This window comes from Rhincodon typus, chromosome 6, assembly GCF_021869965.1.
Source record: "Rhincodon typus isolate 14 chromosome 6, sRhiTyp1.1, whole genome shotgun sequence".
NCBI classification, from domain to species: domain Eukaryota; kingdom Metazoa; phylum Chordata; class Chondrichthyes; order Orectolobiformes; family Rhincodontidae; genus Rhincodon; species Rhincodon typus.
In genome coordinates, this window is record NC_063337.1 from 76,201,344 (window position 1) to 76,345,522 (window position 144,179).

The following is a 144,179-nucleotide window of genomic DNA, read 5'->3' on the forward strand; positions in this document are numbered from 1 at the left end:
ATAACCTTCATGGTACATCTCCAATCCATGTATAGGAAGCTTCTGCACCTCAATGCTACACCTCAAGTTACACCGGCTACAGTCATTATACTGCTATTTCAAGGACATTGTTCACTCAGGGACACACACCCAGCTCCTGAATTAAACTAGGCTGCATCTCTGGGCTCTTTTACTCGCTGGTAGAGAGGTCCCAAGTGTATTACACAGATGGCATTTGGTTTTCCTGGTGTTGCAAGTGGCACGGGTGAGAGCTGGTGAGGGAAGATGTTGCAGGCAATACTCAGAGTAGTAGACCACCAGCCTTGGTTACAATTGGGTACAGTAGTAGAGATAGAATGAGGTAAGGGAGAAAAGATAGCAGACTTACAGTGGTGGACTGGAGGACATTCATCATCTTCCTACAGGACAAGACCACACTAACCCAGAAGCAACTTTGGACCAGACTGCAGTTTTCTGGTGTCATAGCCTCCAAAGTTGATCCTGGGGAAGAGGAAGTCCCACCTTTGTACCACCCCATCTAGGCCTCTGCCCACACTTGGGCTGCTGATTTCTCCCATGGGCCAGACTCAGGATGAAAGTCAGAAACCATGTAGGGCAGTTCCTGACAGACAACGTGCGTATCCAGGTATACAGTGGTCTTCTAAAGGTGTTCGCAGTTGCAAGGGATGCTGGTTAATCCCGCGATATCCTGGCAGTGGTGAGTTATTCTGGGAATGACACATGATAAATCAGGAATAGAATCAGAATGGAGGGATGCTATAGATGCTGGTTAAGTAGTTAATGATGCAAGTTTGGAAAGATATATCAAGACAATACACTAGATCTCAAAGCAAAAATCCAAAAGAAAGTGACTCATCTCAGACTTGGCCAAAAAACATAACTTTCAGGTCAAAATCTTTAAGCAGGCCAGACCTGCAATGATGGTAAAGACTGATCTCATTTTTATCTTTGTATATAACTTCTATCCCTACTTACTTTAAATATTTGCATCAGCATCTTAGCCAATACCATTATTAGTTTTTACTTAGACATATTTGGCAAAAAAACTATGTAATAAACTAAACTTTTATCTTATTTAAGATTTCAGATATAAAGCTGCGTTGCTGATTAAAATCGAATCACTCAAAAACTAAAGGAAAACTATAGATTTGTTAGTTCATGACCACTCTGAAGACCTTCCTGGTGTGCTGGTTACAATAGTCATTTCAAATTTCTCCAGTTGCTACTTTAATCAAAAGGCCTTATGACATCTTCATTTAAATGGAAAACAAAGCAATTTATATCAACTCAGTGAGCTTTGATACAACTTTCCCTTTGAGTAGTTTGAACACTTTAACTAGATTTTGTTTATAATAATATGGAAGGAGTGCAATTTAACTTCCTCTGCCGATGGAGCAGGGAAGACTAAAAGTTAATTCCAAGCTGTATACTTAGCAGTTGCATCCAGCTATTTCATAAAAGCTGTTTTCTTTGCTGTTTGTGGGGTCCTCTTGTCTCAACCAGTTCCCTCTTCTAAATATACAAGTTCAGGTTGTATCACTTAGGGAGAACTCCATGTTTTATTGTTCACTAAACAATGCAGCTGCCATGAATGCCTTGCTCAGGAAAATCTAGTGAATGCACAACAATGACCCCATAAGGTAATGATGAGCAATTATTTAGGAATGTGATTGGGCCACATCTGCGACAGGCATTAACCAGATACATATTGTCAGCCAGAAGTATGTCCCACTATCGTACTGAACCAGGCTTCTTCAGAGGGATGCAATTTTTCCACCAACTCATGGGAATCTGTTGGCCAAGGCAGCCTAAGCTGGAGATGAAGCACCCATAAAATGCTAACATTCCTGAATATCCCCAAGATGTCTAGGTGATGGTAAAGCAAAAAGTGCTGTACAAAAACCTGAGCATCACAACCAACTTCAGCAAACACCATTTCCCATGTCCGTAGCAGGCTAAGTGGATCCAGCATTGCACTGTTTCATCACATCAGAGACCACAACTCCACAGTGGAAGAAAATCATCCCTGATGCCAAGGGACTGTTTAAGAAGAAGATTAGTAAGCATGTTATAGTTTAGGATAGGCAATCCAAAATTAGCATGATCAAAATACACAATGGTGACAAATACAGTCTAATTCATTCAGCCATAGCACCACAAAGCCGTTATGACACAGAAAGAGATCATTCCAACCATTGAGTACATGCTTACTCAAAAGAGAGCAATCCAGTCAGTCCATTTCCCTGTTTCAATCCTATAGTCCTGGCAGGCTATCGCCTTCAAATGCCATACAATGTCCTTTGGAAATCAACGATTGTTTCTGTTTCAACCACTCGAGTAGATAACAAGTTTCAAGTTATTACTGCTAGCTGTAGTAAAGGTTATGTCCTCGCATTCCCCGTTTGTCCTGTTCTGACAAAAAAATTCATAGACCTGAAATGTTTAGTCTGCTTCTGTCTCTACAGAAACTGCCAGATCTGCTGAATATCTCCATCATTCATATAGAATGGTGTGAAGGTATAGCATAGAAGTACAGTACTGAAGAACAGCCATGTCAGATTCTTTGACTCTATTTCTCTTCACAGTGGCTGCCAGACCTGTTGAGGTTTCTTCAGCACTGTTTCTGTGTGTTTCAAATTTCCAGCAGCATTTGACTTTTATAAGCCTGAGGGGGGTCTATCTAATAAGGTGATACAAATGCATGGAAAGTCATCAATCATTAGCAAGATTCTGAACTCACCGTTTAACCACTAAGGGGAAAATTGAATTGTTTTTCCCTCAATGTGGAGAATCTGATTTTTTCATTTTCATCATAATTTCCTTTTGTGCTCGTCATTGCCCAGCTCACTCTCGTGAGCCCTTAATGTGTTTTACATCACAACAGTTGAAGCTCACTCACTCATAGATCCTAGGTAAAAAAGCTTTCAAACATAGATCTATTGATTATAAAGTTTGCTGACTTGCTAGCATTTTTCTAAATGTAGTAGACAGTGATTGAGAAAATGTAGTACACATTTTTTTTGTTAGATCAGAGAGGTGATGTATAATAGGCGTTCTCCTCATTGTAACAGCATTCAGTCATGGTTTTGAAAACATATTTCAGGGAATAATACAGGAATAAGTCATGATATTGTGATAGATTGACAGTTTTTTTTTTGCTAGCCAAGGATATTCAGGGTAATAGAACTAAGATGAAAAGATAGAGTTATGGCATAGTTCAGCCAGGATCTATTTGAATGATGTGATAGACTTGGAGAAATGAATACTGCTCCTACGATGGACAAATTGAAACATTAAATTGTTCACTGATAGAATAAACCATTCCAAAAACAGAAATAAGCAAATTCAACAGTTTTGATAAAATGAGTGGGGGAATTCTCACGCACTTATTTTATCTAATTATCAATTTCAAACATAGATCCACATCAATACATTTAATCAGAAGCTATATACTGCAGAAATTTGAAATAAGAACAGAAAATGCTGGAAATAACCAGTAGTTCAAGCAGTGAATTGAGAAAAACTATTAATATTTTATTTTAATGATCTCCCATGCTGTAAGAAACAACAATACTTGATGGGTGGGGAGTTGCTTTTCTGGACTCTATAAAAGCAGGGAACATAGTGTGTGAACTGATTTATTTAGATGCAGTGCATTTCCTGATGAATGGTTAAGATGCAGAGATTGAGTCAACAGTCAACATCTTCACAGCATATCAAGCATTAGCCTGGCCTGTGGTGAGTTCCGAATTGTTACACATTTCCATACTTCTCAGGGTGGAACAGACCCTAATAAAGTCCGACCTTAAAGATAAGGTCAGTGGAGCACAATATTACAGCAATCAGTTCACAATTGTTTAAAGATAACCTGCACTAGTCAACGTGTTATGTTTGTGTCTAAAGTCAGTGGATTTTACTGTTGAATTCATTGGCAAGAGATAGGGCAGAAAAGCGGGAGTTAATCAGAATTAATGAAAAGGATCTTTGCTAGTTGGACTCATACCTGTCACAAAGAAAGATGGATGTCAACCAGGTCAGCTCCAGGACAACACTGCAGGAGTTCCTCAAGGTGGTGTCCAAGGTCGAACCATTTCCAACTGCTTCAACAATGACTTTCTTTCCCTCAAAAGGTCAGAGGTGGCAATGTTTGCCGACAATTTTATAATGCTCAGCACCATTCATTACTCCATAGATATTGATATAATCCAAGTCCACGTGCAGCAAGAACTAAACGACATCTAGCCTTCGGCTGATAATTGGCAAGTAAACTTCAAGCCACACAATTCCCTGGCAATGGCCATCTCAATCAAGAGAGAATCTAAGCACTTGTCCTTCATGTTCAATTAAATCATCATCGCTAAATCCCTCACTATCAAAATCCTGGGGATTAGCATTGACCAGCAACTGAACTGGACTGGTCACATAAATGCAGTGACTACGAGAGCAGGTCAGAGGTTGGGAATCCTGCAGGGAGTAACTCACTTCATGTATCACCAAAATCTGCCTATCATTTACAAGGCACTAGTCAGGAGTGTGACGGTATACTCCCCACTTGCCTGGATAGGTGCAGGTTCAATATTCAAGGAGCTCAACAACATTCAGGGAAAATCAGCCCACATAACTGGCCTGCCATCCATAATCTTCAACATTCACTTCTTCCACCAAAAAACACAGTAAAAGCAGTGTGTGTCATAGAAAAAAAATGCATTGTAGCAACTCACGAAGGCTCCTTCAACACAACCTTCAAAACTTAAGACCTCTACCAATGAGACAGGCAAGGGCAATAGATATATGGGAACAACAGCACATGCACATTTCCTTCCAAGGCACACACCATCCTGACATTGAATTATGTTACCATTTCCTCACTGTTGGTGGATTCAGATCCTACACTCTCTCCATATAGCACTGTAGATGTCCCTAAACCTGAAGGCCTGCAGTAATTCAAGCAAACAGCTCCCAACTACCTACTCAAATGTGAGTAGGATAGACAATACTTGCTGGCCCAGTCAGCATCGCCCACGTCTAATAAATGGATAAGAAAAGGGAGAATGAACTTTATGGAGGCTCAGGATCAGTACAAATGGTTGATGGTGGTGAAGACTGGATGTAGACTACAGTTTTGGGAATAATAAAGTGGAAGAGAGATCTAAGAGCGATCTAAGAAGGTGGTGTTTGGGACATGGAGGAGTGAAGTGGTGGAGGAGGAATTGCCTGACATCACTGGATGTTGGGGTATTGGAGTGATGTGGTGTTGTGTTGCTGGTGACAGTCAGGTAAGGTAAGGTCAAAAGGGCCTCATGGGCTGTATCAATACTGGATAAGTGTAGGTCCATCTCAAGGTAATATTTTCTAGAGTTCTTGTATGACTTTAAATTCACTTACAACATTTCACTTATCCAAAGCAGACTTTTCACTCAATGTGCTTTACATTGCATGGAAGAGAGGCTAGCCAGGTCTTCAATTTCAGCCATGTCCCACAGGTGCGTGAGTGCAGAACTGGACATGTTAACATCCAATAAAACATTGGACAACTGTTGTTTCTTTCACAATAATTATATTTCCATAGTTCCCCTGTAGCCATTAATGCATGGCAAACAGGAAGCGTAGTCATACTTTTAGTTTTCTAAATGAGTGAGTCTTAACACATAAATGCTACTTTTGTCCTCCCAAGACTTGAGAGCAATGTAGTTAGGTGAGAAAGTTGTGACTGTGCTGTAGAACTCTTCTGTTAAACTGGGACTCTCTTCGATAAGGCAACTGTATGTGCTACATTGTTAATTGATGGCAGATTTCTCAAATGAAAATCTTCTGCCACTTTTTCCACATTTCTAACTGCACTTAGAATGCTTGAATCATGTTTCCTGTTCTTATCAGGTGTGGTTCATTTCCCAATGCTATATCTCTCTTGTTGGGCTTTTACTATCTGGCAAAGAAAAAGAATGGTACACATGCAACACGAAGACAGAAATTGCTGGAAAAGCTCAGTAGGCCTGGCAGCATCTATTGATAGAAATCAGAGTTAACGTCTGGAGTCTGTGGATGGATCACTCGACCCAAAACATTGACTCTGATTTCCAGTGTCTGTGCGTGTGTCTGTCTGTGCGTAGTTCTTGCCAGGCTTCTTGTGTTTCTGGTTTTATACCTGCCTAATGAATGCTGGTATGATGTTACCAATTAAAAATAAGAAGATTTATAGCTTGAAATCAATTAATATGTGGCAAGATTGCCACAAACAAAATGACAGTATTTCACAGAATCTGTTGTTTTAATTGCTGCATCAATGAAACTGATATGTTTTAAAAGTTTTTTTTTTCAAAATTCACTTGCACTGGGACAAGCAGTTCACCAGGCATCTGTATATTACTGAAGTCAAATATATTTATCAGCCAGTTTAAAAATCTATTTGAAGGAAAATTAAAATCCTCCAGTAGCCCTGCATAACCCATAATAAAGTTAAACATTTACAACATTTACAAATTTGGATTGAAATGTAATTTAAATGATTAAGTAGAGTATGCAATATTTATATGAATCTAAGAAGCAAATTGGCTCATTTTCCAAAAAAAAAACAAACTTCAGGCTGCTCTTCAAGTCACTTGTGCTGATTAAATTGTGTTATTTTGTCAAGGTAGTGAGTGTTAAAATAATCAAATTGGGAAACTACATTATGTCTACTCTGATGAAATAATATCCCAATCAATCAAAAGGTTCTAATAGGTATTTTTGGTAAACATACAGCAATGTAGCATTACATTGCTGCAGCTTGGCTGGAAAGTTACTGCCATGAGATGGCGCTATAAACACACGTGTAAAATTGAACAGTGTGTAAACCTTATAGGCATTAAAAGCATAATATTAACACTGCCCTTGAGATGAACTCACACTAAAAATGCTCTAATGTCTTTGCCTAAAAGAATGGGATTGACTACATATACCGAACCTAAACAATAAAATTAATGGACGAATATCTATGGATTGTGAAAAAATAACATATTGACTTTCCTATTAATGATTGCAAACAATATTTAAATTACGCAGCATTTGACAATAAAAGAATATGGTATTTTCAATGCATTCATTCAGTTTCAGTTCAATGTTATCAGAGCGTTAGAAAGCTTTTTATGAGCCAGACAGGGAAACCTTAGGTATTCAATATCTTAACAAGTCTCAATGGGTTTTTTTTTCCAGACTGTTATATTGCACTAGGTATCAGTCTTCAGAATGGTAACTTAGCTATTCAGATCAGCAGCAAGATATTGGGAAAGGAGAAAGGATAGAATTAGAACCCTAAAAGGGAAGTAATGTGAAGATTGGGGTGGGGTGAAGGGGGAAGGAAATATGCAGAGTTTACCTTAGAAAGGAAATAATTTGCATTTATAATCGCATAATTTTAAAACATTCTCATTCTTTCCTTCAAGAAGACCTTGTAATTAGCTCCTTAGTTGTGATTGGTATGATGTTTTAATTGGAATGATGGAAAGAAATCAAAATATTTGTTGCAATTGACCATCAGTTGGTTCAAATGATGGAATCTGACATTGAAATATCTGCTTTCTTTGCCTCCGTATATCAATGCAGTACTTGTAACTCAGATAGAGTGTCAACAACTGGAGCATGTCCTAATATGTTATTTTTATACATGCTTTTCCTTATTGGTTTTGGTTTGTAATTTTAAGATATGACTGCACTACTGAATTGAACTGCTTTTGTCAATTCTACCTTGTGCAATGGAAGAGACATGTAAGCTGTATTTATGTTGTATCTGTCAAATCCTCAGAACATCCTAATTTGCAGCCAATTACAATCTTTTCATGTATAGACGTTGTTTTAATGGGCAAACATGAGAGCCAATTAACACGCACTCTTACAAAACGTAATGACATAACTGATCAAAAAGTCTGTTTGAATTATGTTAGCTGAGAGATAGATATTGACATCCAGAAGTATCCGAGGATCATTTACATTACCTATATTAACAGAAGGAACCGCACTTTAATGCCTTGTCAGAAAGTTCCTTTCAAAGAGATAGCATTATCAGTGCCATATGGAAAGTTCCACGTTGATTACATGTTGAGATATTTGGAGCAGATCTTGAAATGCCACTTAGCTGCTGAAAAGTAAAGACTGGGAGGGTCTCAGATTCAGTCCCCTCAATGTACTAAGGATAAATTCACAAAAACTACAACTTTCACAGTGCCTGTTGATTTGAGAAATAAGGAAACAAAAACACGGGGCACCTTCTGTTGTAGCCATCAATGATCTCTAATGAAAATGTACATGTATAGCCATAACATGAAGACATAATTGAGTTTTGGTATTATTGTATCCTTACTACTGCTCAGTGTCATGGCTATCACATGAATGTTGACCAACCAGCAAAGATATAGAAGATACCTGCTATCAATGTAAATGATCTCAACAGGGACCCAAACTCTTCCAAAAGGAGAGAAAGGGAGAAAAATTTCTGGAGACAAAATATCTATGTGAGTCTGCAACAAAATATGTTCAAAATCTTTTTGAAATCTCTTCAGGTGATGATTTGTTTTACTGGTTATTTTCTATATAACAGTTGTTTAATCATAAAGCAACTCTACAATGTATTCTATATTTCAAAAGAAAGAATGAAAAAGAAACACAAGGCAGAATTTTCCCATTGCAGCTAAAGTGTTTTGTTGAGTGTGATCCATCATTGCTTGGAGTGACGTTTCTTATGCAATTGCTAACTTTTCTTTTCATTAGTTATGCAGCCAAACTCCTGGGCATGTTCCTCAGGGAATCACATGGCTAGAGAGACAGAAATGTTCGAGTCACTGATTCTCACATCACTGGCGTCATATTAAAAGTCTAGCTGCATAGATGGTGCACTCTAGAAATGATACTTCACTTTATGCTGGAGAATGTCTACATTCAAGGCATGGCCTAGAGGAAATGAAGGGTCACTCCCATTTTGCAGACAGGGACTTGAAGGTGCTGGTGGATGGGGTGGTGGCGTGGTGGGAAAAGCCTTTTCTAGCTGACCACCACAGGAGGCAATGCTACCAGACCAAGTGGGTCTGGACCCAAGTTGTAGTCTGGGTCAGTGCTGCATCTTAGGTACTGCAGGACATTCAGCAGTACAGGAAGAAGATCAATGATGTTCAATAAAGATAAGCGTTATCATGTTTCTTGGCTACTTCATTCTCTCAGGGCCACCACATATTCTAGCTCTGCCAGTGCATACGCTTCTCATCAAAGTTCATGAATTGCAACTCTCAATATTGCATACATCATGTCCACTCAATGGCTCTCCCTCATCTCATTCACCGAAACCCTTTCTGTGGCCTGCGCTTCCTATTCACTCACTGGAGGCACCGTGCAGCTCTCCTGCTTGTGCATTGTCACTAACTGCTCTTCCAACCTTTTCCATCATACTTAAAACCTCCATTAGTTTCATTGTAGGAAAACATGGCCCGGTCATCGGACTGATGGCTCAATGGCACCCCAAATGATTTATGTGCAATCTCCAGTCCACTTGCTCTTCGCCTGCAGTATCAACCGTCGGCCAGTCCCGAGATTGTAAACACGTGGATACCTGGATAATGTTCGGACCAAGTGCCTAACTGACCATAGCCACCCCTCTAGACTGGAATGGGATTAAACCCTCGATTGACTCTGACAGTGCCCATTGACTAACCATTGTCCCTCTTCAATCCTGTAGGCTTAGTCCCCACCCCTTTGACTTCCACACATGGCCATTTTCTTTGTCACACAAGCTGCTGGCACATGTTGTAGTGTGATACAGAAAGTATCATGATCCACAGAGACTGGCTGCTGGTGAATCATTACTGGAGTCAGTGAGTGTCTGCTAATAAAGCAACACGAAGTATACAAAGGCTTGCAGCCTCCAGGTAAGTGCAAAATTAATGAGCACTATAAAAATTATTGAGTGCTAAAGAAAGCAAGCTAAAAGCAATAAAGTGCATCCTGTATGATTGCATGAGATGTGCATGTGTATGCCCTAATGTGCAAAGCAACCTAGCAGCAGCTTGCAAGTCTTAAGTATCCCTCAGCTCCAACTTAAAAGTGTTGAGGAGCTGAAATGGTTTTGAGTTGGTCCAAGTACAGGCTTGTTGATGCATAGAAGCTGATGCAAGAGATGATACAGCATGGGACAGAGGAGAGTTATTAATAGTCAGTACCACCATGGCTTCAATGAGGACAGTGCATTATTACATCTGACATACTGACTCGGAATGGCTGGGGCTCGGGGGGAAAGTGGGGAGCAGACAGTCAGATAAATTACTTTGGTAGAAATGTTAGGAAGATCAAATCCAGTGGGGTTCATTAGAATTAGAATTAAAATTTGCTTTATTGTCACATGTACTCAAGTATAGAAGTAAAGGAGTACAGTGAAAAGTTTACAATGTCGCTCCACATGGCACCAGCTTAGGTACAAAGTACCTAGGTACAAATCTTAGACAGAAAATAGAGAAATAAAGCAAAAAAGTTACATTGCCTCACAGTTATTCATAGAATAAGTAAGAAAAATAAGAAATAAAGTTAAAAAGATAAGCATTACAGTCTCTCTGTAAAGGGCCTGTAGTAGATCAGCGCAGGGGGCTTCTACATGTGGTCTGGCACTGGGCTCGTAAACTGCTGACAGCTCACACTGATCCCCATCCAACAACGATCCCTATTCCAGGTACACTGGCCATCCTTACTTGGCCCGAGCCTCCAGCCCACTGGCCATCCCTGCTCCGCTTGGGTCCACAGTCTGCTCTGCATTGCTGCTCCAAGGTAAGATTTTTTCAAAAATACTAAAAGAAATTTAAGATAAAAGAGAGAGGAAGAACGAGAAAAGAATAAAAGAAAAATTGGATGGAATAAACGAGCCTGGGCTGAGGATATGGCCTACTCCACCACTGTCATCTTGATTGAATCAGGTGTGGAGGGATGTGGAAGGTGGAGGGGTAACATGAAGAGTATGTGCGCATTTATAGCTTCACCAAGAGGCTGAGCCTGTGACTCACTGCATGAAGTGTGATCAATGTTTCTTTCCATTGTAACGTAAATAACAAGTGTCCAATGGAGCTGAAAATGGCTGCCATCACATGTGGAGTGAACAGAGTAAGTGCTTCATTCTATGAAGGAGGACATGCCACTTCAGCAGACAGTAGCATTGATTTGACACCCACATTAAGCAGGTAAAAAAAACACTTGTGAGCATTATGTGCTCTGTGTGAACTTTAAACAATAACCTGATGTTTGGACTTCAAATCCTGGCCCCAAGCTGTCTTGACCATACTGTACAGCACCAGAAACCAATCCAGTAGTGGCTGCGCTGCACAAGATTTGTATTGTGGCCTAAGATTCACCTGATTTCACAAAATTACAAGCACTTTACAAGATTCCATAGTCATCACAGTTGCTGCTCACTTCACATATTGAATGATAAATTATTATGTAGCACTGAGGGTAGATTCCATACTATCCATCTTATTGTTGCAGCTAGACAGATATTTGCTCATACACTTGATGGTGAAAAGTGAACATATATTTGCAAACATGAAAGGTATCTAAAATAACGTGTCACCCATTTCATCTTTCTTCTGGCAGAAGGTCTTCTTCCTTCCTTTCCCACTACATCTTTGTCCAGTCTTGGGATTCGCAGCTGGGATTCGGAACCTGCCCTACAGCACAAGTTTTGGGCTTTGGAGGTTTGGTCAGCCAGCCTTGGGATACGATTGTGCCTAGAGGACCCTGACATGCTGAATGTATCTTACCCAGAGACTGCCCTTGGCTTAAACTCCCAAAGGACTGAAAAAAACAGGCAAGGTGGAGGTGGAGGTGACCATCTCTGGAGATTAAGAGGAGATGTCTTGGGGGCCTGTGTGTGGTTCCTTCTCTGGCTGAGTGTCTCCTGGCATAGCCCTGTCACCTTGAAGGAAGGGACACCTGGAGTGAGGTCAAGATCTCCTGTCCCCCTGTGTCCATGTTGTTGGTGCTGAGCACTGGTGGTTAGAGTGATAGAGTGCAAGTCCATGTGTACATCCAGCAGACACTGCGCTGACCTGGCTCTCTACAGCAGTCACCAATTTCTGCATCAAGACAGCCAGACACACGTAAGTAAGAGACAGAATGCTGCAAGCAGCAACCTTCTGCAATGCTTGAATCAGTTAGCCCAGTGTCTCTGACAAACCCCCCTGTTGTTCCTGTAACTGCTTACGCATTTCAATGAGGGTCTGAATTACTGACACCAGAGTCCTCTTCTGATCTCCAGGAGTCCTCCATGTGCCAGCAGGTTGGAGTGTTTCTTCTTGAACCAACTGCAGAGACATGGTGGAGACACGCTCTAACATGAAGTGGTGGTTGCAGGGACAGCTACAACATTTAAAAGTCATTTGGAGAAATACATGAATGAAAAATGTTTAGAAGGATATGGGCCAAGTGCATGCAGGTTGGCCTAGTTTCGTTTGAGATCATGTTTAGTATGGACCGGTTGGACCAAAGAGTCTATTTCAGTTTTGTATGACTCTATGTCTCTATGACTCTATATGCTTCCAACTCTAATTGAGATAAAATACCCACTGAGATATCAGTATTGCTCTGAGGAATCTGTGGCTCTTTCTCCGAGGTGGAGGCAATGATGTGTTACTTGCCAAGACTGTGCAAATGCCATTATACCTGCAGGAGACAAAAAAAGAAAATACGCAAACAAAGAATAGAAGTTCAGGCATGTTAAGAGGCTACTCACAGTAGTAGCACAACAAGGGCGAATGATTCTTACATGGTTGGTTTTGGCATCGCCATGCAACTGATGATGATCCTCATTGGATAGAGTGAGAATCCTCCCATCATAGGAGGTGAGGAGGAGAATATTGGACACTCAACTTTTGGTCCTGCCCGCTAAATCCTACTGTGGGCCGTTTGCTCCTCGAATGACACAAAGGGAGGGATTGAGTGAGATGGCACAGCTGTTTGGGTTGGTGCAGATGGGGTAAAAGTTGCCATATTTAAAACACAGTTATGCATCAAGTCAAGCATTGCCACTTTAGAACATTTGCCTCAGACATTTTGGAATAAGAGAAATTACATTCCAACTTTGTGGACAAGGACCTGGAGGTCCAGGTGGTGGTACAGTGAATGGCTGTCCTCTTCTCCTGGACTGAAAAAAGAAGCCACAGCAACAGACACTACCAGCCTGGTCTGTGGTTGCCAACTATGTCAATGCTATTCCAACGTTCTGGAGGGAAGCTGTGCAATGTCGCAAGATATCACCTTCTCTCTGCTACATCACACTCCTCTATCTCTGCCGCTGCACACACGTGTCCCACTTCCACTACCTGCAATATATTCCTTCAATTACTCCTACTCACACCAAGCCCCCATCCCCCATACTCCTAACACTACATGGCCAGCTGTGGCAAGTACCTTCAACTACTATTAGTGAGAGATTGCAATGAGTAGGGAACCAGGAATGTGGTACATAGTTAATAAGATGAGTTCAGGAAGATAGCATGAGAAAACTCCAATCTTCTCTGTAACTTGTTACAGTTGACATGGAGCCGATTTCAAGTAAAGTTCATTTCATTGTAGTTTTCTGATTCCAAAGTCATTAAAATGCAGTCAGTCTGTATAGAAAACTCACCAGAGATGATCACCAGGGATCACCGTAAATGGATTATCTCCTGACACCAATCTAAAACAACCAAATACCTCCATATAGAAAGAATATTGGACCTAATCACTTTGGATAATGGGCCCTGGCTCAGAAAGCAAATTTTGCAGGCATAATCTAATCAAGGTGAAACCATAAACTTGGAATCCGTTTGCTATGACCATATTTGGGCATTTTGTCCATCCGGAAGAGAATATGTGATCAGCCCCTTTGTTTTAAAAAAAAAATTCTTTCACTAGGCTACAGAACAGAAAGAGAAGTGATACTAAAGAAGCAAGATCACTGAGTGTGAGGTTCCCTATTTTTTCCACTCTCTCTCTCCCACCACTTCATCTGCAAGTTAAATATAGATACAGTTAATAATGTTTACCATTAACTTTTATTGAACTTTAAAGGCTGCTTAAAATATCCTTCTACTGTGTAATTTAATTGTGAATGTAAACCTCTGAGTACTAGCACATGAAAGTTGGAATTAATTTGGTTATTTTATCAAGACAGCTGCTAAGTACAATAAATACTAACTCTTTTCTTTTTAAAAAACTTATTAGAATATGTGTCTTCCTTAGTCTTTTACAGTCACTGCAAATAAAACTTTAATACTTACTGAATTGACACACAATATTTTTTAAGAAAAGTAACTGTTTCAGTTAAAGAAAGTGTGGGTAAAGAGGGGAACCAATATATCCATTCTTATCCTGTCATAATAATAGGAAGAACAATTGATGTCTTTTAGTCCTCTGGCACTATTCCCTTCCCACTCATGCATATACATTCACACATGCACAAATATTCATGTACTCACAGATCCCTCTTACCAGTTAAATGTAGAGGCAAAGTAATGGTCCAATATTATTGTGATTACCTGAGTATTTATCATACATATCATTTAGTTGTCCTACCCAATTCCAATTCTTCATGTATCTGTAGGTAATTCACCATTTCATTGTATACTCTTTCATTATTTAATTTTGAAATTCGTCTTGCCTTCATAATTATCTATCCTAATATTTTCCTCTTTCCTTTTTGTCATCATTTCCTTTTCTGCCTATGCATACAGTATGCATTTTTCTTCAGTTTCAATTTTGTCCTTCCTTCTTCCGGCATCAATTTTATGATGTTATTGGCTAACTTATTCTTGCTTTTTAGAAAGATATAATTTCTTGAGCTCTCTTGATCACTGTTCTACTGATACCCATTACAGTTCTATTTCTTTATACATCAGCAAATGGCTATTTTTCATTCTTCCATTCCTATCATTCAAAATCATTTTTCCTATCTAATAACATTGGTGTTTGTTTTAAATGCTTTTATTTTGTGATAACTAGTAATAAGATGTTGCTCCATGTTTCCTACTATTGTCTGGTCTATCACTGAGCAGTGCTACTTCTCTTGTTGGGTTTTTAGAATCGATATGAAAACAAAGAGCGGTGCACATATTGTAAAAGCTCCATTCACTCTCCTGCTCTTGCTGCTCCTTCTTGTCGGCTTATATCTGCGTTGTGTTTGTCTGTGTGTGTGTCCGTGTTTATGTGTGTGTCTGTGTGCATTTGTGTCTGTGTCTGTTTGTGATCATGTGGGAATTCGAGGGAGAATTTTTCTCTCTTTACCTATTTCATCTTTTGCTTATATTTGCATTCCTCCATTTCCTCCTCACTATTAGATATTCTTAGAGGACTCTTTTTAATGTTATCAATTTATTTTGACTTTTATTCCAAATAATATTAATTCCATTTCTCACCTTCTGAAACACAGAGTCATACTTTCATTCTGGCAAGTCCCTCATTGTGCAAAACAGTGAGATAAAGGCAAACCACACACAATTGATTTAAATGTACAGCCACTTTGACAGCTCCTCTGAAATGGTAAGTACATTAGGCAAGTGTGAGGTTAGGGTGTCAAGAGGTGGTAGGTGGGTATGGGGAAGGGCTTTAGGCAGGCAGGGTGCCAGGTTGGTCATATTCTAGATACGTAAGATGCCAGGTGTGTTGAGTGTCAGGTAAGTAGGATGTCGGGTGGGTAGAGTGCCAGGGTGTGGGGATGCCACGTGAATGACAAAGGGTGTAGGGTAGTCAGAATGCACAAGATGTATCAGGTCCAGTGAAGGTATGGGAGGGTCCTTGGAAACTGAGGTCTGGGAGGAGAAGTCAGAACTGATGATGGATGCATGGGGATTAGGTCTAGCAGTGGGGTGGAGGATTCATGTCTGAGCTTGGCCTGATTTTCACTCTCATCATCAATGTTTCCACTAAGCTGGACAGTTACCTAGTCAGTCGGTATTCCCAGAGTTACTGTATGTCAGGGGCAATCTTGGTTTTATGATACAGTGTGTTCAAGCCACTCCAAACAACTTTAAATGGCATGCACACTTAAACCAATCCACTGCACACAAAGGAAATAGAGGGTGCATTGTTCACCGCTCACTTCCTTTATCTTTATACTCACGTTATATTTACAACATCATACCCTAGTTAATTGCAAAAGATAATGCAGTGACTGTATGGATCCTCAGTATTCACGAACATTTCAGGAGTAACCAATGCTCCATTTAGACTGTCCATATTGAGTTAACTCAATGGGAAAAATAATAAAATCACTAATATCATGACTAATGCATCATGGGTATTGCCTTAACAGTTATTGCATTTATCCATTTAAAGTACCCATGAGTGTTTAGCAGTGAGTGCGTGATGCACGTTACTATTTTTTGATAAACTATTTGCCAGTTACAGCAATCTTTTCGGTGATTTTAATTGCTCATTGTGGCAGAATGTTTCAGCATTAAAAACCTCACAAACTGTGCAGGGAGATACCTTAATAATTAGTGGTATCTCTCAATCACCCTTGATAATTTATAACTGCATGCAGGCACCTGGGGCCAATGTTCCTCTAATCTCTTTTTTTTGCTGTGCTCAGCCTTTTAAGAGATTGCCCCTTGAAAATATTTTTCATGGTCTCATATAGGCTGTAATTTAAAGGACTAAATTCGAGCCTGGCCCACACTGGTCATTTGCAACTTCTCTTATACTGAAAAAAATGTTATGAGAAAGTTTGTTAATTCCATAGAGTTGACCTTTTACTCTTCACCATTACTATCTTTCAGAATACATGGCCCAGAAAGAAAACTGTTTAATAAAAATAGAATTAATAGTTGTCAACCAGCATGAGAGGCTAATTGAAAACAACAAGGACCTGTTAAGAATATAGAACACAGAATAGCACAGCACAGAATCAGGCCATTCAGCCTACCATGTCTGTGCCAGCCATGATGATGTTCTAAACTAATCTCATTTGCCTGCACTTGGTCCATATCCCCCTGTTCACTGCCTGTTGATGTGTCTGCCCCAATGTCTCGTAAACATTACTATTGTATCTGCTTCTACCACGTCCTCTGGCAATGCATTCCAGGCACCTACTACCTTCTGCATAAAACATTTACCTCGCATGTCTCCTTTAAATTCCCCTCTCACCTTTAACCTATGCCCCTTAATATTTGATGCTTCCATCTTGGGAAAGAAACACCACCTATCCACCCTATCCATGCCTCTCGTAATTTTATATAGTTTTATCAGGGCCCCCTCAGCCTCCAACACTCTGGCCAAAACAATCCAAGTTTGTCCAACGTCTCCTTACAGCTAATGTATTCCAATCTAGACAACATCTGGTAAACCTCTTTATTGCCCTCTCTAAAGCCTCTACATCTATCCTATAGTGTGGCAACCAGAACTGCAAGTAATACTCCATATGTGGCCTAAATCATGTGTAATATAGCTGCAGCATAATTTACCAACTTTTATACCAAATGCTCTGATTGATGAAGGCAAGTATGCCATATACCTTCTTTACTACCTTATCCATTGTGTTGCCACTTTTAGGGAGCAATGGACTTGCATCGCAGGATTCCTCCGTATATCAATGCTCTGAAGGATTCTGCTTTTTACTGAATTCTTTCATCTTGCATTTGACTTCCCAAAATGCATCACCTCACATTTGTCTAGATTAACTCCATCTGTTATTTCTCTGCCCACCTTTCCAACTGATCTATATCCTGCTAGGTCCTTTGATAACCTTCCTCACTCTCCACAATTCCACCAATTTCATGTCATTTGCAAACTTACTAATCAAACCATATTTTCATCCAAATCACAGAGGCCCCATCACTGATTCTTGCAGAACACCACTAGTCACAGACTTCCAGTCAGAAAAAAAACAACCCTCCTTAACTGCATAAGCCAATTTTGTATCCAACTTACTACCTCACCATGGATTCCATGTGACTTAATTTTTTGCACCAACCCACCATGAGGGACCTTGTCAAATGCTTCAGTAAAGTCCATGCAGGCAACATCCACTGCCCTACCCTCATTGATCTTCACGACTTCCTCAAAAAACTCAGTCAAATTTGTGAGACAACACCTCCCTCCAAAAAGCCATGCTGACTGTCCCTAACTCTTGCATTCTAAATCTAAGTAAATCCTGTCCTTAAGAATCTTCTCCACTGATGTAAGGCTCAGCAACCTAAAATTTCCTGGATTATCCATTCATAAACAATGGAACAAGATTGGCTATGCTCCAGTTTTCTGGGATGTCACCTGTGACTAAAGAGGATAGAAACATCTCTGTCAAGGCTTCAGCAATCACCTGTTGTTGGGCAATTGGCTTTCCTCAGTTCAAAACAGACAACATTGGTTGCATGACCAGTCAAAAGATGTCATCACTGGTCAACAAGATATTTTCCAGTTGACCTGTCCAGAGATTTTATTTTAAACTTCTAGAGCAGGTGGAACTCAAACCCAGGTCTCCTGGCTCAGAGGTAGGGATACGACCATTGTGCTACGACAACCCTATCACTAATCAGTTATTTTTAAAAAAACTGTTCAGTCATGTTATGGCACATATTTGGAGTAGGTGAGACTTGAATCCAGGCCTTCAGGTAGATGCACTACCTCTGTACCACTGACCCCCTTGATTAGTGTCCAGACATAATTAATCAAACTGTTCAGAGATGTTACTACACACCCAGGTCTCCTGGCTCAGAAGAAGGTACACTACCACTGCATGACAAGAGCCCCTACAATGCATTTAGTCCGAATTTATCAGATGTGTATTAGAGCTTTTTTTAAAATCAACATATTATGCTGCATCTCCAGGGCAGGTGGGACTTGAACACAGACCTTCCAACCCAAAGGTAGGGACAAAAGAGCCCTGTCACCAAGCAGCTATTTTTTTGTTTAATTCACCTATTTTTCTGATCAACCTGCTCAGAGGTGTCATTATACACCTCTGGAGCAGGTGAGACTTGTACCTGGGCCTCTCTGTCCAGAATACTGTGCCACAAAAGCCTTGTTCTAAAAAGCTACTTCTGGCTGAATATAAATCTCAGCAGCTGTCCCAGTTAGGCACAACTTTCAAAAGGTAAATACTATCACCAACATGTTAAGGCCTTATGCATTTATAATTCTGCCATTGTGAAAAAATAGGGCAGGATCTGAAAGAAACATTCTCTGTAACTGAAAGTTTTAAACTTTTATCGGGAAAACACAATTAAATTAAACCTTATGCATATTATATGAATAAACACTTTGCAAAATTTACATATTTGCCAGAGATAGTAGGAACTGCAGATGCTGGACAATCTGAGATGACAAGGTGTAGACCTGAAGGGTCTAGGCCCGAAACATCAGCCTTCCTGTTCCTATGATGCTGCTTGGCCTGCTGTGTTCATCCAGCTCTACACCTTGTTATTACATATTTGCCCAACTGTTTTATTTGCTTTTAATCTGTACAAGGATCTAAATCCAGTCAGTAAAGCTCCTAGTGAAAAAAAAAATCCTCTTAACTCTAAGCCAATCATATGAAAAATTGTAAAATATCAATCTCATGTTATTTGATACATATTTATTAGAATTTATTGGAATTCATATCTGTCAAACAAATAAAAGCAATTTTAGTAGTGTCAGAGTTCCTTCATCCTGTATAACTTAATCATTTAACTTTATTACCTCAAAACATTCCAGGTACATTTTAAAGGAGTTGGTTAGAATAGCACTATTTAATCTTAATAGGAATCTATTTCACATATCAACCCACCGTAAAACAACACCTGCTCTCTAATCGTACTTAAGATTTCAGAATCTTGTGCTTTGTCCTGATTTCAGAGGCTGAGTCAAAATAAACAGTTTACTATTGTATTATCTCGGTCTGTCATTATTATAAGGACAAGGGTCACCTTGACTGGCAATGATTTTTACGCTCTCGGTACTCAGCAAATCCTCATGGAATGAACATGTTGCATCTTGGATCATATAATTATCTTCCATCTATTTCACTCGATTCCAGGACGTTAATGTTGTTTCAAACAGACCAAAAGATGTGCATAGTGTACTGAATGGAGTCTCATTGATATTTTGTCCAAGGCTCATATTTGGTTGTAAGTTAGTGTCCATTCGCCTAACTGAGGTGAATATCACACAAGTTATTCTTCATGAGTAATCAATAATCCCGTCTTGCTTTTTTACCACTTTCACTGGTTACCAATCCTTTTAAAACTTATATTGCATATTCCTCTGTGATTCTTCATAACATTATGTTGAGGCATTCTGTGAAACTTAACTCCCTTCAGACAAGACGGCGCATTGGAAAAGTATGGAAAGCCTGCACAGAGCGTGAAATTTTTTTGTATCTGAGAAGGTGCCATTCAAATGAGCCCATTAACGGTCATGAATCATACATTTTATGCAAGATGAAAGTCATGAACAGGAATTATCTATTATAGAACAGCTATTTCAGTTACAGCACTGAGTCTACTATGATCCTGGAATCTCCTATGTTTGGTTAACAAATAATCATATTCCAACATATTGCTTCAAATCGGTAAACAGCATCTATGAATGAATTCAAACAAAGATGTATTTTTAAAAAAGCTTTCCTAACAGATAGACACAGATTAAATACAGTTCCAACAGCAAAAATGCAACTTTGCTTTTAGATAACTATTGACTTTGCCACCATGTTATATAAGTAAATGATGTATTTGCAAAGAACTGAGGTTCATAGCCATAAAACTTAAATAATTCTAAAATATGAAACTTTACCAGCTAATTTGAATGTATTCATTCACACTGCGGCAAAGAAACAGAGTATGTTAGAGAACATTAATTTTTAACTTTGATGATCTTGCCTTGTCATTGTAGTAATAATGGCTTCTGTTTAATTTGTCTGCAGAACATGTCATTAAAATAAAATTAAATGTTTTATGAACATAACTGCTTACTCCAAAAACCATACCGTTATGAAATTAAAGGAAAAGTAATTGTCACTATCAAAGAGCATGTAACTAATATTTCTGATCGCATAGTATTAGAACTCTTTGAGAAAATTCTCGGGAATAACACATTGAAAAGAAAATAAACTTTTTTTTTCAAATTAGTAGTTTAAGGGACTGGCCACACTTGCCTGAAAAAAATGTGAAGACTGAGAAACAATTTTAAATCTTTACACCACCATAAACTCTCTCCTGTAAATTGTTGAAAAACTATAAGGATAAAAATATATTGAAAAAGGAACATGAGAGCAAGTTAGAAGATCCAGTTCCTCACTGAATAAAACATTTACGTTAAGCTCCCAGCATGGATTTTTATCACTTTTGAAAGGCAAGGCAAAGATACTGTCGAACAGCGTGTGGCCAAAATGGGAACTAAACAAAGGGCTGTGGAATGTGGAAAGACAATTTATGAGCAAGTGAAATTAAAAAAAAATGGATGAGAGATCATCTGTTGTACTGATGATGCTTAAATATAAAAGTTACGGATGGTTTCTCATCTAAAACAAATGACATCAAGACTGTCTGATACCCTGTGAAATGTTTTGTTTTTTTTTTCACTTTTTATACAAAGTTCTGCCTGCTGAGAGATAAAAGAAATGTTAATTGCGTAAATGAAGTTCCTGCCTGGGTGGATAATCAGGGGCTTTGAGTGTGTTATTTTTCGATGTTCACTCTCTCATTTGCTACAGGGAAGATCATTGCGAGATCCCACCGTGACCCACCACCTCACAGTCACCCAGGGACTCTTTGCAGAATTGCTGTGTGATTTTCACTTATCAAGTAGCCGCGCGGATATGAACTGCGTCCTGTGATAAATTCAAGAAAAGCAAAGAACAGCATCAACTCCTATACGTGGCCTTGTTCAATTTCCTGAAAAACTTTGAGCCTGTCAATGTTGAAGTACCCTCCTCAGATTTGTCTGCCTTCAGAAATTTCTCACCTTTCTCCGCCTTCTCCTTGATTACATGTAAGTCCTGATCCTCACTAATAGACCTTATCTCTGTAAAAACAGATCGCAGAAGACCGCATCATCACATCAACTCTCTTCTTAATTTTCGTCCCTGAAATATTGCTTCTGACCTTCAGCAAAGTTCCCACAGGTGCATTGATAATCAACAGAACAGACTGGTAAGCGTTTGACCAACGCTATCTTCAATCCAAAACCAACCACAGTTGTACAGCTTCAGTATGTAGATGACGCTGCTGGACCAGATTTCCTGGAGTGTGGCAATCTGTGCGATTTTCTGTGGCCTCTTTGTTATTAAAAAATGGAGCTCCATATCTCTGAGAGGTGTTTCCACTCAGAACCGAATGTGCTTCCATTCTGACAGTACCATATCTCCTTTTCACAGCAGTCAGTTGCTGTAATTTGAAATTTAAAGATCCTGACAGGCACTATGACAGCTTCTATCAAACTACAAGTTTATAAATTAAGTGTGATGGTAAGGTTCAGGGAGGGTAGGTTGCCAGGAAGGTAAAGTGCCACCTGGAGTTGGGGTGATGTGCCAACTGATTAGTGTATTGGGTGGGTAGGATGAAATGGGAAGGAGGATAGGGTGTCATTTTCTGCATTTTGGGAGCGTCCTTTCAATGAGGACTGATATCAGTAATAGACTTTATCATCACCTCAGATATACCAGCTCAGCCATGCCCATCTTAAGAAAAGAGTATTCTTGAACCAGGATTTCAAACACATGAATAAGGTCATTTTCTATCGGGCAACTATAATGTGCTGACTTCTGTGTGTTCCAGGGATATCACTCACCTGAACAAAGGCACTGGAGAAGTATCACCAGTGGAGTATTTGCAAGGTCCTCCAAATCCAGTGGCCAGTAGGTAGTCCTGTAACAGCGTCCTCTCCCAGGGCAACCTGCCCACCATTGAGGTGCTAATCACACAAAACTATTTCCACTTGGTTTGACATGTCAGTCATATGCCTAGCACTGGACTCATGAAGCAACTGAATTGCTTGCAACTCTGTTATAGCGGAGTGTTCCCAAGAGATCAGAGGAAACATGTCAACGTTATTCTCAAAGCGTCCCTAAAAATATTGCTAATGAATTAAAATATAGCAGCGCAAGAGTCTGTTTAGCTGAGAAATATTTGTGGATTCAGAAATATTCTGGCTCATATTTCCATATCCATCACAAAAATCCAATCTACTAATTCCATTCTCTGATTTTCCAAGCCAAGATACTTTCTTATTTCTATCCTAGTGTCATCTTTTATTACCATGACATCCCCACTTCTTTTCCATTTTGTCTAGCTTCTTTAGAATATGTAGCTTACAACTTTGACCATCATGCAACGTCATCTCTCTTCCAACAGCATGTTCCAAATCCACAACCTTTAGCAGGTAGAAGGGCAAGTGAAGCAGACGGATGACAGCATCAACACCTGTAAATTCTCCTTTACACCACACACTACTCTGATTTTGAGTATTGCTGTTCCTTTACCATTGCTGGCTCAAAATTCTGCAACTCCCTTCCTAAAAGAACTGTAGGTGTCCAATGCCTCCACACCTGCAGCCTCCCAAAAAATAACCTTCTTGGACTGGAGTGATTCAATTAGGCATCTCGTCACCAAATTTTTAATGGCAAGTAAAGATGGGCAACAAGTTCTGAACTAGCCAGGGGCATCCACATTAAAAAGCTGCTCTTCCACAGCTATTAGAACAAAGCCATTGGTCTGTATTAGTGCTATTAATTGTCAGTCATGATACAACTGCTTTTTATTGTTCATTCACTAGCCTTTCAGGCTAACAGACAGCCCGTTATTGTTGTAGAACAAGAGGTCATTGTCTAAAGATTAGGTCCAGACAAATCAAGACAGATTTTAGGAAGCACTTCTACACACAAAGCGTGGTAGAGGTTTGGAATTCTCTTCCACAAACAGCAGTTGATGCTAGATCAGTTGCTACTTTTAAATCTGCAATAGATTTTCTTTTGTTAATCAAACGTAAGAAGGAAAATGGGGCAAAGGCAAGTATACAGAGTTAGACCAGATCAGCCACAATCTCATTGAACGGTAGAACAGATTTGAGGGGTTGAATTGTGTACTCTTGTTCCTACGCTTTTATGCTGTGCAACTATTGAACAGCAAGGTAATGCTGTTGATATGGCAAAATCGCTTAAAACAACTGGTAACGTTATTTTACTTGCAAAGCATGGGTTAATCACTAACCACAACCCACACACTCATTTTTGGGGAAAGTCAGTGTTAGCCAATTTAACTCTAGTATATGAAATTGAATGCTGGTGTATCAGATATTATGATCCTGAACTGTTTCACAAACGTATTTGTAATGGCATTCATACCACATTAACTTTCGATTGATTTTTGATTTCCTTTTTGGTGACATCACCATTCTCATGCAAATTAAAAGACCCACACAGCTTCATGATTGTTTAATTGGCAGTTTTCAGCATACTGGATAACTTTGTAAAGAAAACAGGTGTGTTCATTTCACTGAAGAGTTTGAGAGAACTACAGTTCTGATTGGTTCCTCAATGCAGCTGTAACCTGGTCCGCAAATATTGTGAACTGAGCATATAAGTGTAATCATTTCAAAAGGTCTAAGATAAGTTAGTGACACAAAAATCAATGCCTAACATCATTTTCACTGCTTTTGACAAGGCTGCACTAATAACAGATGCTTATTCTAAACACACCTGTGATTTCTGACATACATCAGTGATTATTGGACTGTGGAGAAGAAAGTGCCTGAAGCATTACTTTTCTCATAGAGGCAGATGATATGTATGGCACCAATATAGTCTGAATGGATGTTGCTAACCGCTTCTTTTTGCTTCAACAGCTACTTCGTCATCACGTGCTATGACAGGCAGCAGAGTGGAACTGCTGCTTCATCAGCCGAACAAAGAATGTGCTGATGACAAAATTTTAATCAGCCCAGTTTACTGTTTGTATTAATCCAGCCTTAGATTTGCTTAACAGTCAAATAAAATTACAGGCACAAAATTTACAAAGCACCGGCCCCAGACATTGGGCTCAGACAGTTCTCAGTTGAACTGGGAAATGAAATGGATTTTGCGTGTTCATTTTCCACACAGAGAAAAATGAACACATAACAGAAAAAAAAAACATAACTGTGTGCAACTTCACTGTGTGATACTGTACCAGCACAGTTAACAGCAACAGCTCTTGCTTTAAGGATGAATTTAGTAATAAAAGTTAATAGATTGTTCAAAAAACCTTTGGCTCAGTTTTGGGATGAATGCATTTTGTTGAAACAAGAAGAGTTATAAAATATGAAATTCTAATATGTTAGATTCTGCAATAAACAAAATCAAAGTTTTATAAGTTAAAATGTATGGATGTGCAGGCAATAAAGTATGTTTCTCGATTTATGAAACATAGTATTAGAATCATAAGCATCACTCCTTGCAGCGCATTGCAATTCTAACCACTTGCTGTACCAAATTTCTCCCCATCTGTTCAAACCCCTATCATTCTCAACACCTCTATCAGATCCTCTTATTTGATCTTCTTTTGGAATAAAATATTATTGATCAAAAGAAATGGATCATTCTAAACAAGCATTTCTGTTAATATGATAAAGACCTCAATTTTATGGACATAAAGAATGGCAGTGAATTTCACTCATGACCTAATGTATGTGGGTGAAATAACTGCACAGAGGTCAGTATTATATCACCAAGTCACCCTTTATTTACTTGTGCACATTACACAAGTGCAGTCCCAGAAGTGAGGAGATTCTAAATCCCCTGTTTGTATTGGTTGGCTAGGGCTTCCTGATTGGGAAGGGCTTCCAGGCTAACAACTCCAGTGAAGGACCTCATGGTCAACGAGATTTACCTGGTCCCAATCACTACACTACCCCCATCCTGCAAATCTGGGGCTTAGGCCTGATCTTTCTCTTGTAGTTTTTCCCTCAATGTTTTTGCCCCAGGTCCAGTTCCTCCGATTCGGACTCTGACACGGGTGGTGTGTACTGAACCGTACCCCATCTCTTGCATCCGGAGGATCTCGGGAGAGTTTCCTCCTCTTCTTCTGGTGGTAACGGTATCGAGGCTGTATCCATCTCAGACCCTGAGGTTTTCTCAACACTAGATAGAGGAGGAGAACCTATGGTTTCTTACAGGCCTACTGGCTGTTATGAGGGGCTAGGTATGTATTCCTCCTGCCCCATTTGTGAGATAACAGCTTTCAGGTGATCCACATGTTTGTTCAGGACCACCTCACCTATCTGACCTTTGTACGTCATAAGACCTGACTTCGCATCAACCTCACCTTGTACCATACAGACCGATTCCTATGGTTCCGGCCCCATACTTTGTCCCCTGAATTAAATTTTCTCTCTGGCTTAGAGGAAGCATGAGGCTGGCATTGGCATTCCTGCTGCTGTTTCACCCTCCCCCCCAGGTCTGGAAATATTAGATTGAACCGGATGCAGAGTTTTCTCCCCATCAACAACTTTGCTGGAGCTATCCCTGTTGTTGCGGGAGGGGTGGTCCTATATTCGAACAGTTTAGTATTGAGTGATGCTGTAGGCTGCTTCTTTAAGCCTGCCTTCAATCTTTGGACTGCTGTTTCCACTAGACCATTAAATGATGGATGGTATGGAGCTGTCCTTATGTGCCAAATGCCATTCAACTTCAGGAAGTACTCAAATTCCCTGTTAGTAAATGGCATCCCATTTTCTGTGACTAATAATTCCAGGAGTCTGTGCATCATGAGTGATGCTCGCAGCTTCTCTATCATCATCCCTGAGTTTGCTGAACGAAGTTTACACACGTCCAACCACTTTGAATGGGCATCCACAATGATGAGGAACTTTGAGCCCATGAAAGGACTGGCATAGTTGACATGACTGAGTCCAGGGTTTACCCAGCCATTCTCATGAATGTGGGGGTGTCACTGATGGCAATTTTTGTTCTTGTTGGCACTCTGAACACTGCCCCACCAATGAGCTGTGTCGGCATCCAACCCTGCCAGACATAGCTTCTTGCCAGCATCTTCATCTTGGAAACCCTTGGATGGCCCTGGTGGAATTCAGCCAGTATCTAGCCGCGACTTTTACCCAGGACAATCACTCTTGCGCACCATAATAATATGTTGTCCTCTAAGGTGATCTGGTCTCGCCGGATCCAGAAAGGTTTCAATCCTGGTTACAATAGTCGTTCTGTTTCCTCCATTACCACCAGCTGTTTTCATTTTGCTAGGACAGGTCCTTTTTGTGTCCACAGTTGAATATTGTCAGCATTGACTGGAAGGGTGTTCAGGACCATAACGGAGTCTTCCAGGGAGGTACCACCAGTGGAGTACCTGCCAGTGTGTGGTGGCTGAAGGCAGCTGCATTAGCCGCGTGGTTTCCTGGTTGGTCTTCTAACTTGTACTTTTACGCACTGAGAATAAGGGCCCAATGCTGAATCCTACCGGAAGCTATGGGCAGCCTTGTATTCCTTCAGTAGCCTTAGCAGGGTTTTATGATTTGTTACTGTGACAAGTTCCCATCTGCAAAGGTACTGGTGGAACTTACTCACACTAAATATGACTGCAAAACTTTCCTTCTCTATCTAGGCATATTTGCATTTGGCATCAGCCAAAGTCCGGGAAGCATACGCTATTGGGTGTTCCTCTCCATTGGGCCACCGGTGAGCCAACACTACCCCAATACCGTACAGGGAGGCATCACATGTCACAACAATCAGTCGCTTCAAATCGTAGCTGGCCAACACCTTAGCTGACGATAGCTGCTTTTTCACTTCACTAAACGCAATATCTTGGCTACACAGCCATTTCCAAGGCTAATCTTTTTTCAATAGCAGTGAACAGGTGCTAAGATGGAGGCCAGGTTACATATGAATTCTCTGTAATAATTCACTAACCCAAGCTCCGGTACAGATGTTAGAGCCGGGGCTCCTTTGATCGCCCTCACCTTATCTCCCAGTGGGTGTAACCTGGTCTTGTTAACTCTGAAACTCAAGTAGTCAATTGGAGTGAGTGGAACATACATTTTTTCCCATCTAAGGCATCTGCCCGCCTAGAAGAATTGTTTAAGCACTATGTCCAAGTTCTCCAAATGCTCATTATTGGTCTTCCTGGTTAGTAGCATGTCATCCAGATAAATAGTAACCTGCAGTCGCCCTTGTAAAAGGATGCAGGCTGATGATAGCCCAAATGGCAATCTTGTATACTGGTTTTAACCCTTATGGGTGATTATTGTGTTGTAACTCTGGGTCACCTCTGAGCCTAGTGTTGGCTCATCCAGTCACAATTGCCGGTATGCATGGCCCCTGCCCAGATTCATAAAGGACAGCAACCCTCCAACAGCAACCCCTGCCCCCCCCCCCCCCCCCCAACCAAGTTCGCGTACAAGTGCTTTATGGAAGGATTGGGTATTTATCCAGCTGTGAGATGTGGTTTACCGCTTGCTTAAAATCCCTGCAAAGGCGAACTGAGCCATCAGACTTCACAATTGGTACGACCGGTAATGCCCATTCTGAGAAACTGCACTGGTTTGACGATTCCTTCACTCTCCACCCTCCTGGTTTCCACCTTCACTTTTGTCTGCTAGGCAAATTGTACCTGGTGGGCCTTGCAAAATTGCGGAATTGCTTCCTTGTCTACAAGTAAAGTGGCTTCAGTCCCTTTGATAGCCCCAAGCCTGTCCTGGAAAGACCCTGGGTATTTCACTTGGACTTCATTGAGGCAGGCATTTTCTAATTAAGAAATGTTGAGCCAATTTAGATGAATCTTTCTCAACCAATTCCACCCCAATAGGCTTGGGCCTGAGCCTTTTACTACCATCAGTGGTAACTGCACCAACTACTTTTCATATGAGACTGGAACTGAAGTTGTACCCTTAAAGAGCAATGGTTCCCCAGTGTATGGTCTCAGTCTGGCCAAAGTCTTGTGCGAACCTAAGTATTGGAGTCCTGAGTAAATCTTGTTAAAGACAGATTCTGCAACCACAGATACAGCTGCAATGGTATCAACCATTTAACTCAACATTAATTTTAATTGGTTCTGATTTGGATGTCGTTAAGCAATTTACATGCTCCAATCCTCATGCGGGGGACATTCTAAAGTGGGCACTCTCTGGATGGTAGACGACAAGTTTCTTTACTCAGGTCAGGCCTTCTAGGATTCTTTTGCTGTCTCAAGTCTGCATACTGGCAGCAACGACAATGGCTTGCTGGCCCAGGCCCTGAAGAACTTTTCAGCCATTTGGCCGAGGCTCGGTTTTGTTGTGTGGATCTGCTGTGGACTGGCCTTGGGTCCCCCTGCTCTGGATATGCCCAACGTGAGGCTCTGCAATTGCCTACAGTCAAGTGGTGATCCCCAAGCTCAGTCAGACAGGTGAGTGTGTCCATTCCCATTGGATTGCCCTGTAGCTCCCATGCTCCACTTGCCATATTTTCTAATGACAAGGCCAGTTGCAGCGCCTGTCTGAAGTCTAGTTAGGCTTCATCTGTAAGTGCTTCTGCATGTTAATGTCACATACCAAACACTCTCTCAGCATCTCAGTCAGGGTTAACCTAAAATTACATGCCTCTGCCAATTGCCTTAACCTCATCAAAAATCCTGATATGGATTTCCCCATTTCTCCAACAGCTGAATAAAACCAATAGTGTCTCAGATTTAGAGGAGGTTTGGGATTGTAATATTCCTTTACCAATTCCTTCAACTCTTGGCAGGTTTTAGTGTCTGGTGCCTCTGGGGAAGTTAAGTCCCTTATAATTGAAAATGCTGCAGGTCTGCAAGCAGTCAGAAGGATTACTCAGTGCTTTTCATCTGCCCCAATGCTATTTTCCTGGAAAAAAATATCACATTCTTTCCATATACTGGGCCCAGTCTTCGACAGCAGGATCGAGCGAGTCAAGCTTCCCAAGTAAAGGCATGATACCAGAAATGCTTACCCTAACTCCAAGATGACTGTCGCAAGCGAATGTTCTTCAGGCATGTACTGTTTCTTCTCATCACCACTGAAATAACTGCACAGAGGCTGGCATCCTGTCACCAAGTCACCCTTTATGTACACGTGCACAGTACACCAGCTGTGGCCAGCCAAATCGGAGTCAGTCCCTTGAACTGAGAAGATTCTAAATCCTCTGTATGTACTGGTGAGCCAGGACTTTCCTGATCGGCCCAGTTTAACAACCCCAGTCAAGGACATCGTAACTGATGAGATCCACCTGGTTCCAATCACTACAATGGGAAAATTCTAGTGCTCTGCCTATGCATTTTTGCCACTGAACTGTGGTTAATTCAAGGAATTATCAAACCTTTGGCCTAGTTTGAAGGCGAGCAGGGGTTGAGCAAAAGCAAGCTCAGTGGTTAGCACTACGGCCTCACAGTGCCTGGGATGTGCATTTGATTCCAGCCTTGGGTGACTGTTGATCTGGAGTTTGTGTGTTCTCCCTGCATTTACCTCTGGGTTCTCTGGTTTTCTTCCATAGTCCAAAGATGTGCAGATTAGGTGGATTGGCCATTCTACTATTGCCCCAGAGTGTCCAGGGATGTGCAGGCTAGGTGTATTAGCGGTGGTGAATGTGGGGTTATGGGGAGAGAATGGGGCTGGTGGGATGCCCTTTGGAGGATTGGTGCAAAGTCAATGGGCCAAATGGTCTCTATCTGCACTGTAGGGATTCCTTGATTTCTCCTGGCATGGTATGCTGGAGTTGGTTTAGAGCATACTGCAGTCTGCTCTAAACCAACTCCAGCATTACCATTCATCTTGTTACTGCTTGTGGAATCCAATGTATGTAAAATTTGGACAAGTCTACAAAACTCTACACTATGCAAAAAACTGATTATCTGTGAAGCACTTTGAGATGCTTGTGAGAGCTGATGCATAGAAATCAGATATGGCAATACTGTACCCATTTATCATTTTGATTGGAGGTCTGATTTCAGTGTTCATTTCTGTGCAAAAGAGTATATTTATCCCTTCAAGGCTACTTAGTTCAATTGCTTCATTCCAAGGCAGGGAAAACTGTATAAATGTGCAGAACGCAAAGATAGATAGAGATAGGAGAATAACAAGTGTCTCGTCTTGATGCTTCAGCCGTTATGAGTATGGGGCTGGTTTAATTAAGAGTTGTGTCTTTTTGCTACCCATCATTTTTCTCCATTTGTAATAGCAAAGTCATGATGAGGTGGTAAAATACTAGAGGAAGTTTAAAGTAATGCTGCATTATTAATTGGATAGAAGGTTAACATGTTAAGAATCTGAAACAAGAACACAACTCTATCTTTGGTTTTACTGGAACAGAAAGCTTAGTGACCAACCTGCTTTCACAAAGCGGGATTTCCATTTTAACACACAGCAGCTAGGTTTCCTGGACTTTGAGAATTCCAGCACTTCAAAGGGAAGTAAGAAGATCTCGATCCAACAACATTGCGTTTTGGCCTAAACAAGCAAGAATATTTGTTTTATTCCCAAAATGGTAATTTGCAAATATCTCTATACCACTACTGCCGCATTGATCAAACAACCTACCATGACTGATTCATCCAAAACACAACACATTGAATGAAGCCACATTCCTTCAGTATTGCACTGGAATTCCAGCACTACTCTTTACACACAACTTATGAAGTGAAACTTATAACAGGAATTCAGAGAAAGAAGTGCAAGTAACTGACACCAACCATTCAATTCAAAGCAGGAATGTGTGAAGGGCTAGTATTGAGAGAGGAGGAAGATGTAGTAGCTATAATGGAGATATGGCTCATGGGAGCTTAAAATCGCCAGCTATAATATTTTCTGGTAAGATCACTATGGAAAAAGAAGGCAGTTGGGCCACACTGTCCAGTGTAAGATACTATCACAGCTTCTTGAGATACAATATGCAAAGTACTGTGCTAGGAAAGGCCAAGCACAATTTACAGTGCACATTGCAGGCTACCAAAAAAGAGAGATAAAGATAAAGAGGGAAATTTTCAGATAATTCAGAGCTAAATGAGAAGAACACCACAACAATGATATTATTTTTGTATAAGATGAAATGCATGATGCATGCAGTCAAAATCAGGAAAAATTTATTTTAAAAATACACGCACCGCCACTTTATAAACAAATAAAGCCCTCAATTTCCATCAGATTGTCCTTTGGTAGGAACTCATGAAACATTAAATAAATAGCCTGATAAGTTGTTTTTAGACACTTTAGACTCTTGGTAAGTCATTAATCTGTTAAAGATGGACACTTGCAAAAATTACAAACTTCAGCTAGCCACTGGCTGCCAGGAATCTCCATGTTGCTCAGCATCTCAGAGCATGATCCATATGTACTCCACATCACTATTTCATATGACACTTGCCAGTCCTCATAACTATCATGGAATTTGTCTGATCCACTTGCAGGCTGCTTAGGAAGAACGGTCATGCATTATAGAGTACACCAGCAAATAGCGTTGGAAGTCAAGCTATGACCATTTTCAACAAGAGGGAATCTAACTACTTTCTCTTGACATTCAATGGTGTTACCATCACTGAATCCCACACCATAAACATCCTAAAGTTTAGCATTGACTTGAAACAGAACTGAACTCACCAAATAGGTACAGTGGTTACAACAGCAGGTCATAGGCTAGAAATCTTGAAGGAAAAAACTCATTTCCTGACTCTCCTAAGTCTGTCCACTACCTACAAAGCACAAGTCAGGAGTGTGATGGAATTATCTTCACTTGCCTGGATGAGTACAGCTCCAAGATCATTCAAGAAGCTTGACACCATACAGGACAAAGCAGTCTGCTTGATCGACACCACACTTGCAAATATTCACTTCCTCTACCGCTAACATGACATGGCAGCTTGTATACCATCTGCAAGATGCAGCACCAGGCACCCAGCTCATAGATTTGAACAGGCTGAATCCCAGGCTACTCACTTGCTGTTTTAGTGCTCACTCACTTAAATCTACCTATCTGCTCTCACCATCCACAGTCTACCCATGGTAACTCACATAATCAACAACCAGGCAACTTGCTATGCTGTTCAACAATCCTCTGTCAAGGGGATGGACATCTTGTTTAATGACTATGTGGCGCATCAATCTCACATCTCCTGCATGTACCAACAGCTAACGTGATGCTACACTGTATGTGCATCAAACAAACAGCTTATGCCTCAAAGTCTTATAGGGGTAGCACTCACTGAAGTCCACTGGAGACAGTCATCATTCAGGGGTTCACAGCACACTAAGTCAAGGGAAAGCTCCGATACCAGCCCAGGGAATTGGCATCCAGTAAGGGTATTCATAGTCAGGAGTTCCTGGCTCTGCAGGTTGGGGAATGGTTCAGAGCCAGTCCTTCATAGTGGACTGTCAGCAGGGGGGTGGGGGCAGCGTGGGTGCACAGAACACATGAGTTCAGGGTGATGTACGCCATCAATCAGGGGCATGGACTCCTTTTGTCTGTTTGTGTCAGGTTAGGTTACTCTAGATTGTGGGCCATAGTCAGTCTGTCATCTCTTTCGATCAACAGAATTTAAAGGGAAAAGGGTGTGAGATGTGGGAACAATGGAGGTGCTGCTGCAGATAGGCAAATGGATCTGCAGGCTGAGGACAAAGGAGGATGATGATTGTGAAGGACAGCAAAAGTATATATAAGGGAGGGATATAATAAAGCAAGAATGAGAATGGGGTAATGCCGGAGGAGGAGTTCATTCATGGGCAGAAGCACCATGGTTTCAAAGGGAAGACAATGCCTGACTGTAGCTGGCATTAAATTATGATGTAGTGGTAATAATATAGCTAGCTCAAAGGGATTGAAAATGTAATATTCTTAGCTTTAAGGTATTTAAGAAAGATAAGGATGGAGGAAAAAAGGAGGCGAGAGTATTGATCACAAGAGCTAAAGAGGGATAAAGTAGCTGATGGGCCAGAAACAAAGTCAATTTTGATTAGAAACAAGGAATAACAGAGAAACAAATAAGGAAAAAGAAGTCAAGATTTGAAATATTAACTATGTTTCTCTCCACAGGTGCTGTCTAACCTGTTGAATATTTCCAACAGTTTCATTTTTAATTATTACAGAATTCCATAATGTGCAGTGTTTTATTTTATATTAGTGTTGGATCTTCTTCTGGAGAGTGTAATGGGGTACATAGAATATGTTTCATTTGGGAGCAGTCATAATAATATCATCCAAATCAGTATTGCATTAGAAAGGGACAATGCATAATCAAATGTAAAAATAACTAGAGGAAGGTTTAATTCAGTGAGTTGAGAATAGATCAAATGGCCTGTTTCCACACTGTAGGGATTCTATGGAAAAGACTATAATGAACCAGATGGACTTTTAGGGGTGACACGGTCGCTCAGTGGTGCTACCTCATAGTGTCAGGGACCTGGATTCGATTACACCCTCGGGTGACAGTCTGTATGGAGCTTGTATGTTCTCCCCGTGTCTGCGTGGGTTTCCACCAGTGGTCCAGTTTCCTCCCACAATCCAAAGATGTGCAAGTTAGGTGGATTGGCCATGCTGAATTACCCATAGTGTTCATCGATGCGTAGGTTAAGTGTGTTAGCCATGAGAAATGCAGGGATACGGTAGGGGAATAGATCTGGGTGGGATGCTCTTCGGAGGGTTGGTGTAGATTTGTTGGGCTGAATGGCCTGTTTCCATAATGTAGGGATTCTTAGTCTAATCTATACCAAGCAAAAAAAAACTATATTATACTTGGACAATGGAAGGTCTTCAAGAGCATACACAGGAGTAGACACATTTCTACTAGGTGAAAGTAAATGTATCCAATGTTGGAGATCCCTGGATGACTAATGTTCTCAGAACTAAAATGAGACTGAAAAGTGATGCTAATGGTGATTTTAAGTTTATAATTGCAGAAGAGACATAATTTTATATAGATGATTTAATGAAAGTCTAAAAAGTTAATAAATGGGGCAAAGAGAGCGTATGAGAAAAGTTTCACAGCTAACAAAAAAAGGTACCCAAAAGTTGATTATGGTGCCATCAATAATAAAAAGGCAGTCAAATAAAAGATGAGTGACAAAAATGTCAATCTTCTGTTTGAAATTGAAGGTAATAATTGAGGAATTAAATAATAATAACTTTGAATCAGTCTTCATGAGAGAAAGGAGATGCCAATCTGGAAGTAAGGAAGTCAGTAGTCATGATATTGGGAGAGATTTAATTTAGAAAGAAGCTGTGCTTGTGAAATTGACAGTCCTCAAATTACACAAGCCACTCCATTCAAATGGGATGCTTCCAAGATCACTGACAGAATTAAGGATGAAAAGAGATTGCAAATATTCTGGCCGCAATTGTCCAATTCACTGTGGAGGCAGAAGTTTATACTGAAGGACTGAAGAAGCAAAAATGTCATGCGTCTCTTCAAAAAATAGTGAAAGGGGAAATATATGGAAACAACAGAAAAATCACTCTAACATCAAGTTTAAAAGATAACAATCTGGGATGAAATCAGTCAGAATGGGCTAAGAAAAAATAAAGTCTCTACACATATTTATTAAATGCAAATCATGTTTGACTAACCTGATCACGTTCTTCAATGAGGGGAATTAAAGAGTTTATGAGGCTCAGTTGGTTGATATTGAGCATATAGGTATTTAAAAGACATTTGGCAAAGAGCCACATTTTGGATTTGTATGGATTAAAGGCCTAGTGACCACATGGATACAAAATCAATTAAGGGACAGAAAACAGAAGATTGTGGTGAAGAGTTACTTTTTGAGACCAAAGGGAATTATTCAATGGTGTTCCCTGGAGTAGGGCCCTGGGTGGTATTGTAGAACAGAGAGACCAGGGGTTCATGTACATAATTCTTTGAAATTTGCATCACAGGTAGGCAGAATAGCCAAGAAGGCATTTAGCACACTTGACTTCATTGCTCAGACTTTAAATATAGGAGTTGATGCATCATATTGAGGTTGTACAGGACATTGGTGAGGCCTCTTCTGGAGTCCAGTGTACAGTTCTGGCCAGTCTGCTATGGGAAGGATACTATTAAATTGGAGCGGTTTCAGAAAAGATTTACCAGGATCCTGTCAGGAATGGAGGGTTTGAGTTATATAAATAAGCTGGATAGGCTGGGACTTTTTTGTTGGAGCATAGGAGGTTGAGGGTTGACCTTAAAGAGGTTTATAAGATCATGAGGGGCATAGATAAGATGAATAGTGCATGCTTTTCCCTGGGATAGAAGAGTTCAAAACTAGGAGGAATATTTTTAAGGTGGGAGGAGAAAGTTGTAAAAAGGACATGAGGACTGACTTTTTTACACAGAGAGTAGTTTGTGTGTGGAATGAGCTTCCAGAGGAAGTGCTAGTTGCAGAGACAGTTACAACATTTAAAAGATGTTTGGATAAGTACATGAATAGGAAAGGTTTGGAGGGATTTGGGCCAAATGCTTGGGAATAATTTAGTTTGGGAATATGATCAGTGTGGATTAATTAGACCAAAGGATCTGTTTCCATGCTGTATGATTATGACTCTCTGACTCCATAAGTTTATAAAATCGTGAGGGGTATTGATAGAATGAATAGCTACTGTCTTTCCCCCAGGGTAGGGGAGTCCAAAACTAGATGGCTTAGGTTTAAGGTGAGAGGGGAAAGATTTACAAGGATCCTGAAGGCCAACCTTTTCAGACGGTGGTACATGTATGGAATAACCTGCTAGAGCTGTTGGTGGAGACGTGTATGATTACAAGACTTAAAATACATCAAGAAAATTCAGAAGGGTTTAGACGGATATCAGCCAAATGTTGGCAAATGGTACTAGATCAGTTTCGGTTATCTGGTCAGCACGCACAATTGGGACCGAAGGGTCTATTTATAACTCTATGACTCTAATTACTTTGCGCAACCTCATATATTAATAAGATGCTCTTAGGTAGACAGAATATTTGGAAGTGTACCAAATGATAGTCCTAGACCTCAAAAGAGTATAGACAAAATGTTAGACACATGTCAGATTAATTTGGATGGAAAGGGGTATGAAGTGATTCATAAAAAGAACGAGAAAAAGCATTATCATCTAAATGGCACAATTTTAAACAGGTTCATGAACACAGAGACCTGGGACTGTGATTAAAAATCCTTCGAGAGAGCAGGGCAATGAGAGGACCTTTTCTTTAAATTTGGACCACTTGGATTTTATTCGTAGACAATTATAACATAAATGTGAGGTAAAACATTGTAAATATTCACAATGCCTCAGCGGGAGTATGGTTTTCAAGTTTTGCCACAATGTTTCGGCTTCAGCTGTGTCGGCATTACAGAATAACATTAGTATTCCACAGATATATACATGGATCGCACGAGCTCTCCCAGGCATGGCCTGCTGAGATGGTAGCCCTGATGATGCAAACCTTTCAACCAAAGTAGTCTAAAGATGCGTCTTGAGGATTTCAAGTGATGTGGACGAGACTATTTTCTTTTGCAGTTTGATTCATTGTATGTTTCTTCTTGGGAATTAAAATTGTTGATACACTGCCTTGGTCTTTGTAGATTGTGTGGATAATTGTGCTGTGTTCTATTATTACTGGAGGGCACCAGGCTCCTGTTTATATCAATTCCCATCAGTCCACTCTACATATTATGGAACAGGATAAGGCTATTTTCTCCTTCTTTTGCCCCAGTGATTCCGATTTGAAATCTTTGAGCAAAGGTGTGACACTGGTGTGTTTCCCATACTAATTCATTCAGAACCATGCAATTTATCTTTGAATTGAGTCAATCTTACTTATGTCTCTAACTATCTAAGCCAGACACAATTTGCATTCTTCACAATTGAACAAATAAGCTTTTGTAACCATAACTTGGATAATTTTCTTTATTCTTTCTGGAGACACCTCTTTGCTGGCAAATCCTCCATTTGTTGCCCATCCCTTATTACTCATGAACTGAGTGGCTTGCAAGGCAGTTTTTTTTGGGGCACTTAAGAGTCAATCACGTGTTGTGAATCTGGAATCACATGAATGCCAGGCTAGGTTGGTATATTTCCTTCCCTAAAGGATATTATTGAACCATTTAAGTTTTTACAAATCAATTATGTCTTCTTGGTCACCATTATTAAGACTAGTTTTTAATTCTAATTATTTAAGTTTATTTTATATTCCATCAGTCGTCATGAGGTATTGGCCTTCCCATTATGCCAGTGTCTGCCTCTGACATGCATATGTATTATTGCAGTACCAAGATTCCTCCTCGGACACCTAAGAGTTCTTTTTACTTTGGATGCTATTTGCTGAATGTGGGATCCATGTTGAATGTCATTTTCAAGATGAACATCCAGGTATGATTCTGCATCCACTTTTTGGAGAATTTGAAAACTTAAAACCACCTGCTGATGTATCCTTTTTGTTAGTAATATACATGACTTAACATTTCTTTTTTGTATTTAATACCATCTCATATTGGTCCTGCCATTTTTCTAATCCCGGAAGATCATATTGTAATGAACTGATGTGGTCTTTAGTTTTCCCTGATGCATAAACCACACAATCATTTGCAACTAGCTGTACAATTATTGTTTTAACTGGTTGGAAAGGTTATTTATTTATGTCAAAAATAGTAAAGGTCCAAACACAATTCCCTAGGACACTCCAGAGGATGCATCTTTCTGTGAGAGGCTGGATCCCAAACACAGACCGCTCTTTATCTTCCATTGGTAGGGAAGTACTGAATCTATTTTAATAATGTCTCCCTGATTCCATTGCAGTCAGTTGTGAAAAAGATTCTCCTGAGGAAATTTTTCAAAGGTCATTGAGAAAACCAGCACTGACATGTGTATAATCTCATTGCTTTCAAGACTCAAAATTAGTTCATTGACAGTCTACAAAAGCTGTGTTTCTGTCCATCTTTTCAAACGAACACCATGTTGACCATCTACCATGATAGTATCATCTTCAAAGTGTTTCCTGACATTAGAATGAAAAGAAATGTTCAAGCAATTTGTAGATGATGCTGGTGAGAGCTGTAGTTTTCTGGCTGAGTTTAGTTACTCTTTCTCAACATTCCACAAATGTTTACTTGAGCCCATTGATCTGTTAATAGCAGGAGTTGACCTAGTTTTGAATGTGATTGGTCAAATATTGTTTGACTAACAATGGTTCATTAGCTGCTAACTTTAAAATCTAGGGAAGAGTTCTTGTGACTTACTGATGGTGTGCCTACATCTGAGCCAGGAAACTTGGGTTCATGTCCCACCTGTTCACCTGACAAAGGTGCTGCACTCTGAAAGCTTGTGATTCCAAATAAACCTGTTGGACTTTAATCTGGTGTTGTGTGACTTCTGACTTTGTCCATCCCAATCCAACACTGGCACCTCTACGTCAGATGTGTGTAATGACATGCCTGGACAGATTGATTATAAAATCCAAGGAAACGATCTTATGGTGTAATGGTAGTGTCCCTGCCTCTAAGCTGGAAGATTAGCATTAAAGTCCCATACATTCCACACATGCATTCTAACACATCGGAAGAGGTTGATACTAAAAAAATTCTAGAGAAGTGTGCTGTGTTTGGAGCTATATTTGGATATATTTCTTGGAATCATTTTGATACTGGAGTGATGTTTTAGCATGGCTGCTAAGTGGTTATTGCCAGTGCACTTTAAGAAGAATGTGAAGGGTTAGGATATTATGCATCCGCATCAGGTCTGTTTTTAGTGGGGGAAGGGCAGAGGCAGGAAAGATAAGGCATGGTGACGAGCTCAAAGCTTTCTCACCAATGGCCAGAAATCGTCCCATAACATGAGGCTTAGTAGGTACGAATATCAGCAGGCTGATATGGAAATAAATAATTACAGAGGCAATTGAGTTTGTTGGAAGCTCACTTGATCCTAATAATGCATTGCCCATACCAAGACATAATTAACATGGGCAGGTGGATGGGAATAGAATTCCCATTTTTTTCACTACAGGTTTCTAAAGTGTCGTTTAGGAATGGAGGGGGTTACTGTCTTCAGGGGCAGCAATTGGCCATTGGGTGTATCCCATACCACCTTTCCTTCCCACCCAGCTCCTTGTACATCCTCCTGAAGTTTCCTAAACTCCATGAACCAGTTCCCCGGACTTACCACTGCACCCCACTTCACCCGCACTCCCCTAACCCTGCGGCCCTGCCTTCAGTACCGATATCACTATCTTTAAACCTGTAGCCATGCCTGCTGGAGGTGCTAGCCATTAAGATTGTTGAGCATCTTCCCTGTGCATGACCTCCAGAAAATTTACAATAAGGCAGTTTAGCCCACCAATGTTGCCTCTTGACATTCAAGTCGGCTTCCAGTTGCTGAGTCGATTCCCGTCCGGCTTTCTTCAGGGTGACTTGCTGTCTGCACCAATGCATCCTGTGATACTTAACACCAAAAACTTTGAAGATCGTGCACAGGAGACTTAGTAGCATAGTGCCAGGGAAGAAGAATGGGAAGATGAGGTCTGTTTTCCTTTGAGAAGGGAATTTCAAAGGAACAGTCAGGGCAGTTGTAGAGTAAATACAGATAAACAAATCGAGTGCCAAAAGTGATGGTATCCAGAATACACATACTTAAGGTGATTTAAAAATAAATCAGCAACACCCGAAGTAAGCATGGTTTCTTTCTATACAGTAAGTTAGAGCGATCGGGAATATACTGCCTGAAAGGATGTTGAAAGCAGATTTAATAAACGCATTCAAAAGAGAATTGGATAAATACTTGAAGCAAAAATTCATAAGGCTGCAGGGAAAAAGCAGAAGAGTTTAATAAATTGAATATCTTTTTTACCAGAGAGCTGGTACAGGCAGTTTTGGCTGAATGATTTCCCTCAGTGCTTTATCTTACAATGATTTGCAGTCCTGTATTTACAATTGTGCACTTCAAGTTTACTGAGGCCCTGCGTGAAACTCTGACTGCAAATTTACATTCTGTGGAAAGAACAATGATGGGGCATCATTTGCTGATGAATATTGCAAAAGACAAGGCAGAGCACAGTAGTGATGTTTTATTACATTATGCTTCAGTTTTGTCTTTCTTTGAGTAATGCCAATCAAATACAGACTCAGCCCATCAACCGCATATAGGCGCTTTAGGGTTCTGACCTACAGTGCCATCACAAAACAAGTTCACCGTAAAACACAGACCAAATCTCATTTTGGCATTCCCCTCATTTTTCCTCATACATGATTTCCATATTCAATATTTCAATAATTAACTCAAGTAATAATGTTACTTTTCCATTTTGCTCTCGGGTCCAATGTGATTGCAATACAACAGCATTATTGAAGAACTGCATGCAAAATGCAAACTCTTTCTATTTTAATGCTTTTTAATAAATTAGCCTCCCACTATAATGATATTTAGTAACTGTAGTATCGGTAGCCTTTTCATGAACAGAAAAAAATATAAACTTTTATAACTTATATTAGTCCCTTTTATGAACTACTTTTGCATGATCCTGTATATTATGATTATGGAAAGGATCTACTGCACAACAAACAAAGATCAAAGAACAGTACATCATGAAACAGGCCCTTCAGCTCACCAAGATTGCACTGACACATGATGCCCTTCTAAACTAAAAACCATTTGCCTCTATGCAGTCCATATCCCTGTATTCCCTGCTTATTCATGTTTCTGTCAAGGTGGCTCTTAAGTGTTGCTATTGTATCTGTCTCCACCACCTCCTCTGGCAATGCATTACAGGCACTTACTATCTTTTGTGCGAAAAAACGTGCCTCTCATATCCCCTTTAAACTTAACCTGTTTTATCATAATTCTGTCCCTCTCAGTAATTGACATTACTACCCTGGGAGAAAGTATCTGACTATCCATTCTATCCATGCCTCTCATAATTTTGTAAACTTCTATGAGGTCACTCCTCATCCTTCAACACGCAAGTGTAAACAAACCAAGTTTGTCCAATCTCTCCTCATAGTTAATATTCTCCAAACTAGGCCAAATCCTGGTTAACCATTTCTGTACCCTTTCCAAAGCCTCTATATCATTCTAGTAGTGTGGTGACCTGATCTTGTGGTGAATACAATATTCCAAATGTGGCCATTCCAGCTATAGTTCTATATAGCAGCAACATGACTTGTGAAATTTTAATTGATGATGGCAAGCATGCTATATGCCTTCTTGCCCGCCTTATCCACTTGTGTTGCCATTTTCAAGGTACTGTGGACTTGTACACCTAGATCCCTCTGCATTTTGATGCTATTAAGAGTTCTGCTGTGTAGTGTATATTTCCTTCCTGCTTTAAACCTCCCAAAAGGCATTACCTTGCATTTGTTTGCATTGAACTCCATCTGCCATTTCTTTACCCAAGTCTCCAGCCTAACTGTATCTTGTTGTATTCTCTGGAAATCCTCATCATTATCCGCAGCTCCCCCAATCTTTGTGTCATCACAAACCTCTAATCAGGCAATCGACATTCTCTTTCAAATTATTTACATATATCACAAGCAACAGTAGCCCCAGCACTGATCCTTGTGGAACACCATTGACCACAGATCTCCAGTCAGAAAAATTTCCTTGCACTAATACTCTCTGTCTTATATGACTAAGCCAGTTCTGTATCCATCTCATCAACTCACTGCGAATACCACATAACTTCACATTTTCTATCAGCTTGCTATGAGGGACCTTGTCAAAGGCCTTGCTAAAGTCCATACAGTCAACATTTTCCAAATGTGAGTAAATCCTGTCCCTAGGAATATTCTCCATAATTTCCCTACTGCTGCCGTATGGCTCACCAGCCTGTAGTTTCCCAGAATATCCCTGTTGCCCTTCTTAAACAAAGGAACAATGTTGGTTATTCTCCTGCCATCTGGGTCCTCTCCTGTGACTAAAGGGGACACAAAGATTTCGTACAAGGCTCCAACAATTTCCTCACCTGCCTACCTCAGTGTTTTGATATACATCCTATCAGGTCCTGGGGAATTGCTCAGCTTAATGCTTTTTAAAACACCCAATACCTCCTTTTTTATATCAACGTGCCCCAGAATATCAATACACCCCTCCCCAAACTCACCATCCACCATGTCCTTCTCCTCTCAGTAATCATGAAGGATCTCATCCGCTTCCTCTGGCTTCACGCATAAATTCTCTCCTTTGTTCTTGAGTGGACCTACCCTTTCCTGAGCTACCCTCTTGCTCCTTATATCTAAATGCCTTGGGATTTTCCTTACTCATGTTTGCCAAAAACGTTTCATGGCCCTTTTCAGCTATCCTAATTCCTTGTTCGAGTTCTTTTCTGCTGTCTTTGTATTTTTCAAGGGCTCTGTTTGTCTTTAGTTTCCCAAACCTTACGAATGCATCCTTCTTTTTTTGACTAAGCTCTCAATTTCTCTTGTCATCCAAGGTTCCTGAATCTTGCCATTCTTATCCTTCATTGTCACAAGAACATGCTGGTTCTGGACTCTAATCAATTGGTCTTTTAAAAGATTTGCACATTCTAGATGTGGATTCACCCTCAAACAATTGCCCCCAGTCTACATTCTTCCGTTCCGGCATAATATTATGGTGGTTTGCTTTACCCCATTTTAGTACTTTCACCTGAGGACGACAGTTAAACTTATCCATAAGTGATTTAGAACTTACAGAATTATAGTCACTGTTCCCGAAATGTTCCCACACTGAAACTTCGATCATCTGGCAGGGTTCATTCCCCAATACCAGCTCTACTTTAGCCCCTTCCCTAAATGGACTATTTACATATTGTTTTAAAAAAACATCCTGGACATGCCTAACAAATTCCCCTCCATCCAAGTCCCTTCTTTTTAGTCTTACTAGCCTTAGTCTCAGATTCTTCCTCAGTCATTTTAATTGCTGACCCACTGCTCAGGTTCCTGCTCCCGCAGCCACACTAATTTAAACCCTGCCAAGTGGCATGAGCTAACCTCCCTGCCAGGATGTTGGTCGTCTTCCAGGTCAGGTGCAACTTGTCCTTCTTGTCCACATCCCAACTGCCCTGGAAAACATCCCCATGATCACATACCTGAAGCCCTCCCTCCAACATCAGCTCTTTAGTCACGTTTTTAGCGGTGCTATATCCCTATTGCTAGCCTCACTGGCACATTGCACAGGAAGCAATCCTGTGGTTGTCCTAGATGTCCTGTTTATCAATTTCTTACCTAACTCCCTGAACACCCTTCACAGGACCTCATCTCTCTTTCTGTCTATATTTTTGGCACCAATATGGACCACAATCTCTGGCTGCTCACCCTCCTTCTTCAGAATATCCTCTGCCCACACAGAGGTTTTCTTGAGCCTGGCACCAGGGAAGGAACACACAATCCTAGAGTTTCACTTGTGGCCACAAGAACACCTATCTGTGCCCTGGACTATAGAGTCCCCTATCACTGCTGCTTGCCTGCACTTCGACTCTCCCTGCTGTACAACAGTGCCAATTGTGGTGCCACTATCTGGCTGCTGCTTTCCCCGAGAGGCCATTCCCAACCCCCCAATGAAGCAGTATGTCTAGGCCCGAAACGTCAGCCTTCCTGCTCCTATGATGCTGCTTGGCCTGCTGTGTTCATCCAGCTCTACACCTTGTTATCTCAGATTCTCCAGCATCTGCAGTTCCTACTATCTCTTCCTTGTCTATGAAGCCCTTACTGCATGACTAGCTCATTGAACATACAATCCATGACATTCTCAATCTCACGAATGCTCCATAGAGAGTCCATCCGCAGCTGCATGCAGCAAATCAGGAGCTGCAGCTGAACACACTTCCTGCAAACGTAATTACGTAGAGTGGAATTATTCCTGATTTCCCACATAATGCAGGAGGAGTATTCCACCGGGCTGAGTTCTCCTGCCACCTTATCAATGTCAGACAACTGATAACACAACCTAATCCACCAGTCACCTGTCTCACGTCCCTCACTCTGCTCTCTATTCCTAGCAGATTACAACTACAAAAAGTAAGTACTTTATCTCTCTTCAGACACTAATCACTCACTCTGTAAACCTGGTTCCTGAGCACCCAAGCCTTTTTCACTGTTTCAGTCATGACATCACCTCCAGAGCGCCAGCCCTAGATTCAGCTCCAATTTCACTTTGACTGACCCCATTCCTCAAGTATTTATCCTATTGCTGTTGTACACTCAGGTTCACTCTCCCTCATTCTGTTGCTGTTGCTGTCACTGCTCAGACTGAATTTGATATTTGTCAATTCACAGCCCAAATCAGACACTTAATTCAAAATTTGAAAAAAAATCTAAGGCATCATGGCAACATTCATATTCATGTTGTTACTTATGTTTCTTTGCATCATGTTTGACTGGTTGCAGACTGCCCTAACTATTAGTAAATTGTTCCTGTATCTTAAGGGACACAGCATTGCTCTTGCTAACTGTACAATGCAAGCTCTAATCATCAATTCAAGCTGTCAAACTCTCACATTTGCTGTTGGGTTAACAAGTCACAGGTTTAGTTGACTGTATTATCCAAATTTGTTCTTACAAACGTATTACAGAATGCATCTAATTTTGGTAATGTTTGACTTGATATGTCAATCAGATTTTTTTAAAAGAATGTACGAGTGGACGACAAAACAGCAAGCTTGAAAATACAGTTTAGTTTGGAAGCAAAAAGGCTAGGCTGCTTAAAGTCAAAGCAATATGCAATTAAGTCTTACATGCATATTCCATTTTATCATACATTCGTGATGCATCTTCTTTGACATTGTTCAACCACCGATTCATGCAAATTCTTGAGCAATGAAAAATGCTTTAACTGTTCCACATTATTCATTAAACACGGTGCCATGAGTCAGTAATGGCAAACATACCATAGTTGAAATATTTGAGAACTCGTCCTGTTTTGTCATTCATATTAGCTCAATGGAATATTTCAGGTAAGCACAGATTCTAAACCCGGCCAAATAATTTATTATGGGAGAATAATGCAGATGCTGCATAAACTCCATCAATCAAACATTGACTGCATTTACAACAAACTGATTTACAACAAAGATCCATAGGACAAATTAAACAATAAGACGATATGAAATAGGAACGGGAGCATGCCATTCGGCCCCTCGAACCTATTCTGCCATTCAATAGGATCATGCCTTATCTAACACTCCTGCCCTTTCCCCATAACCTTTGATTAGCCAACTGATCAAAAATCTGTCTCAACCTTAGTATCCACAAGGATACCAGCTCCACAGCTCTCTGCAGCAAAGAGTTCCAAAGATTCACAACTCTCTTCATCTCACTCTTAAACTGGTACTCCTTTATTCTGAGACTATGCCTTTTAGTCCCCTAGCAGTAGTCAAGATGAGGAGCAGAAAGTAAATCAGAAGAAAGAAAAGATATGTAAGAAAGACACTGTTACAATAATTATGGGAGATTTCAATACGCAAGTGGACTGGGAAAATCAGGTTGGTAGCAGATCCCAAGAAAAGGAATTCATAGAATGTCTATGAGACGGTTGTTTGAGCAGCTTGTTGTAGAGCCTACAAGGAAACAGTCAGTTCTGTATGTGGGGATGTGTGATGAGACAGACTTGATGAGGGAGCCTAAGGTGATGGAACCTTTCGAGGACAATGACCAGAATATATTAGAATTCACCCTGTAGTTTGAGAGGGAGAAGCTGAAATCAGATTTAACAGTGTTACAATTGAATAAAAGTAATTACAAAGACATTAGGGAGGAGTTGGCCAGAGTTGATTGGAAGGGCAACCTAGGTGGCAAGACAGTGAAACAGCAATGGCAGGAGTTTCTGGTGGAAATTCAGGAGACACAGCAGAAATTCATCCCAAGGAAGAAGAAACATACTTAGGGGAGGATGAGGCAACCATGGCTGACAAGGGAAGTTGGAGGCAGCACATAAACAAAAAAGAAAGCATTGAATATGGCGAAGATTAGTGGGAAGGCAGAGGATTAGGAAGCCTTCAAAGACCAGCGGAGGACAGCTAAAAAAAAAGAATGGGGGAGAAGATGAAAATCTAATAATAAAGGAAAGGATTACAAGATTTTTTTAAAGATATACGAAAGGTGAGAGAGAGGCAAGAGTTTTTTTTATTCATTCACAGGATGAGGGCATCACTGGCCAGGCAGCATTTATTGCCCATCCCTAATTGCCCAGGAGGCAGTTAAGAGTCAACCACATTGCTGTGGGACTGGAGTCACATGTAGGCCAGACCAGGTAAGGATGGCAGTTTCCTTCCCTTAAGGACATTAGAGAACCAGATGAGATTTTGCCGTCAATCAGCAATGAATTTATGGCCATCATTAGACCCTTAATTCCAGATGGCTTACATGGCTGGATTCAAACCCAGGTCCCCGGACTATTATCTGGGTCTCTGGATTAACAGTCCAGTGATAAAACCACTAGGCCATCGCCTCCCCTGTGGTATAGGACCACAGGAAAATACTGTTGGAGAAGTAGTAACTGGAGTGATAGAAGGAGTAACAAAAAAATGGTAGAGGAGCTGAATCGATGCTTTGCATCAATTTTCAAAGTGGAAGATACCAGCAGCACACCAGAACTTCAAGAAAGTCAAGACGAAGAGGTGGGTATCGTGGCCATCACCAAGCAGTAGATGCTGAAAGTTCTGAAGGTGGATAAATATCCCAAACCAGATAGACTACACCCCAGGGCTCTGAAGGAGTTAGCAGAGGAGATTGTGGAGGCGTTGATGTTGATCTTTCAGGAATCACAGGAGTCAGGGAGGGTCCCAGAGGACTGGAAATGGTGAATGTAACAGAGAGGGAGGCAGAAGGCAAGCAATTAAAGACCAGTTAGCCTGATCTCAGTTTATTGGTAAGATTTTCGAATTCATTATTAAAGATGACATTGCAGAGGATTTGGAAATGCATGGTAAATAGGGCTGAGTGATTATGGCTTCATTAAAAGGAGGTCATGATGGACAAATCTGCTAGAATTCTTTGAGGAAGCTGCAAGCAAGTTACTCAAAGGAGATCGATTTGAATTTCAAGACGACCTTGGACAAGGTGCTACACAGGAGGCTGCTAAATAATATAAAAACCCATGGTGATAGGGGCAAGGTACTACCATGGGTAGAAGATTGGCTGACTGGCAGAAGGCAGAGATTAGTGATAAAGGGGTCTTTTTCAGGATGGATATTGGTAATGATCAGCCATGATCATATTAAATGGCAGAACATACTTGAGGGGCCGAATGGCCCACTGCTGCTCCTATGTTCTAAGTTTGTATGTTTCTATGAAGATATTGAGGAGGAATGCAGCCACCTTGACAGCTCCTCTTGGTGGGGTCTAGCATCCCAGAAGCTGAAGAGGTCTGTGTCCATTTGTGATGAGAGCCGCAGGCTTTGGCAGCCTTGCTCTTTAGAAATGTTGAGGATGCTGACCCTTGGCTTGTAATTCCTGTGCTGAGAAAAATCCTTTTTCAAGGTACAGCCTGTCTAGATCCTTTCTGTCCTGTGGAGCTCCATGTAGCTCTAAGGGGTAGACAATGGCAACTGCTGATGTTGCAGCCCATGTCACTTTGACCTTTCAGATAGAGTATGCTGCACTTCCACCTCAGAGGTCCAGTCAATTTCAGAATAAATTATATTTTATGTTTCAGGGAATCTCACTTGAAATAAGTTGCACAAAATTGCTTTCTCCAATGAATTCTGTGCCATTAGACTGAAAGAGCTGCTCCGATCTGTGCAATGCCTTTCATTGTGGCCTGTTACTGTCTGTTAATTTCACCTTTACACTGAACATACTTTTGATTTAAATTCTTTGATGAAAGAACTGCTGTGAAACGGCCATCTCCAATGTAGTCAAATGCAGGCCCAGCATGTGATCCAGGTTCTATTGGAAACAAGAGATTCACACTTAAAAGTTAGGCTTCTCATTGACAGAGACAGTTTAAAAGGCAATTTCCCATCAGCACAATAGGACTTAAAATCATCAGGGAAGCTGGTGACGAGAAGGATTACAAGGAGGTCCCCACCCATCTCCCCTTTCCAGAGCTTTCCCATCATTATTGCTCTCAAATGCTCCTCTCGTGACCTGGAAAAAAAAACGAGCCAAAATTTAATTTAAACAATTTACTTGCTGTGCTGAAAATAAATTATTGTCTGCATGATAACTGCCATAAAATTTATGTATGATTATTTCTACCATGTGTTGAGATGTTATCTAAAAGATGTTATATGATTCATGTTTGGTCAACATATTCTTTTTGATTCAGTACAGTTGTTCCTGTCAGCAGATCCCACTTTGCTTACCATCATGACATAGTGAAGCCATTATCCAGTAATGTGATAGCATTGAAATCTCTACACCTGTGTCTCCAATCTACTAGCAGACAGACTGATAACACTTAAGTGGGATGATACAAAATCTATATTAATAAACTAGTTTATTTTCCAATTGTACAGCTTATTCTACAACCGTGTAAAAGCATAATTGATAGTAAATCTTGCTTTACTTCATCTGCTCGCTGCTTACATTCTAGAAAATGACAAGACATTGCTCCTGTTAATGAGTTATCAAGTCACTTTACAGAAAGCTTTTTCTCTTTTGCCTTCATTGAGAGCATCTTAAAATAAGGATCTGCCTGGTCTCTGGGATAAAATTTAGCATCCAGAAAAACAAAAGGTTAGAGCTTCAAATTTTATAAATAAGGGTTTTGAAACTTACAATTCTGACTATGGATCACCAGGTCTCTCAGACTTTAGAAAAACCAACAGCTCTACAAGTGTAAAGACAGTTTGAGGGTTTGAGAAGGGGGGGAAATTTTCCTGTACTTCATGTGATCCAAAAGAAGAAAGAATGCTCATGCCCCCAACTTTAATAACTCACCCCTAACTTACTTATTAAGAATTAGTCAACATGCTTACTAAAGCAAAAACAGAAATTGCTGGAGAAACCTAGCCAGTCTAGCAGCATCTGTGGAGAGAAAGCAGAGTTAATGTTTTAAGTCCAGTAACCTTTCTCAAGTGCATACTTACTAACCTGGCTAACTCTAGGTCTTAGAGATTTCCTCTAGCTTCCCACAAAAGAGTAGAACATTTAAGTGCCTGGTCCGGGTGGATCATTTGAAAGAATTTCTAACATTGTCCATTATTTCAGATTTGAAATGGGATTGAAGAGACAACACTTCAAAGATTGGATTGTCTAGATTGAATCCACATCCTCCAGTACTTGCCTGCCATGATGATTTAAATACTTTGTCAGTTAGATTGATTAAATTGGATGGTTTTAATATAAATTAGAATAGACCTATTCCATGGGCAAATTGCCAGAAATCTAGAAATGCAACAAAGAAATTACATTACGCAACATTTCCATTTTAACAATTGGTTTCACTTTTAATGATGACAAATAATCCAAACTAAGTAAACAAGATTGCTGCACCTTTTATTAAAATACTTTAGAAGTGTAGTGATGGAAACCATAACCCTTTACTGCATAGTAAGCTACATGCCATATTCTGACACAAGTTTTCCTTGTGAGTTGTTAATGACAGGTTTGCTTGTCAAAAGCTTCAATGTTTGTTCATGGATAGGAAAGGAAAATAAACTACCTTCAAGACAACATGCTAATTTTAGTCTTCTCCTTTTTATTGACATACTTACTGCTTTAAGACCATAAGACCATAAATTGGAGGAAGAAGAGTTGGCTATTCAGCCCATTTAGTCTGCTCAATGAGATCATGGCTAATCTAACAAGCGTCAAAATACACTTTTCCTGTTTTTTTTTTTCTCTACAACTTTTGATTCTTTTTGTAATAAGTCTGTCAATCTCAACCTGGTATATAACAATCCAGTCTTGACAACCATCTACAATAAAAACATTCCACAGATTCACTGCCCTCAAAGTGAAGAGATTTCTCTTTGTTTCTGTCTAAAATGTGCAACTCCTTATTCTGAGATTATGCCCTCTGTTCCTTAACTTACCCACGAGGGGAAGCAACCTTTCAGTTTCTAACCTGTACAGTACCTGATTGAATACTTTTTGAAAATTCAAATATATTACATCCAATGCTATGCCTTTATCTGTCCTGCTTGGTGGCTCCTCAAAGAATTTTTCAGGCATGATTTCCCCTTCTTGAAGCCACTGTAACTCTGCTTGATCATGTTGTATATTTTCAAATGTTCTGCTATTATATTATTTCTAATAGACTCTAACATTTTCTGAATGACAAATGTTAAGCCAATTGGTCTATAGATATTGGTAACGAAGTATCGAGCTGGAGGAACACAGCAGGCCAGGCAGCTTCAGAGGAACAGGAAAGCTGACGTTTTGGGTCGGTACCCTATAGATGTTGGTGTTTTCTTTATGTCCTTTGCTTTTTTAAATAAGGGTGTTGCACTGGCAATCCTCTGGGGCTTGCTCAGAATTTAAGGATTCTTGGAAGATTACTATCACTGCATGCATTATCTTTGTGGCTAGTTTTTTTTAATCTTAGAATACATCCTAACATGCATTGACTGACCCAAAATGTCACCTCTTCTTTACACTGATAAAACCTTTAGTTCTCTCAGGGCCATGACTTGAAAGGAATTCTGGGGTTTACATATACATATGACTCAATTAAAACCTTCTAGCTGATTAAAGATTTAACAGCATCTTAGGTTTGTTTAATACATTCCCATCAATGATGTGAACCTTTGATCTTTTACTTATAAATTCTGTGTCTGATACTACCTCTCTGACTAACACCTGAAGAAGGACTGAGGGTCCGAAAGCTTGTGTTTTCAAATAAACCTGTTGGAATATAACCTGGTGTTGTGTGATTCCTTAATAAAAACACTATGTGAGTATTTCTCAGATTCCCAAAATATTTACTCTTTATCTAGTTCTATCCATCTGAGAAAGGATATTACCCGAAATGATTCATGTCTTTGAGCTGGATTGTTGGAATCTCTTTTATCTCCGATGTAGGGCTGGTTCTCTTCCATGAAGGTGAATGTCTCTGTCTCTGTCTCTATCTCTGTCTCTGTCTCTATCTCTGTCTCTGTCTCTGTCTCTGTCTCTGTCTCCAAGTGGCCGGAGCATCCCTGCTGGGCCAGATCGAGTCTTCACGAAGGGACTGGCTGCCAGGTCTGTCTTTTTATCCCAACCTGCCCTTAACCTTCCTGAGATAACAAGGTGTAGAGCTGGATGAACACAGCAGGCCAAGCAGCATCACAGGAGCAGGAAGGCCCTTCTCCCTCCGGATGAAACACTTTTAATCTCCCTGAATGTTTTGTGGTCTTTGGCCAATAGGGTGAAGAGCTGGATTCCAAGCATCCAATGGGATTGTGCCAACACCCTTCACTGTTACCATGTCGGGGAGGTATAAAGTTCATGTCCCGGCTGGAATTCAAAGTGCAGAAAATCTGATCAATACTTCCCCAATACACAACCCTCAGGCTGATTGTAACTGGTTCCCTCTGAACTTTTGTGACCTCTTTAAACTTAGTTTACACTGTTCTCTGTAGCCGATATTTGCTGGCTGCTTTTTAATTCAGTTTAGCCAATTTTCTGTCAGGCCCGATTTCTCTGGTCGACACGGTCGCTTGACTTCAAATGTAACCCAGCAAGGGGAACATTTGGATAAACAGAGGCCACATTCCCGCAGATGACATCAGGGATATCCAAAGACAGAACTTTCTGGCTGAGTGAGAAGTGACATGAACATGATCTAGAGATTAAAATTAAACAGAAAATACTTACAACAAATATATGTTCATACCACAATAGAGAACCAAGTGGAATAAAGAAAGTACAGAGGATTTTATTTAAAAAAAATAAAATTCAGGGCAAAAGAGTTAGTGTGATACTAGGTTTGAGGCTAACATTAAAGAGAACTTGATGGTCCTTTTTAAAATGGTAGAAAGTAAAATGGTGGGCAAAGCTAGGCTGAGGCCAAATAGAAACAATGTTACTGACAGAATTATGGGCATAATTGTGTAAACGCTGGGCCCCAATCTTCTAAAGATATAAGAGTGGTGCCTGATGACTGGAGAGTTGCAAATGTTATAGATTCATTATGACACATGTCCTGGAATGATAGAATAAAGAGATGGAAGAGGGTTAGTTGGAAGTTCTTCAGGCCAGGTATCAGTCAAAGTGCTTCTACAGAAAGAAGCCTACATTGTTCCTGTCATCATTCAAAACTAAAAAAAATTGGAAACAATTGCAGAAATGATTTAACATTTTTGATTCACCAGCTTTCTTTACTTGAAACCAAAGTGTTAACTAGAATGTTGCAGAAAAGTTTATTTTCCATTTCTGTAAACTCCTTCCTTTAAACTGTGAATAAATTTTATGTCTGCTAGCTTAGCTACTACGTCCCTGTGTCTAAAACTCTTAAGAAGTGCTTCAACAGTATCATAGGGTTGAGCAATGGATTGATAAGATGATCTAACATGAGCTTCAGAGACCTGAGGCAACTCTAGTCTCCAGTTACCAGCTGCATTCATTGCTTCCATCATTATTGTTGGCTGTAGATGCAAAGAGTACTAGGTGTCTGATCTTCGTCAAGTGAAAGCATTAGGTAAGTTCTTAAGGAAAAGATCACTGTTACTCTTCAGAGAGACAGCAAGGTCTGCATCCACCCTTTATAGACCATTACTGATGGCCAGAGGGACTAAAATGCTATTAGTTAGTGTTATCACAAGCTGAACTTTCCCAATAATGGCTTGGACACAATGTGCAAGTGTTCCATTCAAAGTGTCTATTAAAGCATTGGCAATTACTGCTTCAGAAGTCACCAAAACCTTTAAAATCTCTCCCTGGCAATTTGCTATAGCATTTGTACAGGCTATTATATTCTGATGTTCTATAGATCATGTTAACTTTTTTAGAATGCACTACGGATGAGGATAGTGAACACTTCCTCTTATATAAGGCAATTGGCCTGAAATGGTTAATTCAGAAGCTTCAAAATAACTCCACCCACTGATATATAAATGACTGGTTCTGTTGTCAGTTGTTAGTGTGATACAAATTTGTGATAAATTATTATAATTTGGTTTCTTGTGTTCCAAAATTGACAGGCCTATGTACATTGTGTGTACTGAAAGGGGAGAGATGGTTTTAGTTTCATTTTAGATTTATTTTGTGAATGGTACTTGGGTAGTATAAAGTTTTGTTTGCATGCATTTGAATTTGATCTTTAAAACTGTTGAGGTGGACAGTGCGTTAAAAAAGAAGAACAGAATAAAGAAAACTGCTATTGCTGAGGAACAAGATGATCAATGATCTAGGAAAATAGAAAAAAAGAAGAGTTTCGAGAGTGAGTAGTGTATGCAAATTCAGTCAGAGTAAAAATGTGCTGTAGTGCAGCAGTCTTTATATCAGTCAGGGGAGAAGAAAAGAAATCCTGAGTTTAGAGTCAGTAAAAGAAAAGTTTCAGAAACAGAAGGCTGTGAAAGAGAATTTTAATGAAGTCATATTTAGAAATAAAAGAAATGTTAGCAACTTGTTTAAGGATCTCAGGGAGAGACATTAACTAATATTTTTTCATCCTATGAAGAGAGCTTGGGCAGACTGGCATTGTTTCCATAAGAGTGCAGAAGAATGAGGGGTGACTGAATTGAAATGCATTGGTCCCGGACTTGATAAGATGGATTTGAAAATTATGTTTTCTCTTGCAGGCAGACCCAGAACAAGTAGATACTGCTTATAAGTTAGGGGTAATCCTTTTAGGACTGAGATGAGAGGGTTTTCTTAATCTCTTAGACGGCTGTGTGACTTTGCCTCAGAAAGCAGTAGAAGCAGCATCATTAAATATTTCTAAGGCAGTGATAAATAGATTCTTGTTAGGCAGGGAAATCAAAGGTTACCAGTGATAGATGGGAATGTGAAATTCGAAACACAAACAGGTCAGCCATCATCTTATTGAATGGCAGAGAAGTAAGAGAGGATGAATGGTTGACTTCCCATGTTAGTTGATAGGTGTGTGAGAAAATGACTGAAAAAGACTGAATACAGAAATCTTCCAGAAAGTAACCAATTATGACTAAGCAAACTAATCAAGAAAATTACAAGTGGAGACTAAGTGAGCCTTCCCTGAAGTTTGAGTATATGTAGGTTGTTGTGGAGAGTAGAAGGTGTTGGAATTTTGTTTCTGAAAATTGTAATAATACTATCTCAAACAGTTCTTTTTTCCTGTTGTAATAAACATTTATGTCCTTTTGTCAAAGTACATTGATGGCTTTTATGAATATGTCCAATAATTGATGACCACAATCAACAAATAGCATTCATAAAATTTATGGTCTATCAAGCCAGGTCTCAGCTGGGATCAGATTGGTACATTATTACCATCAGCTGGGATCATAATATTAGTCAGTACTGATTCTACAAGTAACCCAGAGTCAGTTAATATCCCATTGGAGATAATAATGTCTTACCTAGCATTATTGTAGCAAAACAGGTTTAACCAATATAGCCTGATATCTTATTATTTTGTAATAAGCTATTTGTTGATACTCAAGTATGTGCGTCTTCTACTGAAGACTCATTGGTGGGCAATCCTTCAAAAATTGATTCTAGTAAGATCCTTAGATTAGTATTGAAAGGCAGGTTGATGCAGCAAATCCACCCAAAGAAGATCCTACCAGAACCAGGTGCGAGCTGCCAACATTTTTTACAACACTATCCACTTAATGATCATCCAAACTATATGTGTACAACCCATCTCCAACACCTGCAATTGCTGCTCTTGACAGAGGACTAAGTCCCAAAGGGTCCTCAGTTGAGCGTAATCCATTTCTGCCTCCTCTTCCTCTCCAATGTCCTCCTTCAATGACTCATGGAATGGGAAATCAGCTGTTGTCTGCTTAGTTTCTTGCACGTTGATGCTTCTAGTATTTTGGGAGGAAAGGGTTGTATTAGAAAAGTTTTGATGTACACCTGCTGACGTCGGAAATTTCTCAGTGGCCATAGAAGTCTCTTCTCTAATGTAGCTACTGTGATGTGAAAGATGGAAGTGAATGTTCACCTGCATGGACAATGTTTTCCCTTGAAGAAATACTGTATTTTGTAAATGTGAAGGAATTGCATTATTTTAACAAGTTGTAACCAGCTGAAGTTTTGAATATTGAAGCTTGCTCAGTAAACACTAATTTTCATTTGTCAGCTCACTTCCAACATTGCCATTTCCTTCAGACTGTCTTGTACATTATGGAGATAGGCCAACAAGAGGCGAGGCCACATTGGATTTGGTACTGGGTAATGAACCAGGCCAGGTGTTAGATTTGGATTTAGGTGAGCACTTTGGTGATAGTGACCACAATTCGGTTACGTTTACTTTAGCGATGGAAAGGGATCGGTATATAAAGCAGGGCAAGAGTTATAGCTGGGGGAAAGGCAATTATGAGGCGATGAGGCAAGATTTAGGATGCATAGGATGGAGAAGGAAACTGCAGGGGCTGGGCACAATTGAAATGTGGAGCTTGTTCAAGGAACAGCTACTGCGTGTCCTTGAGAAGTATGTACCTGTCAGGCAGGGAGGAAGTGGTCGAGCGAGGGAACCGTGGTTTACTAAAGAAGTTGAATCTCTTGTCAAGAGGAAGAAGGAGGCTTATGTAGAGATGAGGCGTGAAGGCTCAGTGAGGGCGCTTGAGAGTTACAAGTTAGCCAGGAAGGACCTAAAGAGAGAGCTAAGAAGAGCCAGGAGGGGACATGAGAAGTCTTTAGCAGGTAGGATCAAGGAAAACCTGAAAGCTTTTTATAGGTATGTCAGGAATAAAAGAATGACTAGAGTAAGATTGGGGCCGGTCAAGGACAGTAGTGGGAAGTTGTGCGTGGAGTCCGAAGAGATAGGAGAGGTGCTAAATGAATATTTTTCATCAGTATTCACACAGGAAAAAGACAATGTAGTCGAGGAGAATACTGAGATACAGTCTATTAGACTAGACGGGATTGAGGTTCATAAAGAGGAGGTGTTAGCAATTCTGGAAGGTGTGAAAATAGATAAGTCCCCTGGGCCGGATGGGATTTATCCTAGGATTCTCTGGGAAGCTAGAGAGGAGATTGCAGAGCCTTTGGCTTTGATCTTTATGTCGTCATTGTCTTCAGGAATAGTGCCAGAAGACTGGAGACGAGCAAATGTTGTCCCCTTGTTCAAGAAGGGGAGTAGAGACAGCCCTGGTAATTATAGACCAGTGAGCCTTACTTCGGTTGTGGGTAAAGTGTTGGAAAGGATTATAAGAGATAGGATTTATAATCATCTAGAAAGGAATAATTTGATTAGGGATAGTCAACACGGTTTTGTGAAGGGTAGGTCGTGCCTCACAAACCTTATTGAGTTCTTTGAGAAGGTGACCAAACAGGTGGATGAGGGTAAAGCAGTTGATGTGGTGTATTTGGATTTCAGTAAAGCGTTTGATAAGGTTCCCCATGGTAGGCTATTGCAGAAAATACGGAGGCATGGGATTGAGAGTGATTTAGCGGTTTGGATCAGAAATTGGCTAGCTGTAAGAAGACAGAGGGTGGTGGTTGATGGGAAATGTTCATCCTGGAGTTCAGTTACTAGTGGTGTACCTCAAGGATCTGTTTTGGGGCCACTGCTGTTTGTCATTTTTATAAATGACCTGGATGAGGGCGTAGAAGGATGGGTTAGTAAATTTGCGGATGACACCAAAGTCGGTGGAGTTGTGGATAGTGCGGAAGGATGTTGCAGGTTACAGAGGGACATAGATAAGCTGCAGAGCTGGGCTGAGAGGTGGCAAATGGAGTTTAATGCGGAAAAGTGTGAGGTGATTCACTTTGGAAGGAGTAACAGGAGTACAGAGTACTGGGCTAATGGTAAGATTCTTGGTAGTGTGGATGAGCAGAAAGATCTCGGTGTCCATGTGCATAGATCACTGAAAGTTGCCACCCAGGTTGATAGCGTTGTTAAGAAGGCGTACAGTATGTTAGGTTTTATTGGTAGAGGGATTGAGTTTCGGAGCCATGAGGTCATGTTGCAGCTGTACAAAACTCTGGTGCGGCCGCACTTGGAGTATTGTGTACAGTTCTGGTCACTGCATTATAGGAAGGATGTGGAAGCATTGGAAAGGGTGCAGAGGATATTTACCAGGATGTTGCCTGGTATGGAGGGAAGGTCTTATGAGGAAAGGCTGAGGGTTTTGAGGCTGTTTTCGTTAGAGAGAAGAAGGTTAAGAGGTGACTTGATAGAGACATACAAGATGATCAGAGGATGAGATAGGGTGGACAGTGGGAGCCTTTTTCCTCGGATGGTGATGGCTAGCATGAGGGGACATAGCTTTAAATTGAGGGGTGATAGATATAGGACAGATGTCAGAGGTAGGTTCTTTACTCAGAGAGTAGTAAGGGCGTGGAATGCCCTGCCTGCAAAAATAGTAGACTCGCCCACTTTAAGGGCATTTAAATGGTCATTGGATAAACATATGGATGATAATGGAATAGTTTAGGTTAGATGGGCTTCAGATTGGTTTCACAGGTCGGCGCAACATCGAGGGCCGAAGGGCCTGTCCTGCGCTGTAATGTTCTATGTTCTATGTTCTACATGCACCTAGTATATGTTACTAACCTTCTTTGTATTAATTCTCGGTTTTCAGTGATGGTGGTCATCAAACAGTTACTTTCTGTGCCATTAGTTTTATGGTTCTCGACAAACACAGCAGGTCAGATAGCATCCGAGGAGCAGGTAAGTCAATGTTTTGGGCCAAAACCCTTTGTCAGGTCTCAGGGTGAGAGGCAAAGTCCAGAAATAAATAGCGAGAGGGGGTGGGACTCGGGGTAGGATAGGAGAGATAGTGATAGATGGATGTAGGTAGGGGGTTATTGTGATTGGTCCTTGGGAAGAGTGGAGTGGATAGGTGAGTAGGAAGATGGATAGGTTAGGTCAGGTCAGGAAGAGGAGTGCTGGACATGGGATAAGGCTGAGGGTGAAGGGATTTTGAAGCTGGAGGTGAAGGCAATATTCAGGCCATTGGGCTGTAAGCTTCCAAGGTGAAATACCAGGTTTGGACAGATTGCCTTCAATAAACAGTAATTTCTATAACAAACAACATGTGGAAAGAGGAAGATGCTATTGTCAGTGTGGAAAACGAATGGATTTGGGCATTAGTGTCTTAATTTATGTTGGCCATTGTTTTGTAATCCTATGATGTCTGTCAACATTGTATAGATCTTGGGAAGGTGGCAAGCTGACATTGCCATTTTCCTGCAGTCAGCTTGCGCTGCTCTATCATCAGGCGTTCCTACATGATCCTTGACTTTACCAGCAATACTCCATAATGCAAAACAAAAATTGAAGCCTTCCAGCCCAAGATGGTTGCTTTTTCTACCATCTTCCTGATAACTGATGCCATCTAACAGCTGGCTGTAGCCTTTGAAAGACTGCATTCAAACTGTATATCCCTTCTGACTAGTGGCAGTAGGCCAATGAAGATTTGTGTTTGATTCACAATCTTCCCTCCATATCTCATGAGTGTTCTGCGACGAAATTATGGTGGACTAATCTTGATTTCATGCTGTCAGACATTTGGAGCACTCCACTGCAAAATCAGGATGGATAGAGAATCCTAGTTCTCATGCTGAGAAGGCACTTGCCACACATAAAGACCAAATTTAAACCCTTAATCAAATAAATCTATTGGCAAGCAATTGGACACCAATTCTTTTTAAATAGAACTCAATTTCCAAATGTTGCTACTGCTACTTAAAGTTAACATCACAATGTAAAACTACTCCTGATATTTGTGCAGAAGCTAAGTACAAGCCAGTTAAGGCCAGGTCAGATCACTTGTCTTGATCTGCCTGAAAGTCTATGGGTGAATGAATGCAAACTGTAACATGTACAATTATGTATAACCCTTCAGGGCATTGATAAGCTCAAACAGGAAGACTAAAATGCTAGCAAAATATTGCATATTATGAGAGATGTATTGTACGATTCAATAATCTGATTAGAATTGCCGTACTGCCGATAACATTTTAAGAGTTATTGCAATATGAAATGCATTAGCACATAATGTTATTGAATTTGAATGAATCATACTTTTAAGAGGAAATTAAATAAATACTATAAGAAGAAAAATCAAAAGATGTGTGTGTAATAACTTAGGAAGCCTGACTGGAAAGGAAGATCATTTATTGTTGAACAATGAAATAGAACCATTACTCGTGGTATACATTGACTAGTCGCAACCCGGGACAAAGAGTTCTACAGATACATCCCTGGGTATGTTTCATTTAGTTTCTTTTTCTTTTTCTCTATCCAGAAGAGTTATCACACAACTGAATGGCTCATTTTGTCTCCATAAACAAATGACTGTACTATGTTTACTTCCTATTAACCGCCACCGTAAATCACCTATATTTCTAATTGAATATGTTATATGCAAAGTCTGTTAAAAATCATCAAAGATGAGGGAGGGGCTAACCAAAATGGGAGTTGCTCAGGTCTGCTTCATTATCTTTAGCAGATATTTTGAATCAATCTGTTCAAAGACGTTATCACACACCCTGCTGGAGTGGGTGGGATTTGAATGTTGTCCTTCAGGAGCTAGAAGTAGGGACACAGCCAATGCACGACAAGAGCTTTATTTTGGTTTTAATCAACCTGGTCAAAGATTTTATTATACATCTCTGGAGACAAGAACCTGTGCCTTGCGGGTCACAAGTGGAAACACTCCCACTGAGTCTAGTTCTTTTACTCTTAAAACAGGAGAAAATTGACCAACAAGAAGACCGAAAGAGCCAAGGCGTTTACAAGGATAGGATCCTAACCATGATGGACTGAAGTGGCTGACTGACTGTGGTCATAGCCTTGGTCTGATACTGGATTAAACCCTTGACTGACTGTATGAGAATCCCCTGACTGATGGTACCCCCCACCGGACTTGAATGATGACCACTCCACTTTGACTTTGAAGCATATCCAATTGGTTGATGCTCATTCAGTGTGTTTGCCACATGGGCCTCTGCTGTTGGTGTGACAATGAGATAGGATGATGTCATGTAGCAAACTGTTCACCACCCTGACTATTGACTGCTGATGGCCATGGTAAGTCACTTGGCTTTGTGTCTGTACTCATCAGCGAGGCAAGACATAAGTACTTTGAGTCTTTAAGTACCAGGTGAGGGGCAAAGTACAAAAAGGCAAGGCCAGATAGGCTTGCTGTGAGTATCTGAGCAGGCACAAAGAAAGAGTATGCTGAGAAAGCAAGTCAGTAGCCCTAGATTCTTCTTAACTCAGTCTCTGTGCACAAAGTGACCTAGCAGTGGTATTACAATAGAAGGTGCCAGTGTACTCCAAAGTCAACATTAAACTGTAGAAGCACACTGTAAGTGGATTGGAGATATGCTATGGGAATGCGATGTGTCTGATACATGTTGGATCTCAATGTCCATTGACATGAGGTGCATGTGACCACAGCCCATGGAGTGTGCCCTAGGATGCAGGTGTCAGGTGTCCAAGAAGGAAGTCAAAAAGAGCAAGCCGCAAACTGGAGTCATCAGGTGCCCGCTCAGAATTTCATGATGCAAATTCTTGGCACTTAGTTTCTATTCTTTTTCTTATCTGAGCAATAGATTTCACTTTACAAAAAACCTCCAGCGTGGAGACTTTTACTTTAAAAAGTTGCACATTTTTCCAATCATTGCAGCTTATTTCCTCTACAATAGTATTGCTAGTGAGTTACTGAATGATTGAAGAGAGAACAGAAAGCTTTCTACTGCAGTTTTCTGAAGGAACAGTGATTGATAAGAGAAGATTAGTGCAGTGCCACCTGCAGAGTAGACATGAATCGAGATGGTGAAGAAAATGTCATGGACTGCAGATGGGAAAATAGGAAAATATAAATTAATGAGACAAGATTAAGTAGTAATGAGGGTGATAATGAGCAATAATCCCCATTAATAGGTCTCCTGCTGCTCACTAACAAGACTCTCATATCAATACCTGGAACTTGGTTGGAAAATGTGACTTGTTGGTCCCAGTGTTGAGAATGGCTTAGCTTGTCATTTAATATGGTTCTTCAAATGTTTTTCCATACTTTCCCACATTGGTGAGAGGCTAGGAGCCTTCTATCCATCATTTTTGAGAACTATTTTCATTTTGACGCCTTCATTCATTCTGATGAGGTGAGTTGCCTTGCAGCATTTAAACAGCACCAGACAACTAAATAATACTATCCAAGAAGGGTTCAGAAAAGATTTCAAAGGATATTGCCAGGGTTGGAGGGTTTGAGCTATAAGGGAGGCTGAATAGGCTGGGGTTATTTTCCCTGGAGCGTTGGAGGCTGAGGGGTGACCTTGTAGAAGATTATAAAATCAGGATGGGTAGAGATAGAGTGAATAGCCAAGGTCTTTTCCCCAGGGTAGAGGACTCCAAAACTAGAGGGCCTAGGTGAGAAGGGGAAAAATTTAAAGGGACCCTAAGGGGCAATATTTTCACGCAGGGGGCGGTCCATGTATAGAATGAGCTGCCAGAGGAAGTGGTGGAGACTGGTACAATTACAACTCTAAAAGGCATCTGGATGGGTATACGAATAAGAAGGGTTTAAAGGGGTATGGGCTAAATGCTAGCAAATGGGGCTAGCTTAATTTAGGATATCTTGTCAGCATGGACGAGTTGCACTGAAGGGCCTGTTTCCATGCTGTGCAGCTCTATGACTCTATGATTCTAAGTTGATTCCCTAAAAAGCTGGCAATTTAGAGATGACCCTACATACAGTCCTACGAGAATAGTGTCATAAACCATCATTTCCATTAGGCAAATAACCTGAAGTGTGCAAATGTTGCTTTAGGGTCATAAATGGATTAAAACGTTTTTAATGGAAAATGTGATTGAATGTGCAAGATCTCTGTTCTGGGGTAACATTTGCATCCAGATTTTTTTTATATTTTATTTTGTTCATTTGGTAAAAATCTTGAATCCCACATTTCTGCCTCAGAGCTGAACACAAATACCTTTGAAACAGCAAACTACTCATGAGGTGTGAATTGAGTAAAAATGTATGATTGAATTCAATTGATATGAGTAGAGATTAACAACCCAAGTTAAAAGAGAATATTGAATTGTGAAATGAAGCGCTCAAACCATAATTTCTTAAATCTGGAAGATAAGAGTAATTTTGTTTTTTGTTTTGTTTTGTTTTGTTTAACCCAACGAAGCTCTTGGTATTAAATATTAATGCAGTTGACTTAGATAAAATGCTAATTCTTTTCAGTGCTTTCATTTATAGATGATGGTAACGTTGTCCCTGGAAATACTGTAATATGCGACTGATTAATTGAAAATAGAATCAGATAGAATCAAGATACGGCAAACCGATATAATAGTATATTTGACCAGGCAGCGACCAATGTCTCTGTCCCAAACACACAGCTGAGAAAGGAGCCGATATTTTTGAAGAAGACCAAACCTCATTTTTGACAAGCTGTTAATGAATATTTCAAACCAACACTGAGAGGTATGGCATTGACTTTCTATTGTGGTCCATCCTGCCTGTTCAATCTTGTGCCAGGGATCTTGTGCCACAATTTGAAGTGAAGTGGAATTTCCTAAAGTCCTGAGCAATAGTCTTCTCTCAAATAACACCACTGAAATTGGTTAGATAGTCACTCAGTTGCTTGATATTTGTGCAACCTTGCTGTTCATAATCTGATTAACATAACTTTCTCTTTATTAATCATCATTAGCAAATCTGCAGTCACCGTTAAATGTTATTAATGTTATGCAACATTTAATGTTATTAGTCTACTACTTAGTCTGTAAAGGGAGCACTCAAATGTTACCATTGTTTATGTCTCACAACAAGTGGATAATTGTTTTCTACTGAGGCCACAGGAGTGGAGGTTGGCTGCACTAGGTTCCTGGCTTGGATCACTCTCACCACAGCAGCTCAGAGTCTACCATTCAACACATGGAAGTTTGTCAAAAGAAACTCGTTGGTGACTTCTCATGTCTCCCATTCCATAATCCAAAAGATATGAATTATTCAGGAGGGTTGCCCCATATCAGGCACCGAGATGGATGGCAGGCAGTAGTTGGATTGATCAGGTCATCATGGAATGGGTAAGTAAGTTGCATCATAAACATTTCAGTCAAACCGCGAGTTATTGTCTGCCAGTGGATCTGTGTGTGGATGCTATTGTGAGGCCAGGAAGTTGGGGAAAAGTGCACAGCAGACAGTTCAAGTTATAAGATATGTGCGTGATAACCAACACCAGACAGGTGCATAGTATGTCTGCTATGGAATACGATAGGGCAAGTGTTAAAATTTGTTGGTGTGGCATCTGCAGCCAAGCAAATTTGATTTGATTTAATTTGATTTGATTTATTGTAATCACAGGTACATGAGCACAGTGAAAAGCTTTCTTTAGTGAGCAGTATGGCCAGATCATAGCAAAGATCCAGCAAGTTCGGTTAGTAAACTGTTTTGGGATTTGATTTTTGCTTGTTTTTTCAGATGTTCCTAAAAGCTACATAGAATGACTGCGAGTATGTTGGTTGGGTCATGATTTAATCGCTGACCACCCCATGGAAATATGCAATTCCATTTTGGCACTGACATTGCAGAGGTAGAATGTGCTGGACATTGCTTTCAAAAAAATCAATGTGAGCTTCCATTTGTTGCAGTAATTTACGAACACTGTAATGTCTTTACAAAGGATCCAGGGTTGAGAAGTTTTTTGCCACAATAAATGTCGTCAGCATTGATGAGCATGTGTTAAGTGGTTGTTGGCATGTCATTCATACAAAAGTTGAACAAAACTGGTGTTGTGGTTCATTGGTGCAAACCCGGGTTGGAAGCATTCTGAACCACCTCAGGAGCTGATCAGTGTGCTGCACTGGATTATAGGCATATTCCAGGAGCACTATGCCAATATTCAAATTATCTTGGAAGTTTTTTCAATGTGGTGGCGAATGCCAGAACTTGTTCACATGTGCTGCACCTCTTAGGAAACCAGCTTGGTTGATATTAAAGATGATCTCTGCTTTCAGATATACATGGATATCTATGCAGACTGCTACAGTATGAACAAATAATAACACCACTATGGTTCAATAGATTGTGCTTAGTTTTTTGGATACATCATCACATTCCAAGTGTCTCAGATTTGACCTTATTGACTGCCTCAAGGCAAATGATTCTAACTTTTGAGATGGAACGACTGTTATGACTGAGGCTGGAGAAGAGAACCATTAATATTCCCACTCCTGCATGGGTCACAACATAATTTTTTTTTAAATTCTCCGAGTCACCAAGATGAGCAACAAAATAACTTATCTAAATCAGATTTTAGACAATAAGATCTATCACCCATGTTTCATAATAAACATCATTATTGGTGTATTATCAAATTAAAACTTATTAAATAAAGATGCAATAATTGTTTAACATACATATTCAACAATATAGAAAGTAAAAATGTTTATCCCACAAACTTTCCCAAAACACACATAGATCAGGAAAACAGAAAATAAAAACATAATTCTCCACAGTAATTGGTTTTATGAAAAAAAAAAGATTTTGGCTAATGGGTTATTCTTGAAGTGCCAAGTGGATGATCCATCACAACGTCTTCCTGAGGTTCCCAACATCACAGATGCTTGTCTTCAACCAATTTGATTTACTCCATGTGAAATCAAGAAATGACTGAAAGCAAGGGACACTACAAAGGCTCTGAGCCCCAACAAGAGTCAGGCAATAATACTGAAGATATGTATCCAGTCTAAAAAGCAACCCGTCACAACCACCCTCTGTCTCCTACCTTCGAGCCAATTTTGTATCCAAATGGCAATTCTCCCTGTATTCCATGTGATCTAATCTTGCTAACCAGTCTGAGCTTTGTCGAAAGCATTACTGAAGTCCATACAGACAACGTCCACTGCTCTGCCTTCAACGATCTTCTTCATCACTTCTTCAAAAAACTCAATCACATTGTAAGACCTGATTTCCTATGCACAAAGCCACATTGACCATCCCTAAGCAGTCCTTGCCTTTCCAAATACATGTAAATCCTGTCCCACAATCCCTTCCAACAACTTACCCACCACTGATGTCAGGCTAACCGGTCTATCGTTCCTTGGCTTTTCCTCACCACCTTTCTTAAATAATAGCACCACATTAATCAATCTCCAGTCTTCCAGTACCTTACTTGTGGCTATCAATGATACAAGTATCTCAGCAAGGGATCCAGCAATCATTTTCCTAGCTTCCCACACAAGTTCTAGGGTACATCTGATCAGGCCCCAGGGATTAATCCACCTTTGTCCAGTAAGATGGCAGTGGAGTAGGGCTTCTGAGCCCGTGGATCACCCTCTCCATCTACTGACTAATAAGGATTTCCTTCAGCTCCTCCTTCATGATTGACCCTGTGTCCCCTAGAATGTCCGGAAAGTTATTTGCATCCTCCTTAGCGAAGACAGATCCAAAGTATTTGTTCGAATAGCCTGCCATTTCTTTGTTGCCCATTAAGAATTCACTTGACTCTAATTGTAAGGGACCTACATTTGTCTTCACTAGTCTTTTTCTTTTCACATATCTGTAAGAGCTTTTGCAGTCAGATTTTATATTTTCCGCAAACTTAGTCTCATATTCTTCTTTCCCCTTCCAAATTAATCCTTTCTCCTCCTCTGCTGTATTTTAAATGTCTGCCAGTTCTCAGTTTTGCTGCTTTTTCTGGCCAATTTATGTGTCTTCCCTTTGGCTTTAACACTATCCTTGATTTCCCTTGTTAGCAATGGTCTGTTTCTATGCTGTACATCTCTATGACTCTATGTACTTCAGAACTTGTTGCACCCCTAGCTAAGCTGTTCCAGTACAACTGTAATGCTGGCATCAAATCAACAGGATAGAATCTTACCCAGTTATGTACCATGCCTAAAGAGCAGGGCAAATCCGACCTAGCCAAATATTGGCCCATCAATCAAATCTCAATCATCAGTAAAGTGGTGGAAGAGTTCCTCAATAATGTGATTATGTAGCACTCACTTCACAATAACCAACTCACTGACCCTCAGTGTGGGTTCCATCGGGATCATTCAAGTCCTGATCTCCTTACAGCATTGGTTCAAACATGGACAGAAGAGCTGAATTGCGGAGGTGAGATGAGAGTGAGTGACCTTGACAATCAAAACTTCATTTGATCTTTAAGGAACCCTATCTAAACTGGAGTCAATGGGAATCAGGGGAGAACTCATAACTGTTCGAAGTCATACCTGGCAACTAGGACAATGGATGTGGTTGTTGGAGGTCTGTCATCTCAGCTCCAAGCCACCTCTGCAGGTGTTCTTCAGGCTAGTGTCCTGGGCCGAACTATCTTCAGCTGCTTCATCAATGACCTTTTCTCCATCATAAGATCAGAAACTTGTGATTGTACAATTTGTAGCGCCAAACACAATTCCTCACATTCTAAAAGAATTCATGTTCAACTACAGCAAACTCTGCATAGTATCCAGGTCTGACCTGAACTGGTGGCAGCTGGCATTTCGGCTAAGATTCTCAACAAGAGAGAATCTAACTATCTCTGCTGGACATTCAACGGCAATACCATCACTGAAACTCATAACTAACATCCTGAGATGAACTATTAACCAGAAAAAGAACTGGACTTGCCATATAAATACAGTGGCTACAAGAGAAGATCAAAAGCTAGAAGTTCTGAGATAATTCCGGATTTTGAGACCCAACTGAGAAAAACCTCCTGCCCATTCTACAATATCCCTTGTGTGCCTTGTGAGTCCTCATCAAGGGTGTAAACCTGAAATATCAACTTTCCTGCTCCTCTGATGCTGCTGTGTTCGTCCAGCTCCACATTGTATTGCCCCTAACTTGCACCCTATCTCCATACCTCCCTCACACCCTCCCCCTCCACCTCCATATTATTTACCTTTGGCTGGGGCACTCCTTGATCCTGGCAAACCAGAGCATATGCTTTCTGCAGCAGCAATGACCACCCTAGTAGAGGCGCTGAACACACGAGCCGTCAGACTTTTGTTGGCTAGCACCTCTCGGTATATAAGGTTTCCGTCCCCTGTATATAATTCCAGGGGAAGGTCCACTGATAGCATCAATAGTGTCTAATTGCCTTGTGATTCAGTGGGTCTGCCTGGAAGAAGGCAGCCATATTCCTCACTGGCTCTCTAGTTAGCAGGCACAACACTGTGACACCCCAATAAGATTCCACCCTCTATTCCAGGTGTTGTCTCATCAAAGCCATGAATAAGTATCTCAATACTGCTTTGTTCTTCTATCCTACTTCCCTTGCAATAAAGCCTAACAAGCTATTTGTTTTCTCAACCACTTGCTGTGTGTACTGTTAACCTTTTGTGTTTCTTGTACAAGTATATGCAAGTCACTATGAATGTTGGCATTTACAAGTTGCATGCCTTTATTATTAAATTAAAAACTCTGGTTTGCTTTTCATACAACCAAACTAAGTACTCTCATACTTCCCCACATTATACTTCATTTGTCACCTTGTTGTGCACACCCTTACCTTGTCTATAAAATGTTGCAATTTTTCTTTGTTCTGCCCATAACTAGCTTTTCATCATCAGCATTCTTAAATGCTTTACTTTCAGCCTCTTTCCCTAATCAGTAATTTTGATTATAAATAACTGGTCCTCCAGCACTGATCACTATGTTACTCCACTAGTCACAGCCTGCCAACTTGAAAATGCCCAATTTATTCCACTTCGTGTCATCCTGCTTTTTCCGGCTGCGTTGTCGTGGAGCTTCTTGAGTGGTGTTGGAGCTGCACTCATCCAGGCAAGTGGAGAATATTCCATCATACTCCTGACTTGTGCCTTGTAGATGGTGGACAGGCTTTGGGGAGACAGGCGGTGAGTTTCTCGCTGCAGTATTCCTAGCTTCTGACCTGCTGTTGTAGTCACTGTGTTTATGTGATGAGTCCAACTGAGTTTCTGTTCAATGATAACACCCAGGATGTTGATAGTGGGGGATTCAGTGATGGTAACACTGGTGGTTAGATTGTCTCTTATTGGAGCTGGTCATAGCCTGGCATTTGTGTGGCACGAATGTTACTTGTCACTTGTCAGCCCAAGCCAGGAATATTGTCCAGATCTTGTTGAATTTGAACATGAACTGCTTCAGTACCTGAGGAGTTGCAAATGGTGCTGAACATTGTGCAATTATCAGCGAACATCCCCACTGCTGACCTAATGATGGAGAGAAGGTCTTTGATGAAGCAGCTGAAGATGGTTGGGCCGCGGACACTACCCTGAGGAACTCCTGCAGAGATGTCCTGGAGCTGAGTTGACTGACCTCCAACAACTACGACCACCTTCCTATGTGTCAGGTATGACTCCAACCACCAGAGAGTTTGCCCCCTGATACCCATTGATTCCAGTTTTTCGAGGGCTCCTTGATGTCACACTCAGTTGAATGCAGCCTTGATATCAAGGGCTATCACTGTTACCTCACCTCTGGAATTCAGCTGTTTTGTCCATGTTTGAACCAAGGCTGTAATGAGATCAGGAGCTGACTGGCCCTGGTGGAACCCAAACTGGGTGTCACTGAACAGGTTATTTCTGAGCAGGTGCTGCTTGATAGCGCTGTTGATGACACCTTCAATCACTTTACTGATGATCGAGAGTAGACTGATGGTGCAGTAGTTCGCTGAGTTGGATTTGTCCTGCTTTTTGTGTACAGGACATACGTGGGCAATTTTCCACATTGCCAATTAGAAAGCAGCTTTGTAACTGTACTGGAACAGTTTGGTTAGGGGAGCAGCAAGTTCTGGAGCACAAGTCTTCAGTACTATTGCCGGAATGTGGTCAGGGCCTGTAACCTTTCCAGTATCCACTGTCTCGAACCATTTTTTGATATCATGTGGAGTGAATTGAATTGGTTGAAGACTGATATCTGTAATGCTGGGGACCACTGGAGGAGGCCAAGGTGGATCATCCACTCGGCATTTCTGGTTGAAGATTGCTGCAAAGGAGTCAGCCTTATCTTTTGCACTGATGTGCTGGACTCTTCCATCATTGACGATGGGAATATTTATGGAGCCTCCTCCTTCAGTGAGTTGTTTAATTGTCCATCACCATTCACGACCAGATGTGGCAGGACCACAGAGCTCAGATCTGATCTGTTGGTTGTGAGATCACTTAGCTCTGTCTATCACTTCAAAGACTGCAGGTGCTGGAGAATCTGAGATAACAAGATGTAGAGCTGGATGAACACAGCAGGCCAAGCAGCATCAGAAGAGCAGGAAGGCTGATGTTTCGGGCCTAGACCCTTCTTCAGAAATGGGGGAGGGGAAGGGGGTTCTGAAATAAATAGGGAGAGAGGGGGAGGCAGATAGAAGGTGGATAGAGGAGAAGATAGGTGGAGAGGAGACAGACAAGTCAAAGAGGTGGGGATGGAGCCAGTAAAGGCTCACCTCTTTGACCTGTAAAGGCCTTTACTGGCTCCATCCCCACCTCTTTGACTTGTTTGGCGTGCCAGTAGCCCTGTTTGGTGGCTTCACCAGGTTGATACCCCATCTTCAGGTGTGCCTGGTGCTGCTCCTGGCGTGCCCTCTTGCACTCTCCAGTGAACCAGAGTTGATCCACTGGCTTGATGGTAATGGTTGAGTGGGGGATACGCTGGGCCATGAGGTTACAGATTGTGCTGGAGTACAGTTCTGCTGCTATTGATGGCACGCAGCTCCTCCTGGATGCCCAGTCTTAAACTGCTAAATCTGTGTGAAGTCTGTCCCATTCAGCATGGTGATAGTGCCACACAACACGATGGAGGTTATTCTCAATATGAAGACGGGATTTCCTCACCACAAGGACTCTGCAGTGGTCACTCTTACTGATAGTGACATGGACAAATACATCTGTAGCTGGCAGATGAATAAGGATGAGGTCGAGTATGTTTTTCCTTCTTGGTGGTTCCCTCACCACCTGCCGCAGACCCAGTCTAGCAGTTATGTCCTTTAGGACCTGACCAGCCCGATCTGTAGTACTGCTGCCGAGCCACTCTTGGTAGTGGACATTGAAATTCCCCACCCAGAGTACATCTTGTACCTTTGCCATCCTCAGTGCGTCCTCCAAGTGTTGTCCAACATGGAGGAGTACTGATTCATCAGCTGGTAATCAGCAGAAGGTTTCCTTGCTCACGTTTAACCTGAAGCTGAGAGACTTCACAGGGTCCAGAGTCAATGTTGAGGACCCCCAGGGCAACTCCCTCTCAACTGTGTACCATTGTGTAGCCACCTCTGCCAGGTCTGTCCTGTCAGTAGGACAGGACATATCCAGGGATGGTGATAAAGCTGTCTGGGACATTGTCTGTAAAGTATGATTCCATGAGTACGACTATGTCAGGCCGTTGCTTGATTAGTCCCAATTTTGGCAGTAGCCCCCAGATGTTAGTGAGGAAGACCCTGCAGGTTCGACAGGGCTGTTTCTGCCATTGTCTTTTCTGGTGCCTAGGTCGATGCCAGGTGATCTGCCCAGGTTCATTTCTTTGAGACTTTGTAGTGACTGGTACAACTGAGTAGCTTGCTACACCATTTCAGAGGGCAACTGAGAGTCAACCACATTGCTGCTGGTCTGGAGTCACATGTAGGCCAGACCAGGTGAGGGTGGCAGATTTCCTCCCCTGAAGGACATTAGTGAGCCCGATGGGCTTTCCCAACAATTGACAATGATTTCATGGTCATCATTAGACTTTTAATTCTAGATTTTTTTAAAAAATCAAAATTCCACCATCTACTGTGGCAGGATTCAAATCTGGGTACCCAGAACATTACCTGAACTTCTGGATTTCCTCGACTTCTGATAACACCACTAGGCCATCGCCTAACCTAAATCTATTCCAATACGTTATTTTAACCATAGACCAATGACGTCCCATACCACATAAAGGCAGATGATTGCTCTGTGAGGAATATATGTCACAGATAGAATCTCAACCTGCTCCTGAGCAATCCAGAAAATAGTTTTATAGATTGTTGTAACTTAAGAGGATGTTAAAATGTCGACTATCAAGCTGACAGATCACCATTTCATCCTTTGGATCTGGAAAACATTGTCAAGAATCAAATGGGTAGAAATTGTCATTTTATGCCAATAAAGATGGGCAAAATTCTACCAATTGGTAGACTTGAGCTATCCATGGAGATTATGCATTGGATGGAACGAATCTTGTCCTGCATGTATTCACAGAAGTTCATCACATTTTTGAAGTGAAGGAGTTTTTCAAAGATTTATCCTGATATATTAATTATGTTATATTCATTGGCCTGGATGTCAGCTTCAAGTTTATAATGTTCAGTGAGCTCTTTGTATTTCACCTGAACATAAATATGATTTATTTTGTAAACAGCTAAATTGATGAGAAGATGAATGTTCTCCAGGTTAGAAATATTGAGTACATTTACCTTGCAAACTTGGCAGGAATGCAAGTTGAGATCTAGCAATGATTCATGTTGTTGACTTTTCCTTTCATGTGTATGAAGTGATGTACTGCATCTGCATTGTAACTCATGCCTAGAGGCACAGCTCTCTTCCTTCATAAATCACATGCCCTGTGAATGTGCCTGTTTTATGCAATGTCAAGGACTATATGATGCCAATTATCCTGCCTTAAGTTAAAACTCAGTCATTCCATGACATTCAGGTAATCACCCTCCTTTGAAAACGGAAAGACTGATCATTTTGTAGATCACCTCTATTCAGAGCACCAGCTTGAACCTATGCTTCAGGCCTTATAATTTTAATTCCTCCCCACATGACCAGTACCATGATTCTGACCTCTCTGTCCTTAGATTCTAACTTAATCCTAATGAAATTGAATGAGAGTTTGAGGAATAATATCATATCCTTGAAACAAGTACTTTACACATTCATTCCAACATTAAATTTAAGAATTTCAGATTATAATCACTGCTGCAATTGTTGACAAGAAAACAATTTGTTGCTAATAACTCTGCTTTTGCTAGTTGTCCCTCCTCAGAATGCACTTTTTGTTGACTTACTTGATGCATGGTTATTTTATTTTGTCTTGCACTATCAACCATTTTGTCAATGATCGTTCCCTGCTTCTACCCCTTTGCTGACATTTCTTTGTTGCACTTTCCTTCCCAATTCCATTTCTTGCTTTGGCAATTGTTTAAAACTATTATTTCTAAATTTTTCCGCATTTCTTATGATAAGTTATTTATAGAAAACACTAGATGGAATTTCCATTTCTTTTGTCCGAAACTCAGTGGCTGATGTGGACGTAAGAATCACTTCAGCTTTTTCTCATCTGATTAAGTGGTTGTTAGCTCATTACACACACACACACACACACGCACACATGCACACGCGCGTGCACACACACACATGCACAGAGCCATAAACAGTGTCAAGAATGGTGGCACATGTTTTGGTGCGGGGAGTTCAAAACTCCCACCATTGCCTGATGGGTAGAAGACCTTGGCACCATATTAACAGGGAATTTGACTCATGTCCTGTAATGCAGGTGCATTACTCATGCTCTTGGAATGGATGCCAGCAACTAAACATTTTGTCCCTTCACCTTCCCTGGTCCGCCTACATCACTTTCTCAGATAGAATTCCACTTTTGTCCAGCCACCTTCCCATTATGTACTGGTCTCCCAATCTTATTCACTCACCATGCCCTAACCAATCCAGACAACCACTACCCAATCTCAGTCACAACATAAAATGCATCACAACACAGTGCCATCATGTACAGTTTGGTCTCCTCACCACAGGAAAGATATTTATTTTCATAGCAGGAGTACAACAAAAGTTTGCCAGACTTACTGTCTCCTCAATTTTGGAGGAAGCAGGCTCATCCTCTTTGGATGGCATTTGTCAATGAATTATGCCTCATGGTCCTAGACTCACCAAACAGCGGGATCGCATTGCCTGCTTCTACCTGTCAATCTCTTTAAGTAATCTGTATATTTCAATGCATCACTTCTCATTTTTTAAAACTCAATAGGACACAGACCTAGTTTGCCTAATTGTTCTTCACGGGGCAGTTTCGCCATTCTTGAACAAGTCTGGTGAACATTTGTTGTACCCCTTCAAAGGAAATAATGTCTTTCCTGAGGTAATGAGACCAAAACCGTATATAATGACAATGTGGTTGACCCTAGAACAATTGGACTGCAACGGTTCAAGGGGGCAGTTCATTACCAGCTTCTCAAGGGCAACTGGGGATGGGCAATAAATGGTGGCTCAGCAAGTAATGCTTACATCCTATGAGTGAATAAAAAATGATTTTCTTTCTTTTCCTCAGGCATTAGAATCGACAACTCCGGATAGAATTTGAGGCTGTCTAAATAGTTTTGATGATAGTCTAGCCTTGGTGCTCCAGCATTTTGCCAAAGATTTTTAATAAAGAATCGAGTGAAAACTGTTCTCCAATTCTTATCCCTTTCATTCTCAAATAACCCCCATGCTAACACATGTCAAACTATGCCCCCTCCAACAAGCCGCTCATGACTCCATACCATTTTTACCAATCCATGCACCTGTACCCTTCCGCATGACTTTTTTATAACCACATGTCAATTTAATGTAAATTCATGCTGAACTGTGACTTCCACTTACCACCCTTTACCATTAAACTGACTAAAAGTAACTGACCTAGTATCCTCAGGACCCTTAATGAGATGAAGTATAGTTCTTAAATATCTACTAATAAATATACAATTCCAAAAAAAGTCACATTAACGGATTTAAAAGTAATCTATTCCCTACATGTATCTTCCTTTAATAATTTATAAAGACAATGACATACTCCCATTTTTGAGAGTATATAACCAATTGAAGCTGTCATTTGAATTGTGCAAGACAGATACCCCACTATGATAATGAATGGATATGAAGTCAGCCATGCAGCACTAACCGTGTAATGAAAAGCTACAGGATTGTATCAATAGAAAAAAAATGAAACAAGTACTGATTCTTTCTTAACGTCCCAGACTGGATTTCTTTCAAACATCTGAAGGACAGGAGATCTAAATGTGACTATAGAATTTGACAGTTCTCTTGAAAGGTCCCTTAACAGCTCTTTTGATTGTTATCTTGACAGTTCTAAAAAACTTTACAATTCTTATGAATTTGTGTGATCTTTACATACAATCTTGTAACTTTTAAAAATGTGAAAGTACTCATGACTTCTTCTGAAGGTGTCCTGGAATTACACCCGAACTAGTATCTTGCCTGTCCAAAAAAGTACCCATTTCACCAAAGATCTCTGGAAAGTTTGTACCATCTCTTACTAGGCCTTAGCAACACAAGTCATGTTTTGGACACACTGAAAGAAAAAGTCAGATCTGACTGAGGTAGCTGCATTTTAGCCTGTCCAATTACTCCCGTGGACCATGTATGTACAAATTAAAACTCACCTCAATACTCCCACATTGCCCTAACTCTCCTCAAAGTCAGGGGCGGGTTCAGGGTTGAGACTTCTGGATTTATACATCTGGTGCCTTTTTCACTATAATAGAGAGCCCATCTCTCACGCACAAAATCAAATCTCTCTCTCTCTTCAAAGATGCTGCCTAACCTGCTGAATATTTTATAAATCTTTATTATAATATTAATGACGAATAGTGAAGGAGTGAAATAAATGCCATTTATACATGTTAAACAGCAATTGAGCTCTTCTAGCATTTTAAAGGCATGACTTATATTGTGCTGTGTTTAGCAGCTTGACTTTCATTCCCATTAATGAATTTGTATTAAGTAAATAGGTCAGCAGCAAATTAGATCACTCCTTATCTTCATTTATATATGTTCAATTTGATGGTATAAGTAATATCAACTTTTACTAAAGAGCATAAGATATCCCACAAAACACACGATCTGTATACTTTCCAAAGACTTTTCCGTCCTTATTGAAACAACGAGAGAGAAACTTTGGGAAAACATAGGACTGAAAAGTGTGCATAGAATGCCCTTTTATGCAGATTCCATAAAAATGACATCCATTAATTTTTTGACCAAAGATTTTAAAGAAAAGTCACAAGACCCATGAAATCCTGTGAAATTCTTTCAAGTGCATGGTGCATTTTTTTAAGTGCTCAATATTACGTGCAATGATTTTCCCAATTAGATGATTCTGCCAAAATGAAGTGGCCTGACTTGTTAGTTTGCTACAGTGAATCAAAAAATCAAAGTTGCAAGACAGCGATTTCAAAGCTGCTGACCTTGAGAAAAGGCTTTGAGTGAAACATCTGAAAATAGTTGACTTTCTGAAGACAATCATGACACGGATTTAGTGGAATTCAGACCTACCTGCCTGAGGCTCAGCTTTGTACATTTTTTCAACGCATGCCCTCATTCCTCTTGAACTGTCAGACTAACAAACAATTGATTTAGTAGCTGCTGCATTATTTTGCAAGGGATTGTTCTACCCTTGGTTTTACACACAATATCAAGAGATTCTTGAATCCAGTAGAAAAATACCTTACCAGGATGAAGAATAGATGTTTCTGTGTTTTACAATATGTCATTTGATTGAGGGGGCTTACTCTCAGTGCTACAAACATCTGATCACATATTGACCTCAAAATTATACTGAAGGGTGAATAGTTTAAATGGGTGGGTTAATGTTGCTGCTAAACTGGAGGAGAAAGGAGTTTCAAACTAATTTCTTAGACATGTACACACACATATTCAAGGTACAATTTCAAAGCCATGAAATTACAGTCCACAGAATTTTATAGTAATTAACTGCAAGTCTAAGTAAAACCGCGAATGAGTAAATGAATGTCACCAATCGTATAATGAATCAAAATGCACTGACAGCACAAATGAAATTTGTACTAATCCTAATCAACACATTTATTTTCTATATTGCACCATAAATAGCAGGTGCCTCAGGTAATATCAAATCTATTATCTAAAGTGAGGTACAAGTTACAATTACAAGTCACTTTATTGTTTAAGTTATCTAAATTATTCAATAATATTACAGTCTGGTACCTATTATACTATAATTTGAATGTTGAATTATTTAACACTTTCACTTGCCTGGTACCATCAACCTTTCACTTGTAACATGCAATGACCCTGAATAGATTGGCAGATCCATTAATCTTGTCCTATACCATCAAAGCACAGCTAAGCATTATGATATGCAATGTTTCTCAATGACAGGCATCTCTTAATCTCATGGGAAAGGCAAAATTAATCACTGGAAATAAATCTCAAACCAATTCAGGGGGAGAGTGGTGGCGGTGGGAAGGAAAAATATCTGGGAAATTATTCTCTCATTCATTGAGAACCGTCCCAACGAGTTCCAGAATCCGCAGTGTATATAAAGCACATCCAAGCAACTTTTCATGCTGTGTCATCAGCTATGGTCAGAAAACTGTCCAGCTCCCTTTCTTGAATTTGCACCCATTACTGGAGTTTGGAAATTGTTTCAAAATTGGTTGTACTTTGCAAACAGGATAAAGCCAGTTCACTTTTAACTTTGCTCTAGTTTCCATTATCAAATATCATGTTCTCCTTAATCTAATTAGTTCAAATAATCTACAGACATGGATAGGGATGTGTTGTTGCAGTTTTACAGGGCCTTGGTGAGACCACACCTGAAATACTGTGTGCAGTTTTGGTCTCCTATTCTGAGGAAGAATGCTCTTGCTTTCAAGGGAGTGCAGCAAAGATTTACCAGACTGATTCCAGGGATCGCGGGACTGACACATGAGGAGAGATTGACTCAGTTGGGATTGTTTTTGCTGGAGTTCAGACGAAAGAAGGGGGATCTCATAGAGACTTATAAAATTCTAACAGGACTGGACAGGGTAGATGCAGGAAGAATGTTCCCGATGGTGGGTTAGTCCAGAACCAGGTGTCACAGTACAAGGATTCGGGGTAGACGATTTAGGATGGAGATGAGGAGACATTTCTTCACCCAAAGAGTGGTGAGCCTGTGGAATTCATTACAACAGGAAGTAGTTGATGCCAAAACATTGAATGTATTCAATTTTTGACTAGATAAAACACTTGGGGTGAATGGGATCAAAGGTTATGGGGAGAAAGCAGGATTCGGCTATTTAGTGGGATGATCAGCCATGATCATGACAAATGGTGGGTCAGGCTCGACGGGCCGAATGGCCTCCTCCTGCTCCTATCTTCTATGTTATTATGTTTCTTTGTCAACTTGGAACCACTTGTTTATGAATGTCATCCTGGTCTATGCTGGTCAGAAAGAAGAACTAGCACTAGTGAAAACATAATAAGTTAACTACCAGTACTCCATTTGTAGAGTGAATGCTTACTTGAAAGAATGCATATTGGAATGTTAGGCACATTCCACTCCTGATTTTTAACTATAAAATGGCAAAACAAAACCCTCTGGATTGAAAATTGGCACATTGCTCTTAAATTTTAGATGTCAGATTGGTTAAATGAGTAAAAAAAGAGCTGGGTATATCTGATTTAAAACAAGATTGAAAGAAATCACAGATGATCAATTACTATAATGACATAATATTTATGTTCTGCAAAGAATGCACAGTCTGTGATTTATAGAAGTCAATTACTGAAAGTTAAATTATGAAGGCCATTTTTAACACTTCATTGAAATTTTGCATGTTGTTATGAACAGAGAGATCAAAAAAATTTACAGACTTAGTCTTCACTAACGTACAACCTAGAATTACTCTATTTGCTTTTATGAGAGAATTATGACATTATTAATAAATAATGCCAATTGCCTTTATCTATTCAAAAGTGCTTTCTTCTCATGCTCACAGGGACAATACATTTCATAATTTGGCATTTGGATGTTTATGTAGAAGGTATCATAGTTATATCATTGGAGACTTTCCTTGCTTGATCTTTTAGCATCCTATTCAAATCCTGCTTCTACCTTTTAATTATTAACTGTTTATAACACCATATAAAGTCTTAAATATATAACTATCCTTACAACTAAAAACATAAGTAGCAACATATTTATTTTCAAACTTTTGCTCTCTATGGATATGCCAGTAAAATCAATCCGGGGTTCAAGTCCCACATGATCCAAAGCTGTGGGACACCATCTCTGAACAGGTTGGTTAGAAAAATATCTGAAATGATACTTGTCAATCATAATGAAATGTTATGAATAAGTTACTTTTTTTAACACAGTTGGCTTCCGCAATGTGTTTTAATGCTTCTACACAACGTACAGTAGGTGAATGATAATGGAAGTGCCAAATCACGGCATGTAGTCATTGACATTAGTTGGGGCATATGAGGTAGCGTGGGGTAGCATTTGGAGGTAAGTATGGGGTGAGAGAGATTGAGAGCTTTTCTGTTTCTTTTAATTATAGCTGAGACTACATTCCAACAGCACGAACGTTGGCATTTTAAATAAGGCACCACCGGAATAACTTCAGCTGACATTGCTGGACTCAGCAGGAAGTTTGTTCCTCTGGAGCTCATATTCCCTGAAGCAGGCACATAATACTGGGAACTTTCCCAGCTCTCACTACCCATCTCAAGGATGAAAGTCTGGCCCATAGGTTCTTCCAACTGTATTGTCTGGATGCTACTTAATTTTATACATTTCAATTAATCATCCCCTGAGTCTTCTCTTTTCCAAAGAAAAGTACCCTAGGCTATCTATTGTATTTTTCAGGGCTGAAATTGACCATTCCTGACAACATCCTGTAACTTTCCTTTAAATTGTCTTACACATTTCCCTGTTCTTACGGATAAAAGAAACATGTATATAAGAGGTATTTCTTTTCAAAATATTGATGTCCATTTGATACGCTTGTAATAGGCTTTAAGAGAAAATTGTATTACTTGCCTCTTTTGCCTGTTGCATGACAACAGCTTTTTAACACTGGCAAGTTTACTGATGAATAACAGATCACATTCTTTCAATGCTGGGGAAACGGTTTTCAATTATGACAATTATGCATAGCTACTCCACTTCAGAAACATTGGCTCAGTATGATTAAGTCTGACTGTATTTCCATGGAAGGGCATTTCAATAAAACTGTTTTAAAATTAAATAAATGACTTGTGACAGCAATCTTTATGGAATGCATACAACAGCAAAAGATGAGCGCCATTTGAAAATTGAAAGTATCACTTCTATGGCTGGCTTTGCATAATCTGTGTAAAACTCTGTCAATGTTATCTAAGTTCATACCAGAGTATTTTTCATATATCCATGTGGTAACTGCAAAGAACTGAATTATTATTCATTGCATAATATTTAATCGAAAGTAATGAGATATTTTTCTCACTATCGAAGGGTAAGCTTTGAACATATTCGTACCTTTATCCTTCTATAATTATTCTTTCCTTCCTGAGTAAACACAAAACAAATCAGCAAAGTGCAGGCACATTGCGCTATCGACCAGTCAGAAGTGCCATACAGCACAGTAAAACACTTCCTTCGAACAGTTTTAATCGTGGTTGTTTGTAATGTGGCATTCAAATGGAAATAAAGAAGAAATGCACTGTTTTGTCATTTTCTTAAATTGGAAAAAAAACACAATGCTTATGTGCTCAGCCATGATTAACTCAGAACTATAACTAAAATTTCTCCAAATGGTTTAGACAGCATATTGCAATGTTGAAGATATCTCTTCCACTGTTTGATTCTATGCAGTTCTGCGTTGTCTTCAGCCTATAAATAACTGTTGTGTTTGTTCCTTGATATATTTAAGAGTCATATCCTGCAATAGCTTTATTTATGCAGTTGAAAATGGGCTTATTACATAAAAAGTGTTTTAATTGGAGTATCCAGATTAGCATCCATAAAAAAAATCTGATCTTAAATAACTGGAAATAATTTTAAAATCTATACAGGAAATTCAATGTTTGTTAAAATAAATAGAACAAAATAGAACAGAATATCCTTTATTGTAAGGTATATTCAATATAAAATGCAGTGAAAAGTGTGTACCATTTTACTTATATTAACAAGTATTCAATTTCCTGAAACCTGACTACTGAGCACTAATGAAATTAACAAACTGGTTGTCTATTGATCTTAAATTATTTTAAGTTATTTAAGATCAGGTTTTTTATAAGCTCATTTCAACTGCTAATGCAGGATTTGACTCTTAAATATATCAATGGATATTTTTTATATATATACATAGAATATAAATGTTTTGGACAATGCCTGAATGTGCTTTTTTTGAGTGATTTTACTTTTAAGATGGTACAAATGAGTTTGAGTGGATAACTGAATGATAATGCACCCAGAAATGGAGCCCTACACAAACGTGACAGCTATTTTTAGGCAAAACATTATGATTACATTCCTACTGCCTATAATGAAGTTTGATTTTCAGAAATCTGCTTAGAGTGCTGCCAACGGAAGCAATTAATGAAAACTCACGATAGTCATGAAAATAAAGAAGAAATGCACTATTTTGCATTTCTCCTTCTGAGGGAGGGGTAGATTTTGTGGGGGGTAGTCAGTTTTCAACACAAATGACATACTTGTAAAATAATAAAAGATAGTCAAAAGAACAGGGTATGAAACCCTTTAGTCAACATAAATCATAATGTAACTGGATTTGACGGAATTCTTTCTGTTTTCAGAAAAATCATAAATTAAGGAATTCTAAGCATGTCTAATCTTCTCAGGAACATTACAATTCTTGCAGCATATTTGTCATATTTTCAGCTTTCCCTGCTACCTGAAGCTTACTATTTTTATTTAAGAATGCATTGGTCTGAACTGGAGTTCCATTTTCCGTTATATTAAAAACACTGGAGTGACGCCACGGGCAGGTGTGACCTGATGGGCTGGTAAGAGATCTGCAATTAATTTGATAAAGAACACAGCAAAGAATTATTAATAAATTAATTAACTCATTAATAATCATTTACGAATTAATAAAGTAATTAACTGAGTAGACATGACTGGACAGGTGATGCCCTTTAGCTGTATGATGTGGGAGCTGGCTGATCCCATTGCGAACTGCAGTGACCACATCTGCAGCAAGTGTTGGTTGCTCGAGGAATTTCGGCTCAGAGTTGATGACCTGGAATCTGAGCTTCATACACTGCGGCGCATCATGGAGGGGGAGAAGTACCTGGACGCTTTGTTTCAGGAAGCGATCACCCCTGGTCGATAAAGTACTTCAAATTCAATCAGTGATCAGGGACAGTAGTGTGTGATTGCAAGTGAGGCAGGTAGGAAGATCCTGAGCTCAGGAACGGAGGAGCCTCAGCCCTTGACCTTGTCCAACAGGTATGCTTCCTTTTTTGGTGAGGGAAAAGGGCTGTAGGGAGGATGAGCCAGCTGACCGCTCCACCGTGGTACAAGAGGCCCTTCAAGAGCAGGGAGCAAAAAGACAAGTGGTAGTTGTAAGGGACTCTATAATTAGGGAGATTGATAGCATCCTTTGTTAGCAGGATCGAGAGTCCTGCATGGTGTGTTACTTGCCCGGTGCCAGGGTGAGGGACATCTCTGACCGGCTTGAAAGGATATTGGGGAGGGAGGGAGTGGATACAGTTGTTGTGTCCATGTTGGGACAAACAACATAGGCAAGTCTAGGAAGGAGGACCTGTCTAGGGATAATCAAGCACTTGGAATGAAATTAAGGAACAGGTCCTCAAGGGTCATAATCTCCGGATTACTACCCGAGCCATGTGCAAATTAGCTTAGGGATAAGAAAATTAGGGAAATAAACATATGGCTAAAGGAGTGGTGTGGGAAAGAGGATTTCCATTTCATGGGGCATTAGCATCAGTTTTGGAACAGGAGGGATCTGTACCATTGGAATGATCTCCACCTGGACCAGTATTCTAGCAAAAAAGGTAAATAGGGTGGCCACTAGGACTTTAAAATAGTGAATTGGGGGGAAGGGAAGGAGAAAACAATAGGAAGTATAATGGTAAATAGATAAGAAAGCAGCGGTTAACATGTGTACAGGAGGGTTTAACTGCATCGAAGACAAAGAAAGAAGTTAAAAGGAAGAAAAACTCAGGAGATTTTATTAATGGAGATGTTAGAATTCAAAAAGAAGGTATAAAACTAGCATAAAGGCACTTTATCTGAATGCTCATAGCATTCAAAACAAGTAGATGAGTTAATGGCACACATTATCGTGAATGAATATGATACAGTAGCCATTACGGAAACATAGTTGCATGATGGTCATGAGTAGGAATTAAATATTTGTGGTATCAGACTATTCAGAATGACAGACAGGAAGATTAGGGGCTTGGTGTAGCTCTGACATTTAAGGATGACATCAGAGTGGTAGTGAGAGATGATATAGGTTCTTTGGAGAATAAGGTTGAATCCATTTGGGTGGAAATTAGAAATTATAAGAAGGAAATGGCATTGATAGGCTTTGTCTGTCAGCCACCAAATAACATCATATTTGGGTGGGCAATAAACACAGAAACAACTAATGCCTGTAAAAATGGTACAGCAATTATCATGGGGGATTTCAATCTACATGTTGATTGGTCAAACCAGGTCAGTCAAGGCAGCCTTGAGGAGGAGTCCATTGAATGTACCCACAATAGTGTTTTGAACAATATAATGGAACCAATGAGGGAGCAACCTATCCTAGTTCTGGTCCAGTGTAATGAGACAGGAATAATTAATGACCTCATGGTTAGGGATCCTCTTAGGAGGAGCAGTCACAGTATGGTTGAATTTAGAATACAGGTGAAAAGTGAGAAGATAAAATCCAATACCAGTGTCCTGTGTTTAAACAAAGGAGACTACAATAGAATGAGAGAGGAGTTGGCTAAAATAGACTGGAAGCAAAGATTTTATGGTGGGACAGTTGAGGAACAGTGGAGGACTTTCAAAGCAATTTTTAAAAGTGTTCAGCGAAAGTACATACTTGTGAAAAGGAAGGACTGTAAAAAGAAGGGTAATCAGCCATGGATGTCTAAGGAAATAAGGGAAGCTATCAAATTGAAAGATAAGGCATACACTGTGGCAAAGGCCAGTGGGAAACTAGAAAACTGGAAAACTTTAAAGGTCACAGAAAGCCACAAAAAAAGCTATAAAGAAAAGTAAGATAGATTATGAGAGTAAACTAGCTCAGAAAATAAAGACAGAAAGCAAAAGTTTCTACAAAGAGATAAAATGAAAAAGAATGGCTAAGGTAAACATTGGTACTTTAGAGGATGAGAAAGAGGATTTTATAATGAGAAATAAGGAAATAGCCAAGGCATTCAACAGGTATTTTGTGTCGGTCTTCACAGTGGAGGACTTGAACAACATGCCAGTAATTGATGACAAGGAGACTAAGGTAGGTGAGAACCTAGAAATTATCATTATCACGAGTAGTGTTAGGCAAGCTCATGGAGCTAAAGGTAGACAAGTCTCTTGGCCCTGATGGAATGCATCCCAGGGTACTAAAAGAGATGGCGGGAGAAATAGTAAATGCACTTGTGGTAATTTTCCAAAGTTCGCTGGACTCTGGAAAACAGCAAATGTGATGCCACTGTTTGAAAAAGGAGGTAGATAAAAGATCGGGAATTATAGACCGGTTAACTTAACTTTTGTAGTGGGGAAAATGCTTGAATCCATCATCAAGGAAAAAATAACAAGACATCTAGCAAGATGCAGCATAGGTTAATGAAGGGCAGGTTATGTTTAATTAATTTACTGGAATTCTATGAAGACAGTACAAGTGTGGTAGACAACGGGGACTCAGTAGATGTGGTGTATCTAGGTTTCCAAAAGGCATTCGACAAAATGCTGCACAAAAGGCTGCTGCATAAGATAAAAGTGCACAGTATTATAGGCAATGTTTTCGCATGGACCGAGGTTTGGTTAACTAACAGGAGGTAAAGAGTGGGGATAAATGTGTGCTTTTCTGGTGGGCAATCAGTGACTAGTGGTATGCCTCAGGGATCAGTGTTGGGAATGCAATTGTTTACAATTTACATAGATGATTTGGAGTTGAGGACCAAGTGTAGTATGTCAAAGTTTGTGGATGACGCTAAGATGAGTAGTAGACCAAAGTGTGCAGAGCACTCTGAAAGTTTGCAGAGGGATATAGATATTTTAAGTGAGTGGGCAAATGTCTGGCAGATGAGTACAATGTTGATAAATATGAAGTCATCCATTCAGTCTGAATAACAGTAAAAAAGATTATTATTTGAACGGTAAAAAATTGTAGCATGCTGCTGTGCAGAGGGACCTGGGTGTCCTTGTGCATAAATTGCAGGAAATTGTTTTGCAGGTGCAACAGGTAATTTAGAAGGCAAATGAAATTTTGTCCTTCATTGCGAGAGGGATTGAGTTTAAAAGCAGGGATATTACATTACAGCTGTATTGGGTGCTGGTGAGACCACACTAGAGTACTGTACACAGTTTTGATCTCCTTACTTGAGAATGGATGCACTGGCACTGGAAGGGGTGCAGAGGAGATTCACTAGGTTGATTCCAGAGTTGAGAGGTTTGGCTTATGAGGAAAGCCTGGGTAGATTGCGGTTATATTAATTGGAATTTAGAAGAATGAGGGGGATCTTATAGAAACATATAAAATTTTGAAGGAAATAGATAAGATAGAAGCAGGGAGGATGTTTCTACTGGCGGATGAAACTAGAGCAAGAGGGCATAGCCTCAAAATTAGTGACCAGATTTAGGACTGAATTGAGGAGGAACTTCTTCAGCAAAACGATTGTGAGTCTGTGGAATTCCCTGCCCAGTGAAGTAATTGACACTTCTTCATTGAATGTTTTTAAAGCTAAGAAAGATAATTTTTTGAATGGTAAAAGAATTAAGGGTTGTGCTGAGAGGGTGAGTAAGTGGACCTGAAGCCACAAAAAGATCAGCCATGATCTTATTGATATCATAGAACCCCTACAGTGCAGAAACAGGCCCAACATTTCCACACTGACCCTCAGAGCATCCCACCCAGACCCATCCCCCTATAACCCACCTAATCTACACATCCCTGAACACTCTGGGTAATTTAGCATGGCCAATCCACCTAGTCTGCACATCTTTGGACTGTGAGAGGAAACCCATGCAGACACGGGGAGAACATGCAAAATCTACACAAGACAGTTGCCAAAGGGTAGAATCGAACCCGGGTCCCTGGTGCTGTGAGGCAGCAGTGCCAACCACTGAGCCACCGTGCTTCCCCAATTGAATAGTGAAGTGTGCTCGAAAGGCCAGATGGCCTACTCCTGCTCCTGGTTCTTATGTTCTATACAAAATGGAGTAGACCAGTTTGCATAATTTCCAAATGTTAGCTTTTTGCTCCCCCCCCCCCACTTTCTGTGAGTACAGAGGCCTACAATTGGATGCATAGTGATGGAGGGAAGAGGAATTTGCATCCAATAAGGATTGCCATTACTTCCAAATTGCAATGGAATTTCAAGAAATTAAATATTCATCTCCTGGATATTTCTAAAAGCAATAGAGGAGAAAGACTACAACTGTCATCAAAAAACTGTGCTCCCATTTAAATAAAAAACATTTTGCTAATTGGGATGTGATCAAAGCTATTTGACTGCCAAATCAAGAATCATCCACATGGGTTACAAATCATTTTGTCACCTTTAAGTGCTTTGATATGGTGGTGTAATGATAATATCATGAGTCTAGCAATGCAGGACCCAGATTAACATTCTGGGGAATTGGGTTAATTGGTGAAATTTGCATTCAATTTCAGAAAAACTGGAGCTAAAAACTTGTCTAAAGTTGACCATGTAATGACCTTTTTATTAGTCAAGGTAGGGACCTAAGAGGTTTTAATGGCGCTGTGTTGGACATTGGGTAGGCGACAATTGGAGGACTGTGTGCAGTTCTGGCCACTACACTACAGGAAACATGCAGTTGCACTCAAGAGGATGCAAAGGAGATTCACCAGGATGTTGCCTAGGATGGAGAATTTCAGCTATGAAGAGTAATTACATAGGCTAAGGTTGTTTTGATAGAATCAGAACCTGGGGGTTGATGTCCACCAAATTAAGAGGGGCATAGATAGCATCAATAGGAATAAAAATTCCCCTTGGACGTGAGGTCATAGTCAGGAAGCACAGAATTGAGGTACAGACAGGAGGTTTAGAAGGAATTTTTACATGGAGGGAACTCACTGCCTGGAAGGGTGGTAGAGGTGGGAGCTTTTATGATAGTTAAAAATTACTTAGATGATCACTTGACAATAAGGATCTGAGCTACGTGGTGGGAAATAGAATTGGAGTAGATGGGTGCCAGATGACTCGTGCAGATACAATAGACTAAACAGCCTTTTTCCATGCTATAATACTGTATGATTCATGATTCGATATCACAAGTAAGGGAGGAGGCAGTTAATGCTGAGATACAGAACAAGGAAATAACCAAATTTATTTCAAACTAGGGAAGAAGCTGAATTAGTTCAATGCACAGTCATTCATGATGAAAAAGTTGCATGGTGATAGTGCCACACAGCACAATGGAAAGTAACCTTAATGTGAAGATGGACTTCATATCCACAAGGACTGTATGACAGTCGCTGTTACCAATATTATCATTGATAGATGTATCTGCAGTAGGCAGATTGGTAAGGATGAGGTCAAGTATGTTTTTTTCCCTTGTTGATTTTCTCAGCGTCAGCTGCAGACCCCAATTTGGAAGCTCTGTGCTTCAGAACTCAACTAACTCAGTTGGTAATGCTGCTTTTGAGCCACTCTTGTTAGTGGATTTGAAGTCCCCACCCAGAGTACCTTTTGCACACTTATCACCTTCAGTGTTTCCTGCAAATGGTGTTCAACATTCAATCTGAGGAAGTACTGATTCATCAGCGAAAGTAGGATGTGGATGCAGTAAATAGTAGTCAGCAAGAGTTTTCCTTCCCCATGTTTGACCAAATGCCATGAGACATCATGTGGTCCAGAGTGAATGCTGATGACTCCCAGGACAATTCCTTCCTGTCTGTATACCTGTATACCATTGTGCCACCACATCTGATGAGTCTGTCCTGCCAGTGGGCAGGACATACCCACGGATTGTGACTCCAGTGTTTGGGATTAATAAACAAGATGACATCCGTTTCATGATCATTGTCAGACTTTTACCGCCAGGTCTTATCAAACTTAAATTCTACCACTGTGATTGATTTCGAACTTGTGTCGACAGAGCATTTTCTGTGTTTCTGGATTACTAGTCCAATGTCAATAACACCAGACCATCACTTCCCCCGTGTCCCTTACAGACATATTATTTTATTGTATTTCTGACATGGGGTGAAAAATCAGCAAAACCAGATATCTGGTAATTAATATTTTATACATAGACGTAGTGAATTCAGTGTTGAAGCTATTTGGCACTTCTTGCAAGAACACAAGAATAAAACATTGATCAAGTGGCAAACCCCATGAATTACAACAATTTCATTGTATTGGGCACTCCAACAAATTGCACCTCACTCTAACCAATTTACCCTTTTGTCAAGAAACAAATTTAATTTACATTCAGTGTGGTCATTATGCCAATTACTTTCATTTACTTGAGTATCTCGTCAATAAGTTGCTCCAGTGTAGCGATCATTAAACACGTTAGTCTGCAGCCTCGATGTTTAATCAGCATTTTGGATCTATTTATTGTTTAGCACAATCAGTAGCATTTAAAGTTATCAATTAATTGCTCTTGTTATTCAGTTGAGGCAATTCTAGTAGGAAGCATTTCTCTTTGATCGATTTGTTGCCTGTAGCTCTATCTGAACTTTAACTTGCTAGAATATCATACTGTTTCCTTCTACTGGCATTGAAATTAAGACAGCGTAGAAGTGTATGTAACAATTCCACTGTTGAAATATGTAAAACCTCTCTCTTTAGTTAATAACTTGTCAATATTTTTATTTATTCATTTGTTCTTTCATGGGGCGTGAGCATTGCTGACTCTCCAGCATTTATTGCCCATCCCAAGTTGCCCTTGAGTAGGTCATGGCAAGCTGTATTTTTGAACCGGGCAGTCCATATGCTGTAATTGACCCACAATGCCCTTAGGAGCAGAATTCCAGCATCTTTATTCAGTGACAGTGAAAGAACAGCAAGATATTCCCAAATGAGGATGGTGAGTTGCTTGGAGGGGAACTTATACGTGGTGTTCCCATGTATGTGCTGCCCTCGTACTTCTAGATGGAAAGATTGGGGGTTTGGAAGGTGCTGTCTAAAGATTTGCAGTGCATCTTGTAGATTTTTCACATTGCTGCTACTGAGTGTTGGTGGTGGGGGTAGTGGGTGCTTGCGGATGTGGTTCCAATCAAGTCAGTTGCTTTGTCCTGGGTGATGTCAAGCTTTTTAAGTGTTGTTGGAGCTGCACTCACCCAGGCAAGTAGGGAGCATTCCATCATGTTCCTGACTTGTGGCTTGTGGGATTAATAAACAAGATGACATCCATTTTATGATCATTGTAGGACTTGTAACGCCAGGTTTTATTGAACTTAAATTCTACCACTGTTATGGATTTCTAACTTATGTCCACAGAGCATTTTCTGTATTTCTGGGCTGCTAGTCCAATGTCAGTAACACCAGACCATCACTTCCCCCGTGTCCCTCACAGACATTTCTGTATTTCTGACATGGGGTGAAAAATCAGCAAAACTTTGAGTCAGGAAGTGAGTTACTTGCTGCAGTATTCTTAGCCTCTGACCTGTTCTTAAAACCACCATATTTATATGGCTGGTCCAGTTGAGTTTCAGGTCAATGTTAACCCCCAGGCTGTTGATAGTGAGAGGATCCAGTGATGGTAACACCAGTGAATGTGAAGAGGTGGTTGTTAGATTGCCTTTTATTGGAGTTGGTCATTGTCTGGCATTTGTGTGGCATAAATGTTACTTACCACTTGTCAGCCCAAGCCCGGATATTGTCCAGATCTTGTTGCATTTGAGCATGGACTGCTTCACTATCTGAGGAGTCGTGAACATTATGCAATCATCAGCAAACATCCTCACTTCTGACTTTATGATGGAGGCAAGGTCAATGTTGGAACAGCTGAAGATAGTAGGGTGTAGGACACTGTCCTGAGGAGCTCCTGCAAGATGTCCTACAGCTGAGTTGACTGACCTCCAACAACCACAATAATCTTCCTGTGTGCTAGGTATGACTCCAATCACTGGGGAATTTGCCTCCAATTGCCATTCATTGCAGTTTTGCTTGGGCTGCTAGATGCCACACTCAGTCGCATGCAGCCTTGACGCAAAGGTTGTCAATCTTACATCACCTCTGGAACTCAGCTCTTTAGTCCATTTTTGAATGAAGGATGTAATGAGGTAAGGAAATGAGTGGCCCTGGCAGAACACAACTTAGGTGTCATTCAACAGGTTGATGCTGAGCAGGAACTGCTTGATAGCACTGTTGAAGAGACCTTCCATCACTTCACTGATGATTGACAGTAGATTGATGAAGTGGTAATTGCCGGTTTCAAATTGTCATGCTATTGTATACAGGATATACCTGGGCAAAGTTCCACATTCTCGGGTAAATGCCAGTGTTGTAGCTGTACTGGAAGAGTTGGGTGGGGGACTGGGCAACTTCTGGAACATGAGTCTTCAGTACTATTGCCAGAATGTTTTCAAGGCAAATAGCCTTTCTAGAATCTAGTGAAGTTTCACGTATAGTGAATTGAATTGGCTGAAGACTAGAACCTGCGATGTTGTGGATCACAGAAGAGGCTGAGTTGGACATTAGTGATCCAGATGGGTTTTCTGACAATCAGCAATAGTGTCATAGTCTTCAGTTGATTCTTAATTCCATTTTTTTTTAATTGACTTCAAATTTCACCTGTTCTGGCAGGATTTGAACCCATATCCTCAGAATATTACCTGAGTTTCTGCTTAATAGTCAAGCGATAATACCATTAGGCCATTGCCTCACCTAAAGAAACATGAAGTAACGAAACATATAATTGACTGGAAGAAATTTATTTAGACAATCTGTGCCTTCTGAACACCACTTGTTCAGGAAATACACTGTTTCCCCGGTATTATTCCCCCTAATGGTTGGTCACCAAACTTCCTTTCCTTGTCGCTATGTTATCTAATATGCCAGTGGTTTGCTTTCTTCATGTACTGTTCACTTAATGCTTTTTAAATCTGCTGCCATCAATCCTCTCCTCAAAAAAAAAACTCCTCACCCCACCTCCTTTTTAAACTAATGCCACATATCTAAGATCTCTTTTCTTTCCATGTTCCTTAAAAGCATGGTCACGCTCTAAATCTGCATGTATTTTTCCTGTGTTCCATGTTTAAACTCCTCTATTTTCTCTCCACAAATGCTGCCAGATCTGTTGAATTTCTCTAGCACTTTGTTTCAGATCTCCAACATCCATAGGACGTTATTTTATTTAAGCCTCTTTTGGATCGCTGCCTATTGTTTCTTTTTGACCATTTTGAACATCTCTTTTATGTCATCATGGGTCATCTCAACAGATTTTTATTCTCTCTGCTTAGGTTCCACAGTGAGTCTGGAAGATCAATTAAATCTTCGACTGATTGGTGGACAACATTTTGATTCTTGATCAGTTGTTCTCTGAGATATAACTAAACTCCTTTGCCTGGCATGTATGCAAGCTCAAATTGATTGTAAATAACACACATATTTTCACCTATCTTACACTCCTTCCACTGTGGTACTTGGAGCATTTTTATTCTCTTGACAGATATTAGATCTGCACCCTATAGTCTCATCTCTATAGGGTGACGTCTCTGCTTCTTCTGACAAGATGTGCAGATGCCGGTGTTGGACTGGACAAAGTTAGAAATGACATGATACCAGGTTATAGTCTAACAGTTTTATTTAAAACCACAACCTTTCGGAGCACTGCTCCTTCATCAGGTGAAATGGAGGGAAGCTCACAGGTTCAGCTGTTAACACTTTATTCACATTATTTGACACTCTTGATCACCTGCAAAGACTTGTTATTCAACCTGTCAACATTCTACTCACACAATTTGTACTTATCTGTTGAAACTTTTGATTACTTGGAATTATCTTGCCACTATCTCTTCGCCTATATATTCTGTGCCTCTGCACCTCCATCCACTTCACCTGATGAAGGAGCAGCAGTTCAAAAGCTTTTGATTTTAAATAAACCTATTGAACTATAACCTAGTCTCATGTGATTTCTGACTTTCTTCAGACATGGCAATGGTCTGATAGGATAGTGCTCGTAAGACCATATATAGGAACACAGTTAGGCCATTCAGCCCATCAACTCTGCTCTGCCATTCGATCATGGCTGATCATGTTTCTCAATTCCAATCTCCTACCTTCTCCTCATAACCTTTGTTCCTCAGTATTTCAAGGTTAAACTAAAAACAGGATGTCTATCAACATAAACATGTTCTGTGAAACTCAGATCATTGCCATTACCAACTTGCTTTATGAATGCCTCAATTGTTCTTTTTTTCGACAAGAGATTTCTGTATTGTTTTAAGGCCAATGTAAACTCTCCTTTTACACCCCTGTGGCTATGATCATCCTTCTGCTTTTGGGGTTTCATGTTGAGGTAATTCTGTATTTTAAGCACTGTTGCCTTCATAAAGTCCAGTCTTGTGGTGTTCAGCGTGTTCCTTCTCTGACCTTGAATCTTCCAGAAATCATTGCAAGCTTTCTCTTTATTTTTAAAATCAACTGTTTACTCTTACTACTGTAAAGTTGTTTTAAAGCTGTATCATTGCTGGATTGCCTATAATTGGCTGTTCCAGAAGTTTGTATTCACCAATGCTACCTTACATCAAATGATTATAGAGTTTGCTATATTCTCTGCATTTTCTTTGTCAGTCGGTTTTTAAAACTCTGCATTTCTTTCATACTATTTCAAAATCATCCATAAAGCTATGGATTGTATTACCTGGCTGTCTTGTAGCAATTTACTGCATTAAAGTTCTTTTTCTTTTGCTGTAATGTTATATCTTTGGATTGCATATTGATAGGTCGCATCCTTCGCAGGATTTTCTTGACGTTTTAATGACCAAAATGGTTATTTAATTCTTCTGGTACTTTCTCATCTTTGGCAGTCATCATGGAATTTTCCCATTTGTTTCTGAGTAAAATGGAGGTCATGTATCTTTTCACGGTCTCAAAAGACCAAATACTTTCTTCTACATGTGGCATTTATGATACATTCCACTGAAAACCTGGCTTAATTATTGGGTCCCACCCACTTGTAATCTTGAATTTTTCCTCACTTTTCCTCTTCTTCCAGACTCTTCAATATATTTCTTTAAATATGGTTGTTTTCAGATCAATTTAATTCTGATGCCTTCCCAATTATGAAGCACCAGTCTAAATTTAGTTTCTGGTCCTTCCTCACCGCTGTGCCTCAGGGTCCTAATGTCAGTGATTATGAGATGTGGTATTCATTTTTTTGCCTTCATTATCAGGTCTTTGCAGAATTTCTCTTAAAGATGCTCCTTTTTTCCATTAGGGATTTCTAACTAATGCATGGAACCTTCTGTTGCTCCTTATAAAGTCATCTTACTTAAGTTATCAGCATTGCATAAGTGTGACTGGCTTTTTTGCTCCTTCGTCGGCCCACATGTCCATGCTTCTTATCAGATTCCAAATGAAAATTTGCTTTTGGAGTGCTAAACATGTCTTTTTGCTATTTCTACTGCTGTTGTTGTCTCTCTCCATCAGTAGAGTCACAGAGTTGCAGCGATGTACAGCACGGAAACAGACCCTTTGGCCCAACTCGGCCTTGCCTAACAAATATTCTAAGTTATTTCAGTCCCATTTATGAGCATTTGGCCCAAACCCCTCTAAACTCTTCCTGTTCACATACTCATATAGATGCCTTGTAAGTGTTGTAACTGTACCAGCCTCCACCATACCCTTTGGCAGCTCAATCCATACACACCCCATGCTCTGCCCCTTAGGTCACATGCAACCTGTCCATCTTATACAGGCCACTTCTACCCCAGAGATATTGCAGTGATCCAAAAATGAAAATCCTTCTCCCCTTCACCAGCTCCTCAGCCATGAATTCATCTGATCTATCCTCCTATTCCTACTCTCACTAGCACGTGGCACCAGAAGTAATCCAGATGTTACTACCCTCGCGGACCAATTTTCTAACTTCCTGCCTAATTTCCTATATTCTCTCCTCAGAACCTTGTCCTATTGTCTTTTTATGTCAAAGACATGTTTCAGATGTTGACTGACTGGGTGGCATTTTCTGGGCCTGGCCAGCCCTATTAGAAAGACAGGTAGGACAATTTATTTAAGTGAAAGACAAAAATGCAGTTTCCTGATGGAAGGTTCAATCTTTGCAATGAAGTTCTCAGAGTGTGTCAGAAAAGTCATGTTTCCTGACCTATCTGTTTTGCATTCATTAACATGTTGTGAGCATTAATTAGCATACATCTTGCTGGAAATAAACTCAAAAAAAAATCAATTTTGTTAGCCATAGCAAGGAAGATATTTCATTGTAAGTCCAACTCTATATATGAGGCATGAAATTGTGGGGTACAACTCCATCTTAATGTGCGAGTGAATACAAAATTGTTTAATTGCTTGACTCCTTCATAAGCAAAACATTTCTTTTCCCACACACTGTAGAATTACGTGTGAAATCTGACCAGGCCTACAAAGCTACCTGAATGATTGACTGACACCAATAAAATCTGGGGCTGGCAACAGCAGCTGATTTTAAAAAAAGGTTAAAATCTAAAGGCTTACTTTTATGGTTGTGATCTTGTCCAATGTAAGTCTTTGTTGAAAAGTTATCTTATGTGTAATTTCTCCTTGTTGCATTGCCAGGTTAATGACCTGATGTTGTGTGAGTTACTCGGCTATTGCTCATTTTATGTTTTCAAGGTGAACTCTGACAGAGGTTTCAGAGGCAGTGTCACCATGATGCTGGTCGTGCTACATTGTTAGCTGCAACGAAGTGACAGATACTGTTTTCTGATTAAACATCCAACGGAGATGCCTGGCACTCACTCTGCTGTGTGCAGCAACAACCTTATAATGAAAACTCACACTCTTAGGGGTCAAAGCATTGAATACATATTGGTACCTACCCTGGCAGAGGGCAGCAGATCATTCATCTCTTTGCAGCATGAGTACCAGTTTCTCTTGACCTGCCTGACATCCGCAGCCAATTCTGGCCAGGCAAGTAGGCGCAATGTGAGTGAGCACTAAGAGAGCAAGCAAACAGGAAGGATATGTAGCCTGTTCCTGAGTACAAAGTATCCTTGCTGCAGTGTTCCAATGATAGTTTCTGTTATTCGCCAAGGTGCAGCATTGAAGTCGTAAAGCATACTGCAATTGGATCAACAATGTGCCATGAGTGTTCTTAGAAGTTGGCATGTATCAGGTGCCAGAAATAGTAGGAACTGCAGATGCGGGAGAATCTGAGATAAAAAGGTGTAGAGCTGGATGGACACAGCAGGCCAGCATCAGAGGAGCAGGAAAGCTGACGTTTCGGGCCTAGATCCTTTCGGGGTCCCTGTCAGGTGCCATTGTCCATGGATGCAGGGAGCAAATGACTTGGTACCCGTTCTGACTTCTATGTCAAGAATTCTTAGCATCTAATTTGCTCTGGAAGGTGGAACAATGGAAAGCTGCATATTAATGACATGTGTAATGCAGTTGATAAGATTGATAGCAAGCAATGTTACTGCTTGACATCTGTTACTGTCAAATGAGAATTGCACCTCGACATCTGGAACTAACTTAAAAGATAAAAGGAGGTGTTCCCAACATTGAGTTAGGCCTTGTTGGACTACTTGTGTGATTCCACTGCATTTCCCACCATAACCTATGTTCTTCAGACCCCTATAACATTTCACACTTAGTTTACACCTCACTTAGTTTGATAACCTGTTAACTTCAAAAAGACTGAAAAAAAGCCTGGTGCTAGCTGTGGGATGTAAAAAGGATGTGGAACATAAATCTGCTCAATTTCCTAACAGAGGTTTGGTTATAATTGAGAGTTAAAGTGTCTGTGATATAGACAGGGCGTTCAGTTTGGCAAATTCAGCTTAAAATTTAAAGTTATTGCTTTCTGGTGTTCTTGTTAACTCAACTTAAGTTCCTCAGTAAGTGTTATAAGTGCTTGATAATCCAATATATTAACAAACAGTATTCTGTATGGTACAATGAAAGACAGCCAAGGCAATTCACTGTGAATTTTTAAAATTGATGTAAATTATGTCACATTTAAAAAGGTGTTTCCTGGAAAACTTTATTCATTAACCTGACCTCTGTAAACTGCTTTATATTAAGCAAAATTGACTAACAACGAGGTTAATGGGAGTCAGAACTGAACACTGTGAATTACTCAAGGGTGTTATCACAGAAGTTAACATCATTTGGGGAACATAGAAGCTCTCTGCATTACCTTATTCAAAGCTTTCAGTCAAAGATTGGACACAGACAGGGGTTCGGTCTTAATAACTGAAACAACTATTTTCAGTAGTCATAAAAATAATTAAAGGAATGATCCAGATCTTCCTATCAGGGTGGGAAACATGGTCAGACAGAAAATAAAATACACCTACCTTTGAACAGTTTCTCCGTGTCATTGTTTTTAGGACAGGAACATTCCCAACTGAAGTTGTCCAGTTCAAGCCAGAAGAAAATAATTCAGCATTGAAACCACATGTTTTATTTGCTGCTAGCCACTGTCATTCAAGATTTAAAGGTCCCTCAAAGACATTGATGATTGTGAACAGAAGGTACAAATGTAAAGTAAATTGGAGATTAAGTACGGTAGCAGATGGGTGAGGGGCTAAAGTGGTAGGTGGAAGAAGGGAAAGGGTCCCTGGTGGGTCAGGGACTGAGGTGCTAAATGGGTGTGGGGTTGGTGTGTCAGGTGGGTAGGAGAGCCAAAGGACACCTTTGGTGGAAGCTGTGGTGGGAGTGGTGGAGAAGGGATAGTCAAGTCAGAGGAAAGGTGGTTGGGTTGGGAGGTCAGGGCTGGGTCATGTGAGTGGCAGGACAGGATGGAAGGGTGGCAAGAATTGGAGATCAGGTTGAGTCATTTGTGGTTGTGTCTGGGGGGTGACATTGAGGGAACAATGGTCGGCTTGGAAGGAGGTTCGGGTCTGGAGAGGTGTCAGGGGAATAACTGACTGGGAAGCAGAGGTGGCTGTTGAACCCAATGTTGTATGTCTGCAGAGGGTCAGAAATGTCAGCTCTAAGTTGGGGCAGTGGGTAAATTTAATAGTTTCCTAGAGATAGAGTAGGGTTTAATCCCTATACCTTTGTGTGAGCAGCTATTAAGCTTGGTTAGTGGGAAGCCTCCAAATTTTTAGACTCAAGCTCAGAATTTCAACTTCCAGGGAAATTCCCAGGGAGACCGCTTGTTGTAAATTCTTGTAGTTCTGACGTGCAACTCAAATCTATGCTGCTGCAATGATTATCCTCTGATGGGAAGATCTGGGACGACAATATGAGTGATTGTTAAAAGCCACATTGATTGGGATAATTGGCATATTGACAACTTTATTAAAGCCCTTTATTTTAATATAGACTAAGAGAGAAAGGAAGAGAACCGCAGGGAGAATTTCCTACAACAATGTTTTCAGTCCAACAAGAAAGGAGTCACTGTTTAAACATGGTTCTTGGGAATGAGCTGGGCCAAGTACTGAGGCAAAGTACTGGGTACAGTTATTGTTGTATGATAATGTAAACGTGTGCTGTTGAAACTGACAAGGAACAACCCACACTAAGAATAATGAAAGTGGGAGCCAAAGCCAATTTCAATGGGATAAGAGCGGCAGCATGGCAGCTCAGTGGTTAGCACTGCTGTCTCACAGCATCAGGGACCAAGGTTCAATTCTATCCTCAGGTGACTAAAGGTGTGTAGTTTGCACATTCTCCCTGTGTCTGCGTGGGTTTCCTCTGGGTGCTCCAGTTTCCACCCACAGTCTAAACATGTGTGGACTAGGTGAGTTGCCATGCTAAATTGCCCATTTTAACAGCTCCAGAGGGGACAATAGCACCCAGCCCTGCCGAGTCTTCACCATCCCCCCAGACCTACCCCTTACTGAAGACGAACGGTCAGTCCTCAGCAAAGGGCTCACCTTTGTCCCCCTCCGCCAACAGATCAACGAATACCGCTCACGCTTGGACATAGAGCAGTTTTACTGCTGCCTCCACCTCCACGTTTATTTCTTCAACTGTGAACACAACCCTCCCTCCACTGACCCCTTCTCCCGCTTCCAACACATCCCCTCCTCCTGGACACCACCCCAAGGTCTCCTACCCTCCCTCGACCTCTTCATCTCCAACTGCCGTCGAGACATCAATCGCCTCAACCTCTCCACCCCTCTCACCCACTCCAACCTCTCCCCCGCAGAACGTGCAGCCCTCCGCTCCCTCCGCTCCAATCCCAACCTCACCATAAAACCCACGGACAAGGGAGGCGCAGTTGTAGTATGGTGCACTGACCTCTACATCGCCGAGGCCAGACGCCAACTCTCCGACACCTCCTCCTACTGCCCCCTTGATCATGACCCCACCCCTGAGCACCAAGCCATCATCTCCCAAACCATCCACAACCTCATCACCTCAGGTGACCTCCCACCCACGGCCTCCAACCTCATCGTTCCCCAACTCCGCACCGCCCGCTTCTATCTCCTTCCCAAGATCCACAAACCTGAATGCCCTGGTCGACCCATTGTCTCCGCCTGCTCCTGCCCCACCGAACTGATCTCCAACTATCTGGACTCCACTTTCTCCCCCTTGGTCCAGGAACTCCCTACCTATGTCCGTGACACCACCCACGCCCTCCACCTCCTCCAGAACCTCCAATTCCCCGGTCCCCAACACCTCATCTTTACCATGGACGTCCAGTCCCTCTACACCTGCATTCCCCATGCAGATGGCCTAAAGGCCCTCCGCTGCTTCCTGTCCCGCAGGCCCGACCAGTCCCCCTCCACTGACATCCTCATCTGCTTAGCCGAACTCGTCCTCACCCTCAACAACTTCTCTTTCAATTCCTCCCACTTCCTACAGACAAAGGGGGTGGCCATGGGTACCCGCATGGGCCCAAGCTACGCCTGCCTCTTTGTAGGTTACGTGGAACAATCCCTCTTCTGTACCTACACCGGCCCTAAACCCCACCTCTTCCTCCGTTACATTGATGACTGTATCGGCACCGCCTCGTGCTCCCACGAGGAGCTCGAACAGTTCATCCACTTCACCAACACCTTCCACCCCAACCTTAAGTTTACCTGGACCATCTCTAATACCTCTCTCCCCTTCCTGGACCTCTCTGTCTCCATATCGGGCAACCACCTAGAAACTGATATTCATTTCAAGCCCACCGACTCCCACAGCTACCGAGAATACTCCTCCTCCCACCCACCTTCCCCTATCCCCTATTCCCAATTCCTTCGCCTCCGCCGCATCTGCTCCCAGGATGAGGCATTCCACTCCCGTACATCTCAGTTGTCCTTGTTTTTCAAGGACCGTAACTTCCCCCCCTCAGTGGTCGAGAACGCCCTCAAACGTATCTCCCACATCTCCCGCAACTCATCCCTCACACTCCGTCCACGCAATAAGAACCAAAAAAGAATCCCCCTCGTCCTCACGTACCACCCCACCAACCTCCGGATCCGACGCATCATCCTCCGACACTTCCGCCATCTGCAATCCAACCCCACCACCAAAGACATCTTTCCTCCCCACCCTTATCTGCTTTCCAGAGGGACCACTCTCTCCGTGACTCCCTTGTCCGCTCCACACTCCCCTCCAGCCCCACCACACCCGGCACTTTTCCCTGCAACCGCAGGAAGTGCTACACCTGCCCCCATACCTCCTCCCTCACCCCCATCCCAGGCCCCAAGAAGACTTTCCACATCAAGCAGATGTTCACCTGCACATCTGCCAATGTGGTATACTGCATCCGCAGTACCCAGTGTGGCTTCCTCTACATCGGGGAAACCAAGCGGAGGCTTGGGGACCGCTTTGCAGAACACCTACGCTCGGTTCACAATAAACAACTGCACCTCCCAGTCGCGAACCATTTTAACTCCCCCTCCCATTCCTCAGACGACATGTCCATCCTGGGCCTCCTACAGTGCCACAATGATGCCACCCGAAGGTTGCAGGAACAGTAACTCATATTCCGCTTGGGAACCCTGCAGCCCAATGGTATCAATGTGGATTTCACAAGCTTCAAAATCTCCCCTCCCCCTACCGCATCCCAAAACCAGTCCAGCTCGTCCCCGCCTCCCTAACCTGTTCTTCCTCCCACCTATCCCCTCCTCCCACCTCAAGCCGCACCCCCATCTCCTACTGACTAACCTCATCCCGCCCCCTTGACCTGTCCGTCCTCCCTGGACTGACCTATCTCCTCCCTAACTCCCCACCTACACTCACCTTTACTGGCTCCATCTCCGCCTCTTCGACCTGTTTGTTTCCTCTCCACCTATCCTCTCCTCTATCCATCTTCCATCCGCCTCCCACTCTCTCCCTATTTATTTCAGAACCCCCTTCCCCTCCCCCTTTTCTGATGAAGGGTCTTGACCCGAAACATCAGCCTTTCTGCTCCTATGATGCTGCTTGGCCTGCTGTGTTCATCCAGCCCTGCACCTTGTTGTCTCGGATTCTCCAGCATCTGCAGTTCCTACTATCTCTGCCCATTTTAATGTTCAGGTTAGGTGGATTAGCCATGAGAAATATAGGATTGAGAGGGTGGGGTGGGTCTGGGTGGGATGCTCTTCAGAGGCTTGATGTAGACTCAAAGGGGTGAATGGCCTGCTTCCACACTGTTGGGATTCTGTGATTCTAAGAATAAATAGGGGTTAAATAAATTGTTATCAAAACGTTAGCAGGAAAATAAAGTAGCTGAATGATGGACTGCTTTCAAATTAGTGGTAGTTTTGACATGTTCAAGGTAAAATTCCCAAGAAGGGGACAAACAAGTCCGAAACTCATTGAATGACAGAAAAGAGAGATTAAGATGATGAAAAAAGTCAGATGGACTAAAGAATGAAGAAACTGGCTGAACATAGAATGTTTATAGACGAAGTGAAAAGAAAACAAATGAGAGAAACAAAGACGGGCAACACACAGAATCTAACATAAAATGGAATCCCAACATCTTCTATTGGCATATAAGAACATATGAACATAAGAACTAGGAGCAGGAGTAGGCCATCCAGCCCCTCGAGCCTGCCTCATCATTTAATAAGATCATGGCTGATCTTTTTGAGACTCAGCTCCACTTACCTGCCCACTCACCATAACCCTTAATTCCTTTTCTGTTCAAAAATTTATCTGGCCTTGCCTTAAAAACATTCAGCGAGGTAGCTTCAACCGCTTCACTGGGCAGGAAATTCCACAGATTCACAACCCTTTGGGTGAAGAAGTTCCTCCTGATCTCAGTCCTACATCTGCTTCCCTTTATTTTGAGGCGATGCCCTCTAGTCCTAGTTTCACCTGCTAGTGGAAACAGCCTCCCTGCCTCCACCTTATCTATTCCCTTCATAATCTTATATGTTTCTATAAGATCTCCCCTCATTCTTCTGAATTCCAATGAGTATAATCCCAGTCTACTCAGTCTCTCCCCATAATCCAACCCTCTCAACTCTGGAATCAACCGAGTGAATCTCCTCTGCACCCCCTCCAGTGCTAGTATATCTCTTCTCAAGTAAGGAGACCAAAACTGCACACAGTACTCCAGGTGTGGCCTCACCAGGACCCTATACAGCTGCAGCATAGCCTCCCTGTTTTTAAACTCCATCCCTCGAGCAATGGCAGACATAATTCCATTTGCCTTTTTAATCATCTGCTGCATCTGCAATCCCACCTTCAGCGATTCATGCACAAGGACACCCAAGTCTCTCTGCACAGCAGCGTGCTGCAATTTTTTACCATTTAAAACATAGTCCATTTTGCTGTTATTCCTACCAAAATGGATGACCTCACACTTATCAACATTGTACTCCATCTGCCAGACCTTTGCCCACTCACTTAGACTATCTATATCCCTCTGCAGACTTTCAGTGTCTTCTGCACACTTTGCTCTACCACTCACCTTAGTGTCATCTGCAAATTTTGACACACCACACTTAGTCCCCAACTCCAAATCATCTATGTAAATAGTAAAGAGATGGTAACTGGAAGGATGGGGCTGAATCAGGTGCAAATATAAGTAAATTGACTGCACAACCTAACACCAAACGTTGATGTAAAGTTAGTTTAGGAGATGAATTTATATAATATTTTTGGTACTATTTCCAGGAAGATGACATTAATTCTAGAACTAATTGTGCATGCAGTTATTTTTAATCGAATGTTATGGAATTTCATGGTAAAGGAGCTGCAGGGATGGGAAGGTGCAGGGGGTTCAAAGTGGTCATAACACAGTGGGATTTCTCAATCAGGTTAAGTGTCATGCTCTAACTACAAACAACATTACCCCTCCTAACCTTCCCAACATCTTTCAAAATTTTGAACTGTCCCAATAGTGGTGGCGAGATCCTAAGGTGATTTGGATGAACTCAGAAACTGTACCCCAACTCAGCACTGGCCCAACAGGTATTGGAAACTCCAGCTCTTTTAATGGAAAAAAAATCCTCCTTAATTGTTTACATGTATGTATGGTTGAGATTAATTCCCAAGTCCACCGATGTTGTGATATTATTAATTTGCATATTGTAATAAAATTAACATTTAGACTTCAAATGTTTAGCAGGAAGTATAATCTGATTGAACTGTTGAGCTTAAACTGAATCAATATCAGCGGTTAATTTATTCTTTTGTTAAAAAATCATAAGTGTGCCTATGTATACATGAGTGCTGAAAGACTCAGAGAAACCTTTTTTTAATAGTGAGTTTTCAGCAGTAATTAGTTCCACTAAGTAAACATGCCTGAGTATAGACAATCTGTTTTGTTAGGGTTCATGCAGAATTAAGAGATTTTTTCGTGCAAATTTTAGCGAGTCATAATGGGGAGTTTTATTTACCTTGTTTACCCAGTGAAGAAAGCTTGTTCAGAAAGAAAAACAAAATGTATTTATAAGCGACAAGATCATAGAATCCCTACAGTGTGGAAACAGGCCATTCAGCCCAATAAGTCCACGCTGACCCTGGGAGCATCCCACCCAGACCCATCCCCCTATAACCCACCTAAGGTGCACGGCCCTGAACACTACAGGCAATTTAACATTGTCAATCCACCTAATCCGCACATCTTTGGACTGTGAGAGAAAACCAGAGTTCCTGGAGGAAACCAATGCAGACACGGGGAGAATGTGCAAACTCCACACAGACAGTCGCCTGAGGGTGGAATCAAACCCAGGTCCTTGGTGATGTGAGGCAGCAGTGCGAACCACTGAGCCACTGTGCCGCCCTCATCAACATCTTACATGGATTCATTGTTTAGCTTCTGAATAACAACATATTGCAGAAACACTTGTAATGTTGAAGAGTTAAGAAAATGCATAAAAGGTAAAAGTCTTTAATGTGAATTTTGATTTGTCATAGTCTAAGATTATAAACTTAGAACAATAGAACATTGTAATCTCCAACGAACACATCATGAGACCTGATTTTTTGAAGTGTCCAATACAGCATTCTTAATAAATTTAAATGACACTTGGTCTAACAGTTCAAAAACATTATGAAGAGGAGTAAGTGGAGAAGTTAGATCCAGTAAAATACATAAACACACACACAAGTGTGTGTGTGCACACACACACACAATATGTATGTTCAGTTTACATTAGCTTTAGTTAATAAATGCCTTCAAAGAACAGTTGAAGGTTATCATCCTTTTTATTATCTAAGTACTAAACACAACCCACCAACCAATAAATTGTAGACCTGGACTTATATATTTTCTTAATGATTGGCAACTTATTTTCATCACCTCCCATTGAGTCGATGGAAACACGGCTCTGTCAACTCATAGTTGACATTAGCTGAACGCATATCAAGCCTTTCCATGACCTGAAATGTCCGGTCTCTTCATGGCATGTGGTCTGTGCTGTTAACAAATGTCCTGGCAGGAGTTTCTTGATAAATGATGAAAGCAATGTGAAAGTGGAATATACTTTCTGTTGAAAACATCTTTCCATAAATTCTAAAGAAGCAAAGGTAACATGACAGAACCAATTTTGTGGTGTGATGAAACAATCAGATTACATGGAAAAAAGTATCGCTTCAGGAGTGATGGTGAATTATGGAGTTTCATTCATAGCAGAAAACAGTTGTAATTCCTGATCACTGCAGTGGCCGTGCAGATATGAGAAAGGGAATGCAAATTTCCTTCGTTGATGTTGCAAGTAAATAACAATTTAAAAAAAATGTCAAAGACAAGATTTTCATGACCTTCTATACCGTTATTTACACAAATATGTTCTAACCTAAAAATGCTGCACACAAAATTGTAAAGATCTTCCAATATCATGACCATGGGTTAGAATGCTGAAATACTGTGGACGTTCTTAATTACATTCTAAATGTGGCAACACAGTATGGAGCTGGAGGAACACAGCAGGTCAGGCAGCATCAGAGGAGCAGGAACAATGACATTTCTTCAGAAACTTTTCTGTTGTCTCTGACTCCAGCATCTGCAGTTCTTGCAATCTCCTACTTTTTAAAATGTGACTTTTAAAAGAGGACTGCCACAGAGAAAAGGTAGTTGCAGGTGGAAATTCCTCTACGTGTAACCAAAAAGATGTAATGCCTGAATAAGTCAAACAAAAACTTCCAACAGTCTGTACTCTGATCTAAGAACATAAGAACATAAGAAATAGGAGCAGGAATAGGCCCCCTGGCCCCTCATGGCTGATATTTGCATGAATTTAGCTCCTCCTACCTGTCTGCTCACCACCACCCTTACTTCCTTTACTGATCAAACATCTGTCTATCTTAACTTAAAAGCATTCAACGAGATAGCCTCAGCTGCGTCACTGGGCAGGGAATTCCACAGATTCATGACCCTCTAGGTGAAGAAGTCCCTCCTCTACTCAGTCCTAAATCTGTTCCTCATCCTATGCCCCCTAGTTCTAGTTTCACCAGCCATTGGAAACAACTTCCCGGCTTCTATCTTATCTATTCCTTTCATCATTTCATATGTTTTGATAAGATTCCCCCCCACAAATATCTCCTTATAAGCCAACACTCTCAAGTTCGGAATCAAGCGAGTGAATCTCCTCTGCACCTCCTCCAGCATCAGTACATCCTTTCTCAAGTAAGGACATCAAAATTGGACGCAGTACTCCAGGTGTGGCCTCACCAGCACCCTATACAGCTTCAGCACAACATCCCTGTTATGAAACCCCATCCCTCTAGCAATGAAGGACAATATTCAATTCAACCACTTAATTGCCTGCTGCACCTGCAAATCAACTTTTTGTGACTCATGCACAAGGACACCCAAGTTCCTCTGCACAGCAGCATGCTGCAACTTTTTACCATTTGAATAATAGTCCATTTTGTTGTCATTCCTACCAAAATGGATGGCCTCATATTTAACAACATTGTACTCCATCTGCCAGACGCTTGCCCATTCACTTCACCTATCTATATCCCTCTGCAGGCTTTCAGTGTCCCCTGCGCGCTTTGTTCAAACACTCATCTTAGTGTCATCTGTGGACTGTGAGACACTAAGAGATAGTAGGAACTGCAGATGCTGGAGTATCTGAGATAACAAGGTGTAGAGCTGGATGAGCACAGCAGGCCAAGCAGCATCAGAGGAGCAGGAAAGCTGACGTTTCGGGCCTAGACCATTCTTCCAAAACGTCAGCTTTCCTGCTCCTCTGATGCTGCTTGTCCTGCTGTGTTCATTCAGCTCTACACCTTGTTATCTCTTATGTGAGATACTAAACTTGGTCTCCAACTTCAAATCATCTCTGTAAATTGTAAGTAATTGTGATCCCAACACTGATCCCTGAGGCACACCACTAGATACTGATTACTAACCAGAAAAACACCTATTTATCCACTTTTTGTTCTCTGTTAGTTGACCAATCCTCTATCCGTGCTAATTCATTGCCATAATGCTGTGCACCTTTATCTTATGCAGCAGTCTTTTGTGTAGCAGCTTGTTGAATGTCTTCTGGAAATCCAAATACACCAAATCCATCAGTTGCCCATTGTCCACTGCATGTGTAATGTCCTCAAAGAATTGCAGTACATTAGATAAACATGACCTGCTTTCCATGAACCCATGCTGTGTATGCCTGATAGGATGACTGCTATCCAGATGTCTCACTATGTTTTCCTTGATGATAGATTCAAGCATTTTCCCCACTACATAAATTAAGCTAATGGGCCTATAGTCACCTGCCTTTTGTCTATCTCCTTTTTTAAACAGTGGCATAACATTTACTTTTGTTATTACACAGATAATGAGAACAGACAATCTCTTGTCTAACAGCGAACCACCCTCCATGGATTATATCTCAAATTGAAGATAAACTTTGAGTTTTTACCTGAAGAATTGACAAGGACAGGAGATTAAAGAAAACAAAAACCTTAACTGGAATGGACTAGGGGTTGTTTCCATTGGCTTGGGAAATCTAAGCCATGGATAAGAACTAATCATTTAGCATTGAGATGATGAGAGGATTCTTCACTCAACTGTTTGGAAATCTTTGGGATTCTCCACATCATTGAGTTGCAACTGCTCTGTCATTGAATAAAATTAAAACTGAAATAGACAGAATTTTAATCTCTCAGGAAATTAAGGGACCTGGTAATGGGTAGGAATGTACAACTGGATCCCAAGATTAACTACTATTGTCCTGAATGGAGCAGCAGATGTGATGGGCTTAGGGTTCTACTTAACCTCTTACCTGTTATTTTCTCGTCTTTTCTTTCAAGTAAAATTATTGAAAATTGTTTTCTCAAGGTCTCTGTCTTGAGCAACTCCTGCAGTCATCGCCAATGATTTACTTCCAATAACAACACCCATCATCCGTACTAAGTATGATTCCAAAAATTAGGTTTTCCCCAGTTACCACTGACTCCAGTTTTGACAGGGCTTTTGATGACAAACTCAGTCAAATGCTGCCTTCACTGTGACTGTCACCTTATCTCTTGAATTCAGATATTTTGTCCATGTTTGCATTAAGTCTGTAATGGGTTCAGGAGTCAAAACATCCTGATGGAACTCAAAGTGACCATCCGTGAGCAGATTATTTGTAGATTAATGTCACTATTTCCACTGTAAGCTATTTTTTTGGTTGCTACCACACCCCTGCTCACTGCTGTTCCAATTGCAAAAAGCTGCTTACTATAAGTTCGAGCAGTAAATGCAACAGAAACAGTCAATGATTGGAGGTGCATTTCATTTCCTCACTAAGTTCATCTGTTCTATCAATAGGTTGGCTTTCCTCTCACTGGCTGTTCCCACAATTGAAACTTTATGTCCCTTTTGGAGATTTCGCGTACAAACTCACCTGCCACCCCCATATATTTTGGGTGATGGAAGGCACACTCCCTTTAAAACTAAGAGTTATATAAATGTGTGCAATTTTTGAAACGCGAAGACAGAATATTAAATATGTGTTCACCTTTAATAAATTAATACCATAATAATTATGCTGTAGAAAACAAAATCACATTGCTGTGGCTCTGGGATCACATAATCCAACCAGGCAAGGATGACAGATTTCACACTTGATGACATTGGTGAATGCAATGGATTCTGACCACAACTAATAATTTCGTAGTCACCATTACTGGTTAGCTTTTATTTTTCACTTCAATGTTAATTAAATTGAAATGCCACCAATTGCAATGATGAGATTTGAATTACTAATTCAGGAACTTTATCATCATGCACTGCCCACATTATCACTGACAGGAGCCACTGTAGTATTTCTCCAGATGAGTGTAATCTTGGGACTAAAGCTCATAAAGAAAACCTAATTTTACTGAATGAGGAGACAAATTTTCAATTTTTTTTGCTTGCATTAAGTTGTTTTTTTCATGGGATGTGAGCATCCCTGGCTAGGACAACACTTACTAGCCATCTCAAATTACCCAGAAGGCTTTTACAAGTCAATCATATTGCTGTGGGTCTGGAGTCATATGCCAGGCAAATAGATACAGATGGCAGCTTGTCCTTCCCTAAGGGACAACAGTGAACCAAATGGATTTCCATGTTAATCAACAGTGGTCACCACTGAGCCCATTAATTTTTATTCTAGATTTTTGTAAATTCAAATTTCATTATCTGCCATTGTGCAATATGAGCGTACATCTCCAGAACATTCACCTGGGCTCCGGATTGCTCGCGCAGAGCCATTGCCATTTCATCACCATCTCTCTTTTCGCCTCAGGCAACAGTACTCTGCATTTCAGGGACCAGAATCAGAATCCTGGCACTACCATCAATTTTAAAGTCTAACCATCGCTCAAATCAAGCACTTTGAGTCTGGAACTGCCCTTCACTATGTGCAGAGTTGGAAGGGGAATATAAACAAATGTTTCTCAGAACATAGAGATGGCATGGCTAACATTTCGTTGTAAATAGAAGTACACATTTGTAAACATAGTGCTGTGTCAGAACCAAGATGAGCTACATCAGTTTCTCATCCTAAGCCTCATCCCATTTCTTTTATTCAGTCACAGGATGAGGGTGTCACTGGCTATGCCAGCATTTATTGCCTATCTCTAATTGCCCAAAAGGCAGTTAAGAGTCAATCACATTGATGTGGGTCTGGAGTCACATGTAGACCAGACCAAGTAAGGATGGCAGTTTCCTTCCCTAAAAGACAGTGAACCAGATGGTTTTTTTTCTGACAATTGACTCATGGTCATCATTTGACTCTGAATTCCAGATGTTTATTGAATTCAAATTCTACCATCTGCCATGGCAGAATTTGAACATGGGTCTCTAGAACATTACTTGGGTCTCTGGATTAACAGTCTAGCGATAATACCACTAGGCCATTGCCTGCTGTCTAAAAAAGTTCTATTCTTTCCTAAATGTCAAGTGTAGTATACATTTAGTCATGCCAACCATCTTGCTACATGATTCCCATAATTTTGAACATTGATGATCTCCCATACTATGGTAACCCATGTCCTCCAATGTGCTATTGTCTCTCTCCCATTATATGTTGAGTTTTCCCCCTTCACAATTATTATCCACCTGCATTCCAGTCTGCTGTCTCTAATCCCTAAAATTAACTTCGCCAATTTTCCAATCACAGCACTGGTCTCTGATAATTATCAACCCCTTGACATTAATTGAACTGATCCCCAGGTCTGGCCATTGCCTAACCATAATGTAGAAGCAAAAATAAGGCATTCAACTCATCAAGCATGTTCCGCCATTCTATGAAATCATGACTAATTGGTACTACTTTCCTGCCTTCTTTCCATCATCCTTGATTCCCGTCATGTTTAAAATAAGACTATCAGACTTTGAGACACAGCCTTTTGATTGAAACACGAACTGTGTGATTGCTGCATACACTGTCAGATTGCAGGTTTGAGATTAACATAACACAATGATGCACAGCAGCATGTCCACCCTTTCAAGTGATCAGTACTGAAAGCCTTAAAAAAAGAACTGCCTGGCTTTGTGTCTGTGCTAAAGGGCAAGAAAAGTAAGAAGTACTAGGAGCCTTTAAGTTCTCACTGAGGGGAGAGAAGCACAAAAAGGCAAGGGATGCTGCGTGCATTGAAGTAGGCAGGAAGTGAGTGAGAATTAAGTGAGCAAGTGAGGAGCTTTGAGACACACCTAGGTGCAATCCATGAGCTGGATGCTTGACTGTGTGCACAGTGCCTAGGAGGAACATTCCAATGAAAGGTGTGGTGTACTCCAAAGTGCAGAATTGAAGTGCAGTCCCAGATTGTAAGTGGAACGGAAACATGCAAGCAGGGTGGGGAGAGGCTGGTAGATGTCCGATACCAACCTCCATGGACAGGGGTGCAGGTGTTTGGTGCCATGGAGCATGCACTGAGATATTGATGACTACTGTCCAAACTCGAGGGTCAAATGACAAGCAGCGAGCTTAAGTCAGCAAGCTACCACTCTGACTCTCATGTTGGGAAATATCGCATGCCAGTTTTTCTCCAGAAGAATGGAAAGATCCATATAAGTGTGATTAGATTAATTAATAATATGATATTAATGCATGCAATCTAGTAATATTTACTCCAGACCAATCTCAAGCAATGACCATCTCCAATAACAGACAATCTAACCATCACTACTTGAAATTCAATGGTGTTACCATCACTGAATTCCCCACTATTAACATCCTGGGGTTTACCATGACCAGAAACTCAAAGGGTTCGTCTGATCCTTTAACTTGGACAGCAATCACCAATATCTCAGGGCAAGTAACTCACCTCTGGACTCCCCAAATCCTGTCCACTATCTACAAGGCACAAGTCATTAGTGTGATGGAATACTCCCCATTTGCCTGAATAGCTCCAGCTCCAACAACACTCAAGAAGCTTGACTCCATCCAGGACAAAGCAGCCCGCTTGATTGGCACTGCATCAACAAACATCCACTCCCTCTACCACTGATGCTCATTAGCAGCAGTGTGTACTATCTACAAGATGCACTGCAGAAATTCATCAAAGATCCTTAGATAGCATTTTCTCACCCTAATGTCTCATTCAGTAACTACATAATTACGAATCATCAAAGCTCTAATTAGGCAAAGGAGTGATGTCTTGTCTTGGGTATAAAGAAATAACAAGCCACAGGAGAAAATTGACTTTGTATTGATATTTGTGTATCAAACACCAGAGGGGAGATGAGAGAATTGCTATTATTCACAGAGTTGCTGGGATGAATGCATTGCTTTGTGCAATTGTAACTTTTGATGGGAAATTGGACATGCTTCATACAGATTTTCACTTCTTGCGGGTTTTATTTGGGCTGGGCTGAATTAGCCGCCTGACAGAATTGGTGGGAAACCCAATCTATTTGAGGGCTGAACACATGCAACTTGCATCGATGGGCTATGGATGGAAATTGACAGCCGTAGGGTGGAACTCTTGTAATTTTTTGAAAAATGATAATGATGAAAACTGAGAAATAATGGGAGTCAAGTTGAATATGTCGCAAGTGGCTGGATGATGTGGCCAAGATCAAGAATGTAAAGGTCCTACTGGATTTAATGGCAAAACTTCATTGTGATGTTTTCTTCTGTTTTCTGCCCAACAGCTTGAATCTGGCCAGCTGGCCAGCCATTCTGTGAAGTTTTAAATCATTCTGAGAAATTTAAAATCAAGACCTTGTTTGACCAGTGTGAAGCAGTGAGCCCAATAGTGATAGCTGAATGGCTCTTAGTGTGAGTTAGGACCTGGCAGCAGAACATTGGATAGTCTCATGTTTACAACTGGGGGAATGTGGGAGACCAGCATTGTAAAGGTTAGGTCATGAGAATAAAAGTATAGCAGTGCATGAGCTGAGAAAAGGGTGATCAAGCAATGTTATGGAAGTGAAAATAGGCAGTTTTACTGACACTGCAAGACTTAAAACAGATTTGTTTAAATTCACACTGTTAGAGGGTGAGAGATGGAGTAGGTAGCTAGAAATTGAAGACTGGGCAGGACCTGAAAATAATGGTTTCAAATCTAATTAATGAAAGAAAATTTCATCCTATACAGAACAGAAATTTATATAATTACTCTGAAAATTTAGCAACAGTAAAGGAGTCAAGAAAGGTGCTAGTGAGGTAGTCCTGACTGCCATCAGCATCCTTGTGACAACTAATGATTTACTTTTGATGATGTTGCTGAAGGGAAGTGTGTAGATGAGAAACAGAAAGGGTTAAGGACAGATTGTTGGGAAACAGAATTGGGAAAAGTCATGCACATGCTACACTAGTTACAATCAGATAAATTAGAGTGGAACCAGGTGAGCAAAGCCCATCCCAGAGGGATGGTAGGGGAGAGATGTTAGAAGAAGGTGTGGTCAACTCTGTAACAGGCTGAGGAGTGAGATGAAAGTGAGTTGAAAAATTATCAGCAGCTTTGAGATTTGTTTTATTCTATAAGGGGAGCTAAATGGATGTGGATTAGAGCTATGAAGTTTTTCTCTTTTAAACAAAGTCAGAAATTCGTTCTGGAATAGACCCAAATACAACAGCTCCAGGAAGACAAATGACTTCAATCAAAAGCCTTGGTAAACCCTGAAGTGTGAATGGAATAAGATGTTTATACTTTTATGTTTATGGCAGGCAATGCAGACACATTAAGCAATTAGTTTTGTTTAGAGTCCAGACTAGAGAATAAGAATTCAGTGGATAATTAAGGGATAATTAGAACAGCACATTATGTATATCCATACTCCTACTATCTCTGATTCCATTTAAAGTAAGACATTTTTGATTCTTCTGTAGTCAAAAATGCAAAAAAAACCCAAAAAATTGATTTTTTTTCAAATGGAGTTCCGTTATCCAACCTTTTGGAGAGGTCTACACGTGAATGGCTCAGATTTTTTCTTTAAAATTACACAGGTAGAAGATAATTTTTTTTAATGTTGTTAAATAGGTTTTGTTTTTAATCATGGAGGAGTTTTTTTTATTAAATTGTTTAAAAGTTTTTTTTTAAATTGCAGAGGAGAGTTTTTTTTAAACAAAGTTCTATTTATGGAACTTTTGGAGAGGCCTACATGTTGATGGCTGTGGAGTCAGATTTCTTTTATGTCAGAAGATCAAAAGCCACCTGTTTTGGTAATTCAGTTGCTTAACTAAGTGGTTGATTTTATTTAAGATTTATATGTTTGATATTTTATTTCTTTTTTTTTTGCACAATATTAATTCTTTGGGAAAGGAAAGGTAGTTTGTTTTATATATAAGGTGCTATTGTAAGCTGCTTCTTTTTGCTTAATGTCATTGAGGGCATACAAGAGACATAGAGATGGATGGCTAGTAGATTTAAGGAAGCAATTACGTGGCAGGATCAGTCAGATACATCGTGACTGCTAGGAAAAGTAAGAAGGTAGTTCAGAAGTCTCATGTGGTTATTCCTCTCTGAAACAGGTACTTAGTTTTGGGTACTATTGAAAAAGATGATCTCTCAGGGGAATATAGAAGAGGCAGTCAGATCATTAAGAATGAATTTTATGTTAAATATGGTTTGACAAAATTTTTTTTAAAATTGTTGTAGGAGACTGTTCAATCAAGGGCATAGGCAGGAGATTCTGTCGCAGTGAGTGTGAATCTGGGATAGTTTGCTGCTTTCCAGGTGCCAGTATTAAGGACATCTCAAAATGTTTGAAGTATATTGTTAAAGGGGTGAGTAAGAAACTGGAAGTTATTGTGCACATTGGTAGGAACGACATAGTTAAGGAAATGATCATGGTTTTACAGGGTGAAAAAAAGAGCTTTTGTAGAGGATTAAAAGCCAGAACTTCAAAAGCAGTAATCTCTGGTTTAGTCCTGGTACCAAGCCTGAATGAGAAAATAAATAAAAGGATAAGGGAGATAAATCAATGTCTGATGAGGTGGTGTAATGTTCAGGGATGCAAGTTCATTGATCATTGGGATCTCTCCTGGGGTAGAAAAGACCTGTTTAAAAAGGATGGATTTCACTTGTACTGAAAAAGTAAACTTAGACCACATGGGTTTCAGGGTGAGCTGGCCAATTGGTTACAAAATGGGCTTAATGGCAAGAGACAGAGACTGATGTTGAACGGTTGGTTTGTGGATTGGAAGCCTGTGACCAGTGGTGTTCCACAGAGATTAGTGCTGGATCTACTTTTATTTATCATTTGTATAAATGATTTAGATGAGAATAAAGAAGTCATGACTGGTAAGCTCGCGGATGACACCAAAATTGGTGGTATAGTGGACAGTGAAGAAGGTTATCCAAGATTACAAACAGATCTTGATCTATTGGGTCAATGTCTGAAGAGTGGCAGATGGAGTTTAATCTGGATAAAAGTGAGATATTGCATTATGGTAAAACAAACAAGGATAGGACTTGTACAATTAAAAGCAGGGGCTTGGGCAGTGTTGCAGAACAGAGAAACCTAGGGGTTCAAGTGAATAATTCTTTGAAGTTAGCATCATATGTAGGTAGGGTGACTAAGAAGATGTTTAGCATGCTTGCCTTCATTGTTCAGACCATTGAGTATACGAGTTGGGATGTTATGTTAAGGTTGTACAAGATGTTGGTGAGGTCTCTTCTGGAGTACTGTGTCCAGTTCTGGTCATCCTGTTATAGGAAGGATATTATTAAGTTGGAGAGGGTTCAAAAGATATTTACCAGGATGTTGCAGGAAACGAGGGTTTCAGTTATAAGGAGAGGCTGGATAGGCAGGGACTTTTTTCACTGGAGCGTAGGAGGTTGAGGTTTTAACCTGATAGAGGTTTATAAAATTATGAAGGATAAGGGGAATACCATTTCCCTAGGGTGGGGGATTTCAAGACTAGGGAGCATACTTTTAAGTGAGAGGAGAAAGATTTAAAAAAAGAGTGGCAATTTTTGTTTTACTCAGAGGGTGGTTCGTAAGTGGAATGAACTTTCAGTGGAAGTGATGAAATAGGTACAGTTACAATGTTTAAAAGACATCTAGATGAGTACATGAATAAGAAATGTTTGGAGAGATATGGACCAAGCACAGGCAGGGGGGACTAGATAAATTTGGGATTATTTTCATTACGGACTGGTAGGACCGAGGGGTCTGTTTCAATGCTATATGACTCCATAACTCTATGACTCTAAGAAACAACAGTTGAGTTCAGAATCAGGTGTAAGGTTTTTTTACCATGCAGTTTTTCAGTTTAGAACTGAAGATTCATATTGACTTGATACATTAACTGTTTTTCTCTCCATGGATGCTGCCAGGCAGGCTGAGATTCTCCAGCATTTTTCAGTTTTTATTCAGCTGTGATTATAATTAGAGGAAAATTTTGGTTTGTCATTGTAAGAATGATTTTAGCATTGTTGTAAGGAATGAAAACTGAGTTAACATTTCAAGTTCTGTTTTAAAGAAGGGCCACCAGATGTGAAAAGTTAACTCTGTTTTCTCTCCCACTGAGCTATCATTTTCTGTCTTTTTTGAGAAGATTAAATGAACTAAAGAATGATCAACATTGCACTACTCTCTGCTAGTTGTTGCATTGAAGGATGGCTAGACCAAACATCTAGCAAGTTGGCTGAGAACATATACATAACACCGACAACCTTTCATAATTGTGGATAATGTACTAGTTTATGACAGAAGATCACTTATACCAGATTCCACTCAAGAAGATATACTGGAAAGAATACCATGGGGATAGTTAAGCATTTGGCCAGGGATCTTCAAATGAACGGAAGATCTCATATTTATTGTGAAATCTGTGGTTATATGGGTCTGAAAAACTCTTTGGTCATCACTGCAGACAGATTGGGAGATAAAATTCTGTGATGTTCGTGAAGAGGAAATACTGACAGCTACGTAAAACAGCATAACCGCCTTGTACTGATTTAAGAATTCTGAACTAATTTTGTTCAGCCAACCTAATAGTCTGGTGAACAAAATGAAAAAGCAGAATAGTCAATACCGGTGACAGAGATAGTCTTGAGTGAACAGCAATTTTCTAGTACTGCAACTGACAGTGTGAAAAATTCTAATTCACTGGTCAAAAATATAAACCGTGTAACTGAGAAGTCCAGCCTGATAAATAAATCAAGGGCTACATATGACTGCATGGGAACCAGATCAAAACCAATCGTTCCAAGAAATTGTCAAAAGAAGAAGTTGCCTTGTCTAAGCACCTAGAATACTTTGAAAAAGAGTTTGCCTCTTCCCAATAAAAAGATATTTCCCTGTCTAGAAATTCAGGATAACACAAGGAAAAATATTTGTTTCAGTTGGGCAGTTATCTTCCATTGTGGGGGTTCAGGAGATTAATGGTCCTCGAGATGATGTTACAGGACAACTACCTGGTTCAGCACTGAAGAGTTCTTCTGCAAAGGTGATTCAAAAGATTAAGGCTCCTCCAAATAAGGGAATGGAGCAAAGACAAGGTCTACAATATCCTCCAAGAAGGACATCCAAGATTAAAAGATCCTTCAGTAAATTCTGCGCAGATCAGAACCAGGATCAAGAGTCTTTAAGCAAAGGACATGCCATCCTTCAAGGTCTGAAGACAAATCATTCTGGAAAAATTATGAAAATTCCTGACTGCATTTGTGAAACCAGAGACTTTGAGAAGTTCAGATAGTGGTAAATATAATATAGGCATTCTCATCAACACACAATGAATAACTATGTGGCTAAAAGCTTGATAGAAATGTATGAGGTAATAGTTCTGAACAGATTAAAGTTCATGTTAAATTGGCTGTCCCATTCTCCTGATTCAATGCAGCCTGAGCACACGGGACAGAATCCTGCTACTTCTTTGACCGAGTGCAAGTTTTGTCAAGTTTGATGAAGTGATTGTCTGAGGTTGAGTCAGTTTTCTGCTGTTTTTTACCAAAATTGCTGCTTTAATTGCAATTTGAGCCCTCGTAGTGAGAATCATACGGTATTTCTTCTCCATCTTACCACACACCATTCCTGGAGCAACAAGTTACTCAGAGATTCTTGAATTGTCTGGCATCCTTTATATGGGCAGTGTATTTAAAAGCCCATAATGCACCCAAACAAGTACTGTCAGTTCAAAACTGCCCTGATGTTTGCTCCAGATATGGCGCATAAGGAAATCCTTGTTCTACTTTTATGGGTCCTGGAGAACCTGCTGGTCAGGGCGGTAGGCTAACCACTTAGGCATCATGTCATCCAATGTTTGTTTAATTTTGTGTATTCAGTTTTAGGAAGAGTTAAGACTTCCTAAACATTAGTTTACAATCTCGTGTATTTTCCCTCTATGACATTGCTGGCTGAATCATGTGTTAATCTTACTTTCTGCTTTACATATGAAATCATGTTTAGTAGATGGACAATAACCATCAGATATTTTAGCACAGGCTATTTATAATGATAAAGGATAGTCAAATCCATGACTATTTTGCCTCTTGCTTCCTGCTTTAAATGAAATATAGATATCTGTATTGATGTAAAATTGAAATTTACCGAGACTTTTTTCAGTGACCTGTAAAAATCTATGTCTGGTTTCGGCCTACCTGCACAGCAGGTTGACTGAATGTGTATTCAGTTTAAAACACACTGCAGTACAGAGTGGGATTAATCTGGATTTATATTGAAAATATATACATTCCAAATAGCATTAACGCAAATTAACCCTTTAGGCGGATCAAAAGTAGATCAAACTGTATTTCTAACTTCACCATTGCTTCATTGTTGTGCATGAACAATAAGCTATCATATTTCAGTGAAATTTTGTGAGCAAAGTACATAAGAGCTAAATTAATTTGAGAGCAACCTTAGCAGAATGATTGTGAGTTCAACAGTTATCAACATTTTGTATTACTATGATTGCACTATAACATTTAACAATTGAAAAAAAATCCCATAAAAATACATCTTTCGGACCATAAGCAGTGCTGAAAAAAAATCTGGTATTTCGCATTGTCGGACATAAAATAATCAAAGCTGCTTTTGTAGAGATAAATAGTTTGGAGATAATTGATGATAACGTGTTCTTTTTTCTCCCCCCATATTGTTTGTAGGGTTAACCATGTATTGTAAAACATTGCAATTAATAGGGAATCAGAATTTAAAGCATTTTTTTCCAAGAACTGCATGTCACAAAATTAAAGCCAGGCTGTGGGAATAAGACAGTTAGATCACGCTACGTGGGTGAATGGTATAAACCCACCCGAAAGCACGGTAAATAAGCACCTCTAACATCTGTTTAGAGTTTTTAGATTATGAATGTGGCTGTCATGTTGGATTAATTGACCAAAGTGCATAAGATCAGAAGCTCAAAGAATCACTTAAGAAGCCATCAACATCTACCTTTGTTTCAATAAAATATGACAGTTGTTTCTCCTTGAACTGTTGATCTTTATGCAAAACAATTAAACTCATTTTGATTCTGGTGCATCCTGTCATTTAGCTAATAGTTCAAGAAATATGCATATCCTTGACACTGATGCATTCTAGTTTGCCTCACGCTGTGGCTTGACAGCTATTCACTTGCATGATTTATAGAATTTCCTCGAAATGGAGGTTACTTTTCGTGCACAATGAATCAATCATACTTGAAGTATTCTTTTCATGAAATTAGAGGGCATATTTCTCAACTACATCAATGAACCACTTCACTTTTGTCAAAGGCCATTTATTTGCCTCAAATTGTTTTAAACACTGTTTAATTGCAATGCTCATTGTAACATTTGTTAACAAAATTTATTTTAAAGGGGGCACATTGTCTGTCTATTTAATTACCATCATAGCTCTAATGATCTATGTTTATGCGTATATTAGCATATTCTGTTTTTGCACAGCTGTAAATTTGCTGTTTCAGTCACATGCTGTTGACAGGTAATTAAGCTTACAGCTAAACAGCACATAGTATTCGACACATCAACTACGTAGGGCACTCTGATGCCTGCTGATAAATATGTAATTGTAGTAACTTATGTCCTATACTCCAATCTGTCAGATTGCAGCAATATTCATCCGAAAGATCTACCAGTTAATAATTACAGAGAGATGCTATATGCTTCTGTGTGACTTTGAAATCACTAAAGTTCATAGTTAATTTCCAAATTTTACTCAAACTGATAAAACAGTCATTGGAATGGTACATGTGTTACAATCGCCATGGAATAACTGTAAGCAAAAATAGCCAATTTACTGAATGATGCCTAAATGAAAACAATTGGCAACATGCTTCCACTTATTGAAGCATTTATCTTCACACAAGTCAGAAACCATGGAAATTAGGCATGAATTAACAGGCAAATAATGGTAAGTAAAAACTGGAAATTAGGCATAGAATTGGCAGTTACTATAGTCCCAGAGAACCATAAAGTTGCTCTCTCAATAGAGAGAGAAAGCTGGTGGCGAATTTAACCCAAGGGTCACCACACCTCAGACAAGATGGTGACCTCAGCTACTGTGGGAATTGAACCCACCTTGTTGATACCACATAGAATAGCAGATACAACAAAGAATATCTCGCAAGGACTGATTACGAATAGTCAACATAGCTTTGTGCATGGGAGATTCCTTTTTTTAATTGAAGAAGTCATGAAAGGGATGAATGAAGGCAGAGCAGTGGACGTTGCCCATATAGACTTCAGCAAGGCATTCAATGGTGTTCTGCATGGTAGAGTGGTTAACAAGATTAGATCATATTGAATATAGAGAGAATTAACAATTTGGATACAAAATTGGCTCAAAGGTAGGAGACAGAAGGTGGTGGAGGGTTGCTTTTCTGGCTGGAGGCCTGTGACCAGTGGTATGCTGCAAGCACCTGTGCTAGGTCCACTGCTTTTTGTCATTTCTATAAATGATTTGGATGTGAATATAGGAGGTATAGTTAGTAAATTTGCAGATGACTCCAAAATTGGTGATGTAGTGGATAGCGAAGAAGGTTATCTCAGAATAAAACGGGACCTGATTAGATGGGCCCATGGGCCAAGGATTGGCAGATGGAGTTTACTTTTGATGAATGTGAGGGTATACATTTCAGTAAGGTAAATCAGGGTAGGACTTATACACTTAATGGTAAGGTCATTGGGAGTGTTGCCAAACAGAGATCTTGGAGTGAAGGTTCATAGCTCCTTGTAAGTAGAGTTGCAGGTAGACAGACTAGTGAAGAAGGCACTTGGTATACTTGCCTTTATTAGTCAGTGCATTGAGTATAGGAGTTGGGGGATCATGTTGTGGTTGTATAGGACATTGGTTAGGGCAGTTTTGGAATACTGCATTCAATTCTGGTCTCCCTGCTATTGGCAAGGTGTTGTAAAATCTGAAAGGGTTCAAAGAGATTTACAAGGATGTTGCCAGGATTGGAGGGTTTGACCTATAGGGAGGAGCTGAATAGGCCAGGGTTATTTTCCCTGGAGTGTCAGAGGCTGAGGTTTGACATTATAGAAGTTTATAAAATTATGGGGAGCATGGATAGGGTAAATAGTCAAGGTCTTTTCCCCGGGGTAGGGGAATCCAAAACTAGAGGGCATAGGTTTAAGATGAGGGGGGAAAGATTTTAAAAAGGACCTAAGGAGCAACATTTTCACAGAGGATGATGCGTGTATGGAATGAGCTGCCACAGAATGTGGTGGAGGCTGGTATGATTACAACATTTAAAAGGCATCCAGATGGATAAATGAATAGGAAGTGTTCACGGGGATGTGGGCCAAATGCTGGCAAATGGGACTAGCTTAACCTAAGATATCTGGTCAGCATGGACGAGTTGGACTGAAGGGTCTGTTTCTGTGCAGTACATCTCCAAGACTTTATGACTACAACATTATAAACATTCCTTTCATTTTCCAACTCAGCCTCATACTTTTTTCCATGTTTTTATTCAGACAACTTTATATAATCTCTGTTTTCTATTCCTTACTAATTTCTTTTGCACAATGCTCCAATGTTTGAATTATTTCAGCAAACTGGGTTTCTTACTCTGTAGACATATTTTTAATCAAAACATTGATTCTAGTCATAAGCTTACAAAAGGTATTTGAGTCTTCCATGTCTTTTGGTCTTTCCTGTAAAATTTCAGTCTCAATGGGTTCAATCCTGAAATGGCTGAACTTGTCAATTCCTTTTCCCCAGCCAAGTAATTTCTCAACAAGAAATCAACACCTTTTCAGGTAAAGTAAGAATAATACCTACAGTAACAAAGTCACATTTTAAATAAACCTTACACATATGAAAGGGTAAACCGCTTCCAAGACTAGACTGAGTTAATATCTTTCTACTCAAATAATTTTTTGGATAGAACTTCATGCTATCTCCAACCATTAATGTTTGCTGACCCTATATTTTTAATAATTATTACTAATTTGCCTGCCTCATCAGATGAACAGGAGCATTTTATCTTCAAGCAAAAGTTGCCTACAGCTTCCATCATCTAATGGGGGAAAACTGCTGTTTTTTTTTGTGAACTTTACTGATCACGATAATATGATCTTGTATTATCTTTGTTGTAACCTCCAACCATTGAATTATGCCAGAAGTACCATGCATGTGCCATCGTAGAGGCCTTATAATGTGGAAACAGGCCCTTCGGCCCAACAAGTCCATACTGAACCTTGGAGCACCCCATCCAGACCCATTCCCCTATAACCCACCTCATCTACACATAACCGAACACTGGGGTCAATTTAGCATGGCCAATCCACCTAGTCTGCACATCTTTGGACCGTGAGCGGAAATTGGAGCACCTGGAGGAAACCTGCACAGACACAGGGAGAATGTGCAAACTCCACACAGACAGTTGCCCAAGGGTGGAATCGAACGCGGGTCCCTGGCTCTGTGAAGCTGCAGTGCTAACCACTGAGTGACCATACCCCCTCATGTCCTTGAACTAAAGTTGTCATTCAAACCATTTAATCAAGAAGGATCTGCATCTTCAAGCTTTCCATCTTTCTGGCTGAACCTGATCTCTGCTCATCATCAACTTCATCTTATTCCAGTATCTTTACAAGATACAAAAGTAGCACTGGTTATAAATCAACTTATGCATTTAATAAAGTTTTCTTAATGAAGCTTCCTTTATTTTATGAAGTATATGATCATGCAGGTGAGATCTTCTCCCTAAAGGGACACTATTTTTGAATTTCCCACCAACATTATCTTGTAAAAGTTTATTTCATTTAAGATGTTCTACCTTCATCAGCCTATATTATCTATATAATACCATTTCCTTTTTTCTTGAAAAATCCATGCATACGTGCTCATTCCCTTCCCATATTTTTTAAATTTCTATCTGTAGACCTCCAGTATCAACTTCTAAACAATGGGTATAGCAGTCTTTAATTACATTGAATTACATGAGTAGTCTGCTGAAAGAGATGAGTGCATCTTCAAAGTATTCTCTACCAAAGTAATTTTAAGTACTGTAACCAACTGTGTTCTTTAGAGACAACAAGGTGCAGGGCTGGATGAACACAGCAGGCCAAGCAGCATCATAGGAGCAGAGAGGCTGACGTTTCGGGCCTAGACCCTTCATCAGAAAACGGGGAGGGGAAGGGGGTTTTGAAATAAATAGGGAGAGAGTGGGAGGCGGATAGAAGAGGGATAGAGGAGAGGATAGGTGGAGAGGAAACAATTAGAACAGTTCGGATTTCTGGCTATTTTCTCAAAGTACACAAGTTATTTCTCTGTGCATTCCTCAATAAACTTAGGTACGAAGTAAAAATTCTGTGTAAAATTAAAATTAAGATTTCTTTCAGTCAGCCTCATGTTATGTTGTCAACTCAGATTCAAACGGTCAGAACCCTTTGTCCATATCAAGCTTTTTGTTTCCCTCTCTTCATCTCTTTCTTCTCTTTGTACTTTTTTTCTAAATAAATCTTTTGTATTTCTGTTTCAATTCTAGTCACTAGTCCTTGGCCACTAACAGAACTGATTGTTTCTGTCATATAAGATATTGGTTCTGAAAAGAAAATAATGTTTAAGTTGTATTAGCTCCACTAAGTATGATGAAACATAATACTTTAGTGAAGCATCAGGCAGTCTAACATGAGCACTATCCGCTTATGCACTTCCTAGCCTTCAGTACTCAACATTTAATTCAAGACAATCAGCCCATGAAAGCTATCTTCAATTTTGATTAAAACACTTTGCCCCACCCTAGTAATTTATTTTCACGGGTTTACTCTCAGCAAAGCTGACCTATTTCCTACTATTCACACCTATCATTAACACCTAAATTGCATCTGAGTTTTCCATTTGCATTCTATTTATCTTTTGCTCTAGGCACCCTCACCATCTTTTTCACTCACTCCTCCTCCCTCCTTGTCAACAATATTTACAAAAAAAAATCACTTTAAAGACTTCTTTGTTTTGCAGATGAGTCATTGGACTTGAACAAAAATATGTTGCCAGTCCTGCAAAATTTCTCCAACACTTTCTGTTTTAATTTTAGTCTAGCACGTGGGCTTAATGGAGACAGATGTATAATTTCTGCCTCCTGATAGTTGTAATTATGCCCAATTAGTTAATGTGACTGCATTTATTTCTATTGGTAACAAACTATACCTTGTTACATAAGACAAATGTTGGTCCTTTGCAATGGTCTATCCTCTATCACTGAAACTAGGTAGGTCTTTAGATTCAGCATAGAAAGAAGGATTGGTTCCCATGAGCTATTCAACTACAATCCATCTTTATCACTACCCAGAGTGCTATAAAAATGGTGACCAGTGGAGCAGGTTGGAAAGGTTTTAGCTAAACTGTACAAAATGGTAATCAGAGGTGTGACCATTGCTGAAATATTTATTGGCAAAAATAATGGGGAAAATTCAGAAAACATTCTCTGAACAAAAGTAATTTTACCAGTTTTTGAGAACATTGCTGCTATAGGAATTTGGTCTGTCAGCAGCTAAAACATTTATGTCAACAACTAATGAACAGTTTTCATTAGACAGGAACTAAGTGAATACAATATTCCAAATGAAAATCTTAAAGTTGGGAAGAAGGGGAGTAAAAAACAGTATATGCTAAGAAGAGTAAAGGTTAGCCACACAGAGAAGAGACTTGAGCGCTTAGAGAAGAAAGCTCTCCGGATGCTATTGAGAGCTATGAGGATAATGTTCGCGATCCCTGAGAGAAAAGAGGAAAAGTATTTACAATAACAGGACAAAAGTACTGATTAGGAAGGATAGAAAGTGCAAGGGAATACTTAACTCTTTCGAATAAGTGTCATCGCGGTTGGGAGTAGGGTTCATGAGGGATGATTCTTTTCATAGAGCAAGGGATTGAACATTAATTTATTTTGAGGCCACAGTATTGGGAAAGTTATAAGAAGTATTCAAGGAGACAAAATGAACAAAAATAAGAAGTTTAAAGACAAGTACTAACAGAAAAAGAAATGTAATAGAAATATAAGACTTTTAAAACATTGGATTTAAATCATGATTTTGGCGGATTTAATCAGGCCATAGCCTTACTTAAAAATAAAATATGTAAGTGTATGTGCATTGTGTTTTGGGCTGTGAAAGACAGGAACTTATTTTTCAGGGAAAAAAGCTACCATTATCATTGCAGAAGGTGGGAAAATCTTCCAGAACTTAGGAACCATCACCTTGTTAATTGAAGAAACACCAGAAAAATCCCAGAAAGAGGTACAGAGATACAATATTGCTTTTCAACTTAGTTTAAAACTCATAAGAAGTAATACAATCCAATTTAGGTATCTAATTTAGGGCCACCAGGTCCATGCCCACAAGGCAGGGCACTGATAGTCCTCTGTCTGCCATGTCCAGGGGAACAGTCAGGATTCTTGAAGTGCGACTCCATACTGACAGAGTTTGTCTGGCTGCACAATGTCCTTCTAAAGATGTTGCAGGCACAAGAGATGCTAGCGAAATCTGGGATATAGTTGTGAGTTATTCCACTAGTGGCTATGGTAAGACTGCATCAGACATGAGGAATGTTGTCGGGGCAAGGTAAATATTCAATGAGGCAGGTTTGGTTTCTCTATTGTGAGAAAACCCAATACCCATTGAGAAGATGAGGTTGAGCTGCCTTCTTGACTCACTGCAATCCTTGGGGTGTAGATATATTCCACAATGTTATTTTTCTTAACCGTCTTGCTATTTAAGGCAAGTGCTTCTTTTTAAGGCTTACCAGGGGTCTATCGACAACACTGAAAATTAGACAGGCCCTTGGACTTAATGCAGAAAGGAGGATTAGAATCATAGAGTCCCTACGGTGTGGAAACAGGCCATTCAGCCTAACAAGTCCACACGGCCCCTCCGAAGAGCATCCCACCCAGACCCATTCCCCTACATTTCCCATGTCTAACCCACCCAACCTAAACATCCCTGGGCACTATGGGCAATTTAGCATAGCCAGTCTACCTACCCTGCACAGCTTTGAACTGTGGGAGGAAACCAGAGCACCCGGAGGAAACCCACGCAGACACAGGGAGAACGTGCAACTCCACACAGACAGTCGCCCGAGGTTGGAATCGAACCCAGGTGCCTGACACTGTGAAGCAGCAGTGCTAACCACTGAGCCACCGTGCCTAGAAACTAATTTGGACTAGCCATATAAACACAGCAGCTACAAAAGCAAGTCAAGGGCCAGGGATCCTGCAGCATGTAACTCACCTCCTGACTGTGCAAGCCTGTCCACCATCTAAAAGATGCCTGGATGAGAGCAACTTCAAAAATGCTCAAGAAGCTCAATACCATCCAGGAAAAAGCAGCCTGCTTGACTGGCACCACAGCTACTAATGTTTACACCCTCTGCCACCAACGCTCTGTAGCAGCAATATGTAATGTCTATAAGATGCACTGCAGAAACTCACAAGGCTTCTTTGACAGTGCTTTCCAAACTTGTGACCTTTATTATCTGAATGGACAAGGGCAGCAGATACATGTGAGCATCACCATCTGCAAAATCCCCTCCAAGCTGCATACCATCCTGATTTGGACATGTATGGCTGTTCCTTCAGTATTGTCAGACCTTTGAGTATAAGAGTTGGGACGTCATGTTGAGGTTGTGCAGGACTTTGATGAGACCTTTTCTGGAGTACTCTGTTCAGTTCTAGTTGCCTTGCTTTAGGAAAGATATTATTGAATTGGAAGCATTCAGAAAAGATTTACCAGGATGTTGCTGGGAATGGAGGGTTTGAGTTATAAAAATGGTCTGGGTATACTGGGACTTTTCTCACTGGAAAATAGGAGGTTGGCGATGACCTTTACAGAGATTTATAAAATCATAGGGGGCATAGATAAGATGAATAGGATGGAGGAGTTCAAAACTAGGGGGCATATTTTTTAAAGTGAGAGGAGAATGTTTTAAAAATGACAAAAACGGTTATCTATTGTTACACAGAGAATGATTCATGTATGGAATGAACTGTCAGACAAAGTGGTGAATGCAAGTACAGTTACAACATTTAAAAGATATTTAGATAAGTACATACATAGGAAAAGTTTGGAGGGATATGAGCCAAAGGCAAACAATTGGGACTAGTTTGATTGGAAACACAATTAACATGGATTGGTTGGACCAAAGGCTGTTTCCATGCTGTACGTCTCTATGACTCTGTGACTCTGTCTTGCACTCATCAGGACAAAAGTAAGAATGCCAAAATGTTATCATTTGAAATTTTGCATTCTTGTATGACCTGATGCATGCAAAATGAAAAAAAGAAAATTTCAGCAACATGTCTCTCTTTTCATCATTGATTTCTTCCACCACAGTTCTTCTAGGTACTTTCCTGGTATTGAATTCATCTGAGATCCTCTCCACCCCAGCTGAGGGTACAGGCTAACTTTCTTTCATTTCACCTCTTAATCCAAAATCCTCAGCATCTTAAAACCTTGGAGTCTCTATTCTCTCACTGCCCTGTTGCAAGTCATTTTTTCACTCTGTGTCAGGTCAGCCTCACTTGCGCAGTGCCTCTTGGCATCTTGTCCAAATGCAAAGCAACTCCCTTTTATTAGGTGCTAGTTAACTTAAATAATCCAACATAGTGTTAGCCATGGACATTGGCCCTCCATTGATACAGGGCAAATTATACTGTCTGGACATAACTTCCATGATAAAATGCAGGTAGCGCAAAATTGAATTGGTCCTGTGTCACTTATGGTGGTTGTGCCCTTTTGGGGTTTGACAGAATTTTTTATTTTCAGAATCCTAGAAAAATCAACACAGAAACATGTCATTTGGTCATGCTGAATCTTTGTGGAAGCAATTCAATAAATTCCACTTATCTGTTCTTTCGCTATAGCCCTGTAAAAATCTTATTGTTGGATTTTACATTTGTCCTACGTGAAAGTTACAATTAATAGAATCTATCCCTAGTACCCTCTCAGGAAGTGCATTCTATATCCAAACTATTCACTGCATAATCAAATATTTTTACATGTCACCTTTGGCTCTTTTGCCAATCAATGTAGTCTGTGATTTTTGGTTCTTGGCACTTTCTCTCTACAGAAATTCTGTTTGAAGCCCTTATCACTTTGAACATCTCTATCAAATTTCCTCTCAGATTTTCTTATCTAAGGAGGTTGACCCAGCTTATCCAATGTGCCCTTGTAACTGAAGTACCTCACCCCAGGGCCATCATGATAAGTCTTTTCTGCACCGTCTCCCAAGGCCTCATATCCTCTTTAAAGTATTGTGCCCAGAATTGGAGACAGTACATCGATTATTAATTGATTGCGATGTTGTGGGACAGATGCATTTAAAATAAATCTCTCAATATTATCCAATGTGTCATTTTTAAAGATGGTGGCTTAAGACATTAATTCATCAAACCCTATTGTTAAGATTTCAACAAAATTTGAGTTAAGTATGAGTGATGTATGAACACAGAAGTTTTTTGTAAACAGACTTATGCTAACTATTCCCTCCAATTTATCAGTTTTGTTTTATGCAGCACTGTGAGTTATCACCTTAGATACTGAGGACATATCTTGTGTAATTCCCACCCTATATCAAAACAAATTATTTATATTCTATGGGCTGAATATTGTAAACCACTCAAGAAAGAAAAATACTTCCATGGACCAGTGGCTATCAGTGGAACATTTGATGGTGAACAAGGAATTCAGATTTAAAATCTGAATTATATTTAAGTTTTATTTTGAAAGCAAATGTAGTGTCATTCAAAGTAAAAAGACAGGATAATCTATAAAACACAGCAGAAGAAGCAATGCCTGCAACTTCATACAAAATGTGGTACAGAAACTAAATGCTGATGAATGAGTCACAAAAGTGCTGATTTCCCAAAGTCTACACCTCATAATTTAAAGGCTGTGCTTTCGGCACTGTGCCACATTTGTTATCTGGAACTACATCACCATTCCTGCACTGTTGTGTGCTCAAAATCCTAGAAGCCTCTTCCTAAAAACACTGTGGGTGTACCTATGACACATCAAAGTCAGCATTCAAGAAGGCACCTCAAACCACCAATTCAAAGGTAATTAGGGAAGGCCAATGGTGAACTAAATTCCATGGAACAATAAAAGGAAACATACACACTGAGGAAGGCTGACTCAACAGAATCTGGCAGGTCAACCAAATTACATCTTCATCACTTGTCCCCTGGCTAGATAGGGCTTCCAGTGGAACACTCCAGAAATGCAAGGATAGAATTTGATAAAACAGCAAATCATTTCCATTACTCACTCAGTCTCACTTGAAGTCAGTTTAATCACTATGCTATAACATACTATATACTACCATGTAAGCATTAATGAAAGATATCTTATAGGCAGCATTATAACATAGTTCCCGATCCATTTTCAGTAAATAGACTCCAAAAACCCACACAAGATTTTGGTGAAATGCAAATAATTGGCATCTAGCAACACCTTATGTCATTAACTGTTCCTGCACCAAGCATTAACACTTATACAGCTACTTAGTTGTCTCATACATCTCAGACTGTCAGTATGACGGTTAATCATGGTAAGGAGGAGCATGTGGAGTTGGCAGCGGTCTAAGAAAAAAAGCTATTGCCTTTTCTCATGTAAATCAAGGTTCAAAACTGTGCTTGCTACACATCACTCCAATTATTTATCCTTTAGGACGTTAATCTGTTTTGTCTCTTGTATATTTAGCATGCCTAGTGCATAAAGATAGAGTATTAAATGAACCTGGATTTAAAGTTTGAAATCCAAATTAGTTCATTGCTTTTTGTAGAAAGGCCATCTGAATACCTAAGATGATGCTGTTTAAGTACTAATGAATTGAATCTTAGCATACTTTGGCAAAGTGCTATTTTTGTGGAGTTTCAAGGTGGACTTCTTTCTGCAAGGCTTACCCAGCTTTCTCGTGCAATTGAACCAAACTCATCTCATTTACTAACAACATGGCCCCTTATGATGCCTCTCTCATCTAATGCCATGTCAAATCTCCCACTCCCTGTTGCTGGATATACGCACCACTGCCAGGCATCCCTGGCACTAGTGTCATTTTTAAAAGGCCATCCTGCACCCCGTCAAACACTGACAGTCCAAAGCTGCCCTGCACACTTCCAGACATTCTCACCAGGCTTCGCTAAGAAGGGGAAGCTGGTGCCCAGCTTTACAGACAGGGAACTGGAGGCCATAATGAATGGGGTGGCACAGAGGAAGACCATTCTTCTCCCAGAGGATTTCCCAGATGAACTCATTTCACCACACCCTGCCAATTTGGTGTAACATTGCCACCCAGGTCTATGCAGTCTCCATGGCCTGGAGAAGTGTACCTTTAATATGCATAGTAGATAAGGTAAGTGCAGGAAAAATGTGAACGACCTCAACTCTACCTGATGCCACCATCTACTCTCTGCTATCTCACAGTCATTCTCCAATTAAGTTTCATACTCTTCCACTCTTGCTATCACATGTAATGTCTTCTCTCTTGCCACATCAACATGATACCTCCTCCGCCCCACACTATGTGCTGTCTGCATTGCCTGATCATTACTCGTGGCATCTCATCAACTTTCCCCTACCTGCACCAGCAGTAACAGTTGTGACATCCATTTTCATATCACTCAACCACTCCCTTTTTTCTCATTTCAGGAGAAAACTGTCATTAGCAAGGTTGAACAGGCCAGATTGGATGGTGCTGTGCCAGGTAGTCACCTATTCTAGCCCACTGAGGAAAGGATATTGGCTTTATCAGGTGAAGATCAGGGCTGCTCCTATGAAAATGTAGAAATCTTCATGTCCCAGCAACCAAATAAGAAACATTGTTTGGTAGTACCATTCTCTCATTACTGCTGCTGTGTTTTTAATGGTAACATATGACAACCTCTACTCTTTGTTTGCAAAATTCTCTGTTTTGATTCCTGCAGGCACCAGTGGTTATCCATTGTGTCTGCCATAAAGGGGCCCCCTTCACAAGAAGTACCCTCTTTCATCTCTGAGAAAGAGAACATTAATGTTTCAAAGGAAGCACTAGCCAGGCTGCCTCCTGCACCTCCACCAGATCAGATACTGACATCCCAGTGTAATGGTATTGCCATTTGAAAGGTATAACATTGCTCAAACCTGAAGCCCCATCCTACATAGAATGAAGAACTTGCCCCAACTGCTCCAAGTTTGCATGTAGCCATTATCACCTCCATTGCTCACTTGTTTTTTACAGCATAAATGAAGCCAACAGATGTCACACCATGAGCAGTGACTCTCAGGAGCAGACTTTCTGTCTTTGTGGACTACATACATAAACATCTCTCTTTTGGTACCCCACTTCCTAAACTCCAGGGGCTTGCAAATTGGGTGAAGCTTACTCCTCTCAGAATGATATCATAGTCAACCTATCCAAAATACATCTCAAATGACAGATGTTGTTCCAGATACAAAGCAGAAGCATCCAGCCCCATTAAATGAACTGAGTTCAACAAGCTACTGATATACACCTGAAGTAGTTTAAGGCAAAAGCAGAATTTGTCAGTTGTTACTGATGTCAAGCAACCAGTTGCCTCAGTTTCTTCTGCTGGCAGGATATGTTAATGAGTCAGTACCTGGGAACTGGTTCCAGAAGTCTGGGAAAGACCTTATACTCAAGCAGATGGCCTATGTTGAATGGTAACTGGAGATTTCCTGAAGGACACACTCAGTCTATCAGAGAGTGATCAGAGTTGGAATTGTGTTTTGGACTGTGTTTTCTGCAGAGAAAACGAACTGGCTGTTTATGCTACAGCATGAAGATTTAAAACTCCCTGTCCAACCTCCCATTAACAGCAACAAAAACAAAGTTGCTGGAAAAGCTCAGCAGGTCTGGCAGTATTATGAAGTAAAAAACAGAGTTAACGTTTTGGGTCCAGTGACCCTTCCTCAGAACTGATAGTGGCTGGGAAATGTCAGTTTATATGCAGAGAATAGGGAGGTGGGTGGGGTAAGGAGTAAACGATAGGATAGAGCCCAAAGAGAAAGAAAGACAGTTGGACAAACAAAGGAGTTGTTAACGATCTGGCTGGGAGGGTGAATAGTTGTTAATAGGGACTGTTAGTGACTAACAAAAGGGGGCGCGTAACGGCAGGCTATGTGGTAACAAGGCCTGGTGTGTGGGGTAGGGGGCTAGGACATGCCCCTAAGGTCCCTTTTAAATCTTTCCCATCTCACCTTAAGCCTATGCCTTCTAATTTTGGACTCCCCCAACCCAGGAAAAAGTCCTGTCTATTTACCTTATCCATGCCCCTCTTGATTTTATAAACTTCTACAAAGTTCTCCCTCAGCCTCTGCACTCAGGGGAAAATAGCCTCAGTCTGTCCAGCCTTTCCCAAGAGCTCAATTCCACCAAGCCTGGTAACAAACTTATAAAACTTTTCTGAACCCTTTGAAGTTTCACAACACCCTTCCACAGCTGGGAGATCAGAATTGCCTACAGTATTCCAATAGTGGCCTAACCAATATCCTGTACAGCTACAACATGACCTCCCACCTCCTACGCTCAATGCACTGACCAATAAAAACAAGCATGCCAAACACCTTTTTCATTATCCTGCAACTCTACTTTCAAGGAACTACGAATCTGCACTACAAGGCCTCTTCACTCAGTAACACTCCTCAGGACCTTACCATTAATATATACATCCTGCCCTGATTTGCCTTTCTAAAATGCAGCATCTCACATTTATCCAAATTAAACTTCATCTGCCACTCCCAGCCCATTGGCCCATGTGATCAAGATCCTGTTGTACTCTGAGGTAACTTTCTTCACTGTCTACTTCACCGCCAATTTTGGTGTCATCTGCAAACTTATTAACCATACCTCCTATGTTCACATCCAAATCATTTATATACATGACAAAAAAGCAGATGAATGCATAACTGAGGAGTTGGTGCGAGGAGAAAGATTCACATTTTTGGATCATTGGAATCTTTTCTGGTGTAGAAGTGACCTGTATATGAAGGACGGATTGCACCTACATTAGAAGGGAACTAACATACTGGCCGGGAGTTATGCTAGAGCTGCTCGGGAGGATTTAAACAAGTAAAGGGGGAGGGGTAGAGCTCAGAGAGATAGTGAGGAAAGAGATTAATCTGAGACTGGTGACTGGTACAGTTGCGAAAAGGAAGAAGCCAAATAGACAGGGCAGACAGGAACAAACCAGAAAACGAGGTAGGGCTGATAATTTAAACTGCATTTATTTCAATGCAAGAGCCTGACAGGTAAGGCAGATGAACTCAGGGTAAGGTTAGGAACATGAGACTGGGATACCATAGCAATTACAGAGACGTGGATCAGAGATGGACAGGACTGGCAGCTTAATGTTCCAGGGTATAAGTGCAGTAGGAAGGATCGAAAGGTGGGAAACAAGAGAAAAGGGGGAATCGTTTTTTTTGATTAGGGATAACAATACAGCTGTATTTAAGGAGGATATACCTGGGGAAGCATCCAGGGAAGTTATTTGGGTAGAACTGAGAAATAAGAAAGGGATTATCACCTTACTGGGATTGTACTATAGACTGCCCAAGAGTCAGCAGGAAATTGAGAAAAAAATTTGTAAGGAGGTCTCAATTATCTGTAAGAATAAAGAGTGGTAAAGGGAGGGGATTTTAACTTTCCAAACATAGACTGAGACTGCTGTAGTGTTAAGGGCTTTTATGGAGACGAATTTGTTAAGTCTCTACAAGAAAATTTTCTGATTCAGTGTGTGGATGCACCAACTAGAAAAGGTGCAAAACTTGACTTATTCTTTGGAAATAAGGCAGGGCAGGTGACTGAAGTGTCAGTGGGGGAGTACTTTGGGGCCAGTAAATTCTATTAGTTTTAAAATAGAGACAGAAAAGGATAGACTGGCTCTAAAAGTTAAAGTTCTAAATTGGAGGAAGGTCAATTTTGATGGTATTAGGCAAGAACTTTCAAAATTTGATTGGGTGCGATGTTCACAGGTAAAGGGATGGCTGGAAAATGGGAAGCCTTCCAAACTGCGATAATGAGAGTCCAGAGACAATATGTTCCTATTAGGATGAAGGGCAAGGCTGGTAGGTGTAAGGGATGCTGGATGACTAGAAAAACTGAGGTTTTGGTCAAGAATAAGAAGGAAGCATATGTCATGTATAGACAGCAGAGATTGAGTGATTCCCTAGAAGACTATATGGGCAGTATGAGTATACTTAAGAGGGAAATAATGAGGACAGAATGGGGACATTGGCAAATAGGGTTAAGGAGAATCCAAAGGGATTCTACAAATACATTAAGAACAAAAGTGTAAGTAGGAAGAGAATAGAACTCTTTAAAGATCAATAAGGCTACGTATGTATGGAAATGTAGAAGATGGGGAAATACTAAATGAGTATTTTGCATCAGTGTTTGCTGTGGAGAAGGATATGGAAAATACAGAAACTGGGGAAATAAATAGCGACCTCTTGAAAAATGTCCATATTACAGAGGAGGAGGTGCTAGGCATCTTAAAATGCAGCTGTATCCGAGAACTCTGTGAGAAGCTAGGGAAGTGATTGCTGGGCCCCTTGCTGAGATATTTATATCATCAATAGCCACAGGAGAGGTGCTGGAAGACTGGAGGTTGGCTAACCTGATGCCACTTTTTAAGGAAGTTGGTAAGGAAAAGCCAGAGAACTATAGACCGTTGAGCCTTACATCAGTGGTGGGCAAGTTGTTGGAGGGAATCCTGAGGGACAGATTTACATGTATGTGGAAAGGCAAGGACTGATTAGGGATAATCAACATGGCTTTGTCCATGGAAAATCGTGTCTCATGAACTTGATTGAGCTTTTTGAAGAAGTTACAAAGAGGATTGATGAGGAAGAGTGGTGGACGTGATCTGTATGGACTCAGTAAGGCATTCAAGAAGGTTCCTCATGGTAGACTGGTTAGTAAGGTTAGTAAGGAATAGAGGGAGAATGCTGAACTTGTTGAGCTTTCTTGAATATCCTTTACAGACCACAAGCAAGTGAAATTAATATTGAACTGCCAATGTCATGCTTTTCTTCAGGTGATCTGAGCAAACGATTAAAGTGTGTATATATGTGTCGGGTTCCTGTGGCTGAATCATTGCTTTTCTTCCTCTTCCAAAATCTGGTTAACAGGTTTGATGGTGAAAATATCAGATTCAATTCTCTTTAAAAAATACATTGACAAAGACACAAATATCACAAAAAAATGTCAAATAACTAATCTAAATCATACTTTCCTGACTTTCACTAAATTTACATTGATATCAGATTACACCCAAAAAGTTTTGTTGCAACTTATTGTATTTTCCTTATCTCTATCTCCAACCCTCAAACACTTTCTTTACAAAGTCAGAATTCACACAACACCAGGTTATAATCCAACAGGTTTATTTGAAATCACGAGCTTTCAGAGTGCTGCTCCTTCATCAGGTGAAGTGGAGAGAAGCACATAGGCACAGAACATATAGGTGGAGAGATAATGGTAAGGTAAGTCCAGGTAATTACAAGTGTCGACAGGCTGAATAACAAGTCTTTGCAGGTGATCAATAGTGTCAAAAGGTGTGAGTAAAGTGTCAACAGCTGAATAACCAGAGAAAGAATGGCCTATGAACCAATTAATTATGGCAGAGAGATAAATACAAATAATCAAAAATAAGATGGTGCTAAAGACAAACTAAATGGCTGGAATAACGTGAGTAGGTATCAAAGTCACACAACGAGGATTTAACCAAAGTAACAAGTAACCTGATGTTATATGACTTCTGACTTTGTCCACCCCAGTCCAACACTGGCACCTCCACATCATGACTTCCTTTACATACAACTTTGCATACATCCTTTGTTATTATTCTATCTCATTCATGAACGTTAAAGAACATTTATTGTCTAACACAATTTTATATTTTGTTTTCAGAATAAACATTACATTTGATTTTAGCCTTAGCATGCTTTGCATGTCTATTAATTTGATTCATTGCACAATCATTATTTTGACTTTGATACAGCTTTTGTTAGATTTCAAAATTCCTAATAGTTAGAACCCAGGATTTTAGATCCTGTTTGTGTAGCCTGACTTGGTTTAGGACAGAAATTATGTTCCCGTCTAGTTTATACGACTGTGTACAAATTGTCACACATAGATAACAATTTAAAAATGTAAGTAGCTCAATGGTGTTTGTCTCATATTTCCGTGTTTATAATGCAGTGGGATGATTCTAAATTCAAGAAAGATCCATTAACCATTTATTAACTATGTTATCATTTACAAAGTGTGAAATTCAATGACTTTGAGCCACTATGTACACTCATTCATTCTAATGAGGACGATGTGACATTAGACATTTTAAAACACAGCTCTTAGAACATTCATTTGCCCAGAGGACAAGTTCCTTTGCTCTTCCTTTATCCCATCATTGTTATTCAATGCCCTTTCTTTTCTCTACCTAATCAGTGGCACAAACTGCACACAAATCTTTCACTAGAGTCAAAAGATTGCATCCTTATGTCTTAAATAGCTAATGAGGAAGTTCGTGCATTGATGTAAAGTTTACAAAATATTTAACCTAATGTAACATCAGAAAAGGAAGGTAGCAAATATAACAACTGAATCCTGTGCTTTTTTGGATAAGTGGTGACTTGCGCTGAATTTTTTGGAAGGCCTATAGCCATGAAGCCACCAGGTTTTCTCACTGTCTCTCACCAAACTCGCCTCATTAACTAGCTGTTTTGAAAGAGTGTTGTGCATCAGGACAAGTGCTGGCAGTGCAGAGCTGCCCTGCATTGTGCTTGACCTGGAGGTCCTGCTCGACAGGTTAATGCTTAGGCTGTACACCTTTTACCCCCAGCACCAACAGAGGAGACCACGACACCAAGCCATGCCAGTCTGGACTGAGGTTGCCATCTGGGTCAGCGGAGAATACAGCATCCTGTAGAATGTGGGAGGTAAGGGTCACCACTAGTGTCCCCACTGACTTCATCTGCGGGAAGTGCACCCAACTCCAGCTCCTCGGAAACCGTGTTAGGGAGCTGGAGCTGGATGAACTTCAGATCATTCGGGAGGCTGAGGGGGTAATTGAGAGGAGTTACGGGGAGGTAGTCACACCTCAGGTACAGGAAAAAAGTAGATGGGTTACAGTCAGGGGACAGAAAGGGAACAGGCAGACAGTGCAGGGATCCCCTGTGGCCATTCCCCTCAAAAACAAGTATACCGTTTTGGATACTGTTGGGGGGGACGACTTACCAGGGGTAAGCCATGGGGTACAGGTCTCTGGCACAGAGTCTGTCCCTGTTGCTCAGAAGGGAAGGGGGGAGAGGAGGAGAGCATTAGTCATTGGGGACTCCATAGTTAGGGGGACAGATAGGAGATTCTGTGGGAACGAGAGAGACTCGTGGTTGGTGTGTTGCCTCCCAGGTGCCAGGGTCCGTGATGTCTCGGATCGTGTTTTCGGGATCCTTAAGGGGGAGGGGGAGCAGCCCCAAGTCGTGGTCCACATAGGCACCAATGACATAGGTAGGAAAAGGGATGGGGACGTAAGGCAGAAATTCAAGGAGCTAGGGTGGAAGCTTAGAGCTAGAACAAATAGAGTTGTTATCTCTGGTTTGTTACCCGTGCCACGTGCTAGCGAGGCGAGGAATAGGGAGAGAGAGCAGTTGAACACGGGGATGGTGCAGGAGGGAGGGATTCAGATACCTGGATAATTGGGGCTCATTCTGGGGTAGGTGGGACCTTTACAAACGGGATGGTCTACACCTGAACCAGAGGGGTACCAATATCCTGGGGGGAAAATTTGCTAATGCTCTTCGGGAGGGTTTAAACTAATTCAGCAGGGGGATGGGAACCTGAATTGTAGCTCCAGCGTACAGGAGGTTGAGAGTAGTGAGGTCAAAAATAAGGTTTCAAGGTCGCAGGAGTGTACCGGCAGGCAGGAAGGTGGTTTGAAGTGTGTCTACTTCAATGCCAGGAGCATCCGGAATAAGGTGGGTGAACTTGCAGCATGGGTTGGTACCTGGGACTTCGATGTTGTGGCCATTTCGGAGACATGGATAGAGCAGGGACAGGAATGGTTGTTGCAGGTTCCGGGGTTTAGATGTTTCAGTAAGATCAGGGAAGGTGGTAAAAGAGGGGGAGGTGTGGCATTGTTAGTCAAGGACAGTATTACGGTGGCAGAAAGGACATTTGATGACAACTCGTCTACTGAGGTAGTATGGGCTGAGGTTAGAACCAGGAAAGGAGAGGTCACCCTGTTGGGAGTTTTCTATAGGCCTCCAAAAAGTTCCAGAGATGTCGAGGAAAAGATTGCAAAGATGATTCTGGATAAGAGCGATAGTAACAGGGTAGTTGTTATGGGGGACTTTAACTTTCCAAATATTGACTTGAAATGCTATAGTTCGAGTACTTCAGATGGGTCAGTTTTTGTCCAATGTGTGCAGGAGGGTTTCCTGACACAGTATGTAGATAGGCCAACAGGAGGCGAGGCCACATTGGGTTTGGTACTGGGTAATGAACCAGGCCAGGTGTTAGATTTGGAGGTAGGTGAGCACTTTGGTGATAGTGACCACAATTCGGTTACGTTTACTTTAGCGATGGAAAGGGATCGGTATATACCGCAGGGCAAGAGTTATAGCTGGGGGAAAGGCAATTATGAGGCGATGAGGCAAGATGTAGGATGCATAGGATGGAGAAGGAAACTGCAGGGGCTGGGCACAATTGAAATGTGGAGCTTGTTCAAGGAACAGCTACTGCGTGTCCTTGAGAAGTATGTACCTGTCAGGCAGGGAGGAAGTGGTCGAGCGAGGGAACCGTGGTTTACTAAAGAAGTTGAATCTCTTGTCAAGAGGAAGAAGGAGGCTTATGTAGAGATGAGGTGTGAAGGCTCAGTTAGGGCGCTTGAGAGTTACAAGTTAGCCAGGAAGGACCTAAAGAGAGAGCTAAGAAGAGCCAGGAGGGGACATGAGAAGTCTTTAGCAGGTAGGATCAAGGAAAACCTGAAAGCTTTCTATAGGTATGTCAGGAATAAAAGAATGACTAGAGTAAGATTGGGGCCGGTCAAGGACAGTAGTGGGAAGTTGTGCGTGGAGTCCGAAGAGATAGGAGAGGTGCTAAATGAATATTTTTCGTCAGTATTCACACAGGAAAAAGACAATGTAGTCGAGGAGAATACTGAGATACAGTCTATTAGACAAGACGGGATTGAGGTTCATAAGGAGGAGGTGTTAGCAATTCTGGAAGGTGTGAAAATAGATAGGTCCCCTGGGCCGGATGGGATTTATCCTAGGATTCTCTGGGAAGCTAGAAAGGAGATTACAGAGCCTTTGGCTTTGATCTTTATGATGTCATTGTCTTCAGGAATAGTGCCAGAAGACTGGAGACTAGCAAATGTTGTCCCCTGTTCAAGAAGGGGAGTAGAGACAACCCTGGTAATTATAGACCAGTGAGCCTTACTTCGGTTGTGGGTAAAGTGTTGGAAAGGATTATAAGAGATAGGATTTATAATCATCTAGAAAGGAATAATTTGATTAGGGATAGTCAACACGGTTTTGTGAAGAGTAGGTCGTGCCTCACAAACCTTATTGAGTCCTTTGAGAAGGTGACCAAACAGGTGGATGAGGGTAAAGCAGTTGATGTGGTGTATATGGATTTCAGTAAAGCGTTTGATAAGGTTCCCCATGGTAGGCTATTGCAGAAAATATGGAGGCATGGGATTGAGGGTGATTTAGCGGTTTGGATCAGAAATTGGCTAGCTGTAAGAAGACAGAGGGTGGTGGTTGATGGGAAATGTTCATCCTGGAGTTCAGTTACTAGTGGTGTACCTCAAGGATCTGTTTTGGGGCCACTGCTGTTTGTCATTTTTATAAATGACCTGGATGAGGGCGTAGAAGGATGGGTTAGTAAATTTGCGGATGACACCAAAGTCGGTGGAGTTGTGGATAGTGTGGAAGGATGTTGCAGGTTACAGAGGGACATAGATAAGCTGCAGAGCTGGGCTGAGAGGTGGCAAATGGAGTTTAATGCAGAAAAGTGTGAGGTGATTCACTTTGGAAGGAGTAACAGGAATGCAGAGTACTGGGCTAATGGTAAGATTCTTGGTAGTGTGGATGAGCAGAAAGATCTCGGTGTCCATGTGCATAGATCACTGAAAGTTGCCACCCAGGTTGATAGCGTTGTTAAGAAAACGTACAGTATGTTAGGTTTTATTGGTAGAGGGATTGAGTTTCGGAGCCATGAGGTCATGTTGCAGCTGTACAAAACTCTGGTGCGGCCGCACTTGGAGTATTGCGTACAGTTCTGGTCACCGCATTATAGGAAGGATGTGGAAGCATTGGAAAGGGTGCAGAGGAGATTTACCAGGATGTTGCCTGGTATGGAGGGAAGGTCTTATGAGGAAAGGCTGAGGGTCTTGAGGCTGTTTTCGTTAGAGAGAGGAAGGTTAAGAGGTGACTTGATAGAGACATACAAGATGATCAGAGGACTAGATAGGGTGGACAGTGGGAGCCTTTTTCCTCGGATGGTGATGGCTAGCACGAGGGGACATAGCTTTAAATTGAGGGGTGATAGATATAGGACAGATGTCAGAGGTGGGTTCTTTACTCAGAGAGTAGTAAGGTCGTGGAATGCCCTGCCTGCAAAAATAGTAGACTCACCCACTTTAAGGGCATTTAAATGGTCATTGGATAAACATATGGATGATAATGGAATAGTTTAGGTTAGATGGGCTTCAGATTGGTTTCACAGGTTGGCGCAACATCGAGGGCCTGTACTGCGCTGTAATGTCCTATGTTCTATGTTCTATGTTCTATGGCCATGATCCTTGATCCTCATACAGTTATGACAACTTGGCTGTGTCGCTTCACTCCTGTGGTGCGCTGTCTGTGATTGGGGAGATCTGTATCATGCATCAAGAATGTTGTGTCGTTGTCTCGTTTGAGGTTTTTAGAATCGGAGTTGCCCTTTTCAATGATGGGTGATTGACTTGACCATTGTTTGTGACAATGTTGCATGAACTTGACTGGACATAACGCTACAATATCCTTCCATAAGCCCACATATTCTGCCAAAGATCTGGAGTTCTGGCCTGGCTATGGTTGGGATAACTGTCTGCATGCTTACAAATCATGTTTTGTGCCATTTTCCCCCTTATTTCCAACAATGTATGGTGCAAACATGGTTGGCTGATTGGAATGACAGTTGCCTTGAGGGGTAACAAGTACACTCAATATGGCAATCCAAAAGTCTTATCCAGTAGCTTTGCAGTAAATGATCACGGACTACCATATGACCAGCGCATTCTGTGAAAACTTGGATTTGAGGATAAAGAGGAAAGGAGGTAATTGTTGAATATCTCACTTCCTGCAAATGACTAAAAAGGGTGGAGTAGTGTGCTACAAACCGGTAATAGACACAATTGTGTGAGGAACATCAAACTTATTGAATACGCTCAATGTGCTGCACTGGTGGTATCATTAAAAGTAAAGCAATAGGCTTGCCTTCCTAGAATAGACATGGTCAAAAGGCTTTCGTGTATGCAACTACTTCTCAAATGATAAACTTGGATGGATCATGTTATTGAAGAATAAATTTGGTGTAAGATGAAGCATTTAAAAGGGGTTGAAAATATATTGGTGATATTCCCATCACGCAATTTTTCAGAGCAACGCTTGAAGAGGTGATATTTTGTTTGCAAAATCTGGTATATCAAGAGAATCAAACCAGTTTGGGTAGCGGTTTGTCAGGTCAAGGATGCACTCAATGTTGAGTTTAGAATCTTTGTATTGGAATAAATATGAGTTACCTCATGGATCATGGGGACATAGAACTTTGTTTGTTGGTAGATCAATGATAGAAGGCCCCACTGCTTCAATGATGTAAAAGTTCCCAGGTGTCGATCCTGAGGAGCTATAATCAACATTTAAGATGGATAATACCAATGCCTGGGATGTCAAGCTCATTGTGTGTAGTTAATTGTTGTGTGTGGCCTTCACACTTGCAATTTGAAAGTATCTTGGGTACATCTCATGTAAGATTCATAAAAGAATGGCTTTGCACTAAAATCAGTGTCATTCCTGTTATATAGTCCTCGTTGTCCATTCCATTCAGGACACAGCACTTAGATCGAGGTAAAAGCTTCTGTTTCGTTTTCTGACGGAATTAATCTCTTCTGTCGAATTAATGACGTAATAACTAAGCTGAAGTATTGCAATTAGCTCTTGAGTTTGATTCACATGCCTGTTTGCCTCAAATAGGAGGTTGGAATTGTCTTTGTCATTGACAATTTTCTTTTCCTCACATGCTGCTGTGAACAGTAATGGAGCGCTATGAGTTTCTCTGAGCACTTGAACTTCTCGCACATTTTAGTCCAGTGTCCTCTTATTGAAGATAGCATACACATGTCAACAAATAATAGTTTAGAAGTTGCTGGATAAGCTCAGAAGGTCTGGCAGCATCTGTGAAGAAAAAAATCAGAGTTAACGTTTCAGGTCCAGTGACGCTTCCTCAGAGCTGACTGGACCCAAAACATTAACTCTGATCTTTTTCTTCACACATGCTGCCAAACCTGCTGAGCTTTGCCAGCAACTTCTGTTTTTGTTCCTGATTTACAGCATCCACAGTTCTTTTGGTTTTCATCAAATACTCGATAATGTTTTGGCGGGTAAGACATTTGACATCTTGTGAATATTTGGATATTTTACTGACTTTGATATTGGCCTGTTGTGATTGCTTTAAGCTGGTGCACTTCTCTGGCAGTGTCCCAATAGTCAAGAGATTTGTTAAAATCTTTTGGTAAAATCTTTTAGTTGTATCAGCAATTATTAAGTCCATCAATCGTTTAGCTAACACAGTGTGGAGCTGGCGGAACACAGCAGGCCAGGCAGTATCAGAGGAGCAGGAAAGTTCATGTTTTGGTTCGGGGCCCTTCTTCAGAAATGGGGAGGGGGAAGGGAGCTCAGAAATAAATAGAGAGAGGAGGGATGGGGCTGGGGAAGGTAGGTGCGATGGTAATAGGTGAGTGCAGGCAGGCAGTGGTGGGGGTTAGTCAGTGAGGTGGGAGGAGTGGATAGGTGGGAGAGAAGATGGACAGGTTGTGTCAGGTCAAGGAGGCGAGGATGAAAGGGAAGGTTGGTCATGGGATGAGGCCAGGGGTGGGGAGATTTTGAAACTGGAAAAATCCACATTTAGGCCACTGGGCTGTGGGCTCCCGCGGCAGAAGATGAGGTGCTGCTCCTCCACTGGAGGAGACCCAAGACAGACATGTCACCCAGGCAGTGGGAGGGGGAATTGAAATGGTTCGCGACTGGAAGGTGTTGTTGTTTTTCGTGAACAGAGCGCAGGTTCTTTACAAAGTGGTCTCTGAGCCTCCACTTGGTCTCACCGATGTAGAGGAGGCCACATCGGGAGCAGCGGATGCAATAGACTACATTGACGATGTGCAGTTGAACCTCTGTCTAATGTGGAAGGTTTGTTTGGTTCCTTGAATGGAGGTGAGGGGGGAGGTGTAGGGGCAGGTGTAGCACCTCTTGCAGTTGCAGGGCAAGGTGCCAGGGGTGGTAGGGCTAGTAGGGTGTGTGGAGTGGATGAGGGATTCATGGAGAGAGCAGTCTCTATGAAAGGCAGATAGGGGTGGCTGCTGAACTACGAAACAAAGATTCATTCTTTCCTTTGAATAATTACAATTTAGACAGAATGTTACTGGCCTGCCAGCCCATGTTTTCCATCCTTACTGTGTTGCTCTATGCTCTTCATAAATTGCACATATACAGACAATCTGTATTGCCATCATAATGCATTCATTTATGTTGTCTTCTTTACTCTGTCTTTATTATTATGGCTGTTTAGACAGGAGCAAGCTTGTTCTTGCAGGTAATGGTCGTGTCAAAAATAGCCATGAAATTATGTGTTTTTTTGATTCTGCAGTGTTTTGAAGAAATGACATGGAGGTGCCGGTGTTGGACTGGGGTGGACAAAATCAGAAGTCATATGACACCAGGTTATAGTCCAACAGGTTTATTTGAAATCACAAGCTTTCAGATGGTACTCCTTCACCAACATTTTCATGCACACGTTCGAGTAAGACTTCTTTGCTGCACAGGACCTCCAACCAACACTACGCACTAGATACAGTGATAATATTTTCTTCCTTTGGATGCTTGGCAAGGAATCACTGAAACAACTATATAACAATATCAACAAGTTTCATCCCACCATCAGACTTGCCATGAACTATTCTTCAGAATCAGTCTCATTCTTGTTCACACAAATCTCCATCAAGGATGAACACCTCAGTACTTCACACTACCACAAGCCCACAAATAACCTGCTGATGCTTCACTTCTCCAGTTTTCTGCCTAAACATGTTAAAGAAGCCATCCCTTACAGACTAGCCCTGGGTATACACAGGAACTGTTCAGACAAGGAGGAATGCAACAGCCACCTACAGATGCTGAAAGGCGCCCTCATAAGAATGGGTTGAGCATCGTATCCCATCGATCACCAAGTCTGATGTGCCACAATGATAAACCACAAAAACCTCCCCAGAAGACAGACACAGGATACGACTGCTAGAGTATGCTTCATTGGCCAGTACTTCCCCGGAGCAGAGAAACTACAGCATGTTCTTCACAGCATTTAACATGTCAGCAATGACGACAAACATCTCACCAGGGCCATCCCTACGCCTCTATTGCTTACCTTCAAACAACGGCCAAACCTCAAACAGACTGACAAAGGAGCAGCGCTCTGAAAGCTTGTGATTTCAAATGAACTATAACCTGGTGTCTTCTGACTTTGAAGAAATGAGATAGTATAATTGATCAATGCATGGAAATAGCGAAGGTTATTTTGACACAACAGATGGTTTTCTCAGTGTCTTATCTATATTTAACTCAGAGATCCCATTGGAGCTGTCCTTCAGTACTTTTAAAACTCATTTTTAAAAAATTGGATCAGCTGTAGACTCTTTTCTGTAAGCTGACTACTTCTGTTGCAGTTGTAGTACTTTGGTACAGTTGAAACCTTTAATCTTGGTTGTTAAATATGAAATTCAGGTTTGACCCCAGACATATGATCGATGGCTGTTGGTGAAAGTATTTTTCACTATGGCCACTGCTGTTATCTTCTTTTAGCCTTTGGTACTAGCTTCATGTCACCAGTATCTATGGCCCAGTTGCTGGTACCATCCTTTCATACTCATTTGTTGCTATTTGTGGGCAATGATAAAATAATTGTTTTCTACATGTTATCCCACTTAACATACGCTTTTGAGAGTTGGAAACTTATTGACACAGATATAAAGAAGTTAATTAACAAGTAACTATGTGCACTAAATGACATCTCAGACATGCATATACATGTTGGGTTAATACTTACTTCGATTAGCTGGTGCATTGCATGCATGGATGACCAGCTGACTCTATGTCCTGCTATTGGAATATGCAGAGGATAAGATGGAGATTTTACATTTGAGACCATCTTAGAATCCGTACAGTATGGAAGCAAGCCATTTAGCCCATCGAGTCCATAGTGGCCCTCCAAAGAACATCTTGCCCAGACTCACCCTATCCCTGTAACCCTGCATTTCTCATGGCCAATGCACCTAAC